Genomic DNA, 144,179 nt, shown 5'->3' with positions numbered 1-144,179 from the left:
CTGTGGCACGTGGAAAGGGACCCTTGGTCTCCCGCCTCAGCTGGAGAGGCGTCCCAATTTCCCTGCCAAGCTTCGAGGAGAATCCCGAGTTGTCCCTCGCAACTAGGCTGGAGTCCTGACGTTCCTGAACCAACACGTGGGTGGAAGGGCCATCCCCGTCGTAACTCGAGAATATACCCCAGGTTCCCGCCGCAACTCGAGAAATACCATGAGACTTCCCCCTCGCCGCGAGATGAGGCCCGATTCCCCTGCACTGCGTGCAGAGCAATTCCGTGTTGCACTTCACACATGAAAGGAGCCTTGATTTCCTTGATGGCACTCCAGTGAAACCCCAAGAACACTGTTTCAAGGCTAGAGGGATCCTGAGGTCACTGTAGCAACACGAAGGAGCTCCGTGGAACAAAAATCAACTCGAGATGAGAGGTTAGTCCCTGGCTTCGACTCCAGAGGAATACCACCTTACCACAAGCACCTCAAGAGGAGGCTTCTCTCAGCTCTAGCTATGTGAGAGGGACCCTGAGTTTGCGGCCTCAAGTGGAATGGACACCGCGATGCCCTGACGCGAAATAAGGCCGGATATCCCTGCAGTGACTTGAATGCAGGCTCATCTTGCATCTCCCAAGACGAAAGGATGTCTGAATCCCCTGTGGAGACCACATAGAATGACCTAGTTCCCCACCTCATCGCGACCGGAGGCCTCACATCCTTTGAAAACTCCAGAGGTACGCGGAGATCAGTGACTCCAAAGGAGACGATGCCTGACTCCTCGTGAAACTTGATAGGAGTCCCAGGATTCCTGTGGCACGTGGAAAGGGACACTTGGTGCTCCCGCCTCAGATGGAGAGGTGTCCCAATTGCCCTGCCAAGCCTCGAGGAGAATCCCGAGTTGTCCCTCGCAACTAGGCAGGAGTCCTGACGTCGCTGAACAAACAAGTGGGTGGAAGGGCCATCCCCGTCGTAACTCGAGAATATACTCCAGGTTCCCGCCGCAACTCGAGAAAAACCATGAGACTTCCCCCTCGCCACGAGATGAGGCCAGATTCCCCTGCACTGCGTGCAGAGCAATTCCGTGTTGCACATCACACATGAAAGGAGCCTTGATTTCCTTGATGGCACTCCAGAGAAACCCCAGGAACACTGTTTCAAGGCAAGAGGGTTCCCGAGGTAACTGTAGCAACACGAAAGAGCTCCGTGGACCAAAAATCAACTCGAGATGAGAGTTTAGTCCCTGGCTTCGACTCCAGAGGAATACCACCTTACCACAAGCACCTCAAGAGGAGGCTTCTCTGAGCTGTATGTATGTGAAAGGGACCCTGAGTTTGCTGCCTCAAGTGGAATGGAGACCGCGATGCCCTGACTCGAAATAAGGCCGGATATCCCTGCAGTGACTTGAATGCAGGCTCGTCTTGCATCTCCCAAGACGAAAGGATGTCTGAATCCCCTGTGGAGACCACAGAGAAAGACCTAGTTCCCACATCATCGCGACCGGAGGCCTCACATCCTTTGAAAACTCCAGAGGTACGCGGAGATCAGTGCCTCCAAAGGAGACGATGCCTGACTCCTCGTGAAACTTGATAGGAGTCCCAGGATTCCTGTGGCACGTGGAAAGGGACCCTTGGTCTCCCGCCTCAGCTGGAGAGGCGTCCCAATTGCCCTGCCAAGCCTCGAGGAGAATCCCGAGTTGTCCCTCGCAACTAGACAGGAGTCCTAACGTCGCTGAACAAACAGGTGGGTGGAAGGGCCATCCCCGTCGTAACTCGAGAATATACCCCAGGTTCCTGCCGCAACTCGAGAAAAACCATGAGACTTCCCCCTCGCCGCGAGATGAGGCCCGATTCCCCTGCACTGCGTGCAGAGCAATTCCGTCTTGCACATCACACATGAAAGGAGCCTTGATTTCCTTGATGGCACTCCAGAGAAACCCCAAGAACACTGTTTCAAGGTTGAGGGATCCTGGGGTCCCTGTAGCAGCACGAAAGAGCTCCGTGGACCATGAATCAACTCGAGATGAGAGGTTAGTCCCTGGCTTCGACTCCAGAGGAATACCACCTTACCACAAGCACCTCAAGAGGAGGCTTCTCTCAGCTCTAGCTATGTGAGAGGGACCCTGAATTTGCGGCCTCAAGTGGAATGGACACCGCGATGCCCTGACGCGAAATAAGGCCGGATATCCCTGCAGTGACTTGAATGCAGGGTCGTCTTGCATCTCCCAAGACGAAAGGATGTCTGAATCCCCTGTGGAGACCACAGAGAATGACCTAGTTCCCCACCTCATCGCGACCGGAGGCCTCACATCCTTTGAAAACTCCAGAGGGACGCGGAGATCAGTGCCTCCAAAGGAGACGATGCCTGACTCCTCGTGAAACTTGATAGGAGTCCCAGGATTCCTGTGGCACGTGGAAAGGGACACTTGGTCTCCCGCCTCAGCTGGAGAGGTGTCCCAATTGCCCTGCCAAGCCTCGAGGAGAATCCCGAGTTGTCCCTCGCAACTAGGCAGGAGTCCTGACGTCGCTGAACAAACACGTGGGTGGAAGGGCCATCCCCGTCGTAACTCGAGAATATACCCCAGGTTCCCGCCGCAACTCGAGAAAAGCCATGAGACTTCCCCCTCACCGCGAGATGAGGCCCGATTCCCCTGCACTGCGTGCAGAGCAATTCCGTGTTGCACATCACACATGAAAGGAGCCTTGATTTCCTTGATGGCACTCCAGAGAAACCCCAAGAACACTGTTTCAAGATTGAGGGATCCTGAGGTCACTGTAGCAACACGAAAGAGCTCCGTGGACCAAAAATCAACTCGAGATGAGAGGTTAGTCCCTGGCTTCGACTCCAGAGGAATACCACCTTACCACAAGCACCTCAACAGGAGGCTTCTCTCAGCTCTAGCTATGTGAGAGGGACCCTGAGTTTGCGGCCTCAAGTGGAATAGACACCGCGATGCCCTGACTCGAAATAAGGCCGGATATCCCTGCAGTGACTTGAATGCAGGCTCGTCTTGCATCTCCCAAGACGAAAGGATGTCTGAATCCCCTGTGGAGACCACAGACAATGACCTAGTTCCCCACCTCATCGCGACCGGAGGCCTCACATCCTTTGAAAACTCCAGAGGTACGCAGAGATCAGTGCCTCCAAAGGAGACGACGCCTGACTCCTCGTGAAACTTGATAGGAGTCCCAGGATTCCTGTGGCACGTGGAAAGGGACCCTTGGTCTCCCGCCTCAGCTGGAGAGGCGTCCCAATTGCCCTGCCAAGCTTCGAGGAGAATCCCGAGTTGTCCCTCGCAACTAGGCTGGAGTCCTGACGTTCCTGAACCAACACGTGGGTGGAAGGGCCATCCGCGTCGTAACTCGAGAATATACCCCAGGTTCCCGCCGCAACTCGAGAAATACCATGAGACTTCCCCCTCGCCGCGAGATGAGGCCCGATTCCCCTGCACTGCGTGCAGAGCAATTCCGTGTTGCACATCACACATGAAAGGAGCCTTGATTTCCTTGATGGCACTCCAGAGAAACCCCAAGAACACTGTTTCAAGGCTAGAGGGATCCTGAGGTCACTGTAGCAACACGAAAGTGCTCCGTGGACCAAAAATCAACTCGAGATGAGAGGTTAGTCCCTGGCTTCGACTCCAGAGGAATACCACCTTACCACAAGCACCTCAAGAGGAGGCTTCTCTCAGCTCTAGGTATGTGAGAGGGACCCTGAGTTTGCGGCCTCAAGTGGAATGGACACCGCGATGCCCTGACGCGAAATAAGGCCGGATATCCCTGCAGTGACTTGAATGCAGGCTCGTCTTGCATCTCCCAAGACGAAAGGATGTCTGAATCCCCTGTGGAGACAACAGAGAATGACCTAGTTCCCCACCTCATCGCGACCGGAGGCCTCACATCCTTTGAAAACTCCAGAGGTACGCGGAGATCAGTGCCTCCAAAGGAGACGATGCCTGACTCCTCGTGAAACTTGATAGGAGTCCCAGGATTCCTGTGGCACGTGGAAAGGGACACTTGGTCTCCCGCCTCAGCTGGAGAGGTGTCCGAATTGCCCTGCCAAGCCTCGAGGAGAATCCCGAGTTGTCCCTCGCAACTAGGCAGGAGTCCTGACGTCGCTGAACAAACACGTGGGTGGAAGGGCCATCCCCGTCGTAACTCGAGAATATACCCCAGGTTCCCACCGCAACTCGAGAAAAACCATGAGACTTCCCCCTCACCGCGAGATGAGGTCCGATTCCCCTGCACTGCGTGCAGAGCAATTCCGTGTTGCACATCACACAAGAAAGGAGCCTTGATTTCCTTGATGGCACTCCAGAGAAACCCCAAGAACACTGTTTCAAGGTTGAGGGATCCTGAGGTCACTGTAGCAACACGAAAGAGCTCTGTGGACCAAAAATCAACTCGAGATGAGAGGTTAGTCCCTGGCTTCGACTCCAGAGGAATACCACCTTACCACAAGCACCTCAAGAGGAGGCTTCTCTCAGCTCTAGCTATGTGAGAGGGACCCTGAGTTTGCGGCCTCAAGTGGAATAGACACCCCGATTCCCTGACGCGAAATAAGGCCGGATATCCCTGCAGTGACTTGAATGCAGGCTCGTCTTGCATCTCCCAAGACGAAAGGATGTCTGAATCCCCTGTGGAGACCACAGACAATGACCTAGTTCCCCACCTCATCGCGACCGGAGGCCTCACATCCTTTGAAAACTCCAGAGGTACGTGGAGATCAGTGCCTCCAAAGGAGACGATGCCTGACTCCTCGTGAAACTTGATAGGAGTCACAGGATTACTGTGGCACGTGGAAAGGGACACTTGGTCTCCTGCCTCAGCTGGAGAGCCGTCCCAATTGCCCTGCCAAGCCTCGAGGAGAATCCCGAGTTGTCCCTCGCAACTAAGCAGGAGTCCTGACGTCGCTGAACAAACAGGTGGGTGGAAGGGCCATCCCCGTCGTAACTCGAGAATATACCCCAGGTTCCTGCCGCAACTCGAGAAAAACCATGAGACTTCCCCCTCGCCGCGAGATGATGCCCGATTCCCCTGTACTGCGTGCAGAGCAATTCCGTGTTGCACATCACACATGAAAGGAGCCTTGATTTCCTTGATGGCACTCCAGAGAAACCCCAAGAACACTGTTTCAAGGCTAGAGGGATCCTGAGGTCACTGTAGCAACACGAAGGAGCTCCGTGGACCAAAAATCAACTCGAGATGAGAGGTTAGTCCCTGGCTTCGACTCCAGAGGAATACCACCTTACCACAAGCACCTCAAGAGGAGGCTTCTCTCAGCTCTAGCTATGTGAGAGGGACCCTGAGTTTGCGGCCTCAAGTGGAATGGACACCGCGATGCCCTGACTCGAAATCAGGCCGGATATCCCTGCAGTGACTTGAATGCAGGCTCGTCTTGCATCTCCCAAGACGAAAGGATGTCTGAATCCCCTGTGGAGACCACAGAGAAAGACCTAGTTCCCCACCTCATCGTGACCGGAGGCCTCACATCCTTTTAAAACTCCAGAGGTACGCGGAGATCAGTGCCTCCAAAGGAGACGATGCCTGACTCCTCGTGAAACTTGATAGGAGTCCCAGGATTCCTGTGGCACGTGGAAAGGGACCCTTGGTCTCCCGCCTCAGCTGGAGAGGCGTCCCAATTGCCCTGCCAAGCCTCGAGGAGAATCCCGAGTTGTCCCTCGCAAATAGGCAGGAGTCTGACTTCACTGAACAAACACGTGGGTGGAAGGGCCATCCCCGGCGTAACACGAGAATATACCCCAGATTCCAATCGAAACTCGAGAAAAACCATTTTACTTCCCCCTCGCCGCAAAATGAGGCCCGATACCCTGCACTGCGTGCAGAGCAATTCCGTGTTGCACATCACACATGAAAGGAGCCTTGATTTCCTTGATGGCACTCCAGAGAAACCCCAAGAACACTGTTTCAAGGCTAGAGGGATCCTGAGGTCACTGTAGCAGCACGAAAGAGCTCCGTGGACCATGAATCAACTGGAGATGAGAGGTTAGTCCCTGGCTTCGACTCCAGGGGAATACCACCTTCCCACAAGCACCTCAAGAGGAGGCTTCTCTCAGCTCTAGCTATGTGAGAGGGACCCTGAGTTTGCGGCCTCAAGTGGAATGGACACCGCGATGCCCTGACGCGAAATAAGGCCGGATATCCCTGCAGTGACTTGAATGCAGGCTCGTCTTGCATCTCCCAAGAAGAAAGGATGTCTGAATCCCCTGTGGAGACCACAGAGAATGACCTAGTTCCCCACCTCATCGCGACCGGAGGCCTCACATCCTTTGAAAACTCCAGAGGGACGCGGAGATCAGTGCCTCCAAAGGAGACGATGCCTGACTCCTCGTGAAACTTGATAGGAGTCCCAGGATTCCTGTGGCACGTGGAAAGGGACACTTGGTCTCCCACCTCAGCTGGAGAGGCGTCCCAATTGCCCTGCCAAGCCTCGAGGAGAATTCCGAGTTGTCCCTCGCAACTAGGCAGGAGTCCTGACGTCGCTGAACAAACACGTGGGTGGAAGGGCCATCCCCGTCGTAACTCGAGAATATACCCCAGGTTCCCGCCGCAACTCGAGAAAAGCCATGAGACTTCCCCCTCACCGCGAGATGAGGCCCGATTCCCCTGCACTGCGTGCAGAGCAATTCCGTGTTGCACATCACACATGAAAGGAGCCTTGATTTCCTTGATGGCACTCCAGAGAAACCCCAAGAACACTGTTTCAAGATTGAGGGATCCTGAGGTCACTGTAGCAACACGAAAGAGCTCCGTGGACCAAAAATCAACTCGAGATGAGAGGTTAGTCCCTGGCTTCGACTCCAGAGGAATACCACCTTACCACAAGCACCTCAACAGGAGGCTTCTCTCAGCTCTAGCTATGTGAGAGGGACCCTGAGTTTGCGGCCTCAAGTGGAATAGACACCCCGAATCCCTGACGCGAAATAAGGCCGGATATCCCTGCAGTGACTTGAATGCAGGCTCGTCTTGCATCTCCCAAGACGAAAGGATGTCTGAATCCCCTGTGGAGACCACAGACAATGACCTAGTTCCCCACCTCATCGCGACCGGAAGCCTCACATCCTTTGAAAATTCCAGAGGTACGCGGAGATCAGTGCCTCCAAAGGAGACGATGCCTGACTCCTCGTGAAACTTGATAGGAGTCCCAGGATTCCTGTGGCACGTGGAAAGGGACCCTTGGTCTCCCGCCTCAGCTGGAGAGGTGTCCCAATTGCCCTGCCAAGATTCGAGGAGAATCCCGAGTTGTCCCTCGCAACTAGGCTGGAGTCCTGACGTTCCTGAACCAACACGTGGGTGGAAGGGCCATCCCCGTCGTAACTCGAGAATATACCCCAGGTTCCCGCCGCAACTCGAGAAATACCATGAGACTTCCCCCTCGCCGCGAGATGAGGCCCGATTCCCCTGCACTGCGTGCAGAGCAATTCCGTGTTGCACATCACACATGAAAGGAGCCTTGATTTCCTTGATGGCACTACAGAGAAACCCCAAGAACACTGTTTCAAGGCTAGAGGGATCCTGAGGTCACTGTAGCAATACGAAAGAGCTCCGTGGACCAAAAATCAACTCGAGATGAGAGGTTAGTCCCTGGCTTCGACTCCAGAGGAATACCACCTTACCACAAGCACCTCAAGAGGAGGCTTCTCTCAGCTCTAGGTATGTGAGAGTGACCCTGAGTTTGCGGCCTCAAGTGGAATGGACACCGCGATGCCCTGACGCGAAATAAGGCCGGATATCCCTGCAGTGACTTCAATGCAGGCTCGTCTTGCATCTCCCAAGACGAAAGGATGTCTGAATCCCCTGTGGAGACCACAGAGAAAGACCTAGTTCCCCACCTCATCGCGACCGGAGGCCTCACATCCTTTGAAAACTCCAGAGGTACGCGGAGATCAGTGCCTCGAAAGGAGACGATGCCTGACTCCTCGTGAAACTTGATAGGAGTCCCCGGATTCCTGTGGCACGTGGAAAGGGACCCTTGGTCTCCCTCCTCAGCTGGAGAGGCGTCCCAATTGCCCTGCCAAGCCTCGAGGAAAATTTCGAGTTGTCCCTCGCAACTAGGCAGGAGTCCTGACGTCGCTGAAAAAACACGTGGGTGGAAGGGCCATCCCCGTCGTAACTCGAGAATATACCCCAGGTTCCCGCCGCAACTCGAGAAATACCATGAGACTTCCCCCTCACCGCGAGATGAGGCCCGATTCCCCTGCACTGCGTGCAGAGCAATTCCGTGTTGCACATCACACATGAAAGGAGCCTTGATTTCTTGATGGCACTCCAGAGAAACCCCAAGAACACTGTTTCAAGGCTAGAGGGATCCTGAGGTCACTGTAGCAACACGAAAGAGCTCCGTGGACCAAAAATCAACTCGAGATGAGAGGTTAGTCCCTGGCTTCGACTCCAGAGGGAATACCACCTTACCACAAGCACCTCAAGAGGAGGCTTCTCTCAGCTCTATGTATGTGAGAGGGACCCTGAGTTTGCGGCCTCAAGTGGAATGGACACCGCGATGCCCTGACTTGAAATAAGGCCGGATATCCCTGCAGTGACTTGAATGCAGGCTCGTCTTGCATCTCCCAAGAAGAAAGGATGTCTGAATCCCCTGTGGAGACCACAGAGAAAGACCTAGTTCCCCACCTCATCGCGACCGGAGGCCTCACATCCTTTGAAAACTCCAGAGGTACGCGGAGATCAGTGCCTCCAAAGGAGACGATGCCTGACTCCTCGTGAAACTTGATAGGAGTCACAGGATTCCTCTGGCACGCGGAAAGGGACACTTGGTCTCCCGCCTCAGCTGGAGAGGCGTTCCAATTGCCCTGCCAAGCCTCGAGGAGAATCCCGAGTTGTCCCTGGCAACTAGGCAGGAGTCCTGACGTCGCTGAACAAACACGTGGGTGGAAGGGCCATCCACGTCGTAACTCGAGAATATACCCCAGGTTCCCGCCGCAACTCGAGAAAAACCATGAGACTTCCCCCTCGCCGCGAGATGAGGCCCGATTCCCCTGCACTGCGTGCAGAGCAATTCCGTGTTGCACATCACACATGAAAGGAGCCTTGATTTCCTTGATGGCACTCCAGAGAAACCCCAAGAACACTGTTTCAAGGTTGAGGGATCCTGAGGTCACTGTAGCAACACGACAGAGCTCCGTGGACCAAAAATCAACTCGAGATGAGAGGTTAGTCCCTGGCTTCGACTCCAGAGGAATACCACCTTACCACAAGCACCTCAAGAGGAGGCTTCTCTGAGCTGTATGTATGTGAGAGGGACCCTGAGTTTGCGGCCTCAAGTGGAATGGACACCGCGATGCCCTGACTTGAAATAAGGCTGGATATCCCTGCAGTGACTTGAATGCAGGCTCGTCTTGCATCTCCCAAGATGAAAGGATGTCTGAATCCCCTGTGGAGACCACAGAGAAAGACCTAGTTCACCACCTCATCGCGACCGGAGGCCTCACATCCTTTGAAAACTCCAGAGGTACGCGGAGATCAGTGCCTCCAAAGGAGACGATGCCTGACTCCTCGTGAAACTTGATTGGAGTCCCAGGATTCCTGTGGCATGTGGAAAGGGACCCTTGGTCTCCCGCCTCAGCTGGAGAGGCGTCCCAATTGCCCTGCCAAGCCTCGAGGAAAATCCGGAGTTGTCCGTCGCAACTAGGCAGGAGTCCTGACGTCGCTGAACAAACACGTGGGTGGAAGGGCCATCCCCGTCGTAACTCGAGAATATACCCCAGGTTCCCGCCGCAACTCGAGAAAAACCATGAGACTTCCCCCTCGCTGCGAGATGAGGCCCGATTCCCCTGCACTGCGTGCAGAGCAATTCAGTTTTGCACATCACACATGAAAGGAGCCTTGATTTCCTTGATGGCACTCCAGAGAAACCCCAAGAAAATTGTTTCAAGGCTAGAGGGATCCTGAGGTCACTGTAGCAACACGAAAGAGCTCCGTGGACCGTGAATCAACTCGAGATGAGAGGTTAGTCCCTGGCTTCGACTCCAGAGGAATACCACCTTACCACAAGCACCTCAAGAGGAGGCTTCTCTCAGCTCTAGGTATGTGAGAGGGACCCTGATTTTGCGGCCTCTAGTGGAATGGACACTGCAATGCCCTGACGCAAAATAAGGCCGGATATCCCTGCAGTGACTTGAATGCAGGCTCGTCTTGCATCTCCCAAGATGAACGGATGTCTGAATCCCCTGTGGAGACCACAGAGAAAGACCTAGTTCCCCACCTCATCGCGACCGGAGGCCTCACATCCTTTGAAAACTCCAGAGGTACCCGGAGATCAGTGCCTCCAAAGGAGACGATACCTGACTCCTCGTGAAACTTGATAGGAGTCCCAGGATTCCTGTGGCACGTGGAAAGGGACCCTTGGTCTCCCGCCTCAGCTGGAGAGGCGTCCCAATTGCCCTGCCAAGCCTCGAGGAGAATCCCGAGTTGTCCCACGCAACTAGGCAGGAGTCCTGACGTCGCTGAACAAACACGTGGGTGGAAGGGCCATCGCCGTCGTAACTCGAGAATATACCCCAGCTTCCAATCGCAACTCGAGAAAAACCATTAGACTTCCCCCTCGTCGCAAAATGAGGCCCGATACCTTGAACTGCGTGCAGAGCAATTCCGTGTTGCACATCACACATGAAAGGAGCCTTGATTTCCTTGATGGCACTCCAGAGAAACCCCAAGAACACTGTTTCAAGGCTAGAGGGATCCTGAGGTCACTGTAGCAACACGAAAGAGCTCCGTGGACCAAAAATCAACTCGAGATGAGAGGTTAGTCCCTGGCTTCGACTCCAGAGGAATACCACCTTACCACAAGCACCTCAAGAGGAGGCTTCTCTCAGCTCTAGGTATGTGAGAGGGACCCTGAGTTTGCGGCCTCAAGTGGAATGGACACCACGATGCCCTAACTCGAAATAAGACCGGATATCCCTGCAGTGACTTGAATGCAGGCTCGTCTTGCATCTCCCAAGACGAAAGGATGTCTGAATCCCCTGTGGAGACCACAGAGAAAGACCTAGTTCCCCACCTCATGGCGACCGGAGGCCTCACATCCTTTGAAAACTCCAGAGGTACGCGGAGATCAGTGCCTCCAAAGGAGACGATGCCTGACTCCTCGTGAAACTTGATAGGAGTCCCAGGATTCCTGTGGCACGTGGAAAGGGACACTTGGTCTCCCGCCTCAGCTGGAGAGGTGTCCCAATTGCCCTGCCAATCCTCGAGGAGAATCCCGAGTTGTCCCTCGCAACTAGGCAGGAGTCGTCACGTCGCTGAACAAACAGGTGGGTGGAAGGGCCATCCCCGCCGTAACTCGAGAATATACCCCAGGTTCCCGCCGCAACTCGAGAAAAACCATGAGACTTCCCCCTCGCCGCGAGATGAGGCCCGATTCCCCTGCACTGCGTGCAGAGCAATTCCGTGTTGCACGTCACACAAGAAAGGTGCCTTGATTTCCTTGATGGCACTCCAGAGAAACCCCAAGAACACTGTTTCAAGGTTGAGGGATCCTGAGGTCCCTGTAACAGCACAAAAGAGCTCCGTGGACCATGAATCAACTCGAGATGAGAGGTTAGTCCCTGGCTTCGACTCCAGAGGAATACCACCTTACCACAAGCACCTCAAGAGGAGGCTTCTCTCAGCTCTAGGTATGTGAGAGGGACCCTGAGTTTGCGGCCTCAAGTGGAATGGAGACCGCGATGCCCTGACTCGAAATAAGGCCGGATATCCCTGCAGTGACTTGAATGCAGGCTCGTCTTGCATCTCCCAAGACGAAAGGATGTCTGAATCCCCTGTGGAGACCACAGAGAAAGACCTAGTTCCCCACCTCATCGCGACCGGAGGCCTCACATCCTTTGAAAACTCCAGAGGTACGCGGAGATCAGTGCCTCCAAAGGAGACGATGCTTGACTCCTCGTGAAACTTGATAGGAGTCAAAGGATTCCTGTGGCACGTGGAAAGGGACACTTGGTCTCCCGCCTCAGCTGGAGAGGCGTCCCAATTGCCCTGCCAAGCCTCGAGGAGAATCCCGAGTTGTCCCTCGCAACTAGGCAGGAGTCCTGACGTCGCTGAACAAACACGTGGTTGGAAGGGCCATCCCCGTCGTAACTCGAGAATATACCCCAGGTTCCCGCCGCAACTCGAGAAAAACCATGAGACTTCCCCCTCGCCGCGAGATGAGGCCCGATTCCCCTGCACTGCGTGCAGAGCAATTCCGTGTTGCACATCACACATGAAAGGAGCCTTGATTTCCTTGATGGCACTCCAGAGAAACCCCAAGAACACTGTTTCAAGGTTGAGGGATCCTGAGGTCACTGTAGCAACACGAAAGAGCTCCGTGGACCAAAAATCAACTCGAGATGAGAGGTTAGTCCCTGGCTTCGACTCCAGAGGAATACCACCTTACCACAAGCACCTCAAGAGGAGGCTTCTCTGAGCTGTATGTATGTGAGAGGGACCCTGAGTTTGCGGCCTCAAGTGGAATGGACACCACGATGCCCTGACTCGAAATAAGGCAGGATATCCCTGCAGTGACTTGAATGCAGGCTTGTCTTGCATCTCCCAAGACGAAAGGATGTCTGAATCCCCTGTGGAGACCACAGAGAAAGACCTAGTTCCCCACCTCATCGCGACCGGAGGCCTCACATCCTTTGAAAACTCCAGAGGTACGCGGAGATCAGTGCCTCCAAAGGAGACGATGCCTGACTCCTCGTGAAACTTGATAGGAGTCCCCGGATTCCTGTGGCACGTGGAAAGGGACCCTTGGTCTCCCGCCTCAGCTGGAGAGGCGTCCCAATTGCCCTGCCAAGCCTCGAGGAAAATTTCGAGTTGTCCCTCGCAACTAGGCAGGAGTCCTGACGTCGCTGAAAAAACACGTGGGTGGAAGGGCCATCCCCGTCGTAACTCGAGAATATACCCCAGGTTCCCGCCGCAACTCGAGAAATACCATGAAACTTCCCCCCTCACCGCGAGATGAGGCCCGATTCCCCTGCACTGCGTGCAGAGCAATTCCGTGTTGCACATCACACATGAAAGGAGCCTTGATTTCTTGATGGCACTCCAGAGAAACCCCAAGAACACTGTTTCAAGGCTAGAGGGATCCTGAGGTCACTGTAGCAACACGAAAGAGCTCCGTGGACCAAAAATCAACTCGAGATGAGAGGTTAGTCCCTGGCTTCGACTCCAGAGGGAATACCACCTTACCACAAGCACCTCAAGAGGAGGCTTCTCTCAGCTCTATGTATGTGAGAGGGACCCTGAGTTTGCGGCCTCAAGTGGAATGGACACCGTGATGCCCTGACTTGAAATAAGGCCGGATATCCCTGCAGTGACTTGAATGCAGGCTCGTCTTGCATCTCCCAAGAAGAAAGGATGTCTGAATCCCCTGTGGAGACCACAGAGAAAGACCTATTTCCCCACCTCATCGCGACCGGAGGCCTCACATCCTTTGAAAACTCCAGAGGTACGCGGAGATCAGTGCCTCCAAAGGAGACGATGCCTGACTCCTCGTGAAACTTGATAGGAGTCACAGGATTCCTCTGGCACGCGGAAAGGGACACTTGGTCTCCCGCCTCAGCTGGAGAGGCGTTCCAATTGCCGTGCCAAGCCTCGAGGAGAATCCCGAGTTGTCCCTCGCAACTAGGCAGGAGTCCTGACGTCGCTGAACAAACACGTGGGTGGAAGGGCCATCCCCGTCGTAACTCGAGAATATACCCCAGGTTCCCGCCGCAACTTGAGAAAAACCATGAGACTTCCCCCTCGCCGCGAGATGAGGCCCGATTCCCCTGCACTGCGTGCAGAGCAATTCCGTGTTGCACATCACACATGAAAGGAGCCTTGATTTCCTTGATGGCACTCCAGAGAAACCCCAAGAACACTGTTTCAAGGTTGAGGGATCCTGAGGTCACTGTAGCAACACGACAGAGCTCCGTGGACCAAAAATCAACTCGAGATGAGAGGTTAGTCCCTGGCTTCGACTCCAAAGGAATACCACCTTACCACAAGCACCTCAAGAGGAGGCTTCTCTGAGCTGTATGTATGTGAGAGGGACCCTGAGTTTGCGGCCTCAAGTGGAATGGACACCGCGATGCCCTGACTTGAAATAAGGCCGGATATCCCTGCAGTGACTTGAATGCAGGCTCGTCTTGCATCTCCCAAGACGAAATGATGTCTGAATCCCCTGTGGAGACCACAGAGAAAGACCTAGTTCCCCACCTCATCGCAACCGGAGGCCTCACATCCTTTGAAAACTCCAGAGGTACGCGGAGATCAGTGCCTCCAAAGGAGACGATGCCTGACTCCTCGTGAAACTTGATTAGAGTCCCAGGATTCCTGTGGCATGTGGAAAGGGACCCTTGGTCTCCCGCCTCAGCTGGAGAGGCGTCCCAATTGCCCTGCCAAGCCTCGAGGAAAATCCGGAGTTGTCCGTCGCAACTAGGCAGGAGTCCTGACGTCGCTGAATAAACACGTGGGTGGAAGGGAGATCCCAGTCGTAACTCGAGAATATACCCCAGGTTCCCGCCGCAACTCGAGAAAAACCATGAGACTTCCCCCTCGCTGCGAGATGAGGCCCGATTCCCCTGCACTGCGTGCAGAGCAATTCAGTTTTGCACATCACACATGAAAGGAGCCTTGATTTCCTTGATGGCACTCCAGAGAAACCCCAAGAAAACTGTTTCAACGCTAGAGGGATCCTGAGGTCACTGTAGCAACACGAAAGAGCTCCGTGGACCAAAAATCAACTCGAGATGAGAGGTTAGTCCCTGGCTTCGACTCCAGAGGAATACCACCTTACCACAAGCACCTCAAGAGGAGGCTTCTCTCAGCTCTAGGTATGTGAGAGGGACCCTGAGTTTGCGTCCTCAAGTGCAATTGACACCGCGATTCCCTGCCGCGAAATAAGGCGGGATATCCCTGCAGTGACTTGAATGCAGGCTCGTCTTGCATCTGCCAAGAGGAAAGGATGTCTGAATCCCCTGTAGAGACCACAGAGAATGACCTAGTTCCCCACCTCATCGCGACCGGAGGCCTCACATCCTTTGAAAAATCCAGAGGTACGCGGAGATCAGTGCCTCCAAAGGAGACGATGCCTGACTCCTCGTGAAACTTGATAGGAGTCACAGGATTCCTGTGGCACGTGGAAAGGGACACTTGGTCTCCCGCCTCAGCTGGAGAGGGGTCCCAATTGCCCTGCCAAGCCTCAAGGAGAATCCCGAGTTGTCCCTCGCAACTAGGCAGGAGTCCTGACGTCGCTGAACAAACACGTGGGTGGAAGGGCCATCCCCGTCGTACCTCGAGAATATACCCCAGGTTCCCGCCGCAACTCGAGAAAAACCATGAGACTTCCCCCTCGCCGCGAGATGAGGCCTGATTCCCCTGCACTGCGTGCAGAGCAATTCCGTGTTGCACATCACACATGAAAGGAGCCTTGATTTCCTTGATGGCACTCCAGAGAAACCCCATGAACTCTGTTTCAAGGTTGAGGGATCCTGAGGTCACTGTAGCAACACAAAAGAGCTCCGTGGACCAAAAATCAACTCGAGATGAGAGGTTAGTCCCTGGCTTCGATTCCAGAGGAATACCACCTTACCACAAGCACCTCAAGAGGAGGCTTCTCTCAGCTCTATGTATGTGAGAGGGACCCTGAGTTTGCGGCCTCAAGTGGAATGGACACCGCGATGCCCTGACTCGAAATCAGGCCGGATATCCCTGCAGTGACTTGAATGCAGGCTCGTCTTGCATCTCCCAAGACGAAAGGATGTCTGAATCCCCTGTGGAGACCACAGAGAAAGACCTAGTTCCCCACCTCATCGCGACCGGAGGCCTCACATCCTTTGAAAACTCCAGAGGTACGCGGAGATCAGTGCCTCCAAAGGAGACGATGCCTGACTCCTCGTGAAACTTGATAGGAGTCCCAGGATTCCTGTGGCACGTGGAAAGGGACACTTGGTCTCCCGCCTCAGCTGGAGAGGTGTCCCAATTGCCCTGCCAATCCTCGAGGAGAATCCCGAGTTGTCCCTCGCAACTAGGCAGGAGTCGTCACGTCGCTGAACAAACAGGTGGGTGGAAGGGCCATCCCCGCCGTAACTCGAGAATATACCCCAGGTTCCCGCCGCAACTCGAGAAAAACCATGAGACTTCCCCCTCGCCGCGAGATGAGGCCCGATTCCCCTGCACTGCGTGCAGAGCAATTCCGTGTTGCACGTCACACAAGAAAGGTGCCTTGATTTCCTTGATGGCACTCCAGAGAAACCCCAAGAACACTGTTTCAAGGTTGAGGGATCCTGAGGTCCCTGTAACAGCACAAAAGAGCTCCGTGGACCATGAATCAACTCGAGATGAGAGGTTAGTCCCTGGCTTCGACTCCAGAGGAATACCACCTTACCACAAGCACCTCAAGAGGAGGCTTCTCTCAGCTCTAGGTATGTGAGAGGGACCCTGAGTTTGCGGCCTCAAGTGGAATGGAGACCGCGATGCCCTGACTCGAAATAAGGCCGGATATCCCTGCAGTGACTTGAATGCAGGCTCGTCTTGCATCTCCCAAGACGAAAGGATGTCTGAATCCCCTGTGGAGACCACAGAGAAAGACCTAGTTCCCCACCTCATCGCGACCGGAGGCCTCACATCCTTTGAAAACTCCAGAGGTACGCGGAGATCAGTGCCTCCAAAGGAGACGATGCTTGACTCCTCGTGAAACTTGATAGGAGTCAAAGGATTCCTGTGGCACGTGGAAAGGGACACTTGGTCTCCCGCCTCAGCTGGAGAGGCGTCCCAATTGCCCTGCCAAGCCTCGAGGAGAATCCCGAGTTGTCCCTCGCAACTAGGCAGGAGTCCTGACGTCGCTGAACAAACACGTGGTTGGAAGGGCCATCCCCGTCGTAACTCGAGAATATACCCCAGGTTCCCGCCGCAACTCGAGAAAAACCATGAGACTTCCCCCTCGCCGCGAGATGAGGCCCGATTCCCCTGCACTGCGTGCAGAGCAATTCCGTGTTGCACATCACACATGAAAGGAGCCTTGATTTCCTTGATGGCACTCCAGAGAAACCCCAAGAACACTGTTTCAAGGTTGAGGGATCCTGAGGTCACTGTAGCAACACGAAAGAGCTCCGTGGACCAAAAATCATCTCGAGATGAGAGGTTAGTCCCTGGCTTCGACTCCAGAGGAATACCACCTTACCACAAGCACCTCAAGAGGAGGCTTCTCTGAGCTGTATGTATGTGAGAGGGACCCTGAGTTTGCGGCCTCAAGTGGAATGGACACCACGATGCCCTGACTCGAAATAAGGCAGGATATCCCTGCAGTGACTTGAATGCAGGCTTGTCTTGCATCTCCCAAGACGAAAGGATGTCTGAATCCCCTGTGGAGACCACAGAGAAAGACCTAGTTCCCCACCTCATCGCGACCGGAGGCCTCACATCCTTTGAAAACTCCAGAGGTACGCGGAGATCAGTGCCTCCAAAGGAGACGATGCCTGACTCCTCGTGAAACTTGATAGGAGTCCCCGGATTCCTGTGGCACGTGGAAAGGGACCCTTGGTCTCCCGCCTCAGCTGGAGAGGCGTCCCAATTGCCCTGCCAAGCCTCGAGGAAAATTTCGAGTTGTCCCTCGCAACTAGGCAGGAGTCCTGACGTCGCTGAAAAAACACGTGGGTGGAAGGGCCATCCCCGTCGTAACTCGAGAATATACCCCAGGTTCCCGCCGCAACTCGAGAAATACCATGAAACTTCCCCCCTCACCGCGAGATGAGGCCCGATTCCCCTGCACTGCGTGCAGAGCAATTCCGTGTTGCACATCACACATGAAAGGAGCCTTGATTTCTTGATGGCACTCCAGAGAAACCCCAAGAACACTGTTTCAAGGCTAGAGGGATCCTGAGGTCACTGTAGCAACACGAAAGAGCTCCGTGGACCAAAAATCAACTCGAGATGAGAGGTTAGTCCCTGGCTTCGACTCCAGAGGGAATACCACCTTACCACAAGCACCTCAAGAGGAGGCTTCTCTCAGCTCTATGTATGTGAGAGGGACCCTGAGTTTGCGGCCTCAAGTGGAATGGACACCGTGATGCCCTGACTTGAAATAAGGCCGGATATCCCTGCAGTGACTTGAATGCAGGCTCGTCTTGCATCTCCCAAGAAGAAAGGATGTCTGAATCCCCTGTGGAGACCACAGAGAAAGACCTATTTCCCCACCTCATCGCGACCGGAGGCCTCACATCCTTTGAAAACTCCAGAGGTACGCGGAGATCAGTGCCTCCAAAGGAGACGATGCCTGACTCCTCGTGAAACTTGATAGGAGTCACAGGATTCCTCTGGCACGCGGAAAGGGACACTTGGTCTCCCGCCTCAGCTGGAGAGGCGTTCCAATTGCCGTGCCAAGCCTCGAGGAGAATCCCGAGTTGTCCCTCGCAACTAGGCAGGAGTCCTGACGTCGCTGAACAAACACGTGGGTGGAAGGGCCATCCCCGTCGTAACTCGAGAATATACCCCAGGTTCCCGCCGCAACTTGAGAAAAACCATGAGACTTCCCCCTCGCCGCGAGATGAGGCCCGATTCCCCTGCACTGCGTGCAGAGCAATTCCGTGTTGCACATCACACATGAAAGGAGCCTTGATTTCCTTGATGGCACTCCAGAGAAACCCCAAGAACACTGTTTCAAGGTTGAGGGATCCTGAGGTCACTGTAGCAACACGACAGAGCTCCGTGGACCAAAAATCAACTCGAGATGAGAGGTTAGTCCCTGGCTTCGACTCCAAAGGAATACCACCTTACCACAAGCACCTCAAGAGGAGGCTTCTCTGAGCTGTATGTATGTGAGAGGGACCCTGAGTTTGCGGCCTCAAGTGGAATGGACACCGCGATGCCCTGACTTGAAATAAGGCCGGATATCCCTGCAGTGACTTGAATGCAGGCTCGTCTTGCATCTCCCAAGACGAAATGATGTCTGAATCCCCTGTGGAGACCACAGAGAAAGACCTAGTTCCCCACCTCATCGCAACCGGAGGCCTCACATCCTTTGAAAACTCCAGAGGTACGCGGAGATCAGTGCCTCCAAAGGAGACGATGCCTGACTCCTCGTGAAACTTGATTAGAGTCCCAGGATTCCTGTGGCATGTGGAAAGGGACCCTTGGTCTCCCGCCTCAGCTGGAGAGGCGTCCCAATTGCCCTGCCAAGCCTCGAGGAAAATCCGGAGTTGTCCGTCGCAACTAGGCAGGAGTCCTGACGTCGCTGAATAAACACGTGGGTGGAAGGGAGATCCCAGTCGTAACTCGAGAATATACCCCAGGTTCCCGCCGCAACTCGAGAAAAACCATGAGACTTCCCCCTCGCTGCGAGATGAGGCCCGATTCCCCTGCACTGCGTGCAGAGCAATTCAGTTTTGCACATCACACATGAAAGGAGCCTTGATTTCCTTGATGGCACTCCAGAGAAACCCCAAGAAAACTGTTTCAACGCTAGAGGGATCCTGAGGTCACTGTAGCAACACGAAAGAGCTCCGTGGACCAAAAATCAACTCGAGATGAGAGGTTAGTCCCTGGCTTCGACTCCAGAGGAATACCACCTTACCACAAGCACCTCAAGAGGAGGCTTCTCTCAGCTCTAGGTATGTGAGAGGGACCCTGAGTTTGCGTCCTCAAGTGCAATTGACACCGCGATTCCCTGCCGCGAAATAAGGCGGGATATCCCTGCAGTGACTTGAATGCAGGCTCGTCTTGCATCTGCCAAGAGGAAAGGATGTCTGAATCCCCTGTAGAGACCACAGAGAATGACCTAGTTCCCCACCTCATCGCGACCGGAGGCCTCACATCCTTTGAAAAATCCAGAGGTACGCGGAGATCAGTGCCTCCAAAGGAGACGATGCCTGACTCCTCGTGAAACTTGATAGGAGTCACAGGATTCCTGTGGCACGTGGAAAGGGACACTTGGTCTCCCGCCTCAGCTGGAGAGGGGTCCCAATTGCCCTGCCAAGCCTCAAGGAGAATCCCGAGTTGTCCCTCGCAACTAGGCAGGAGTCCTGACGTCGCTGAACAAACACGTGGGTGGAAGGGCCATCCCCGTCGTACCTCGAGAATATACCCCAGGTTCCCGCCGCAACTCGAGAAAAACCATGAGACTTCCCCCTCGCCGCGAGATGAGGCCTGATTCCCCTGCACTGCGTGCAGAGCAATTCCGTGTTGCACATCACACATGAAAGGAGCCTTGATTTCCTTGATGGCACTCCAGAGAAACCCCATGAACTCTGTTTCAAGGTTGAGGGATCCTGAGGTCACTGTAGCAACACAAAAGAGCTCCGTGGACCAAAAATCAACTCGAGATGAGAGGTTAGTCCCTGGCTTCGATTCCAGAGGAATACCACCTTACCACAAGCACCTCAAGAGGAGGCTTCTCTCAGCTCTATGTATGTGAGAGGGACCCTGAGTTTGCGGCCTCAAGTGGAATGGACACCGCGATGCCCTGACTCGAAATCAGGCCGGATATCCCTGCAGTGACTTGAATGCAGGCTCGTCTTGCATCTCCCAAGACGAAAGGATGTCTGAATCCCCTGTGGAGACCACAGAGAAAGACCTAGTTCCCCACCTCATCGCGACCGGAGGCCTCACATCCTTTGAAAACTCCAGAGGTACGCGGAGATCAGTGCCTCCAAAGGAGACGATGCCTGACTCCTCGTGAAACTTGATAGGAGTCCCAGGATTCCTGTGGCACGTGGAAAGGGAACCTTCGTCTCCCGCCTCAGCTGAAGAGGCGTCCCAATTGCCCTGCCAAGCCTCGAGGAGAATCCCGAGTTGTCCCTCGCAACTAGGCAGGAGTCCTGACGTCGCTGAACAAACACGTGGGTGGAAGGGCCATCCCCGTCGTAACTCGAGAATATACCCCAGGTTACCATCGCAACTCGAGAAAATCATTAGACTTCCCCCTCGCCGCAAAATGAGGTCCGATACCCAGCACTGCGTGCAGAGCAATTCCGTATTGCACATCACACATGAAAGGAGCCTTGATTTCCTTGATGGCACTCCAGAGAAACCCCAAGAACACTGTTTCAAGGTTGAGGGATCCTGAGGTCACTGTAGCAACACGAAAGAGCTCCGTGGACCAAAAATCAACTCGAGATGAGAGGTTAGTCCCTGGCTTCGACTCCAGAGGAATACCACCTTACCACAAGCACCTCAAGAGGAGGCTTCTCTCAGCTCTAGGTATGTGAGAGGGACCCTGAGTTTGCGGCCTCAAGTGGAATGGACACCGCGATGCCTTGTCGCGAAATAAGGCCGGATATCCCTGCAGTGACTTGAATGCAGGCTCGTCTTGCATCTCCCAAGACGAAAGGATGTCTGAATCCCCTGTGGAGACCACAGAGAAAGACCTAGTTCCCCACCTCATGGCGACCGGAGGCCTCACATCCTTTGAAAACTCCAGAGGTACGCGGAGATCAGTGCCTCCAAAGGAGACGATGCCTGACTCCTCGTGAAACTTGATAGGAGTCCCAGGATTCCTGTGGCACGTGGAAAGGGACCCTTGTTCTCCCGCCTCAGCTGGAGAGTAGTCCCAAGTGCCCTGCCAAGCCTCGAGGAGAATCCCGAGTTGTCCCTCGCAACTAGGTAGGAGTCCTGCCGTCGCTGAACTAACACGTGTGTGGAAGGGCCATCCCCGTCGTAACTCGAGAATATACCCCACGTTCCCGCCGCAACTCGAGAAAAACCATGAGACTTCCCCCTCGCCGCGAGATGAGGCCCGATTCCCCTGCACTGCGTGCAGAGCAATTCCGTGTTGCACATCACACATGAAAGGCGCCTTGATTTCCTTGATGGCACTCCAGAGAAACCCCAAGAACACTGTTTCAAGTCTAGAGGGATACTGAGGTCACTGTAGCAACATGAAAGAGCTCCGTGGACGAAAAATCAACTCGAGATGAGAGGTTAGTCCCTGGCTTCGACTCCAGAGGAATATCACCTTACCACAAGCACCTCAAGAGGAGGCTTCTCTCAGCTCTATGTATGTGAGAGGGACCCTGAGTTTGCGGCCTCAAGTGGAATGGAGACCGCGATGCCCTGACTCGAAATAAGGCCGGATATCCCTGCAGTGACTTGAATGCAAGCTCGTCTTGCATCTCCCAAGACGAAAGGATGTCTGAATCCCCTGTGGAGACCACAGAGAAAGACCTAGTTCCCCACCTCATCGCGACCGGAGGCCTCACATCCTTTGAAAACTTCAGAGGTACGCGGAGATCAGTGCCTCCAAAGGAGACGATGCCTGACTCCTCGTGAAACTTGATAGGAGTCCCAGGATGCCTGTGCACGTGGAAAGGGACACTTGGTCTCCCGCCTCAGCTGGAGAGGCGTCCCAATTGCCCTGCCAACCCTCGAGGAGAATCCCGAGTTGTCCGTCGCAACTAGGCAGGAGTTCTGCCGTCGCTGAACAAACACGTGGTTGGAAGGGCCATGCCCGTCGTAACTCGTGAATATACCCCAGGTTCCCGCCGCAACTCGAGAAAAACCAAGAGACTTCCCCCTCGCCGCGATATGAGGCCCGATTCCCCTGCACTGCGTGCAGAGCAATTCCGTGTTGCACATCACACATGAAAGGAGCCTTGATTTCCTTGATGGCACTCCAGAGAAACCCCAAGAACACTGTTTCAAGGCTAGCGGGATCCTAAGGTCACTGTAGCAACAGGAAAGAGCTCCGTGGACCAAAAATCAACTCGAGATGAGAGGTTAGTCCCTGGCTTCGACTCCAGAGGAATACCACCTTACCACAAGCACCTCAAGAGGAGGCTTCTCTCAGCTCTAGCTATGTGCTGAGTTTGCGGCCTCAAGTGGAATGGACACCGCGATGCCCTGACTCGAAATAAGGCCGGATATCCCTGCAGTGACTTGAATGCAGGCTCGTCTTGCATCTCCCAAGACGAAAGGATGTCCGAATCCCCTGTGGAGACCACAGAAAAAGACCTAGTTCCCCACCTCATGGCGACCGGAGGCCTCACATCCTTTGAAAACTCCAAAGGTATGCGGAGATCAGTGCCTCCAAAGGAGACGATGCCTGACTCCTCGTGAAACTTGATAGGAGTCCCAGGATTCCTGTGGCACGTGGAAAGGGACCCTTGGTCTCCCGCCTCAGCTGGAGAGGCGTCCCAAATGCCCTGCCAAGCCTCGAGGAGAATCCCGAGTTGTTCCTCGCAACAAGGCAGGAGTCCTGACGTCGCTGAACAAACACGTGGGTGGAAGGGCCATTCCCGTCGTAACTCGAGAATATACCCCAGGTTCCCGCCGCAACTCGAGAAAAACCATGAGACTTCCCCCTCGCCGCGAGATGAGGCCCGATTCCCCTGCACTGCGTGCAGAGCAATTCAGTGTTGCACATCACACATGAAAGGAGCCTTGATTTCCTTGATGGCACTCCAGAGAAACCCCAAGAACACTGTTTCAAGGCTAGAGGGATCCTGAGGTCACTGTAGCCACACGAAAGAGCACCGTGGCCCAAAAATCAACTCGAGATGAGAGGATAGTCCCTGGCTTCGACTCCAGAGGGATACCACCTTACCACAAGCACCTCAACAGGAGGCTTCTCTCAGCTCTATATATGTGAGAGGGACCCTGAGTTTGCGGCCTCAAGTGGAATGGACACCGCGATGCCCTGACTCGAAATAAGGCCGGATATCCCTGCAGTGACTTGAATGCAGGCTCGTCTTGCATCTCCCAAGATGAAAGCATGTCTGAATCCCCTGTGGAGACCACAGAGAAAGACCTAATTCCCCACCTCATGGCGACCGGAGGCCTCACATCCTTTGAAAACTCCAGAGGTCCGCGGAGATCAGTACCTCCAAAGGAGACGATGCCTGACTCCTCGTGAAACATGATAGGAGTCCCAGGATTCCTGTGGCACGTGGAAAGGGACACTTGGTCTCCCGCCTCAGCTGGAGAGGCGTCCCAATTGCCCTGCCAAGCCTCGAGGAGAATCCCGAGTTGTCCCTCGCAACTAGGCAGGAGTCTGACTTCGAAGAACAAACACGTGGGTGGAAGGGCCATTCCCGTCGTAACTAGAGAATATACCCCAGGTTCCCGCCGCAACTAGAGAAAAACCATGAGACTTCCCCCTCGCCGCGAGATGAGGCCCGATTCCCCTGCACTGCTTGCAGAGCAATTCCGTGTTGCACATCACACATGAAAGGAGCCTTGATTTCCTTGATGGCACTCCAGAGGAACCCCAAGAACACTGTTTCAACGTTGAGGGATCCTGAGGTCACTGTAGCAACACGAAAGAGCTCCGTGGACCAAAAATCAACTCGAGATGAGAGGTTAGTCCCTGGCTTCGACTCCAGAGGAATACCACCTTACCACAAGCACCTCAAGAGGAGGCTTCTCTCAGCTCTAGGTATGTGAGAGGGACCCTGAGTTTGCGGCCTCAAGTGGAATGGAGACCGCGATGCCCTGACTCGAAATCAGGCCGGATATCCCTGCAGTGACTTGAATGCAGGCTCGTCTTGCATCTCCCAAGACGAATGGATATCTGAATCCCCTGTGGAGACCACAGAGAAAGACCTAGTTCCCGACCTCATGGCGACCGGAGGCCTCACATCCTTTGAAAATTCCAGAGGTACGCGGAGATCAGTGCCTCCAAAGGAGACGATGCCTGACTACTCGTGAAACTTATTAGGAGTCCCAGGATTCCTGTGGCACGTGGAAAGGGACCCTTGGTCTCCCGCCTCAGCTGGAGAGGCGTCCCAATTGCCCTGCCAAGCCTCGAGGAGAATCCCGAGTTGTCCCTCGCAACTAGGCAGGAGTCCTGCCGTCGCTGAACTAACACGTGTGTGGAAGGGCCATCCCCGTCGTAACTCGAGAATATACCGCAGGTTCCCGCCGCAACTCGAGAAAAACCATGAGACTTCCCCCTCGCCGCGAGATGAGGCCCGATTCCCCTGCACTGCGTGCAGAGCAATTCTGTGTTGCACATCACACATGAAAGGAGCCTTGATTTCCTTGATGGCACTCCAGAGAAACCCCAAGAACACTGTTTCAAGGTTGAGGGATCCTGAGGTCACTGTAGCAACACGAAAGAGCTCCGTGGACGAAAAATCAACTCGAGATGAGAGGTTAGTCCCTGGCTTCGACTCCAGAGGAATACCACCTTACCACAAGCACCTCAAGAGGAGACTTCTCTCAGCTCTATGTATGTGAGAGGGACCCTGAGTTTGCGGCCTCTAGTGGAATGGACACCGCGATGTCCTGACTCGAAATAAGGCCGGATATACCTGCAGTGACTTAAATGCAGGCTCGTCTTGCATCTGCCAAGATAAACGGATGTCTGAATCCCCTGTGGAGACCACAGAGAAAGACCTAGTTCCCCACCTCCTCGCGACCAGAGGCCTCACATCCTTTGAAAACTCCAGAGGTACGCGGAGAACAGTGCCTCCAAAGGAGACGATGCCTGACTCCTCCTGAAACTTGATAGGAGTCCCAGGATTCCTGTGGCACGTGGAAAGGGACCCTTGGTCTCCCGCCTCAGCTGGAGAGGCGTCCCAATTGCGCTGCCAAGCCTCGAGGAGAATCCCGAGTTGTCCCTCGCAAATAGGCAGGAGTCTGACTTCGCTGAACAAACACGTGGGTGGAAGGGCCATCCCCGGCGTAACACGAGAATATACCCCAGGTTCCAATCGCACCTCGAGAAAAAACATTATACTTCCCCCTCGCCGCAAAATGAGGCCCGCTACCCTGCACTGCGTGCAGAGCAATTCCGTGTTGCACATCACACATGAAAGGAGCCTTGATTTCCTTGATGGCACTCCAGAGAAACCCCAAGAACACTGTTTCAAGGCTAGAGGGATCCTGAGGTCACTGTAGCAACACGAAAGAGCTCCGTGGACCAAAAATCAACTCGAGATGAGGGGTTAGTCCCTGGCTTCGACTACAGAGGAATACCACCTTACCACAAGCACCTCAAGAGGAGGCTTCTCTCAGCTCTATATATGTGAGAGGGACCCTGAGTTTGCAGCCTCAAGTGGAATGGAGACCGCGATGCCCTGACTCGAAATAAGGCCGGATATCCCTGCAGTGACTTGAATGCAGGCTCGTCTTGCATCTCCCAAGATGAAAGCATGTCTGAATCCCCTGTGGAGACCGCAGAGAAAGACCTAGTTCCCCACCTCATCGCGACCGGAGGCCTCACATCCTTTGAAAACTTCAGAGGTACGCGGAGATCAGTGCCTCCAAAGGAGACGATGCCTGCCTCCTCGTGAAACTTGATAGGAGTCCCAGGATTCCTGTGGCACGTGGAAAGGGACCCTTGGTCTCCCGCCTCAGCTGGAGAGGCGTCCCAATTGCCCTGCCAAGCCTCGAGGAGAATCCCGAGTTGTTCGTCGCAACTAGGCAGGAGTCCTGCCGTCGCTGAACAAACACGTGGTTGGAAGGGCCATCCCCGTCGTAACTCGAGAATATACCCCAGGTTCCCGCCGCAACTCGAGAAAAACCATGAGACTTCCCCCTCGCCGCGAGATGAGGCCCGATTCCCCTGCACTGCGTGCAGAGCAATTCCGTGTTGCACATCACACATGAAAGGAGCCTTGATTTCCTTGATGGCACTCCAGAGAAACCCCAAGAACACTGTTTCAAGGCTAGCGGGATCCTGAGGTCACTGTAGCAACAGGAAAGAGCTCCGTGGACCAACAATCAACTCGAGATGAGAGGTTAGTCCCTGGCTTCTACTCCAGAGGAATACCACCTTACCACAAGCACCTCAAGAGGAGGCTTCTCTCATCTCTAGGTATGTGAGAGGGACCCTGAGTTTGCGGCCTCAAGTGGAATGGACACCGCGATGCTCTGACTCGAAATAAGGTCGGATATCCCTGCAGTGACTTGAATGCAGGCTCGTCTTGCATCTCCCAAGACGAAAGGATGTATGAATCCCCTGTGGAGACCACAGAGAAAGACCTAGTTCCCCACCTCATCGCGACCGGAGGCCTCACATCCTTTGAAAAATCCAGAGGTACGCGGAGATCAGTGCCTCCAAAGGAGACGATGCCTGACTCCTCGTGAAACTTGATAGGAGTCCCAGGATGCCTGTGCACGTGGAAAGGGACACTTGGTCTCCCGCCTCAGCTGGAGAGGCGTCCCAATTGCCCTGCCAACCCTCGAGGAGAATCCCGAGTTGTCCGTCGCAACTAGGCAGGAGTTCTGCCGTCGCTGAACAAACACGTGGTTGGAAGGGCCATGCCCGTCGTAACTCGTGAATATACCCCAGGTTCCCGCCGCAACTCGAGAAAAACCATGAGACTTCCCCCTCGCCGCGATATGAGGCCCGATTCCCCTGCACTGCGTGCAGAGCAATTCCGTGTTGCACATCACACATGAAAGGAGCCTTGATTTCCTTGATGGCACTCCAGAGAAACCCCAAGAACACTGTTTCAAGGCTAGCGGGATCCTAAGGTCACTGTAGCAACAGGAAAGAGCTCCGTGGACCAAAAATCAACTCGAGATGAGAGGTTAGTCCCTGGCTTCGACTCCAGAGGAATACCACCTTACCACAAGCACCTCAAGAGGAAGCTTCTCTCAGCTCTAGGTATGTGAGAGGGACCCTGATTTTGCGGCCTCAAGTGGAATGGACACTGCGATGCCCTGACGCGAAATTGGCCGGATATCCCTGCAGTGACTTGAATGCAGGCTCGTCTTGCATCTCCCAAGACGAAAAGATGTCGGAATCCCCTGTGCAGACCACAGAGAAAAACCTAGTTCCCCACCTCATCGCGACCGGAGGCCTCACATTCTTTGAAAACTCCAGATGCACGCGGAGATCAATGCCTCCAAAGGAGACGATGCCTGACTACTCGTGAAAGTTGATAGAGTCCCAGGATTCCTGTGGCACGTGGAAAGGGACCCTTGGTCTCCCGCCTCAGCTGGAGAGGCGTCCCAATTGCCCTGCCAAGCCTCGAGGAGAATCCCGAGTTGTCCCTCGCAACTAGGCAGGAGTCCTGACGTGGCTGAACAAACACGTGTGTGGAAGGGCCATCCCCGTCGTAACTCGAGAATATACCCCAGGTTCCCGCCGCAACTCGAGAAACACCATGAGACTTCCCCCTCGCCGCGAGATGAGGCCCGATTCCCCTGCACTGCGTGCAGAGCAATTCCGTTTTGCACATCACACATGAAAGGAGCCTTGATTTCCTTGATGGCACTCCAGAGAAACCCCAAGAACACTGTTTCAAGGCTAGAGGGATCCTGAGGTCACTGTAGCAACACAAAAGAGCTCCGTGGACCAAAAATCAACTCGAGATGAGAGGTTAGTCCCTGGCTTCGACTCCAGAGGAATACCACCTTACCACAAGCACCTCAAGAGGAGGCTTCTCTCAGCTCTAGGTATGTGAGAGGGACCCTGAGTTTGCGGCCTCAAGTGGAATGGACACCGCGATGCCCTGACTCGAAATAAGGCCGGATATCCCTGCAGTGACTTGAATGCAGGCTCGTCTTGCATCTCCCAAGATGAAAGGATGTCTGAATCCCCTGTGGAGACCACAGAGAAAGACCTAGTTCCCCACCTCATCGCGACCGGAGGCCTCACATCCTTTGATAACTCCAGAGGTACGCAGAGATCAGTGCCTCCAAAGGAGACGATGCCTGACTCCTCGTGGAACTTGATAGAAGTCCCAGGATTCCTGTGGCATGTGGAAAGGGACACTTGGTCTCCCTCCTCAGCTGGAGAGGCGTCCCAATTGCCCTGCGAAGCCTCGAGGAGAATCCCGAATTATCCCTCACAACTAGGCAGGAGTCCTGACGTTGCCGAACAAACACGTGGGTGGAAGGGCCATCCCCGTCTTAACTCGAGAATATAGCCCAGGTTCCCGCCGCAACTCGAGAAAAACCATGAGACTTCCCCCTCGCCGCGAAATGAGGCCCGATTTCCCTGCATTGCGTGCAGAGCAATTCCGTGTTGCACATCACACATGATAGGAGCCTGGATTTCCTTGATGGCACTCCAGAGAAACCCCAAGAACACTGTTTCAAGGCTAGAGGGATCCTGAGGTCACTGTAGCAACACGAAAGAGCTCCGTGGACCAAAAATCAACTCGAGATGAGAGGTTAGTCCCTGGCTTCGACTCCAGAGGAATACCACCTTACCACAGCACCTCAAGAGGAGGCTTCTCTCAGCTCTAGGTATGTGAGAGGGACCCTGAGTTTGCGGCCTCAAGTGGAATGGACACCGCGATGCCCTGACTAGAAATAAGGCCGGATATCGCTGCAGTGACTTGAATGCAGGCACGTCTTGCATCTCCCAAGATGAAAGGATGTCTGAATCCCCTGTGGAGACCACAGAAAAAGACCTAGTTCCCCACCTCATCGCGACCGGAGGCCTCACATCCTTTGAAAACTCCAGAGGAACTCGGAGATCAGTGCCTCCAAAGGAGACGATGCCTGACTCCTCGTGAAACTTGATAGGAGTCCCAGGATTCCTGTGGCACGTGGAAAGGGACCCTCGGTCTCCCGCCTCAGCTGGAGAGGCGTCCCAATTGCCCTGCCAAGCCTCGAGGAGAATCCCGAGTTGTCCCTCGCAACTAGCCAGGAGTCCTGACGTCGCTGCACAAACACGTGGGTGGATGGGCCATTCCCATCGTAACTCGATAATATAGCCCAGGTTCCCGCCGCAACTCGTAATAAACCATGAGACTTCCCCCTCGCCGCGAGATGAGGCCCGATTCCCCTACACTGCGGGCAGAGCAATTCCGTGTTGCACATCAAACATGAAAGGAGCCTTAATTTCCTTCATGGCACTCCAGAGAAACCCCAAGAGCACTGTTTCAAGGCTAGAGGGATCCTGAGGTCACTGTAGCAACAAGAAAGAACTCTGTGGACCAAAAATCGTCTCGAGATGAGAGGTTAGTCCCTAACTTCGACTCCAGAGGAATACCACCTAACCACAAGCACCTCAAGAGGAGGCTTCTCGCAGCTCTAGGTATGTGAGAGGGATCCTGAGATTGCAGCCTCAAGTGGAATGGACAGCGCAATGCCCTGACTCGAAATAAGGCCGGATATCCCTGCAGTGACTTGAATGCAGGCTCGTCTTGCATCTCCCAAGACGAAAGGATGTCTGAATCCTCTGTGGAGACCACAGAGAAAGACCTAGTTCCCCACCTCATCGCGACCGGAGGCCTCACATCCTTTGAAAACTCCAGAGGTACGCGGAGATCAGTGCCTCCAAAGGAAACGATGCCTGACTCCTCGTGAAAATTGATAGGAGTCCCAGGATGCCTGTGCACGTGGAAAGGGACACTTGGTCTCCCGCCTCAGCTGGAGAGGCGTCCCAATTGCCCTGCCAACCCTCGAGGAGAATCCCGAGTTGTCCGTCGCAACTAGGCAGGAGTTCTGCCGTCGCTGAACAAACACGTGGTTGGAAGGGCCATGCCCGTCGTAACTCGTGAATATACCCCAGGTTCCCGCCGCAACTCGAGAAAAACCATGAGACTTCCCCCTCGCCGCGATATGAGGCCCGATTCCCCTGCACTGCGTGCAGAGCAATTCCGTGTTGCACATCACACATGAAAGGAGCCTTGATTTCCTTGATGGCACTCCAGAGAAACCCCAAGAACACTGTTTCAAGGCTAGCGGGATCCTAAGGTCACTGTAGCAACAGGAAAGAGCTCCGTGGACCAAAAATCAACTCGAGATGAGAGGTTAGTCCCTGGCTTCGACTCCAGAGGAATACCACCTTACCACAAGCACCTCAAGAGGAAGCTTCTCTCAGCTCTAGGTATGTGAGAGGGACCCTGATTTTGCGGCCTCAAGTGGAATGGACACTGCGATGCCCTGACGCGAAATTGGCCGGATATCCCTGCAGTGACTTGAATGCAGGCTCGTCTTGCATCTCCCAAGACGAAAAGATGTCGGAATCCCCTGTGCAGACCACAGAGAAAAACCTAGTTCCCCACCTCATCGCGACCGGAGGCCTCACATCCTTTGAAAAGTCCAGATGCACGCGGAGATCAATGCCTCCAAAGGAGACGATGCCTGACTACTCGTGAAAGTTGATAGAGTCCCAGGATTCCTGTGGCACGTGGAAAGGGACCCTTGGTCTCCCGCCTCAGCTGGAGAGGCGTCCCAATTGCCCTGCCAAGCCTCGAGGAGAATCCCGAGTTGTCCCTCGCAACTAGGCAGGAGTCCTGACGTGGCTGAACAAGCACGTGTGTGGAAGGGCCATCCCCGTCGTAACTCGAGAATATACCCCAGGTTCCTGCCGCAACTCGAGAAAAACCATGAGACTTACCCCTCGCCGCGAGATGAGGCCCGATTCCCCTGCACTGCGTGCAGAGCAATTCCGTTTTGCACATCACACATGAAAGGAGCCTTGATTTCCTTGATGGCACTCCAGAGAAACCCCAAGAACACTGTTTCAAGGCTAGAGGGATCCTGAGGTCACTGTAGCAACACAAAAGAGCTCCGTGGGCCAAAAATCAACTCGAGATGAGAGGTTAGTCCCTGGCTTCGACTCCAGAGGAATACCACCTTACCACAAGCACCTCAAGAGGAGGCTTCTCTCAGCTCTAGGTATGTGAGAGGGACCCTGAGTTTGCGGCCTCAAGTGGAATGGACACCGCGATGCCCTGACTCGAAATAAGGCCGGATATCCCTGCAGTGATTGAATGCAGGCTCGTCTTGCATCTCCCAAGATGAAAGGATGTCTGAATCCCCTGTGGAGACCACAGAGAAAGACCTAGTTCCCCACCTCATCGCGACCGGAGGCCTCACATCCTTTGATAACTCAAGAGGTACGCAGAGATCAGTGCCTCCAAAGGAGACGATGCCTGACTCCTCGTGGAACTTGATAGAAGTCCCAGGATTCCTGTGGCATGTGGAAAGGGACACTTGGTCTCCCTCCTCAGCTGGAGAGGCGTCCCAATTGCCCTGCGAAGCCTCCAGGAGAATCCCGAATTATCCCTCACAACTAGGCAGGAGTCCTGACGTTGCCGAACAAACACGTGGGTGGAAGGGCCATCCCCGTCTTAACTCGAGAATATAGCCCAGGTTCCCGCCGCAACTCGAGAAAAACCATGAGACTTCCCCCTCGCCGCGAGATGAGGCCCGATTTCCCTGCATTGCGTGCAGAGCAATTCCGTGTTGCACATCACACATGATAGGAGCCTGGATTTCCTTGATGGCACTCCAGAGAAACCCCAAGAACACTGTTTCAAGGCTAGAGGGATCCTGAGGTCACTGTAGCAACACGAAAGAGCTCCGTGGACCAAAAATCAACTCGAGATGAGAGGTTAGTCCCTGGCTTCGACTCCAGAGGAATACCACCTTACCACAGCACCTCAAGAGGAGGCTTCTCTCAGCTCTAGGTATGTGAGAGGGACCCTGAGTTTGCGGCCTCAAGTGGAATGGACACCGCGATGCCCTGACTAGAAATAAGGCCGGATATCGCTGCAGTGACTTGAATGCAGGCACGTCTTGCATCTCCCAAGATGAAAGGATGTCTGAATCCCCTGTGGAGACCACAGAAAAAGACCTAGTTCCCCACCTCATCGCGACCGGAGGCCTCACATCCTTTGAAAACTCCAGAGGAACTCGGAGATCAGTGCCTCCAAAGGAGACGATGCCTGACTCCTCGTGAAACTTGATAGGAGTCCCAGGATTCCTGTGGCACGTGGAAAGGGACCCTCGGTCTCCCGCCTCAGCTGGAGAGGCGTCCCAATTGCCCTGCCAAGCCTCGAGGAGAATCCCGAGTTGTCCCTCGCAACTAGCCAGGAGTCCTGACGTCGCTGCACAAACACGTGGGTGGATGGGCCATTCCCATCGTAACTCGATAATATAGCCCAGGTTCCCGCCGCAACTCGTAATAAACCATGAGACTTCCCCCTCGCCGCGAGATGAGGCCCGATTCCCCTACACTGCGGGCAGAGCAATTCCGTGTTGCACATCAAACATGAAAGGAGCCTTAATTTCCTTCATGGCACTCCAGAGAAACCCCAAGAGCACTGTTTCAAGGCTAGAGGGATCCTGAGGTCACTGTAGCAACAAGAAAGAACTCTGTGGACCAAAAATCGTCTCGAGATGAGAGGTTAGTCCCTAACTTCGACTCCAGAGGAATACCACCTAACCACAAGCACCTCAAGAGGAGGCTTCTCGCAGCTTTAGGTATGTGAGAGGGATCCTGAGATTGCAGCCTCAAGTGGAATGGACAGCGCAATGCCCTGACTCGAAATAAGGCCGGATATCCCTGCAGTGACTGGAATGCAGGCTCGTCTTGCATCTCCCAAGAAGAAAGGATGTCTGAATCCTCTGTGGAGACCACAGAGAAAGACCTAGTTCCCCACCTCATCGCGACCGGAGGCCTCACATCCTTTGAAAACTCCAGAGGTACGCGGAGATCAGTGCCTCCAAAGGAAACGATGCCTGACTCCTCATGAAACTTGATAGGAGTCCCAGGATTCCTGTTTCACATGGAAAGGGACACTTGGTCTCCCACCTCAGCTGGAGAGGCGTCCCAATTGCCCTGCCAAGCCTCGAGGAGAATCCAGAGTTGTCCCTCGCAACTAGGCAGGAGTCCTGACGTCGCTGAACAAACACGTGTGTGGAAGGGCCATCCCCGTCGTAACTCGAGAATATACCCCAGGTTCCCGCCGCAACTCGAGAAAAACCATGAGACTTCCCCCTCGCCGCGAGATGAGGCCCGATTCCCCTGCACTGCGTGCAGAGCAATTCCGTGTTGCACATCACACATGAAAGGAGCCTTGATTTCCTTGATGGCACTCCAGAGAAACCCCAAGAACACTGTTTCAAAGCTAGAGGGATCCTGAGGTCACTGTACCAACACGAAAGAGCTCCGTGGACCAAAAATCAACTCGAGATGAGGGGTTAGTCCCTGGCTTCGACTCAAGAGGAATACCACCTTACCACAAGCACCTCAAGAGGAGGCTTCTCTCAGCTCTAGGTATGTGAGAGGGACCCTGAGTTAGCGGCCTCAAGTGGAATGGACACCACTATGCCCTGACTCGAAATAAGGCCGGATATCCCTGCAGTGACTAGAATGCAGGCTCGTCTTGCATCTCCCAAGACGAAAGGATGTCTGAATCCCCTGTGGAGACCACAGAGAAAGACCTAGTTCCCCACCTCATCCCGACCGGAGGCCTCACATCCTTTGAAAACTCCAGAGGTACGCGGAGATCAGTGCCTCCAAAGGAGACGATGCCTGACTCCTCGTGAAACTTGATAGGAGTCCCAGGATTACTGTGGCACGTGGAAAGGGACCCTTGGTCTCCCGCCTCAGCTGGAGAGGCGTCCCAATTGCCCTGCCAAGCCTCGAGGAGAATCCCGAGTTGTCCCTCGCAACTAGGCAGGAGTCCTGGCGTCACTGAACAAACACGTGGGTGGAAGGGCCATCCCCGTCGTAACTCGAGAATATACCCCAGGTTCCCGCCGCAACTCGAGAAAAACCATGAGACTTCCCCCTCGCTGCGAGATGAGGCCCGATTTCCCTGCACTGCGGGCAGAGAAATTCCGTGTTGCACATCACACATGAAAGGAGCCTTGATTTCCTTCATCGCACTCCAGAGAAACCCCAAGAACACTGTTTCAAGGCTAGAGGGATCCTAAGGTCACTGTAGCAACACGAAAGAGCTCCGTGGACCAAAAATCACCTCGAGATGAGAGGTTAGGCCCTGGCTTCGACTCCAGAGGAATACCACATTACCACAAGCACCTCAAGAGGAGGCTTCTCGCAGCTCTAGGTATGTGAGAGGGACCCTGAGTATGCAGCCTCAAGTCGAATGGACACCATGATGCCCTGACTCGAAATAAGGCCGGATATCCCTGCAGTGACTTAAATGCAGGCTCGTCTTGCATCTCCCAAGATGAAAGGATGTCTGAATCCCCTGTGGAGACCACAGAGAAAGACCTAGTTCCCCACCTCATCGCGACTGGAAGCCTCACATTCTTTGAAAATTCCAGAGGTACGCGGAGATCAGTGCCTCCAAAGAAGCCAATGCCTGACTCCTCGTGAAACTTGATAGGAGTCCCAGGTGTCCTGTGGCACGTGGAAAGGGACACTTGGTCTCCCGCCTCAGCTGGAGAAGCGTCCCAATTGCCCTGCCAAGCCTCGAGGAGAAACCCGAGTTGTCCCTCGCAACTAGGCAGGAGTCCTGACGTCGCTGAACAAACACGTGGGTTGAAGGGCCATCCCCATCGTAACTCGATAATATAGCCCAGGTTCACGCCGCAACTCGAGAAAAACCATGAGACTTCCTCCTCGCCGCGAGATGAGGCCCGATTCCCCTACGCTGCGTGCAGAGCAATTCCGTCTTGCACATCACACATGAAAGGAGCCTTGATTTCCTTGATGGCACTCCAGAGATACCCCAAGAACACTGTTTCAAGGATAGAGGGATCCTGAGGTCACTGTAGCAACACGAAAGAACTCTGTGGACCAAAAATCAACTCGAAAAGAGAGGTTAGTCCCTGGCTTCGTCTCCAGAGGAATACCACCTTACCACAAGCACCTCAAGAGGAGGCTTCTCTCAGCTCTAGGTATGTGAGAGGGACCCTGAGTTTGCAGCCTCAAGTGGAATGGACACCGCGATGACCTGACTCGAAATAAGGCCGGATATCCCTGCAGTGACTTCAATGCAGGCTCGTCTTGCATCTCCCAGGACGAAAGGATGTCTGAATCCCCTGTGGAAAGCACAGAGAAAGACTTAGTTCCCCACCTCATCGTGACCGATAGCCTCACATCCTTTGAAAACTCCAGAGGTACGCGGAGATCAGTGCCTCCAAAGGAGACGATGCCTGACTCCTCGTGAAACTTGATAGGAGTCCCAGGATTCCTGTGGCACTTGGAAAGGGACACTTGGTCTCCCGCCTCAGCTGGAGAGGCGTCCCAATTGCCCTGCCAAGCCTCGAGGAGAATCCAGAGTTGTCCCTCGCAACTAGGCAGGAGTCCTGACGTCGCTGAACAAACACGTGGGTGGAAGGGCCATCCCCGTCGTAACTCGAGAATATACCCCAGGTTCCCGCCGCAACTCGAGAAAAACCATGAGACTTCCCCCTCGATGCGAGATGAGGCCCGATTCCCCTGTACTGCGTGCAGAGCAATTCCGTCTTGCACATCACACATGAAAGGAGCCTTGATTTCCTTGATGGCACTCCAGAGAAAACCCAAGAACACTGTTTCAAGGATAGAGGGATCCTGAGGTCACTGTAGCAACACGAAAGAACTCTGTGGACCAAAAATCAACTCGAAAAGAGAGGTTAGTCCCTGGATTCGTCTCCAGAGGAATACCACCTTACCACAAGCACCTCAAGAGGAGGCTTCTCTCAGCTCTAGGTATGTGAGAGGGACCCTGAGTTTGCAGCCTCAAGTGGAATGGACACCGCGATGCCCTGACTCGAAATAAGACCGGATATCCCTGCAGTGACTTCAATGCAGGCTCGTCTTGCATCTCCCAGGATGAAAGGATGTCTGAATCCCCTGTGGAAAGCACAGAGAAAGACTTAGTTCCCCACCTCATCGCGACCGATAGCCTCACATCCTTTGAAAACTCCAGAGGTACGCGGAGATCAGTGCCTCCAAAGGAGACGATGCCTGACTCCTCGTGAAACTTGATAGGAGTCCCAGGATTCCTGTGGCACGTGGAAAGGGACCCTTGGTCTCCCGTCTCAGCTGGAGAGGTGTCCCAATTGCCTTGCCAAGCCTCGAGGAGAATCCCGAGTTGTGTCTCGCAACTAGGCAAGAGTCCTGACGTGGCTGAACAAACACGTGTGTGGAAGGGCCATCCCCGTCGTAACTCGAGAATATACCCCAGGTTCCCGCAGCAACTCGAGAAAAACCATGAGACTTCCCCCTCGCCGCGAGATGAGGCCCGATTCCCCTGCACTGCATGCAGAGCAATTCTGTGTTGCACATCACACATGAAAGGAGCCTTGATTTCCTTGATGACACTCCAGAGAAACCCCAAGAACACTCTTTCAAGGCTAGAGGGATCCTGAGGTCACTGTAGCAACACGAAAGAGCTCTGTGAACCAAAAATCAACTCGAGATGAGAGGTTAGTCCCTGGCTTCGACTCCAGAGGAATACCACCTTACCACAAGCACCTCAAGAGGAGGCTTCTCTCAGCTCTAGGTATGTGAGAGGGACCCTGAGTTTGCGGCCTCAAGTGGAATGGACACCGCGATGCCCTGACTCGAAATAAGGCCGGATATCCCTGCAGTGACTGGAATGCAGGCTCGTCTTGCATCTCCCAAGACGAAAGGGTGTATGAATCCCCTGTGGAGACCACAGAGAAAGACCTAGTTCCCCACCTCATTGCGACAGGCGGCCTCAAATCCTTTGAAAACTCCAGAGGTATGCGAAGATCAGTGCCTCCAAAGGAGACGATGCCTGACTCCTCGTGAAACTTGATAGGAGACCCAGGATTCCTGTGGCACGTGGAAAGGGACCCTTGGTCTCCCGTCTCAGCTGGAGAGGCGTCCCAATTGCCCTGCAAAGCCTCGAGGAGAATCCCGAGTTGTCCCTCGCAACTAGGCAGGAGTCCTGACATGGCTGAACACACACGTGTGTGGAAAGGCCATCCCCGTCGTAACTCGAGAATATACCCCAGGTTCCCGCCGCAACTCGAGAAAAACCATGAGACTTCCCCCTCGCCGCGAGATGAGGCCAGATTCCCCTGCACTGCGTGCAGAGCAATTCCGTGTTGCACATCACACATGAAAGGAGCCTTGATTTCCTTGATGGCACTCCAGAGAAACCCCAAGAACACTGTTTCAAGGCTAGAGGGATCCTGAGGTCACTGTAGCAACACGAAAGAGCTCCGTGGACCAAGAATCAACACGAGATGAGAGGTTAGTCCCTGGCTTCGACTCCAGAGGAATACAACCTTACCACAAGCACCTCAAGAGGAGGCTTCTCTCAGCTCTAGGTATGTGAGAGGGACCCTGAGTTTGCGGCCTCAAGTGGAATGGACACCGCGATGCCCTGACTCGAAATAAGGCCGGATATCCCTGCAGTGACTTGAATGCAGGCTCGTCTTGCATCTGCCAAGAAGAAAGGATGTCTGAATCCCCTGTGGAGACCACAGAGAAAGACCTAGTTCCCCACCTCATCGCGACCGGAGGCCTCACATCCTTTGAAAACTTCAGAGGTACGCGGAGATCAGTGCCTCCAAAGGAGACGATGCCTGACTCCTCGTGAAACTTGATAGGAGTCCCAGGATTCCTGTGGCACGTGGAAAGGGACCCTTGGTCTCCCTCCTCAGCTGGAGAGGCGTCCCAATTGCCTTGCCAAGCCTCGAGGAGAATCCCGAGTTGTGTCTCGCAACTAGGCAAGAGTCCTGACGTGGCTGAACAAACACGTGTGTGGAAGGGCCATCCCCGTGGTAACTCGAGAATATACCCCAGGTTCCCGCAGCAACTCGAGAAAAACCATGAGACTTCCCCCTCGCCGCGAGATGAGGCCCGATTCCCCTGCACTGCGTGCAGAGCAATTCTGTGTTGCACATCACACATGAAAGGAGCCTTGATTTCCTTCATGGCACTCCAGAGAAACCCCAAGAACACTGTTTCAAGGCTAGAGGGATCCTGAGGTCACTGTAGCAACACGAAAGAGCTCCGTGGACCAAAAATCAACTCGAGATGAGAGGTTAGTCCCTGGCTTCGACTCCAGAGGAATACCACCTTACCACAAGCACCTCAAGAGGAGGCTTCTCTCAGCTCTAGGTATGTGAGAGGGACCCTGAGTTTGCGGCCTCAAGTGGAATGGACACCGCGATGCCCTGACTCGAAATAAGGCCGGATATCCCTGCAGTGACTTCAATGCAGGCTCGTCTTGCATCTCCCAAGACGAAAGGGTGTCTGAATCCCCTGTGGAGACCACAGAGAAAGACCTAGTTCCCCACCTCATCGCGACAGGAGGCCTCAAATCCTTTGAAAACTCCAGAGGTACGCGGAGATCAGTGCCTCCAAAGGAGACGATGCCTGACTCCTCGTGAAACTTGATAGGAGTCCCAGGATTCTAGTGGCACGTGGAAAGGGACCCTTGGTCTCCCGTCTCAGCTGGAGAGGCGTCCCAATTGCCCTGCCAAGCCTCGAGGAGAATCCCGAGTTGTCCCTCGCAACTAGGCAGGAGTCCTGGCGTCACTGAACAAACACGTGGGTGGAAGGGCCATCCCCGTCGTAACTCGAGAATATACCCCAGGTTCCCGCCGCAACTCGAGAAAAACCATGAGACTTCCCCCTCGCTGCGAGATGAGGCCCGATTTCCCTGCACTGCGGGCAGAGAAATTCCGTGTTGCACATCACACATGAAAGGAGCCTTGATTTCCTTCATCGCACTCCAGAGAAACCCCAAGAACACTGTTTCAAGGCTAGAGGGATCCTAAGGTCACTGTAGCAACACGAAAGAGCTCCGTGGACCAAAAATCACCTCGAGATGAGAGGTTAGGCCCTGGCTTCGACTCCAGAGGAATACCACATTACCACAAGCACCTCAAGAGGAGGCTTCTCGCAGCTCTAGGTATGTGAGAGGGACCCTGAGTATGCAGCCTCAAGTCGAATGGACACCATGATGCCCTGACTCGAAATAAGGCCGGATATCCCTGCAGTGACTTAAATGCAGGCTCGTCTTGCATCTCCCAAGATGAAAGGATGTCTGAATCCCCTGTGGAGACCACAGAGAAAGACCTAGTTCCCCACCTCATCGCGACTGGAAGCCTCACATTCTTTGAAAATTCCAGAGGTACGCGGAGATCAGTGCCTCCAAAGAAGCCAATGCCTGACTCCTCGTGAAACTTGATAGGAGTCCCAGGTGTCCTGTGGCACGTGGAAAGGGACACTTGGTCTCCCGCCTCAGCTGGAGAAGCGTCCCAATTGCCCTGCCAAGCCTCGAGGAGAAACCCGAGTTGTCCCTCGCAACTAGGCAGGAGTCCTGACGTCGCTGAACAAACACGTGGGTTGAAGGGCCATCCCCATCGTAACTCGATAATATAGCCCAGGTTCACGCCGCAACTCGAGAAAAACCATGAGACTTCCTCCTCGCCGCGAGATGAGGCCCGATTCCCCTACGCTGCGTGCAGAGCAATTCCGTCTTGCACATCACACATGAAAGGAGCCTTGATTTCCTTGATGGCACTCCAGAGATACCCCAAGAACACTGTTTCAAGGATAGAGGGATCCTGAGGTCACTGTAGCAACACGAAAGAACTCTGTGGACCAAAAATCAACTCGAAAAGAGAGGTTAGTCCCTGGCTTCGTCTCCAGAGGAATACCACCTTACCACAAGCACCTCAAGAGGAGGCTTCTCTCAGCTCTAGGTATGTGAGAGGGACCCTGAGTTTGCAGCCTCAAGTGGAATGGACACCGCGATGCCCTGACTCGAAATAAGGCCGGATATCCCTGCAGTGACTTCAATGCAGGCTCGTCTTGCATCTCCCAGGACGAAAGGATGTCTGAATCCCCTGTGGAAAGCACAGAGAAAGACTTAGTTCCCCACCTCATCGTGACCGATAGCCTCACATCCTTTGAAAACTCCAGAGGTACGCGGAGATCAGTGCCTCCAAAGGAGACGATGCCTGACTCCTCGTGAAACTTGATAGGAGTCCCAGGATTCCTGTGGCACTTGGAAAGGGACACTTGGTCTCCCGCCTCAGCTGGAGAGGCGTCCCAATTGCCCTGCCAAGCCTCGAGGAGAATCCAGAGTTGTCCCTCGCAACTAGGCAGGAGTCCTGACGTCGCTGAACAAACACGTGGGTGGAAGGGCCATCCCCGTCGTAACTCGAGAATATACCCCAGGTTCCCGCCGCAACTCGAGAAAAACCATGAGACTTCCCCCTCGATGCGAGATGAGGCCCGATTCCCCTGTACTGCGTGCAGAGCAATTCCGTCTTGCACATCACACATGAAAGGAGCCTTGATTTCCTTGATGGCACTCCAGAGAAACCCCAAGAACACTGTTTCAAGGATAGAGGGATCCTGAGGTCACTGTAGCAACACGAAAGAACTCTGTGGACCAAAAATCAACTCGAAAAGAGAGGTTAGTCCCTGGATTCGTCTCCAGAGGAATACCACCTTACCACAAGCACCTCAAGAGGAGGCTTCTCTCAGCTCTAGGTATGTGAGAGGGACCCTGAGTTTGCAGCCTCAAGTGGAATGGACACCGCGATGCCCTGACTCGAAATAAGACCGGATATCCCTGCAGTGACTTCAATGCAGGCTCGTCTTGCATCTCCCAGGATGAAAGGATGTCTGAATCCCCTATGGAAAGCACAGAGAAAGACTTAGTTCCCCACCTCATCGCGACCGATAGCCTCACATCCTTTGAAAACTCCAGAGGTACGCGGAGATCAGTGCCTCCAAAGGAGACGATGCCTGACTCCTCGTGAAACTTGATAGGAGTCCCAGGATTCCTGTGGCACGTGGAAAGGGACCCTTGGTCTCCCGCCTCAGCTGGAGAGGTGTCCCAATTGCCTTGCCAAGCCTCGAGGAGAATCCCGAGTTGTGTCTCGCAACTAGGCAAGAGTCCTGACGTGGCTGAACAAACACGTGTGTGGAAGGGCCATCCCCGTCGTAACTCGAGAATATACCCCAGGTTCCCGCAGCAACTCGAGAAAAACCATGAGACTTCCCCCTCGCCGCGAGATGAGGCCCGATTCCCCTGCACTGCATGCAGAGCAATTCTGTGTTGCACATCACACATGAAAGGAGCCTTGATTTCCTTGATGACACTCCAGAGAAACCCCAAGAACACTCTTTCAAGGCTAGAGGGATCCTGAGGTCACTGTAGGAACACGAAAGAGCTCTGTGGACCAAAAATCAACTCGAGATGAGAGGTTAGTCCCTGGCTTCGACTCCAGAGGAATACCACCTTACCACAAGCACCTCAAGAGGAGGCTTCTCTCAGCTCTAGGTATGTGAGAGGGACCCTGAGTTTGCGGCCTCAAGTGGAATGGACACCGCGATGCCCTGACTCGAAATAAGGCCGGATATCCCTGCAGTGACTGGAATGCAGGCTCGTCTTGCATCTCCCAAGACGAAAGGGTGTATGAATCCCCTGTGGAGACCACAGAGAAAGACCTAGTTCCCCACCTCATTGCGACAGGCGGCCTCAAATCCTTTGAAAACTCCAGAGGTATGCGAAGATCAGTGCCTCCAAAGGAGACGATGCCTGACTCCTCGTGAAACTTGATAGGAGACCCAGGATTCCTGTGGCACGTGGAAAGGGACCCTTGGTCTCCCGTCTCAGCTGGAGAGGCGTCCCAATTGCCCTGCAAAGCCTCGAGGAGAATCCCGAGTTGTCCCTCGCAACTAGGCAGGAGTCCTGACATGGCTGAACACACACGTGTGTGGAAAGGCCATCCCCGTCGTAACTCGAGAATATACCCCAGGTTCCCGCCGCAACTCGAGAAAAACCATGAGACTTCCCCCTCGCCGCGAGATGAGGCCAGATTCCCCTGCACTGCGTGCAGAGCAATTCCGTGTTGCACATCACACATGAAAGGAGCCTTGATTTCCTTCATGGCACTCCAGAGAAACCCCAAGAACACTGTTTCAAGGCTAGAGGGATCCTGAGGTCACTGTAGCAACACGAAAGAGCTCCGTGGACCAAGAATCAACACGAGATGAGAGGTTAGTCCCTGGCTTCGACTCCAGAGGAATACAACCTTACCACAAGCACCTCAACAGGAGGCTTCTCTCAGCTCTAGGTATGTGAGAGGGACCCTGAGTTTGCGGCCTCAAGTGGAATGGACACCGCGATGCCCTGACTCGAAATAAGGCCGGATATCCCTGCAGTGACTTGAATGCAGGCTCGTCTTGCATCTCCCAAGAAGAAAGGATGTCTGAATCCCCTGTGGAGACCACAGAGAAAGACCTAGTTCCCCACCTCATCGCGACCGGAGGCCTCACATCCTTTGAAAACTTCAGAGGTACGCGGAGATCAGTGCCTCCAAAGGAGACGATGCCTGACTCCTCGTGAAACTTGATAGGAGTCCCAGGATTCCTGTGGCACGTGGAAAGGGACCCTTGGTCTCCCGCCTCAGCTGGAGAGGCGTCCCAATTGCCTTGCCAAGCCTCGAGGAGAATCCCGAGTTGTGTCTCGCAACTAGGCAAGAGTCCTGACGTGGCTGAACAAACACGTGTGTGGAAGGGCCATCCCCGTGGTAACTCGAGAATATACCCCAGGTTCCCGCAGCAACTCGAGAAAAACCATGAGACTTCCCCCTCGCCGCGAGATGAGGCCCGATTCCCATGCACTGCGTGCAGAGCAATTCTGTGTTGCATATCACACATGAAAGGAGCCTTGATTTCCTTCATGGCACTCCAGAGAAACCCCAAGTACACTGTTTCAAGGCTAGAGGGATCCTGAGGTCACTGTAGCAACACGAAAGAGCTCCGTGGGCCAAAAATCAACTCGAGATGAGAGGTTAGTCCCTGGCTTCGACTCCAGAGGAATACCACCTTACCACAAGCACCTCAAGAGGAGGCTTCTCTCAGCTCTAGGTATGTGAGAGGGACCCTGAGTTTGCGGCCTCAAGTGGAATGGACACCGCGATGCCCTGACTCGAAATAAGGCCGGATATCCCTGCAGTGACTTCAATGCAGGCTCGTCTTGCATCTCCCAAGACGAAAGGGTGTCTGAATCCCCTGTGGAGACCACAGAGAAAGACCTAGTTCCCCACCTCATCGCGACAGGAGGCCTCAAATCCTTTGAAAACTCCAGAGGTACGCGGAGATCAGTGCCTCCAAAGGAGACGATGCCTGACTCCTCGTGAAACTTGATAGGAGTCCCAGGATTCTTGTGGCACGTGGAAAGGGACCCTTGGTCTCCCGTCTCAGCTGGAGAGGCGTCCCAATTGCCCTGCAAAGCCTCGAGGAGAATCCCGAGTTGTCCCTCGCAACTAGGCAGGAGTCCTGACGTCGCTGAAGAAACACGTGGGTGGAAGGGCCATCCCCGTCGTAACTCGAGAATATACCCCAGGTTCCCGCTGCAACTCGAGAAAAACCATGAGACTTCCCCCTCGCCGCGAGATGAGGCCCGATTCCCCTGCACTGCGTGCAGAGCAATTCCGTGTTGCACATCACACATGAAAGGAGCCTTGATTTCCTTGATGGCACTCCAGAGAAACCCCAAGAACACTGTTTCAAGGCTAGAGGGATCCTGCGGTCACTGTAGCAACACGAAAGAGCTCCGTGGACCAAGAATCAACTCGAGATGAGAGGTTAGTCCCTGGCTTCGACTCCTGAGGAATACCACCTTACCACAAGCACCTCAAGAGGAGGCTTCTCTCAGCTCTAGGTATGTGAGAGGGATCCTGAGTTTGCGGCCTCAAGTGGAATGGACACCGCGATGCCCTGACTCGAAATAAGGCCGGATATCCCTGCAGTGACTTGAATGCAGGCTCGTCTTGCATCTCCCAAGAAGAAAGGATGTCTGAATCCCCTGTGGAGACCACAGAGAAACACCTAGTTCCCCACCTCATCGCGACCGGAGGCCTCACATCCTTTGAAAACTCCAGAGGTACGCGGAGATCAGTGCCTCCAAAGGAGACGATGCCTGACTCCTCGTGAAACTTGATAGGAGTCCCAGGATTCCTGTGGCACTTGGAAAGGGACACTTGGTCTCCCGCCTCAGCTGGAGAGGCGTCCCAATTGCCCTGCCAAGCCTCGAGGAGAATCCCGAGTTGTCCCTCGCAACTAGGCAGGAGTCCTGACGTCGCTGAACAAACACGTGGGTGGAAGGGCCATCCCCGTCGTAACTCGAGAATATACCCCAGGTTCCCGCCGCAACTCGAGAAAAACCATGAGACTTCCCCCTCGATGCGAGATGAGGCCCGATTCCCCTGCACTGCGTGCAGAGCAATTCCGTGTTACACATCACACATGAAAGGAGCCTTGATTTCCTTGATGGCACTCCAGAGAAACCCCAAGAACACTGTTTCAAGGCTAGAGGGATCCTGAGGTCACTGTAGCAACACGAAAGAGCTCCGTGGGCCAAAAATCAACTCGAGATGAGAGGTTACTCCCTGGGTTCGACTCCAGAGGAATACAACCTTACCACAAGCACCTCAAGAGGAGGCTTCTCTCAGCTCTAGGTATGTGAGAGGGACCCTGAGTTTGCGGCCTCAAGTGGAATGGACACCGCGATGCCCTGACTCGAAATAAGGCCGGATATCCCTGCAGTGACTTGAATGCAGGCTCGTCTTGCATCTCCCAAGAAGAAAGGATGTCTGAATCCCCTGTGGAGACCACAGAGAAAGACCTAGTTCCCCACCTCATCGCGACCGGAGGCCTCACATCCTTTGAAAACTTCAGAGGTACGCGGAGATCAGTGCCTCCAAAGGAGATGATGCCTGACTCCTCGTGAAACTTGATAGGAGTCCCAGGATTCCTGTGGCACGTGGAAAGGGACCCTTGGTCTCCCGCCTCAGCTGGAGAGGCGTCCCAATTGCCTTGCCAAGCCTCGAGGAGAATCCCGAGTTGTGTCTCGCAACTAGGCAAGAGTCCTGACGTGGCTGAACAAACACGTGTGTGGAAGGGCCATCCCCGTGGTAACTCGAGAATATACCCCAGGTTCCCGCAGCAACTCGAGAAAAACCATGAGACTTCCCCCTCGCCGCGAGATGAGGCCCGATTCCCCTGCACTGCGTGCAGAGCAATTCTGTGTTGCATATCACACATGAAAGGAGCCTTGATTTCCTTCATGGCACTCCAGAGAAACCCCAAGTACACTGTTTCAAGGCTAGAGGGATCCTGAGGTCACTGTAGCAACACGAAAGAGCTCCGTGGACCAAAAATCAACTCGAGATGAGAGGTTAGTCCCTGGCTTCGACTCCAGAGGAATACCACCTTACCACAAGCACCTCAAGAGGAGGCTTCTCTCAGCTCTAGGTATGTGAGAGGGACCCTGAGTTTGCGGCCTCAAGTGGAATGGACACCGCGATGCCCTGACTCGAAATAAGGCCGGATATCCCTGCAGTGACTTCAATGCAGGCTCGTCTTGCATCTCCCAAGACGAAAGGGTGTCTGAATCCCCTGTGGAGACCACAGAGAAAGACCTAGTTCCCCACCTCATCGCGACAGGAGGCCTCAAATCCTTTGAAAACTCCAGAGGTACGCGGAGATCAGTGCCTCCAAAGGAGACGATGCCTGACTCCTCGTGAAACTTGATAGGAGTCCCAGGATTCTTGTGGCACGTGGAAAGGGACCCTTGGTCTCCCGTCTCAGCTGGAGAGGCGTCCCAATTGCCCTGCAAAGCCTCGAGGAGAATCCCGAGTTGTCCCTCGCAACTAGGCAGGAGTCCTGACGTCGCTGAAGAAACACGTGGGTGGAAGGGCCATCCCCGTCGTAACTCGAGAATATACCCCAGGTTCCCGCTGCAACTCGAGAAAAACCATGAGACTTCCCCCTCGCCGCGAGATGAGGCCCGATTCCCCTGCACTGCGTGCAGAGCAATTCCGTGTTGCACATCACACATGAAAGGAGCCTTGATTTCCTTGATGGCACTCCAGAGAAACCCCAAGAACACTGTTTCAAGGCTAGAGGGATCCTGCGGTCACTGTAGCAACACGAAAGAGCTCCGTGGACCAAGAATCAACTCGAGATGAGAGGTTAGTCCCTGGCTTCGACTCCTGAGGAATACCACCTTACCACAAGCACCTCAAGAGGAGGCTTCTCTCAGCTCTAGGTATGTGAGAGGGATCCTGAGTTTGCGGCCTCAAGTGGAATGGACACCGCGATGCCCTGACTCGAAATAAGGCCGGATATCCCTGCAGTGACTTGAATGCAGGCTCGTCTTGCATCTCCCAAGAAGAAAGGATGTCTGAATCCCCTGTGGAGACCACAGAGAAAGACCTAGTTCCCCACCTCATCGCGACCGGAGGCCTCACATCCTTTGAAAACTCCAGAGGTACGCGGAGATCAGTGCCTCCAAAGGAGACGATGCCTGACTCCTCGTGAAACTTGATAGGAGTCCCAGGATTCCTGTGGCACTTGGAAAGGGACACTTGGTCTCCCGCCTCAGCTGGAGAGGCGTCCCAATTGCCCTGCCAAGCCTCGAGGAGAATCCCGAGTTGTCCCTCGCAACTAGGCAGGAGTCCTGACGTCGCTGAACAAACACGTGGGTGGAAGGGCCATCCCCGTCGTAACTCGAGAATATACCCCAGGTTCCCGCCGCAACTCGAGAAAAACCATGAGACTTCCCCCTCGATGCGAGATGAGGCCCGATTCCCCTGCACTGCGTGCAGAGCAATTCCGTGTTACACATCACACATGAAAGGAGCCTTGATTTCCTTGATGGCACTCCAGAGAAACCCCAAGAACACTGTTTCAAGGCTAGAGGGATCCTGAGGTCACTGTAGCAACACGAAAGAGCTCCGTGGGCCAAAAATCAACTCGAGATGAGAGGTTACTCCCTGGCTTCGACTCCAGAGGAATACAACCTTACCACAAGCACCTCAAGAGGAGGCTTCTCTCAGCTCTAGGTATGTGAGAGGGACCCTGAGTTTGCGGCCTCAAGTGGAATGGACACCGCGATGCCCTGACTCGAAATAAGGCCGGATATCCCTGCAGTGACTTGAATGCAGGCTCGTCTTGCATCTCCCAAGAAGAAAGGATGTCTGAATCCCCTGTGGAGACCACAGAGAAAGACCTAGTTCCCCACCTCATCGCGACCGGAGGCCTCACATCCTTTGAAAACTTCAGAGGTACGCGGAGATCAGTGCCTCCAAAGGAGATGATGCCTGACTCCTCGTGAAACTTGATAGGAGTCCCAGGATTCCTGTGGCACGTGGAAAGGGACCCTTGGTCTCCCGCCTCAGCTGGAGAGGCGTCCCAATTGCCTTGCCAAGCCTCGAGGAGAATCCCGAGTTGTGTCTCGCAACTAGGCAAGAGTCCTGACGTGGCTGAACAAACACGTGTGTGGAAGGGCCATCCCCGTGGTAACTCGAGAATATACCCCAGGTTCCCGCAGCAACTCGAGAAAAACCATGAGACTTCCCCCTCGCCGCGAGATGAGGCCCGATTCCCCTGCACTGCGTGCAGAGCAATTCTGTGTTGCATATCACACATGAAAGGAGCCTTGATTTCCTTCATGGCACTCCAGAGAAACCCCAAGAACACTGTTTCAAGGCTAGAGGGATCCTGAGGTCACTGTAGCAACACGAAAGAGCTCCGTGGACCAAAAATCAACTCGAGATGAGAGGTTAGTCCCTGGCTTCGACTCCAGAGGAATACCACCTTACCACAAGCACCTCAAGAGGAGGCTTCTCTCAGCTCTAGGTATGTGAGAGGGACCCTGAGTTTGCGGCCTCAAGTGGAATGGACACCGCGATGCCCTGACTCGAAATAAGGCCGGATATCCCTGCAGTGACTTCAATGCAGGCTCGTCTTGCATCTCCCAAGACGAAAGGGTGTCTGAATCCCCTGTGGAGACCACAGAGAAAGACCTAGTTCCCCACCTCATCGCGACAGGAGGCCTCAAATCCTTTGAAAACTCCAGAGGTACGCGGAGATCAGTGCCTCCAAAGGAGACGATGCCTGACTCCTCGTGAAACTTGATAGGAGTCCCAGGATTCTTGTGGCACGTGGAAAGGGACCCTTGGTCTCCCGTCTCAGCTGGAGAGGCGTCCCAATTGCCCTGCAAAGCCTCGAGGAGAATCCCGAGTTGTCCCTCGCAACTAGGCAGGAGTCCTGACGTCGCTGAAGAAACACGTGGGTGGAAGGGCCATCCCCGTCGTAACTCGAGAATATACCCCAGGTTCCCGCTGCAACTCGAGAAAAACCATGAGACTTCCCCCTCGCCGCGAGATGAGGCCCGATTCCCCTGCACTGCGTGCAGAGCAATTCCGTGTTGCACATCACACATGAAAGGAGCCTTGATTTCCTTGATGGCACTCCAGAGAAACCCCAAGAACACTGTTTCAAGGCTAGAGGGATCCTGCGGTCACTGTAGCAACACGAAAGAGCTCCGTGGACCAAGAATCAACACGAGATGAGAGGTTAGTCCCTGGCTTCGACTCCTGAGGAATACCACCTTACCACAAGCACCTCAAGAGGAGGCTTCTCTCAGCTCTAGGTATGTGAGAGGGATCCTGAGTTTGCGGCCTCAAGTGGAATGGACACCGCGATGCCCTGACTCGAAATAAGGCCGGATATCCCTGCAGTGACTTGAATGCAGGCTCGTCTTGCATCTCCCAAGAAGAAAGGATGTCTGAATCCCCTGTGGAGACCACAGAGAAAGACCTAGTTCCCCACCTCATCGCGACCGGAGGCCTCACATCCTTTGAAAACTCCAGAGGTACGCGGAGATCAGTGCCTCCAAAGGAGACGATGCCTGACTCCTCGTGAAACTTGATAGGAGTCCCAGGATTCTTGTGGCACGTGGAAAGGGACCCTTGGTCTCCCGCCTCAGCTGGAGAGGCGTTCCAATTGCCCTGCCAAGCCTCGAGGAGAATCCCGAGTTGTCCCTCGCAACTAGGCAGGAGTCCTGACGTGGCTGAACAAACACGTGGGTGGAAGGGCCATCCCCGTCGTAACTCGAGAATATACCCCAGGTTCCCGCCGCAACTCGAGAAAAACCATGAGACTTCCCCCTCGATGCGAGATGAAGCCCGATTCCCCTGTACTGCGTGCAGAGCAATTCCGTCTTGCACATCACACATGAAAGGAGCCTTGATTTCCTTGATGGCACTCCAGAGAAACCCCAAGAACACTGTTTCAAGGATAGAGGGATCCTGAGGTCACTGTAGCAACACGAAAGAACTCTGTGGACCAAAAATCAACTCGAAAAGAGAGGTTAGTCCCTGGATTCGTCTCCAGAGGAATACCACCTTACCACAAGCACCTCAAGAGGAGGCTTCTCTCAGCTCTAGGTATGTGAGAGGGACCCTGAGTTTGCAGCCTCAAGTGGAATGGACACCGCGATGCCCTGACTCGAAATAAGGCCGGATATCCCTGCAGTGACTTCAATGCAGGCTCGTCTTGCATCTCCCAGGACGAAAGGATGTCTGAATCCCCTGTGGAAAGCACAGAGAAAGACTTAGTTCCCCACCTCATCGCGACCGATAGCCTCACATCCTTTGAAAACTCCAGAGGTACGCGGAGATCAGTGCCTCCAAAGGAGACGATGCCTGACTCCTCGTGAAACTTGATAGGAGTCCCAGGATTCCTGTGGCACTTGGAAAGGGACACTTGGTCTCCCGCCTCAGCTGGAGAGGCGTCCCAATTGCCCTGCCAAGCCTCGAGGAGAATCCAGAGTTGTCCCTCGCAACTAGGCAGGAGTCCTGACGTCGCTGAACAAACACGTGGGTGGAAGGGCCATCCCCGTCGTAACTCGAGAATATACCCCAGGTTCCCGCCGCAACTCGAGAAAAACCATGAGACTTCCCCCTCGATGCGAGATGAGGCCCGATTCCCCTGCACTGCGTGCAGAGCAATTCCGTGTTACACATCACACATGAAAGGAGCCTTGATTTCCTTGATGGCACTCCAGAGAAACCCCAAGAACACTGTTTCAAGGCTAGAGGGATCCTGAGGTCACTGTAGCAACACGAAAGAGCTCCGTGGGCCAAAAATCAACTCGAGATGAGAGGTTACTCCCTGGCTTCGACTCCAGAGGAATTCCACCTTACCACAAGCACCTCAAGAGGAGGCTTCTCTCAGCTCTAGGTATGTGAGAGGGACCCTGAGTTTGCAGCCTCAAGTGGAATGGACACCGCGATGCCCTGACTCGAAATAAGGCCGGATATCCCTGCAGTGACTTGAATGCAGGCTCGTCTTGCATCTCCCAAGAAGAAAGGATGTCTGAATCCCCTGTGGAGACCACAGAGAAAGACCTAGTTCCCCACCTCATCGCGACCGGAGGCCTCACATCCTTTGAAAACTTCAGAGGTACGCGGAGATCAGTGCCTCCAAAGGAGACGATGCCTGACTCCTCGTGAAACTTGATAGGAGTCCCAGGATTCCTGTGGCACGTGGAAAGGGACCCTTGGTCTCCCGCCTCAGCTGGAGAGGCGTCCCAATTGCCTTGCCAAGCCTCGAGGAGAATCCCGAGTTGTGTCTCGCAACTAGGCAAGAGTCCTGACGTGGCTGAACAAACACGTGTGTGGAAGGGCCATCCCCGTGGTAACTCGAGAATATACCCCAGGTTCCCGCAGCAACTCGAGAAAAACCATGAGACTTCCCCCTCGCCGCGAGATGAGGCCCGATTCCCCTGCACTGCGTGCAGAGCAATTCTGTGTTGCACATCACACATGAAAGGAGCCTTGATTTCCTTCATGGTACTCCAGAGAAACCCCAAGAACACTGTTTCAAGGCTAGAGGGATCCTGAGGTCACTGTAGCAACACGAAAGAGCTCCGTGGACCAAAAATCAACTCGAGATGAGAGATTAGTCCCTGGCTTCGACTCCAGAGGAATACCACCTTACCACAAGCACCTCAAGAGGAGGCTTCTCTCAGCTCTAGGTATGTGAGAGGGACCCTGAGTTTGCGGCCTCAAGTGGAATGGACACCGCGATGCCCTGACTCGAAATAAGGCCGGATATCCCTGCAGTGACTTCAATGCAGGCTCGTCTTGCATCTCCCAAGACGAAAGGGTGTCTGAATCCCCTGTGGAGACCACAGAGAAAGACCTAGTTCCCCACCTCATCGCGACAGGAGGCCTCAAATCCTTTGAAAACTCCAGAGGTACGCGGAGATCAGTGCCTCCAAAGGAGACGATGCCTGACTCCTCGTGAAACTTGATAGGAGTCCCAGGATTCTTGTGGCACGTGGAAAGGGACCCTTGGTCTCCCGTCTCAGCTGGAGAGGCGTCCCAATTGCCCTGCAAAGCCTCGAGGAGAATCCCGAGTTGTCCCTCGCAACTAGGCAGGAGTCCTGACGTGGCTGAAGAAACACGTGGGTGGAAGGGCCATCCCCGTCGTAACTCGAGAATATACCCCAGGTTCCCACTGCAACTCGAGAAAAACCATGAGACTTCCCCCTCGCCGCGAGATGAGGCCCGATTCCCCTGCACTGCGTGCAGAGCAATTCCGTGTTGCACATCACACATGAAAGGAGCCTTGATTTCCTTGATGGCACTCCAGAGAAACCCCAAGAACACTGTTTCAAGGCTAGAGGGATCCTGCGGTCACTGTAGCAACACGAAAGAGCTCCGTGGACCAAGAATCAACACGAGATGAGAGGTTAGTCCCTGGCTTCGACTCCTGAGGAATACCACCTTACCACAAGCACCTCAAGAGGAGGCTTCTCTCAGCTCTAGGTATGTGAGAGGGACCCTGAGTTTGCAGCCTCAAATGAAATGGACACCGCGATGCCCTGACTCGAAATAAGGCCGGATATCCCTGCAGTGACTTCAATGCAGGCTCGTCTTGCATCTCCCAGGATGAAAGGATGTCTGAATCCCCTGTGGAAAGCACAGAGAAAGACTTAGTTCCCCACCTCATCGCGACCGATAGCCTCACATCCTTTGAAAACTCCAGAGGTACGCGGAGATCAGTGCCTCCAAAGGAGACGATGCCTGACTCCTCGTGAAACTTGATAGGAGTCCCAGGATTCCTGTGGCACTTGGAAAGGGACACTTGGTCTCCCGCCTCAGCTGGAGAGGCGTCCCAATTGCCCTGCCAAGCCTCGAGGAGAATCCAGAGTTGTCCCTCGCAACTAGGCAGGAGTCCTGACGTGGCTGAACAAACACGTGGGTGGAAGGGCCATCCCCGTCGTAACTCGAGAATATACCCCAGGTTCCCGCCGCAACTCGAGAAAAACCATGAGACTTCCCCCTCGATGCGAGATGAGGCCCGATTCCCCTGCACTGCGTGCAGAGCAATTCCGTGTTGCACATCACACATGAAAGGAGCCTTGATTTCCTTGATGGCACTCCAGAGAAACCCCAAGAACACTGTTTCAAGGCTAGAGGGATCCTGAGGTCACTGTAGCAACACGAAAGAGCTCCGTGGGCCAAAAATCAACTCGAGATGAGAGGTTACTCCCTGGCTTCGACTCCAGAGGAATACCACCTTACCACAAGCACCTCAAGAGGAGGCTTCTCTCAGCTCTAGGTATGTGAGAGGGACCCTGAGTTTGCGGCCTCAAGTGGAATGGACACCGCGATGCCCTGACTCGAAATAAGGCCGGATATCCCTGCAGTGACTTGAATGCAGGCTCGTCTTGCATCTCCCAAGAAGAAAGGATGTCTGAATCCCCTGGGGAGAGCACAGAGAAAGACCTAGTTCCCCACCTCATCGCGACCGGAGGCCTCACATCCTTTGAAAACTCCAGAGGTACGCGGAGATCAGTGCCTCCAAAGGAGACGATGCCTGAATCCTCGTGAAACTTGATAGGAGTCCCAGGATTCTTGTGGCACGTGGAAAGGGACTCTTGGTCTCCCGCCTCAGCTGGAGAGGCGTTCCAATTGCCGTGCCAAGCCTCGAGGAGAATCCCGAGTTGTCCCTCGCAACTAGGCAGGAGTCCTGACGTGGCTGAACAAACACGTGGGTGGAAGGGCCATCCCCGTCGTAACTCGAGAATATACCCCAGGTTCCCGCCGCAACTCGAGAAAAACCTTGAGACTTCCCCCTCGCCGCGAGATGAGGCCCGATTCCCCTGTACTGCGTGCAGAGCAATTCCGTCTTGCACATCACACATGAAAGGAGCCTTGATTTCCTTGATGGCACTCCAGAGAAACCCCAAGAACACTGTTTCAAGGATAGAGGGATCCTGAGGTCACTGTAGCAACACGAAAGAACTCTGTGGACCAAAAATCAACTCGAAAAGAGAGGTTAGTCCCTGGATTCGTCTCCAGAGGAATACCACCTTACCACAAGCACCTCAAGAGGAGGCTTCTCTCAGCTCTAGGTATGTGAGAGGGACCCTGAGTTTGCGGCCTCAAGTGGAATGGACACCGCGATGCCCTGACTCGAAATAAGGCCGGATATCCCTGCAGTGACTTCAATGCAGGCTCGTCTTGCATCTCCCAGGACGAAAGGATGTCTGAATCCCCTGTGGAAAGCACAGAGAAAGACTTAGTTCCCCACCTCATCGCGACCGATAGCCTCACATCCTTTGAAAACTCCAGAGGTACGCGGAGATCAGTGCCTCCAAAGGAGACGATGCCTGACTCCTCGTGAAACTTGATAGGAGTCCCAGGATTCCTGTGGCACTTGGAAAGGGACACTTGGTCTCCCGCCTCAGCTGGAGAGGCGTCCCAATTGCCCTGCAAAGCCTCGAGGAGAATCCCGAGTTGTCCCTCGCAACTAGGCAGGAGTTCTGACGTCGCTGAACAAACACGTGGGTGGAAGGGCCATCCCCGTCGTAACTCGAGAATATACCCCAGGTTCCCGCCGCAACTCGAGAAAAACCATGAGACTTCCCCCTCGCCGCGAGATGAGGCCCGATTCCCCTGCACTGCGTGCAGAGCAATTCCGTGTTGCACATCACACATGAAAGGAGCCTTGATTTACTTCATGGCACTCCAGAGAAACCCCATGAACACTGTTTCAAGGCTAGAGGGATCCTGAGGTCACTGTAGCAACACGAAAGAGCTCCGTGGGCCAAAAATCAACTCGAGATGAGAGGTTAGTCCCTGGCTTCGACTCCAGAGGAATACCACCTTACCACAAGCACCTCAAGAGGACGCTTCTCTCAGCTCTAGGTATGTGAGAGGGACCCTGAGTTTGCGGCCTCAAGTGGAATGGACACCGCGATGCCCTGTCGCGAAATAAGGCCGGATATCCCTGCAGTGACTTGAATGCAGGCTCGTCTTGCATCTCCCAAGATGAAAGGATGTCTGAATCCCCTGTGGAGACCACAGAGAAAGACCTAGTTCCCCACCTCATCGCGACCGGAGGCCTCACATCCTTTGAAAACTCCAGAGGTACGCGGAGATCAGTGCCTCCAAAGGAGACGATGCCTGACTCCTCGTGAAACTTGATAGGAGTCCCAGGATTCTTGTGGCACGTGGAAAGGGACCCTTGGTCTCCCGCCTCAGCTGGAGAGGCGTTCCAATTGCCCTGCCAAGCCTCGAGGAGAATCCCGAGTTGTCCCTCGCAACTAGGCAAGAGTCCTGACGTGGCTGAACAAACACGTGTGTGGAAGGGCCATCCCCGTGGTAACTCGAGAATATACCCCAGGTTCCCGCCGCAACTCGAGAAAAACCATGAGACTTCCCCCTCGATGCGAGATGAAGCCCGATTCCCCTGTACTGCGTGCAGAGCAATTCCGTCTTGCACATCACACATGAAAGGAGCCTTGATTTCCTTGATGGCACTCCAGAGAAACCCCAAGAACACTGTTTCAAGGCTAGAGGGATCCTGAGGTCACTGTAGCAACACGAAAGAGCTCCGTGGGCCAAAAATCAACTCGAGATGAGAGGTTAGTCCCTGGCTTCGAATCCAGAGGAATACCACCTTACCACAAGCACCTCAAGAGGAGGCTTCTCTCAGCTCTAGGTATGTGAGAGGGACCCTGAGTTTGCGGCCTCAAGTGGAATGGACACCGCGATGCCCTGACTCGAAATAAGGCCGGATATCCCTGCAGTGACTTGAATGCAGGCTCGTCTTGCATCTCCCAAGAAGAAAGGATGTCTGAATCCCCTGTGGAGACCACAGAGAAAGACCTAGTTCCCCACCTCATCGCGACCGGAGGCCTCACATCCTTTGAAAACTCCAGAGGTACGCGGAGGTCAGTGCCTCCAAAGGAGACGATGCCTGACTCCTCGTGAAACTTGATAGGAGTCCCAGGATTCCTGTGGCACGTGGAAAGGGACCCTTGGTCTCCCGCCTCAGCTGGAGAGGCGTCCCAATTGCCTTGCCAAGCCTCGAGGAGAATCCCGAGTTGTGTCTCGCAACTAGGCAAGAGTCCTGACGTGGCTGAACAAACACGTGTGTGGAAGGGCCATCCCCGTGGTAACTCGAGAATATACCCCAGGTTCCCGCAGCAACTCGAGAAAAACCATGAGACTTCCCCCTCGCCGCGAGATGAGGCCCGATTCCCCTGCACTGCGTGCAGAGGAATTCTGTGTTGCACATCACACATGAAAGGAGCCTTGATTTCCTTCATGGCACTCCAGAGAAACCCCAAGAGCACTGTTTCAAGGCTAGAGGGATCCTGAGGTCACTGTAGCAACACGAAAGAGCTCCGTGGGCCAAAAATCAACTCGAAATGAGAGGTTAGTCCCTGGCTTCGACTCCAGAGGAATACCACCTTACCACAAGCACCTCAAGAGGAGGCTTCTCTCAGCTCTAGGTATGTGAGAGGGACCCTGAGTTTGCGGCCTCAAGTGGAATGGACACCGCGATGCCCTGACTCGAAATAAGGCCGGATATCCCTGCAGTGACTGGAATGCAGGCTCGTCTTGCATCTCCCAAGACGAAAGGGTGTCTGAATCCCCTGTGGAGACCACAGAGAAAGACCTAGTTCCCCACCTCATCGCGACAGGAGGCCTCAAATCCTTTGAAAACTCCAGAGGTACGCGGAGATCAGTGCCTCCAAAGGAGACGATGCCTGACTCCTCGTGAAACTTGATAGGAGTCCCAGGATTCCTGTGGCTCGTGGAAAGGGACCCTTGGTCTCCCGTCTCAGCTGGAGAGGCGTCCCAATTGCCCTGCAAAGCCTCGAGGAGAATCCCAAGTTGTCCCTCGCAACTAGGCAGGAGTCCTGACGTCGCTGAAGAAACACGTGGGTGGAAGGGCCATCCCCGTCGTAACTCGAGAATATACCCCAGGTTCCCGCCGCAACTCGAGAAAAACCATGAGACTTCCCCCTCGCCGCGAGATGAGGCCCGATTCCCCTGCACTGCGTGCAGAGCAATTCCGAGTTGCACATCACACATGAAAGGAGCCTTGATTTCCTTCATGGCACTCCAGAGAAACCCCAAGAACACTGTTTCAAGGCTAGAGGGATCCTGAGGTCACTGTAGCAGCACGAAAGAGCTCCGTGGACCAAGAATCAACACGAGATGAGAGGTTAGTCCCTGGCTTCGACTCCTGAGGAATACCACCTTACCACAAGCACCTCAAGAGGAGGCTTCTCTCAGCTCTAGGTATGTGAGAGGGATCCTGAGTTTGCGGCCTCAAGTGGAATGGACACCGCGATGCCCTGACTCGAAATAAGGCCGGATATCCCTGCAATGACTGGAATGCAGGCTCGTCTTGCATCTCCCAAGACGAATGGGTGTATGAATCCCCTGTGGAGACCACAGAGAAAGACCTAGTTCCCCACCTCATCGCGACAGGAGGCCTCAAATCCTTTGAAACCTCCAGAGGTATGCGGAGATCAGTGCCTCCAAAGGAGACGATGCCTGACTCCTCGTGAAACTTGATAGGAGACCCAGGATTCCTGTGGCACGTGGAAAGGGACCCTTGGTCTCCCGTCTCAGCTGGAGAGGCGTCCCAATTGCCCTGCAAAGCCTCGAGGAGAATCCCGAGATGTCCCTCGCAACTAGTCAGGAGTCCTGACATGGCTGAACACACACGTGTGTGGAAAGGCCATCCCCGTCGTAACTCGAGAATATACCCCAGGTTCCCGCCGCAACTTGAGAAAAACCATGAGACTTCCCCCTCGCCGCGAGATGAGGCCCGATTCCCCTGCACTGCGTGCAGAGCAATTCCGTGTTGCACATCAGAAATGAAAGGAGCCTTGATTTCCTTGATGGCACTCCAGAGAAACCCCAAGAACACTGTTTCAAGGCTAGAGGGATCCTGAGGTCACTGTAGCAGCACGAAAGAGCTCCGTGGACCAAGAATCAACACGAGATGAGAGGTTAGTCCCTGGCTTCGACTCCTGAGGAATACCAACTTACCACAAGCACCTCAAGAGGAGGCTTCTCTCAGCTCTAGGTATGTGAGAGGGATCCTGAGTTTGCGGCCTCAAGTGGAATGGACACCGCGATGCCCTGACTCGAAATAAGGCCGGATATCCCTGCAGTGACTTGAATGCAGGCTCGTCTTGCATCTCCCAAGACGAAAGGATGTCTGAATCCCCTGTGGAGACCACAGAGAAAGACCTAGTTCCCCACCTCATCGCGACCGGAGGCCTCACATCCTTTGAAAACTCCAGAGGTACGCGGAGATCAGTGCCTCCAAAGGAGACGATGCCTGACTCCTCGTGAAACTTGATAGGAGTCCCAGGATTCTTGTGGCACGTGGAAAGGGACCCTTGGTCTCCCGCCTCAGCTGGAAAGGCGTTCCAATCGCCCTGCCAAGCCTCGAGGAGAATCCAGAGTTGTCCCTCGCAACTAGGCAGGAGTCCTGACGTGGCTGAACAAACACGTGGGTGGAAGGGCCATCCCCGTCGTAACTCGAGAATATACCCCAGGTTCCCGCCGCAACTCGAGAAAAACCATGAGACTTCCCCCTCGATGCGAGATGAAGCCCGATTCCCCTGTACTGCGTGCAGAGCAATTCCGTCTTGCACATCACACATGAAAGGAGCCTTGATTTCCTTGATGGCACTCCAGAGATACCCCAAGAACACTGTTTCAAGGATAGAGGGATCCTGAGGTCACTGTAGCAACACGAAAGAACTCTGTGGACCAAAAATCAACTCGAAAAGAGAGGTTAGTCCCTGGCTTCGTCTCCAGAGGAATACCACCTTACCACAAGCACCTCAAGAGGAGGCTTCTCTCAGCTCTAGGTATGTGAGAGGGACCCTGAGTTTGCAGCCTCAAGTGGAATGGACACCGCGATGCCCTGACTCGAAATAAGGCCGGATATCCCTGCAGTGACTTCAATGCAGGCTCGTCTTGCATCTCCCAGGACGAAAGGATGTCTGAATCCCCTGTGGAAAGCACAGAGAAAGACCTAGTTCCCCACCTCATCGCGACCGATAGCCTCACATCCTTTGAAAACTCCAGAGGTACGCGGAGATCAGTGCTTCCAAAGGAGACGATGCCTGACTCCTCGTGAAACTTGATAGGAGTCCCAGGATTCCTGTGGCACTTGGAAAGGGACACTTGGTCTCCCGCCTCAGCTGGAGAGGCGTCCCAATTGCCCTGCCAAGCCTCGAGGAGAATCCAGAGTTGTCCCTCGCAACTAGGCAGGAGTCCTGACGTCGCTGAACAAACACGTGGGTGGAAGGGCCATCCCCGTCGTAACTCGAGAATATACCCCAGGTTCCCGCCGCAACTCGAGAAAAACCATGAGACTTCCCCCTCGATGCGAGATGAGGCCCGATTCCCCTGCACTGCGTGCAGAGCAATTCCGTGTTGCACATCACACATGAAAGGAGCCTTGATTTCCTTGATGGCACTCCAGAGAAACCCCAAGAACACTGTTTCAAGGCTAGAGGGATCCTGAGGTCACTGTAGCAACACGAAAGAGCTCCGTGGGCCAAAAATCAACTCGAGATGAGAGGTTAGTCCCTGGCTTCGAATCCAGAGGAATACCACCTTACCACAAGCACCTCAAGAGGAGGCTTCTCTCAGCTCTAGGTATGTGAGAGGGACCCTGAGTTTGCGGCCTCAAGTGGAATGGACACCGCGATGCCCTGACTCGAAATAAGGCCGGATATCCCTGCAGTGACTTGAATGCAGGCTCGTCTTGCATCTCCCAAGAAGAAAGGATGTCTGAATCCCCTGTGGAGACCACAGAGAAAGACCTAGTTCCCCACCTCATCGCGACCGGAGGCCTCACATCCTTTGAAAACTCCAGAGGTACGCGGAGATCAGTGCCTCCAAAGGAGACGATGCCTGACTCCTCGTGAAACTTGATAGGAGTCCCAGGATTCCTGTGGCACGTGGAAAGGGACCCTTGGTCTCCCGCCTCAGCTGGAGAGGCGTCCCAATTGCCTTGCCAAGCCTCGAGGAGAATCCCGAGTTGTGTCTCGCAACTAGGCAAGAGTCCTGACGTGGCTGAACAAACACGTGTGTGGAAGGGCCATCCCCGTGGTAACTCGAGAATATACCCCAGGTTCCCGCAGCAACTCGAGAAAAACCATGAGACTTCCCCCTCGCCGCGAGATGAGGCCCGATTCCCCTGCACTGCGTGCAGAGGAATTCTGTGTTGCACATCACACATGAAAGGAGCCTTGATTTCCTTCATGGCACTCCAGAGAAACCCCAAGAGCACTGTTTCAAGGCTAGAGGGATCCTGAGGTCACTGTAGCAACACGAAAGAGCTCCGTGGGCCAAAAATCAACTCGAAATGAGAGGTTAGTCCCTGGCTTCGACTCCAGAGGAATACCACCTTACCACAAGCACCTCAAGAGGAGGCTTCTCTCAGCTCTAGCTATGTGAGAGGGACCCTGAGTTTGCGGCCTCAAGTGGAATGGACACCGCGATGCCCTGACGCGAAATAAGGCCGGATATCCCTGCAGTGACTGGAATGCAGGCTCGTCTTGCATCTCCCAAGACGAAAGGGTGTCTGAATCCCCTGTGGAGACCACAGAGAAAGACCTAGTTCCCCACCTCATCGCGACAGGAGGCCTCAAATCCTTTGAAAACTCCAGAGGTATGCGGAGATCAGTGCCTCCAAAGGAGACGATGCCTGACTCCTCGTGAAACTTGATAGGAGTCCCAGGATTCCTGTGGCTCGTGGAAAGGGACCCTTGGTCTCCCGTCTCAGCTGGAGAGGCGTCCCAATTGCCCTGCAAAGCCTCGAGGAGAATCCCAAGTTGTCCCTCGCAACTAGGCAGGAGTCCTGACGTCGCTGAAGAAACACGTGGGTGGAAGGGCCATCCCCGTCGTAACTCGAGAATATACCCCAGGTTCCCGCCGCAACTCGAGAAAAACCATGAGACTTCCCCCTCGCCGCGAGATGAGGCCCGATTCCCCTGCACTGCGTGCAGAGCAATTCCGAGTTGCACATCACACATGAAAGGAGCCTTGATTTCCTTCATGGCACTCCAGAGAAACCCCAAGAACACTGTTTCAAGGCTAGAGGGATCCTGAGGTCACTGTAGCAGCACGAAAGAGCTCCGTGGACCAAGAATCAACACGAGATGAGAGGTTAGTCCCTGGCTTCGACTCCTGAGGAATACCACCTTACCACAAGCACCTCAAGAGGAGGCTTCTCTCAGCTCTAGGTATGTGAGAGGGATCCTGAGTTTGCGGCCTCAAGTGGAATGGACACCGCGATGCCCTGACTCGAAATAAGGCCGGATATCCCTGCAATGACTGGAATGCAGGCTCGTCTTGCATCTCCCAAGACGAATGGGTGTATGAATCCCCTGTGGAGACCACAGAGAAAGACCTAGTTCCCCACCTCATCGCGACAGGAGGCCTCAAATCCTTTGAAACCTCCAGAGGTATGCGGAGATCAGTGCCTCCAAAGGAGACGATGCCTGACTCCTCGTGAAACTTGATAGGAGACCCAGGATTCCTGTGGCACGTGGAAAGGGACCCTTGGTCTCCCGTCTCAGCTGGAGAGGCGTCCCAATTGCCCTGCAAAGCCTCGAGGAGAATCCCGAGATGTCCCTCGCAACTAGTCAGGAGTCCTGACATGGCTGAACACACACGTGTGTGGAAAGGCCATCCCCGTCGTAACTCGAGAATATACCCCAGGTTCCCGCCGCAACTTGAGAAAAACCATGAGACTTCCCCCTCGCCGCGAGATGAGGCCCGATTCCCCTGCACTGCGTGCAGAGCAATTCCGTGTTGCACATCAGAAATGAAAGGAGCCTTGATTTCCTTGATGGCACTCCAGAGAAACCCCAAGAACACTGTTTCAAGGCTAGAGGGATCCTGAGGTCACTGTAGCAGCACGAAAGAGCTCCGTGGACCAAGAATCAACACGAGATGAGAGGTTAGTCCCTGGCTTCGACTCCTGAGGAATACCAACTTACCACAAGCACCTCAAGAGGAGGCTTCTCTCAGCTCTAGGTATGTGAGAGGGATCCTGAGTTTGCGGCCTCAAGTGGAATGGACACCGCGATGCCCTGACTCGAAATAAGGCCGGATATCCCTGCAGTGACTTGAATGCAGGCTCGTCTTGCATCTCCCAAGAAGAAAGGATGTCTGAATCCCCTGTGGAGACCACAGAGAAAGACCTAGTTCCCCACCTCATCGCGACCGGAGGCCTCACATCCTTTGAAAACTCCAGAGGTACGCGGAGATCAGTGCCTCCAAAGGAGACGATGCCTGACTCCTCGTGAAACTTGATAGGAGTCCCAGGATTCCTGTGGCACGTGGAAAGGGACCCTTGGTCTCCCGCCTCAGCTGGAGAGGTGTCCCAATTGCCTTGCCAAGCCTCGAGGAGAATCCCGAGTTGTGTCTCGCAACTAGGAAAGAGTCCTGACGTGGCTGAACAAACACGTGTGTGGAAGGGCCATCCCCGTCGTAACTCGAGAATATACCCCAGGTTCCCGCCGCAACTCGAGAAAAACCATGAGACTTCCCCCTCGCCGCGAGATGAGGCCCGATTCCCCTGCACTGCATGCAGAGCAATTCTGTGTTGCACATCACACATGAAAGGAGCCTTGATTTCCTTCATGGTACTCCAGAGAAACCCGAAGAACACTGTTTCAAGGCTAGAGGGATCCTGAGGTCACTGTAGCAACACGAAAGAGCTCCGTGGACCAAAAATCAACTCGAGATGAGAGGTTAGTCCCTGGCTTCGACTCCAGAGGAATACCACCTTACCACAAGCACCTCAAGAGGAGGCTTCTCTCAGCTCTAGGTATGTGAGAGGGACCCTGAGTTTGCGGCCTCAAGTGGAATGGACACCGCGATGCCCTGACTCGAAATAAGGCCGGATATCCCTGCAGTGACTGGAATGCAGGCTCGTCTTGCATCTCCCAAGACGAAAGGGTGTATGAATCCCCTGTGGAGACCACAGAGAAAGACTTAGTTCCCCACCTGATCGCGACCGATAGCCTCACATCCTTTGAAAACTCCAGAGGTACGCGGAGATCAGTGCCTCCAAAGGAGACGATGCTTGACTCCTCGTGAAACTTGATAGGAGTCCCAGGATTCCTGTGGCACTTGGAAAGGGACACTTGGTCTCCCGCCTCAGCTGGAGAGGCGTCCCAATTGCCCTGCAAAGCCTCGAGGAGAATCCAGAGTTGTCCCTCGCAACTAGGCAGGAGTCCTGACGTCGCTGAACAAACACGTGGGTGGAAGGGCCATCCCCGTCGTAACTCGAGAATATACCCCAGGTTCCCGCCGCAACTCGAGAAAAACCATGAGACTTCCCCCTCGCCGCGAGATGAGGCCCGATTCCCCTGCACTGCTTGCAGAGCAATTCCGTGTTGCACATCACACATGAAAGGAGCCTTGATTTCCTTCATGGCACTCCAGAGAAACCCCAAGAACACTGTTTCAAGGCTAGAGGGATCCTGAGGTCACTGTAGCAACACGAAAGAGCTCCGTGGGCCAAAAATCAACTCGAGATGAGAGGTTAGTCCCTGGCTTCGACTCCAGAGGAATACCACCTTACCACAAGCACCTCAAGAGGAGGCTTCTCTCAGCTCTAGGTATGTGAGAGGGACCCTGAGTTTGCGGCCTCAAGTGGAATGGACACCGCGATGCCCTGTCGCGAAATAAGGCTGGATATCCCTGCAGTGACTTGAATGCAGGCTCGTCTTGCATCTCCCAAGATGAAAGGATGTCTGAATCCCCTGTGGAGACCACAGAGAAAGACCTAGTTCCCCACCTCATCGCGACCGGAGGCCTCACATCCTTTGAAAACTCCAGAGGTACGCGGAGATCAGTGCCTCCAAAGGAGACGATGCCTGACTCCTCGTGAAACTTGATAGGAGTCCCAGGATTCCTGTGGCACGTGGAAAGGGACCCTTGGTCTCCCGCCTCAGCTGGAGAGGAGTCCCAATTGCCTTGCCAAGCCTCGAGGAGAATCCCGAGTTGTGTCTCGCAACTAGGCAAGAGTCCTGACGTGGCTGAACAAACACGTGGGTGGAAGGGCCATCCCCGTCGTAACTCGAGAATATACCCCAGGTTCCCGCCGCAACTCGAGAAAAACCATGAGACTTCCCCCTCGCCGCGAGATGAGGCCCGATTCCCCTGCACTGCATGCAGAGCAATTCTGTGTTGCACATCACACATGAAAGGAGCCTTGATTTCCTTCATGGCACTCCAGAGAAACCCCAAGAACACTGTTTCAAGGCTAGAGGGATCCTGAGGTCACTGTAGCAACATGAAAGAGCTCCGTGGACCAAAAATCAACTCGAGATGAGAGGTTAGTCCCTGGCTTCGACTCCAGAGGAATACCACCTTACCACAAGCACCTCAAGAGGAGGCTTCTCTCAGCTCTAGGTATGTGAGAGGGACCCTGAGTTTGCGGCCTCAAGTGGAATGGACACCGCGATGCCCTGACTCGAAATAAGGCCGGATATCCCTGCAGTGACTGGAATGCAGGCTCGTCTTGCATCTCCCAAGACGAAAGGGTGTATGAATCCCCTGTGGAGACCACAGAGAAAGACCTAGTTCCCCACCTCATCGCGACCGGAGGCCTCACATCCTTTGAAAACTCCAGAGGTACGCGGAGATCAGTGCCTCCAAAGGAGACGATGCCTGACTCCTCGTGAAACTTGATAGGAGACCCAGGATTCCTGTGGCACGTGGAAAGGGACCCTTTGTCTCCCGTCTCAGCTGGAGAGGGGTCCCAATTGCCCTGCAAAGCCTCGAGGAGAATCCCGAGTTGTCCCTCGCAACTAGGCAGGAGTCCTGACATGGCTGAACACACACGTGTGTGGAAAGGCCATCCCCGTCGTAACTCGAGAATATACCCCAGGTTCCCGCCGCAACTCGAGAAAAACCATGAGACTTCCCCCTCGCCGCGAGATGAGGCCCGATTCCCCTGCACTGCGTGCAGAGCAATTCCGTGTTGCACATGACACATGAAAGGAGCCTTGATTTCCTTGATGGCACTCCAGAGAAACCCCAAGAACACTGTTTCAAGGCTAGAGGGATCCTGAGGTCACTGTAGCAACACGAAAGAGCTCCGTGGACCAAGAATCAACACGAGATGAGAGGTTAGTCCCTGGCTTCGACTGCTGAGGAATACCACCTTACCACAAGCACCTCAAGAGGAGGCTTCTCTCAGCTCTAGGTATGTGAGCGGGATCCTGAGTTTGCGGCCTCAAGTGGAATGGACACCGCGATGCCCTGACTCGAAATAAGGCAGGATATCCCTGCAGTGACTTGAATGCAGGCTCGTCTTGCATCTCCCAAGAAGAAAGGATGTCTGAATCCCCTGTGGAGACCACAGAGAAAGACCTAGTTCCCCACCTCATCGCGACCGGAGGCCTCACATCCTTTGAAAACTCCAGAGGTACGCGGAGATCAGTGCCTCCAAAGGAGACGATGCCTGACTCCTCGTGAAACTTGATAGGAGTCCCAGGATTCTTGTGGCACGTGGAAAGGGACCCTTGGTCTCCCGCCTCAGCTGGAGAGGCGTTCCAATTGCCCTGCCAAGCCTCGAGGAGAATCCCGAGTTGTCCCTCGCAACTAGGCAGGAGTCCTGACGTGGCTGAACAAACACGTGGGTGGAAGGGCCATCCCCGTCGTAACTCGAGAATATACCCCAGGTTCCCGCCGCAACTCGAGAAAAACCATGAGACTTCCCACTCGATGCGAGATGAAGCCCGATTCCCCTGTACTGCGTGCAGAGCAATTCCGTCTTGCACATCACACATGAAAGGAGCCTTGATTTCCTTGATGGCACTCCAGAGATACCCCAAGAACACTGTTTCAAGGATAGAGGGATCCTGAGGTCACTGTAGCAACACGAAAGAACTCTGTGGACCAAAAATCAACTCGAAAAGAGAGGTTAGTCCCTGGCTTCGTCTCCAGAGGAATACCACCTTACCACAAGCACCTCAAGAGGAGGCTTCTCTCAGCTCTAGGTATGTGAGAGGGACCCTGAGTTTGCAGCCTCAAGTGGAATGGACACCGCGATGCCCTGACTCGAAATAAGGCCGGATATCCCTGCAGTGACTTCAATGCAGGCTCGTCTTGCATCTCCCAGGACGAAAGGATGTCTGAATCCCCTGTGGAAAGCACAGAGAAAGACTTAGTTCCCCACCTCATCGCGACCGGAGGCCTCACATCCTTTGAAAACTCCAGAGGTACGCGGAGATCAGTGCCTCCAAAGGAGACGATGCCTGACTCCTCGTGAAACTTGATAGGAGTCCCAGGATTCCTGTGGCACTTGGAAAGGGACACTTGGTCTCCCGCCTCAGCTGGAGAGGCGTCCCAATTGCCCTGCCAAGCCTCGAGGAGAATCCAGAGTTGTCCCTCGCAACTAGGCAGGAGTCCTGACGTGGCTGAACAAACACGTGGGTGGAAGGGCCATCCCCGTCGTAACTCGAGAATATACCCCAGGTTCCCGCCGCAACTCGAGAAAAACCATGAGACTTCCCCGTCGCCGCGAGATGAGGCCCGATTCCCCTGCACTGCATGCAGAGCAATTCTGTGTTGCACATCACACATGAAAGGAGCCTTGATTTCCTTCATGGCACTCCAGAGAAACCCCAAGAACACTGTTTCAAGGCTAGAGGGATCCTGAGGTCACTGTAGCAACACGAAAGAACTCCGTGGACCAAGAATCAACACGAGATGAGAGGTTAGTCCCTGGCTTCGACTCCAGAGGAATACCACCTTACCACAAGCACCTCAAGAGGAGGCTTCTCTCAGCTCTAGGTATGTGAGAGGGACCCTGAGTTTGCGGCCTCAAGTGGAATGGACACCGCGATGCCCTGACTCGAAATAAGGCCGGATATCCCTGCAGTGACTGGAATGCAGGCTCGTCTGGCATCTCCCAAGACGAAAGGGTGTATGAATCCCCTGTGGAGACCACAGAGAAAGACCTAGTTCCCCACCTCATCGCGAACGGAGGCCTCACATCCTTTGAAAACTCCAGAGGTACGCGGAGATCAGTGCCTCCAAAGGAGACGATGCCTGACTCCTCGTGAAACTTGATAGGAGTCCCAGGATTCTTGTGGCACGTGGAAAGGGACCCTTGGTTTCCCGCCTCAGCTGGAGAGGCGTTCCAATTGCCCTGCCAAGCCTCGAGGAGAATCCCGAGTTGTCCCTCGCAACTAGGCAGGAGTCCTGACGTGGCTGAACAAACACGTGGGTGGAAGGGCCATCCCCGTCGTAACTCGAGAATATACCCCAGGTTCCCGCCGCAACTCGAGAAAAACCATGAGACTTCCCCCTCGATGCGAGATGAAGCCCGATTCCCCTGTACTGCGTGCAGAGCAATTCCGTCTTGCACATCACACATGAAAGGAGCCTTGATTTCCTTGATGGCACTCCAGAGATACGCCAAGAACACTGTTTCAAGGATAGAGGGATCCTGAGGTCACTGTAGCAACACGAAAGAACTCTGTGGACCAAGAATCAACTCGAAAAGAGAGGTTAGTCCCTGGCTTCGTCTCCAGAGGAATACCACCTTTCCACAAGCACCTCAAGAGGAGGCTTCTCTCAGCTCTAGGTATGTGAGAGGGACCCTGAGTTTGCAGCCTCAAGTGGAATGGACACCGCGATGCCCTGACTCAAAATAAGGCCGGATATCCCTGCAGTGACTTCAATGCAGGCTCGTCTTGCATCTCCCAAGAAGAAAGGATGTCTGAATCCCCTGTGGAGACCACAGAGAAAGACCTAGTTCCCCACCTCATCGCGACCGGAGGCCTCACATCCTTTAAAAACTCCAGAGGTACGCGGAGATCAGTGCCTCCAAAGGAGACGATGCCTGACTCCTCGTGAAACTTGATAGGAGACCCAGGATTCCTGTGGCACGTGGAAAGGGACCCTTGGTCTCCCGTCTCAGCTGGAGAGGTGTCCCACTTGCCCTGCAAAGCCTCGAGGAGAATCCCGAGTTGTCCCTCGCAACTAGGCAGGAGTCCTGACGTCGCTGAAGAAACACGTGGGTGGAAGGGACATCCCCGTCGTAACTCGAGAATATACCCCAGCTTCCCGCCGCAACTCGAGAAAAACCATGAGACTTCCCCCTCGCCGCGAGATGAGGCCCGATTCCCCTGCACCGCGTGCAGAGCAAATCCGTGTTGCACATCACACATGAAAGGAGCCTTGATTTCCTTGATGGCACTCCAGAGAAACCCCAAGAACACTGTTTCAAGGCTAGAGGGATCCTGAGGTCACTGTAGCAACACGAAAGAGCTCCGTGGGCCAAAAATCAACTCGAGATGAGAGGTTAGTCCCTGGCTTCGACTCCAGAGGAATACCACCTTACCACAAGCACCTCAAGAGGAGGCTTCTCTCAGCTCTAGGTATGTGAGAGGGACCCTGAGTTTGCGGCCTCAAGTGGAATGGACACCGCGATGCCCTGACTCGAAATAAGGCCGGATATCCCTGCAGTGCCTTGAATGCAGGCTCGTCTTGCATCTCCCAAGAAGAAAGGATGTCTGAATCCCCTGTGGAGACCACAGAGAAAGACCTAGTTCCCCACCTCATCGCGACCAGAGGCCTCACATCCTTTGAAAACTCCAGAGGTACGCGGAGATCAGTGCCTCCAAAGGAGACGATGCCTGACTCCTCGTGAAACTTGATAGGAGTCCCAGGATTCTTGTGGCACGTGGAAAGGGACCCTTGGTCTCCCGCCTCAGCTGGAGAGGCGTCCCAATTGCCCTGCCAAGCCTCGAGGAGAATCCCGAGTTGTCCCTCGCAACTAGGCAGGAGTCCTGACGTGTCTGAACAAACACGTGGGTGGAAGGGCCATCCCCGTCGTAACTCGAGAATATAACCCAGGTTCCCGCCGCAACTCGAGAAAAACCATGAGACTTCCCCCTCGATGCGAGATGAGGCCCGATTCCCCTGTACTGCGTGCAGAGCAATTCCGTCTTGCACATCACACATGAAAGGAGCCTTGATTTCCTTGATGGCACTCCAGAGAAACCCCAAGAACACTGTTTCAAGGATAGAGGGATCCTGAGGTCACTGTAGCAACACGAAAGAACTCTGTGGACCAAAAATCAACTCGAAAAGAGAGGTTAGTCCCTGGATTCGTCTCCAGAGGAATACCACCTTACCACAAGCACCTCAAGAGGAGGCTTCTCTCAGCTCTAGGTATGTGAGAGGGACCCTGAGTTTGCGGCCTCAAGTGGAATGGACACCGCGATGCCCTGACTCAAAATAAGGCCGGATATCCCTGCAGTGACTTCAATGCAGGCTCGTCTTGCATCTCCCAAGACGAAAGGATGTCTGAATCCCCTGTGGAAAGCACAGAGAAAGACTTAGTTCCCCACCTCATCGCGACCGATAGCCTCACATCCTTTGAAAACTCCAGAGGTAAGCGGAGATCAGTGCCTCCAAAGGAGACGATGCCTGACTCCTCGTGAAACTTGATAGGAGTCCCAGGATTCCTGTGGCACTTGGAAAGGGACACTTGGTCTCCCGCCTCAGCTGGAGAGGCGTCCCAATTGCCCTGCAAAGCCTCGAGGAGAATCCAGAGTTGTCCCTCGCAACTAGGCAGGAGTCCTGACGTCGCTGAACAAACACGTGGGTGGAAGGGCCATCCCCGTCGTAACTCGAGAATATACCCCAGGTTCCCGCCGCAACTCGAGAAAAACCATGAGACTTCCCCCTCGCCGCGAGATGAGGCCCGATTCCCCTGCACTGCGTGCAGAGCAATTCCGTGTTGCACATCACACATGAAAGGAGCCTTGATTTCCTTCATGGCACTCCAGAGAAACCCCAAGAACACTGTTTCAAGGCTAGAGGGATCCTGAGGTCACTGTAGCAACACGAAAGAGCTCCGTGGGCCAAAAATCAACTCGAGATGAGAGGTTAGTCCCTGGCTTCGACTCCAGAGGAATACCACCTTACCACAAGCACCTCAAGAGGAGGCTTCTCTCAGCTCTAGGTATGTGAGAGGGATCCTGAGTTTGCGGCCTCAAGTGGAATGGACACCGCGATGCCCTGACTCGAAATAAGGCCGGATATCCCTGCAGTGACTTGAATGCAGGCTCGTCTTGCATCTCCCAAGAAGAAAGGATGTCTGAATCCCCTGTGGAGACCACAGAGAAAGACCTAGTTCCCCACCTCATCGCGACCGGAGGCCTCACATCCTTTGAAAACTCCAGAGGTACGCGGAGATCAGTGCCTCCAAAGGAGACGATGCCTGACTCCTTGTGAAACTTGATAGGAGTCCCAGGATTCCTGTGGCACGTGGAAAGGGACCCTTGGTCTCCCGCCTCAGCTGGAGAGGCGTCCCAATTGCCTTGCCAAGCCTCGAGGAGAATCCCGAGTTGTGTCTCGTAACTAGGCAAGAGTCCTGACGTGGCTGAACAAACACGTGTGTGGAAGGGCCATCCCCGTGGTAACTCGAGAATATACCCCAGGTTCCCGCAGCAACTCGAGAAAAACCATGAGACTTCCCCCTCGCCGCGAGATGAGGCCCGATTCCCCTGCACTGCGTGCAGAGGAATTCTGTGTTGCACATCACACATGAAAGGAGCCTTGATTTCCTTCATGGCACTCCAGAGAAACCCCAAGAACACTGTTTCAAGGCTAGAGGGATCCTGAGGTCACTGTAGCAACACGAAAGAGCTCCGTGGACCAAAAATCAACTCGAGATGAGAGGTTAGTCCCTGGCTTCGACTCCAGAGGAATACCACCTTACCACAAGCACCTCAAGAGGAGGCTTCTCTCAGCTCTAGGTATGTGAGAGGGACCCTGAGTTTGCGGCCTCAAGTGGAATGGACACCGCGATGCCCTGACTCGAAATAAGGCCGGATATCCCTGCAGTGACTTCAATGCAGGCTCGTCTTGCATCTCCCAAGACGAAAGGGTGTCTGAATCCCCTGTGGAGACCACAGAGAAAGACCTAGTTCCCCACCTCATCGCGACAGGAGGCCTCAAATCCTTTGAAAACTCCAGAGGTATGCGGAGATCAGTGCCTCCAAAGGAGACGATGCCTGACTCCTCGTGAAACTTGATAGGAGACCCAGGATTCCTGTGGCACGTGGAAAGGGACCCTTGGTCTCCCGTCTCAGCTGGAGAGGCGTCCCAATTGCCCTGCAAAGCCTCGAGGAGAATCCCGAGTTGTCCCTCGCAACTAGGCAGGAGTCCTGACGTCGCTGAAGAAACACGTGGGTGGAAGGGCCATCCCCGTCGTAACTCGAGAATATACCCCAGGTTCCCGCCGCAACTCGAGAAAAACCATGAGACTTCCCCCTCGCCGCGAGATGAGGCCCGATTCCCCTGCACTGCGTGCAGAGCAAATCCGTGTTGCACATCACACATGAAAGGAGCCTTGATTTCCTTGATGGCACTCCAGAGAAACCCCAAGAACACTGTTTCAAGGCTAGAGGGATCCTGAGGTCACTGTAGCAACACGAAAGAGCTCCGTGGGCCAAAAATCAACTCGAGATGAGAGGTTAGTCCCTGGCTTCGACTCCAGAGGAATACCACCTTACCACAAGCACCTCAAGAGGAGGCTTCTCTCGCTCTAGGTATGTGAGAGGGACCCTGAGTTTGCGGCCTTAAGTGGAAAGGACACCGCGATGCCCTGACTCGAAATAAGGCCGGATATCCCTGCAGTGACTTGAATGCAGGCTCGTCTTGCATCTCCCAAGAAGAAAGGATGTCTGAATCCCCTGTGGAGACCACAGAGAAACACCTAGTTCCCCACCTCATCGCGACCGGAGGCCTCACATCCTTTGAAAACTCCAGAGGTACGCGGAGATCAGTGCCTCCAAAGGAGACGATGCCTGAATCCTCGTGAAACTTGATAGGAGTCCCAGGATTCTTGTGGCACGTGGAAAGGGACCCTTGGTCTCCCGCCTCAGCTGGAGAGGCGTTCCAATTGCCCTGCCAAGCCTCGAGGAGAATCCCGAGTTGTCCCTCGCAACTAGGCAGGAGTCCTGACGTGGCTGAACAAACACGTGGGTGGAAGGGCCATCCCCGTCGTAACTCGAGAATATACCCCAGGTTCCCGCCGCAACTCGAGAAAAACCATGAGACTTCCCCCTCGATGCGAGATGAGGCCCGATTCCCCTGTACTGCGTGCAGAGCAATTCCGTCTTGCACATCACACATGAAAGGAGCCTTGATTTCCTTGATGGCACTCCAGAGAAACCCCAAGAACACTGTTTCAAGGATAGAGGGATCCTGAGGTCACTGTAGCAACACGAAAGAACTCTGTGGACCAAAAATCAACTCGAAAAGAGAGGTTAGTCCCTGGATTCGTCTCCAGAGGAATACCACCTTACCACAAGCACCTCAAGAGGAGGCTTCTCTCAGCTCTAGGTATGTGAGAGGGACCCTGAGTTTGCGGCCTCAAGTGGAATGGACACCGCGATGCCCTGACTCGAAATAAGGCCGGATATCCCTGCAGTGACTTCAATGCAGGCTCGTCTTGCATCTCCCAGGACGAAAGGATGTCTGAATCCCCTGTGGAAAGCACAGAGAAAGACTTAGTTCCCCACCTCATCGCGACCGATAGCCTCACATCCTTTGAAAACTACAGAGGTAAGCGGAGATCAGTGCCTCCAAAGGAGACGATGCTTGACTCCTCGTGAAACTTGATAGGAGTCCCAGGATTCCTGTGGCACTTGGAAAGGGACACTTGGTCTCCCGCCTCAGCTGGAGAGGCGTCCCAATTGCCCTGCCAAGCCTCGAGGAGAATCCAGAGTTGTCCCTCGCAACTAGGCAGGAGTCCTGACGTCGCTGAACAAACACGTGGGTGGAAGGGCCATCCCCGTCGTAACTCGAGAATATACCCCAGGTTCCCGCCGCAACTCGAGAAAAACCATGAGACTTCCCCCTCGATGCGAGATGAGGCCCGATTCCCCTGCACTGCGTGCAGAGCAATTCCGTGTTGCACATCACACATGAAAGGAGCCTTGATTTCCTTCATGGCACTCCAGAGAAACCCCAAGAACACTGTTTCAAGGCTAGAGGGATCCTGAGGTCACTGTAGCAACACGAAAGAGCTCCGTGGACCAAAAATCAACTCGAGATGAGAGGTTAGTCCCTGGCTTCGACTCCAGAGGAATACCACCTTACCACAAGCACCTCAAGAGGAGGCTTCTCTCAGCTCTAGGTATGTGAGAGGGACCCTGAGTTTGCGGCCTCAAGTGGAATGGACACCGCGATGCCCTGTCGCGAAATAAGGCTGGATATCCCTGCAGTGACTTGAATGCAGGCTCGTCTTGCATCTCCCAAGATGAAAGGATGTCTGAATCCCCTGTGGAGACCACAGAGAAAGACCTAGTTCCCCACCTCATCGCGACCGGAGGCCTCACATCCTTTGAAAACTCCAGAGGTACGCGGAGATCAGTGCCTCCAAAGGAGACGATGCCTGACTCCTCGTGAAACTTGATAGGAGTCCCAGGATTCCTGTGGCACGTGGAAAGGGACCCTTGGTCTCCCGCCTCAGCTGGAGAGGAGTCCCAATTGCCTTGCCAAGCCTCGAGGAGAATCCCGAGTTGTGTCTCGCAACTAGGCAAGAGTCCTGACGTGGCTGAACAAACACGTGTGTGGAAGGGCCATCCCCGTCGTAACTCGAGAATATACCCCAGGTTCCCGCCGCAACTCGAGAAAAACCATGAGACTTCCCGCTCGCCGCGAGATGAGGCCCGATTCCCCTGCACTGCATGCAGAGCAATTCTGTGTTGCACATCACACATGAAAGGAGCCTTGATTTCCTTCATGGCACTCCAGAAAAACCCCAAGAACACTGTTTCAAGGCTAGAGGGATCCTGAGGTCACTGTAGCAACACGAAAGAGCTCCGTGGACCAAAAATCAACTCGAGATGAGAGGTTAGTCCCTGGCTTCGACTCCAGAGGAATACCACCTTACCACAAGCACCTCAAGAGGAGGCTTCTCTCAGCTCTAGGTATGTGAGAGGGACCCTGAGTTTGCGGCCTCAAGTGGAATGGACACCGCGATGCCCTGACTCGAAATAAGGCTGGATATCCCTGCAGTGACTTCAATGCAGGCTCGTCTTGCATCTCCCAAGACGAAAGGGTGTATGAATCCCCTGTGGAGACCACAGAGAAAGACCTAGTTCCCCACCTCATCGCGACAGGAGGCCTCAAATCCTTTGAAAACTCCAGAGGTATGCGGAGATCAGTGCCTCCAAAGGAGACGATGCCTGACTCCTCGTGAAACTTGATAGGAGACCCAGGATTCCTGTGGCACGTGGAAAGGGACCCTTGGTCTCCCGTCTCAGCTGGAGAGGCGTCCCAATTGCCCTGCAAAGCCTCGAGGAGAATCCCGAGTTGTCCCTCGCAACTAGGCAGGAGTCCTGACATGGCTGAACACACACGTGTGTGGAAAGGCCATCCCCGTCGAAACTCGAGAATATACCCCAGGTTCCCGCCGCAACTCGAGAAAAACCATGAGACTTCCCCCTCGCCGCGAGATGAGGGCCGATTCCCCTGCACTGCTTGCAGAGCAATTCCGTGTTGCACATCACATATGAAAGGAGCCTTGATTTCCTTGATGGCACTCCAGAGAAACCCCAAGAACACTGTTTCAAGGCTAGAGGGATCCTGAGGTCACTGTAGCAACACGAAAGAGCTCCGTGGACCAAGAATCAACACGAGATGAGAGGTTAGTCCCTGGCTTCGACTCCTGAGGAATACCACCTTACCACAAGCACCTCAAGAGGAGGCTTCTCTCAGCTCTAGGTATGTGAGAGGGATCCTGAGTTTGCGGCCTCAAGTGGAATGGACACCGCGATGCCCTGACTCGAAATAAGGCCGGATATCCCTGCAGTGACTTGAATGCAGGCTCGTCTTGCATCTCCCAAGAAGAAAGGATGTCTGAATCCCCTGTGGAGACCACAGAGAAAGACCTAGTTCCCCACCTCATCGCGACCGGAGGCCTCACATCCTTTGAAAACTCCAGAGGTACGCGGAGATCAGTGCCTCCAAAGGAGACGATGCCTGACTCCTCGTGAAACTTGATAGGAGTCCCACGATTCTTGTGGCACGTGGAAAGGGACCCTTGGTCTCTCGCCTCAGCTGGAGAGGCGTTCCAATTGCCCTGCCAAGCCTCGAGGAGAATCCTGAGTTGTCCCTCGCAACTAGGCAGGAGTCCTGACGTGGCTGAACAAACACGTGGGTGGAAGGGCCATCCCCGTCGTAACTCGAGAATATACCCCAGGTTCCCGCCGCAACTCGAGAAAAACCATGAGACTTCCCCCTCGATGCGAGATGAAGCCCGATTCCCCTGTACTGCGTGCAGAGCAATTCCGTCTTGCACATCACACATGAAAGGAGCCTTGATTTCCTTGATGGCACTCCAGAGATACCCCAAGAACACTGTTTCAAGGATAGAGGGATCCTGAGGTCACTGTAGCAACACGAAAGAACTCTGTGGACCAAAAATCAACTCGAAAAGAGAGGTTAGTCCCTGGCTTCGTCTCCAGAGGAATACCACCTTACCACAAGCACCTCAAGAGGAGGCTTCTCTCAGCTCTAGGTATGTGAGAGGGACCCTGAGTTTGCAGCCTCAAGTGGAATGGACACCGCGATGCCCTGACTCGAAATAAGGCAGGATATCCCTGCAGTGACTTGAATGCAGGCTCGTCTTGCATCTCCCAAGAAGAAAGGATGTCTGAATCCCCTGTGGAGACCACAGAGAAAGACCTAGTTCCCCACCTCATCGCGACCGGAGGCCTCACATCCTTTGAAAACTCCAGAGGTACGCGGAGATCAGTGCCTCCAAAGGAGACGATGCCTGACTCCTCGTGAAACTTGATAGGAGTCCCAGGATTCCTGTGGCACGTGGAAAGGGACACTTGTTCTCCCGCCTCAGCTGGAGAGGCGTCCCAATTGCCTTGCCAAGCCTCGAGGAGAATCCCGAGTTGTGTCTCGCAACTAGGCAAGAGTCCTGACGTGGCTGAACAAACACGTGTGTGGAAGGGCCATCCCCGTGGTAACTCGAGAATATACCCCAGGTTCCCGCCGCAACTCGAGAAAAACCATGAGACTTCCCCCTCGCCGCGAGATGAGGCCCGATTCCCCTGCACTGCGTGCAGAGGAATTCTGTGTTGCACATCACACATGAAAGGAGCCTTGATTTCCTTCATGGCACTCCAGAGAAACCCCAAGAACACTGTTTCAAGGCTAGAGGGATCCTGAGGTCACTGTAGCAACACGAAAGAGCTCCGTGGACCAAAAATCAACTCGAGATGAGAGGTTAGTCCCTGACTTCGACTCCAGAGGAATACCACCTTACCACAAGCACCTCAAGAGGAGGCTTCTCTCAGCTCTAGGTATGTGAGAGGGACCCTGAGTTTGCGGCCTCAAGTGGAATGGACACCGCGATGCCCTGACTCGAAATAAGGCCGGATATCCCTGCAGTGACTTGAATGCAGGCTCGTCTTGCATCTCCCAAGACGAAAGGGTGTCTGAATCCCCTGTGGAGACCACAGAGAAAGACCTAGTTCCCCACCTCATCGCGACAGGAGGCCTCAAATCCTTTGAAAACTCCAGAGGTATGCGGAGATCAGTGCCTCCAAAGGAGACGATGCCTGACTCCTCGTGAAACTTGATAGGAGACCCAGGATTCCTGTGGCACGTGGAAAGGGACCCTTGGTCTCCCGTCTCAGCTGGAGAGGCGTCCCAATTGCCCTGCAAAGCCTCGAGGAGAATCCCGAGTTGTCCCTCGCAACTAGGCAGGAGTCCTGACGTCGCTGAAGAAACACGGGGGTGGAAGGGACATCCCCGTCGTAACTCGAGAATTTACCCCAGCATCCCGCCGCAACTCGAGAAAAACCATGAGACTTCCCCCTCGCCGCGAGATGAGGCCCGATTCCCCTGCACCGCGTGCAGAGCAAATCCGTGTTGCACATCACACATGAAAGGAGCCTTGATTTCCTTGATGGCACTCCAGAGAAACCCCAAGAACACTGTTTCAAGGCTAGAGGGATCCTGAGGTCACTGTAGCAACACGAAAGAGCTCCGTGGGCCAAAAATCAACTCGAGATGAGAGGTTAGTCCCTGGCTTCGACTCCAGAGGAATACCACCTTACCACAAGCACCTCAAGAGGAGGCTTCTCTCAGCTCTAGGTATGTGAGAGGGACCCTGAGTTTGCGGCCTCAAGTGGAATGGACACCGCGATGCCCTGACTCGAAATAAGGCCGGATATCCCTGCAGTGACTTGAATGCAGGCTCGTCTTGCATCTCCCAAGAAGAAAGGATGTCTGAATCCCCTGTGGAGACCACAGAGAAAGACCTAGTTCCCCACCTCATCGCGACCAGAGGCCTCACATCCTTTGAAAACTCCAGAGGTACGCGGAGATCAGTGCCTCCAAAGGAGACGATGCCTGACTCCTCGTGAAACTTGATAGGAGTCCCACGATTCTTGTGGCACGTGGAAAGGGACCCTTGGTCTCCCGCCTCAGCTGGAGAGGCGTTCCAATTGCCGTGCCAAGCCTCGAGGAGAATCCAGCGTTGTCCCTCGCAACTAGGCAGGAGTCCTGACGTGGCTGAACAAACACGTGGGTGGAAGGGCCATCCCCGTCGTAACTCGAGAATATACCCCAGGTTCCCGCCGCAACTCGAGAAAAACCATGAGACTTCCCCCTCGATGCGAGATGAGGCCCGATTCCCCTGTACTGCGTGCAGAGCAATTCCGTCTTGCACATCACACATGAAAGGAGCCTTGATTTCCTTGATGGCACTCCAGAGAAACCCCAAGAACACTGTTTCAAGGATAGAGGGATCCTGAGGTCACTGTAGCAACACGAAAGAACTCTGTGGACCAAAAATCAACTCGAAAAGAGAGGTTAGTCCCTGGATTCGTCTCCAGAGGAATACCACCTTACCACAAGCACCTCAAGAGGAGGCTTCTCTCAGCTCTAGGTATGTGAGAGGGACCCTGAGTTTGCGGCCTCAAGTGGAATGGACACCGCGATGCCCTGACTCGAAATAAGGCCGGATATCCCTGCAGTGACTTCAATGCAGGCTCGTCTTGCATCTCCCAGGACGAAAGGATGTCTGAATCCCCTGTGGAAAGCACAGAGAAAGACTTAGTTCCCCACCTCATCGCGACCGATAGCCTCACATCCTTTGAAAACTCCAGAGGTAAGCGGAGATCAGTGCCTCCAAAGGAGACGATGCCTGACTCCTCGTGAAACTTGATAGGAGTCCCAGGATTCCTGTGGCACTTGGAAAGGGACACTTGGTCTCCCGCCTCAGCTGGAGAGGCGTCCCAATTGCCCTGCAAAGCCTCGAGGAGAATCCAGAGTTGTCCCTCGCAACTAGGCAGGAGTCCTGACGTCGCTGAAGAAACACGTGGGTGGAAGGGCCATCCCCGTCGTAACTCGAGAATATACCCCAGGTTCCCGCCGCAACTCGAGAAAAACCATGAGACTTCCCCCTCGCCGCGAGATGAGGCCCGATTCCCCTGCACTGCGTGCAGAGCAATTCCGTGTTGCACATCACACATGAAAGGAGCCTTGATTTCCTTCATGGCACTCCAGAGAAACCCCAAGAACACTGTTTCAAGGCTAGAGGGATCCTGAGGTCACTGTAGCAACACGAAAGAGCTCCGTGGACCAAGAATCAACACGAGATGAGAGGTTAGTCCCTGGCTTCGACTCCTGAGGAATACCACCTTACCACAAGCACCTCAAGAGGAGGCTTCTCTCAGCTCTAGGTATGTGAGAGGGATCCTGAGTTTGCGGCCTCAAGTGGAATGGACACCGCGATGCCCTGACTCGAAATAAGGCCGGATATCCCTGCAGTGACTGGAATGCAGGCTCGTCTTGCATCTCCCAAGACGAAAGGGTGTATGAATCCCCTGTGGAGACCACAGAGAAAGACCTAGTTCCCCACCTCATCGCGACAGGAGGCCTCAAATCCTTTGAAAACTCCAGAGGTATGCGGAGATCAGTGCCTCCAAAGGAGACGATGCCTGACTCCTCGTGAAACTTGATAGGAGACCCAGGATTCCTGTGGCACGTGGAAAGGGACCCTTGGTCTCCCGTCTCAGCTGGAGAGGCGTCCCAATTGCCCTGCAAAGCCTCGAGGAGAATCCCGAGTTGTCCCTCGCAACTAGGCAGGAGTCCTGACATGGCTGAACACACACGTGTGTGAAAAGGCCATCCCCGTCGTAACTCGAGAATATACCCCAGGTTCCAGCCGCAACTCGAGAAAAACCATGAGACTTCCCCCTCGCCGCGAGATGAGGCCCGATTCCCCTGCACTGCGTGCAGAGCAATTCCGTGTTGCACATCACACATGAAAGGAGCCTTGATTTCCTTGATGGCACTCCAGAGAAACCCCAAGAACACTGTTTCAAGGCTAGAGGGATCCTGAGGTCACTGTAGCAACACGAAAGAGCTCCGTGGACCAAGAATCAACACGAGATGAGAGGTTAGTCCCTGGCTTCGACTCCTGAGGAATACCACCTTACCACAAGCACCTCAAGAGGAGGCTTCTCTCAGCTCTAGGTATGTGAGAGGGATCCTGAGTTTGCGGCCTCAAGTGGAATGGACACCGCGATGCCCTGACTCGAAATAAGGCCGGATATCCCTGCAGAAACTTGAATGCAGGCTCGTCTTGCATCTCCCAAGAAGAAAGGATGTCTGAATCCCCTGTGGAGACCGCAGAGAAACACCTAGTTCCCCACCTCATCGCGACCGGAGGCCTCACATCCTTTGAAAACTCCAGAGGTACGCGGAGATCAGTGCCTCCAAAGGAGACGATGCCTGACTCCTCGTGAAACTTGATAGGAGTCCCAGGATTCTTGTGGCACGTGGAAAGGGACCCTTGGTCTCCCGCCTCAGCTGGAGAGGCGTTCCAATTGCCCTGCCAAGCCTCGAGGAGAATCCCGAGTTGTCCCTCGCAACTAGGCAGGAGTCCTGACGTGGCTGAACAAACACGTGGGTGGAAGGGCCATCCCCGTCGTAACTCGAGAATATACCCCAGGTTCCCGCCGCAACTCGAGAAAAACCATGAGACTTCCCCCTCGATGCGAGATGAAGCCCGATTCCCCTGTACTGCGTGCAGAGCAATTCCGTCTTGCACATCACACATGAAAGGAGCCATGATTTCCTTGATGGCACTCCAGAGAAACCCCAAGAACACTGTTTCAAGGATAGAGGGATCCTGAGGTCACTGTAGCAACACGAAAGAACTCTGTGGACCAAAAATCAACTCGAAAAGAGAGGTTAGTCCCTGGCTTCGTCTCCAGAGGAATACCACCTTACCACAAGCACCTCAAGAGGAGGCTTCTCTCAGCTCTAGGTATGTGAGAGGGACCCTGAGTTTGCAGCCTCAAGTGGAATGGACACCGCGATGCCCTGACTCGAAATAAGGCCGGATATCCCTGCAGGGACTTCAATGCAGGCTCGTCTTGCATCTCCCAAGACGAAAGGATGTCTGAATCCCCTGTGGAAAGCACAGAGAAAGACTTAGTTCCCCACCTCATCGCGACCGATAGCCTCACATCCTTTGAAAACTCCAGAGGTACGCGGAGATCAGTGCCTCCAAAGGAGACGATGCCTGACTCCTCGTGAAACTTGATAGGAGTCCCAGGATTCCTGTGGCACGTGGAAAGGGACCCTTGGTCTCCCGCCTCAGCTGGAGAGGCGTCCCAATTGCCTTGCCAAGCCTCGAGGAGAATCCCGAGTTGTGTCTCGCAACTAGGCAAGAGTCCTGACGTGGCTGAACAAACACGTGTGTGGAAGGGCCATCCCCGTGGTAACTCGAGAATATACCCCAGGTTCCCGCCGCAACTCGAGAAAAACCATGAGACTTCCCCCTCGATGCGAGATGAGGCCCGATTCCCCTGCACTGCGTGCAGAGGAATTCCGTGTTGCACATCACACATGAAAGGAGCCTTGATTTCCTTGATGGCACTCCAGAGAAACCCCAAGAACACTGTTTCAAGGCTAGAGGGATCCTGAGGTCACTGTAGCAACACGAAAGAGCTCCGTGGGCCAAAAATCAACTCGAGATGAGAGGTTAGTCCCTGGCTTCGACTCCAGAGGAATACCACCTTACCACAAGCACCTCAAGAGGAGGCTTCTCTCAGCTCTAGGTATGTGAGAGGGACCCTGAGTTTGCGGCCTCAAGTGGAATGGACACCGCGATGCCCTGACTCGAAATAAGGCCGGATATCCCTGCAGTGACTTGAATGCAGGCTCGTCTTGCATCTCCCAAGAAGAAAGGATGTCTGAATCCCCTGGGGAGAGCACAGAGAAAGACCTAGTTCCCCACCTCATCGCGACCGGAGGCCTCACATCCTTTGAAAACTCCAGAGGTACGCGGAGATCAGTGCCTCCAAAGGAGAAGATGCCTGACTCCTCGTGAAACTTGATAGGAGACCCAGGATTCCTGTGGCACGTGGAAAGGGACCCTTGGTCTCCCGTCTCAGCTGGAGAGGCGTCCCAATTGCCCTGCAAAGCCTCGAGGAGAATCCCGAGTTGTCCCTCGCAACTAGGCAGGAGTCCTGACATGGCTGAACACACACGTGTGTGGAAAGGCCATCCCCGTCGTAACTCGAGAATATACCCCAGGTTCCCGCCGCAACTCGAGAAAAACCATGAGACTTCCCCCTCGCCGCGAGATGAGGCCCGATTCCCCTGCACTGCGTGCAGAGCAATTCCGTGTTGCACATCACACATGAAAGGAGCCTTGATTTCCTTGATGGCACTCCAGAGAAACCCCAAGAACACTGTTTCAAGGCTAGAGGGATCCTGAGGTCACTGTAGCAACACGAAAGAGCTCCGTGGACCAAGAATCAACACGAGATGAGAGGTTAGTCCCTGGCTTCGACTCCTGAGGAATACCACCTTACCACAAGCACCTCAAGAGGAGGCTTCTCTCAGCTCTAGGTATGTGAGAGGGATCCTGAGTTTGCGGCCTCAAGTGGAATGGACACCGCGATGCCCTGACTCGAAATAAGGCCGGATATCCCTGCAGTGACTTGAATGCAGGCTCGTCTTGCATCTCCCAAGAAGAAAGGATGTCTGAATCCCCTGTGGAGACCACAGAGAAAGACCTAGTTCCCCACCTCATCGCGACCGGAGGCCTCACATCCTTTGAAAACTCCAGAGGTACGCGGAGATCAGTGCCTCCAAAGGAGACGATGCCTGACTCCTCGTGAAACTTGATAGGAGTCCCAGGATTCCTGTGGCACGTGGAAAGGGACCCTTGGTCTCCCGCCTCAGCTGGAGAGGCGTCCCAATTGCCCTGCAAAGCCTCGAGGAGAATCCCGAGTTGTGTCTCGCAACTAGGCAAGAATCCTGACGTGGCTGAACAAACACGTGTGTGGAAGGGCCATCCCCGTGGTAACTCGAGAATATACCCCAGGTTCCCGCAGCAACTCGAGAAAAACCATGAGACTTCCCCCTCGCCGCGAGATGAGGCCCGATTCCCCTGCACTGCGTGCAGAGGAATTCTGTGTTGCACATCACACATGAAAGGAGCCTTGATTTCCTTCATGGCACTCCAGAGAAACCCCAAGAACACTGTTTCAAGGCTAGAGGGATCCTGAGGTCACTGTAGCAACACGAAAATGCTCCGTGGACCAAAAATCAACTCGAGATGAGAGGTTAGTCCCTGGCTTCGACTCCAGAGGAATACCACCTTACCACAAGCACCTCAAGAGGAGGCTTCTCTCAGCTCTAGGTATGTGAGAGGGACCCTGAGTTTGCGGCCTCAAGTGGAATGGACACCGCGATGCCCTGACTCGAAATAAGGCCGGATATCCCTGCAGTGACTTCAATGCAGGCTCGTCTTGCATCTCCCAAGACGAAAGGGTGTCTGAATCCCCTGTGGAGACCACAGAGCAAGAACTAGTTCCCCACTTCATCGCGACAGGAGGCCTCAAATCCTTTGAAAACTCCAGAGGTACGCGGAGATCAGTGCCTCCAAAGGAGACGATGCCTGACTCCTCGTGAAACTTGATAGGAGTCCCAGGATTCCTGTGGCACGTGGAAAGGGACCCTTGGTCTGCCGTCTCAGCTGGAGAGGCGTCCCAATTGCCCTGCAAAGCCTCGAGGAGAATCCCGAGTTGTCCCTCGCAACTAGGCAGGAGTCCTGACGTCGCTGAAGAAACACGTGGGTGGAAGGGCCATCCCCGTCGTAACTCGAGAATATACCCCAGGTTCCCGCCGCAACTCGAGAAAAACCATGAGACTTCCCCCTCGCCGCGAGATGAGGCCCGATTCCCCTGCACTGCGTGCAGAGCAATTCCGTGTTGCACATCACACATGAAAGGAGCCTTGATTTCCTTGATGGCACTCCAGAGAAACCCCAAGAACACTGTTTCAAGGCTAGAGGGATCCTGAGGTCACTGTAGCAACACGAAAGAGCTCCGTGGGCCAAAAATCAACTCGAGATGAGAGGTTAGTCCCTGGCTTCGAATCCAGAGGAATACCACCTTACCACAAGCACCTCAAGAGGAGGCTTCTCTCAGCTCTAGGTATGTGAGAGGGACCCTGAGTTTGCGGCCTCAAGTGGAATGGACACCGCGATGCCCTGACTCGAAATAAGGCCGGATATCCTTGCAGTGACTTGAATGCAGGCTCGTCTTGCATCTCCCAAGAAGAAAGGATGTCTGAATCCCCTGTGGAGACCACAGAGAAAGACCTAGTTCCCCACCTCATCGCGACCGGAGGCCTCACATCCTTTGAAAACTCCAGAGGTACGCGGAGATCAGTGCCTCCAAAGGAGACGATGCCTGACTCCTCGTGAAACTTGATAGGAGTCCCAGGATTTCTGTGGCACGTGGAAAGGGACACTTGGTCTCCCGCCTCAGCTGGAGAGGCGTCCCAATTGCCTTGCCAAGCCTCGAGGAGAATCCCGAGTTGTGTCTCGCAACTAGGCAAGAGTCCTGACGTGGCTGAACAAACACGTGTGTGGAAGGGCCATCCCCGTGGTAACTCGAGAATATACCCCAGGTTCCCGCAGCAACTCGAGAAAAACCATGAGACTTCCCCCTCGCCGCGAGATGAGGCCCGATTCCCCTGCACTGCGTGCAGAGGAATTCTGTGTTGCACATCACACATGAAAGGAGCCTTGATTTCCTTCATGGCACTCCAGAGAAACCCCAAGAACACTGTTTCAAGGCTAGAGGGATCCTGAGGTCACTGTAGCAACACGAAAGAGCTCCGTGGACCAAAAATCAACTCGAGATGAGAGGTTAGTCCCTGGCTTCGACTCCAGAGGAATACCACCTTACCACAAGCACCTCAAGAGGAGGCTTCTCTCAGCTCTAGGTATGTGCGAGGGACCCTGAGTTTGCGGCCTCAAGTGGAATGGACACCGCGATGCCCTGACTCGAAATAAGGCCGGATATCCCTGCAGTGACTTCAATGCAGGCTCGTCTTGCATCTCCCAAGACGAAAGGGTGTCTGAATCCCCTGTGGAGACCACAGAGAAAGACCTAGTTCCCCACCTCATCGCGACAGGAGGCCTCAAATCCTTTGAAAACTCCAGAGGTATGCGGAGATCAGTGCCTCCAAAGGAGACGATGCCTGACTCCTCGTGAAACTTGATAGGAGACCCAGGATTCCTGTGGCACGTGGAAAGGGACCCTTGGTCTCCCGTCTCAGCTGGAGAGGCGTCCCAATTGCCCTGCAAAGCCTCGAGGAGAATCCCGAGTTGTCCCTCGCAACTAGGCAGGAGTCCTGACGTCGCTGAAGAAACACGTGGTGGAAGGGCCGTCCCCGTCGAAACTCGAGAATATACCCAAGGTTCCCGCCGCAACTCGAGAAAAACCATGAGACTTCCCCCTCGCCGCGAAATGAGGCCCGATTCCCCTGCACTGCGTGCAGAGCAAATCCGTGTTGCACATCACACATGAAAGGAGCCTTGATTTCCTTGATGGCACTCCAGAGAAATCCCAAGAACACTGTTTCAAGGCTAGAGGGATCCTGACGTCACTGTAGCAACACGAAAGAGCTCCGTGGGCCAAAAATCAACTCGAGATGAGAGGTTAGTCCCTGGCTTCGACTCCAGAGGAATACCACCTTACCACAAGCACCTCAAGAGGAGGCTTCTCTCAGCTCTAGGTATGTGAGAGGGACCCTGAGTTTGCGGCCTCAAGTGGAATGGACACCGCGATGCCCTGACTCGAAATAAGGCCGGATATCCCTGCAGTGACTTGAATGCAGGCTCGTCTTGCATCTCCCAAGAAGAAAGGATGTCTGAATCCCCTGTGGAGACCACAGAGAAACACCTAGTTCCCCACCTCATCGCGACCGGAGGCCTCACATCCTTTGAAAACTCCAGAGGTACGCGGAGATCAGTGCCTCCAAAGGAGACGATGCCTGAATCCTCGTGAAACTTGATAGGAGTCCCAGGATTCTTGTGGCACGTGGAAAGGGACCCTTGGTCTCCCGCCTCAGCTGGAGAGGCGTTCCAATTGCCCTGCCAAGCCTCGAGGAGAATCCCGAGTTGTCCCTCGCAACTAGGCAGGAGTCCTGACGTGGCTGAACAAACACGTGGGTGGAAGGGACATCCCCGTCGTAACTCGAGAATATACCCCAGGTTCCCGCCGCAACTCGAGAAAAACCATGAGACTTCCCCCTCGATGCGAGATGAGGCCCGATTCCCCTGTACTGCGTGCAGAGCAATTCCGTCTTGCACATCACACATGAAAGGAGCCTTGATTTCCTTGATGGCACTCCAGAGAAACCCCAAGAACACTGTTTCAAGGCTAGAGGGATCCTGAGGTCACTGTAGCAACACGAAAGAACTCTGTGGACCAAAAATCAACTCGAAAAGAGAGGTTAGTCCCTGGATTCGTCTCCAGAGGAATACCACCTTACCACAAGCACCTCAAGAGGAGGCTTCTCTCAGCTCTAGGTATGTGAGAGGGACCCTGAGTTTGCGGCCTCAAGTGGAATGGACACCGCGATGCCCTGACTCGAAATAAGGCCGGATATCCCTGCAGTGACTTCAATGAAGGCTCGTCTTGCATCTCCCAGGACGAAAGGATGTCTGAATCCCCTGTGGAAAGCACAGAGAAAGACTTAGTTCCCCACCTCATCGCGACAGATAGCCTCACATCCTTTGAAAATTCCAGAGGTAAGCGGAGATCAGTGCCTCCAAAGGAGACGATGCCTGACTCCTCGTGAAACTTGATAGGAGTCCCAGGATTCCTGTGGCACTTGGAAAGGGACACTTGGTCTCCCGCCTCAGCTGGAGAGGCATCCCAATTGCCCTGCAAAGCCTCGAGGAGAATCCAGAGTTGTCCCTCGCAACTAGGCAGGAGTCCTGACGTCGCTGAAGAAACACGTGGGTGGAAGGGCCATCCCCGTCGTAACTCGAGAATATACCCCAGGTTCCCGCCGCAACTCGAGAAAAACCATGAGACTTCCCCCTCGCCGCGAGATGAGGCCCGATTCCCCTGCACTGCGTGCAGAGCAATTCCGTGTTGCACATCACACATGAAAGGAGCCTTGATTTCCTTCATGGCACTCCAGAGAAACCCCAAGAACACTGTTTCAAGGCTAGAGGGATCCTGAGGTCACTGTAGCAACACGAAAGAGCTCCGTGGGCCAAAAATCAACTCGAGATGAGAGGTTAGTCCCTGGCTTCGACTCCAGAGGAATACCACCTTACCACAAGCACCTCAAGAGGAGGCTTCTCTCAGCTCTAGGTATGTGAGAGGGACCCTGAGTTTGCGGCCTCAAGTGGAATGGACACCGCGATGCCCTGTCGCGAAATAAGGCTGGATATCCCTGCAGTGACTTGAATGCAGGCTCGTCTTGCATCTCCCAAGATGAAAGGATGTCTGAATCCCCTGTGGAGACCACAGAGAAAGACCTAGTTCCCCACCTAATCGCGACCGGAGGCCTCACATCCTTTGAAAACTCCAGAGGTACGCGGAGATCAGTGCCTCCAAAGGAGACAATGCCTGACTCCTCGTGAAACTTGATAGGAGTCCCAGGATTCCTGTGGCACGTGGAAAGGGACCCTTGGTCTCCCGCCTCAGCTGGAGAGGTGTCCCAATTGCCTTGCCAAGACTCGAGGAGAATCCCGAGTTGTGTCTCGCAACTAGGCAAGAGTCCTGACGTGGCTGAACAAACACGTGTGTGGAAGGGCCATCCCCGTCGTAACTCGAGAATATACCCCAGGTTCCCGCCGCAACTCGAGAAAAACCATGAGACTTCCCCCTCGCCGCGAGATGAGGCCCGATTCCCCTGCACTGCATGCAGAGCAATTCTGTGTTGCACATCACACATGAAAGGAGCCTTGATTTCCTTGATGGCACTCCAGAGAAACCCCAAGAACACTGTTTCAAGGCTAGAGGGATCCTGAGGTCACTGTAGCAACACGAAAGAGCTCCGTGGACCAAAAATCAACTCGAGATGAGAGGTTAGTCCCTGGCTTCGACTCCAGAGGAATACCACCTTACCACAAGCACCTCAAGAGGAGGCTTCTCTCAGCTCTAGGTATGTGAGAGGGACCCTGAGTTTGCGGCCTCAAGTGGAATGGACACCGCGATGCCCTGACTCGAAATAAGGCCGGATATCCCTGCAGTGACTGGAATGCAGGCTCGTCTTGCATCTCCCAAGACGAAAGGGTGTATGAATCCCCTGTGGAGACCACAGAGAAAGACCTAGTTCCCCAGCTCATCGCGACAGGAGGCCTCAAATCCTTTGAAAACTCCAGAGGTATGCGGAGATCAGTGCCTCCAAAGGAGACGATGCCTGACTCCTCGTGAAACTTGATAGGAGACCCAGGATTCCTGTGGCACGTGGAAAGGGACCCTTGGTCTCCAGTCTCAGCTGGAGAGGGGTCCCAATTGCCCTGCAAAGTCTCGAGGAGAATCCCGAGTTGTCCCTCGCAACTAGGCAGGAGTCCTGACATGGCTGAACACACACGTGTGTGGAAAGGCCATCCCCGTCGTAACTCGAGAATATACCCCAGGTTCCCGCAGCAACTCGAGAAAAACCATGAGACTTCCCCCTCGCCGCGAGATGAGGCCCGATTCCCCTGCACTGCGTGCAGAGCAATTCCGTGTTGCACATCACACATGAAAGGAGCCTTGATTTCCTTGATGGCACTCCAGAGAAACCCCAAGAACACTGTTTCAAGGCTAGAGGGATCCTGAGGTCACTGTAGCAACACGAAAGAGCTCCGTGGACCAAGAATCAACACGAGATGAGAGGTTAGTCCCTGGCTTCGACTCCTGAGGAATACCACCTTACCACAAGCACCTCAAGAGGAGGCTTCTCTCAGCTCTAGGTATGTGAGAGGGATCCTGAGTTTGCGGCCTCAAGTGGAATGGGCACCGCGATGCCCTGACTCGAAATAAGGCCGGATATCCCTGCAGTGACTTGAATGCAGGCTCGTCTTGCATCTCCCAAGAAGAAAGGATGTCTGAATCCCCTGTGGAGACCACAGAGAAACACCTAGTTCCCCACCTCATCGCGACCGGAGGCCTCACATCCTTTGAAAACTCCAGAGGTACCCGGAGATCAGTGCCTCCAAAGGAGACGATGCCTGACTCCTCGTGAAACTTGATAGGAGTCCCAGGATTCTTGTGGCACGTGGAAAGGGACCCTTGGTCTCCCGCCTCAGCTGGAGAGGCGTTCCAATTGCCCTGCCAAGCCTCGAGGAGAATCCCGAGTTGTCCCTCGCAACTAGGCAGGAGTCCTGACGTGGCTGAACAAACACGTGGGTGGAAGGGACATCCCCGTCGTAACTCGAGAATATACCCCAGGTTCCCGCCGCAACTCGAGAAAAACCATGAGACTTCCCCCTCGATGCGAGATGAAGCCCGATTCCCCTGTACTGCGTGCAGAGCAATTCCGTCTTGCACATCACACATGAAAGGAGCCTTGAGTTCCTTGATGGCACTCCAGAGAAACCCCAAGAACACTGTTTCAAGGATAGAGGGATCCTGAGGTCACTGCAGCAACACGAAAGAACTCTGTGGACCAAAAATCAACTCGAAAAGAGAGGTTAGTCCCTGGCTTCGTCTCCAAAGGAATACCACCTTACCACAAGCACCTCAAGAGGAGGCTTCTCTCAGCTCTAGGTATGTGAGAGGGACCCTGAGTTTGCAGCCTCAAGTGGAATGGACACCGCGATGCCCTGACTCGAAATAAGGCCGGATATCCCTGCAGTGACTTCAATGCAGGCTCGTCTTGCATCTCCCAAGACGAAAGGATGTCTGAATCCCCTGTGGAAAGCACAGAGAAAGACTTAGTTCCCCACCTCATCGCGACCGATAGCCTCACATCCTTTGAAAACTCCAGAGGTACGCGGAGATCAGTGCCTCCAAAGGAGACGATGCCTGACTCCTCGTGAAACTTGATAGGAGTCCCAGGATTCCTGTGGCACTTGGAAAGGGACACTTGGTCTCCCGCCTCAGCTGGAGAGGCGTCCCAATTGCCCTGCCAAGCCTCGAGGAGAATCCAGAGTTGTCCCTCGCAACTAGGCAGGAGTCCTGACGTCGCTGAACAAACACGTGGGTGGAAGGGCCATCCCCGTCGTAACTCGAGAATATACCCCAGGTTCCCGCCGCAACTCGAGAAAAACCATGAGACTTCCCCCTCGCCGCGAGATGAGGCCCGATTCCCCTGCACTGCGTGCAGAGCAATTCCGTGTTGCACATCACACATGAAAGGAGCCTTGATTTCCTTGATGGCACTCCAGAGAAACCCCAAGAACACTGTTTCAAGGCTAGAGGGATCCTGAGGTCACTGTAGCAACACGAAAGAGCTCCGTGGACCAAGAATCAACACGAGATGAGAGGTTAGTCCCTGGCTTCGACTCCTGAGGAATACCACCTTACCACAAGCACCTCAAGAGGAGGCTTCTCTCAGCTCTAGGTATGTGAGAGGGATCCTGAGTTTGCGGCCTCAAGTGGAATGGGCACCGCGATGCCCTGACTCGAAATAAGGCCGGATATCCCTGCAGTGACTTGAATGCAGGCTCGTCTTGCATCTCCCAAGAAGAAAGGATGTCTGAATCCCCTGTGGAGACCACAGAGAAACACCTAGTTCCCCACCTCATCGCGACCGGAGGCCTCACATCCTTTGAAAACTCCAGAGGTACCCGGAGATCAGTGCCTCCAAAGGAGACGATGCCTGACTCCTCGTGAAACTTGATAGGAGTCCCAGGATTCTTGTGGCACGTGGAAAGGGACCCTTGGTCTCCCGCCTCAGCTGGAGAGGCGTTCCAATTGCCCTGCCAAGCCTCGAGGAGAATCCCGAGTTGTCCCTCGCAACTAGGCAGGAGTCCTGACGTGGCTGAACAAACACGTGGGTGGAAGGGACATCCCCGTCGTAACTCGAGAATATACCCCAGGTTCCCGCCGCAACTCGAGAAAAACCATGAGACTTCCCCCTCGATGCGAGATGAAGCCCGATTCCCCTGTACTGCGTGCAGAGCAATTCCGTCTTGCACATCACACATGAAAGGAGCCTTGAGTTCCTTGATGGCACTCCAGAGAAACCCCAAGAACACTGTTTCAAGGATAGAGGGATCCTGAGGTCACTGCAGCAACACGAAAGAACTCTGTGGACCAAAAATCAACTCGAAAAGAGAGGTTAGTCCCTGGCTTCGTCTCCAAAGGAATACCACCTTACCACAAGCACCTCAAGAGGAGGCTTCTCTCAGCTCTAGGTATGTGAGAGGGACCCTGAGTTTGCAGCCTCAAGTGGAATGGACACCGCGATGCCCTGACTCGAAATAAGGCCGGATATCCCTGCAGTGACTTCAATGCAGGCTCGTCTTGCATCTCCCAAGACGAAAGGATGTCTGAATCCCCTGTGGAAAGCACAGAGAAAGACTTAGTTCCCCACCTCATCGCGACCGATAGCCTCACATCCTTTGAAAACTCCAGAGGTACGCGGAGATCAGTGCCTCCAAAGGAGACGATGCCTGACTCCTCGTGAAACTTGATAGGAGTCCCAGGATTCCTGTGGCACTTGGAAAGGGACACTTGGTCTCCCGCCTCAGCTGGAGAGGCGTCCCAATTGCCCTGCCAAGCCTCGAGGAGAATCCAGAGTTGTCCCTCGCAACTAGGCAGGAGTCCTGACGTCGCTGAACAAACACGTGGGTGGAAGGGCCATCCCCGTCGTAACTCGAGAATATACCCCAGGTTCCCGCCGCAACTCGAGAAAAACCATGAGACTTCCCCCTCGCCGCGAGATGAGGCCCGATTCCCCTGCACTGCGTGCAGAGCAATTCCGTGTTGCACATCACACATGAAAGGAGCCTTGATTTCCTTGATGGCACTCCAGAGAAACCCCAAGAACACTGTTTCAAGGCTAGAGGGATCCTGAGGTCACTGTAGCAACACGAAAGAGCTCCGTGGGCCAAAAATCAACTCGAGATGAGAGGTTAGTCCCTGGCTTCGACTCCAGAGGAATACCACTTTACCAAAAGCACCTCAAGAGGAGGCTTCTCTCAGCTCTAGGTATGTGAGAGGGACCCTGAGTTTGCGGCCTCAAGTGGAATGGACACCGCGATTCCCTGACTCGAAATAAGGCAGGATATCCCTGCAGTGACTTGAATGCAGGCTCGTCTTGCATCTCCCAAGAAGAAAGGATGTCTGAATCCCCTGTGGAGACCACAGAGAAAGACCTAGTTCCCCACCTCATCGCGACCGGAGGCCTCACATCCTTTGAAAACTCCAGAGGTACGCGGAGATCAGTGCCTCCAAAGGAGACGAAGCCTGACTCCTCGTGAAACTTGATAGGAGTCCCAGGATTCCTGTGGCACGTGGAAAGGGACCCTTGGTCTCCCGCCTCAGCTGGAGAGGCGTCCCAATTGCCTTGCCAAGCCTCGAGGAGAATCCCGAGTTGTGTCTCGCAACTAGGCAAGAGTCCTGACGTGGCTGAACAAACACGTGTGTGGAAGGGCCATCCCCGTGGTAACTCGAGAATATACCCCAGGTTCCCGCAGCAACTCGAGAAAAACCATGAGACTTCCCCCTCGATGCGAGATGAGGCCCGATTCCCCTGCACTGCGTGCAGAGCAATTCCGTGTTGCACATCACACATGAAAGGAGCCTTGATTTCCTTGATGGCACTCCAGAGAAACCCCAAGAACACTGTTTCAAGGCTAGAGGGATCCTGAGGTCACTGCAGCAACACGAAAGAGCTCCGTGGGCCAAAAATCAACTCGAGATGAGAGGTTACTCCCTGGCTTCGACTCCAGAGGAATACCACCTTACCACAAGCACCTCAAGAGGAGGCTTCTCTCAGCTCTAGGTATGTGAGAGGGACCCTGAGTTTGCGGCCTCAAGTGGAATGGACACCGCGATGCCCTGACTCGAAATAAGGCCGGATATCCCTGCAGTGACTTCAATGCAGGCTCGTCTTGCATCTCCCAAGAAGAAAGGATGTCTGAATCCCCTGTGGAGACCACAGAGAAAGACCTAGTTCCCCACCTCATCGCGACCGGAGGCCTCACATCCTTTGAAAACTCCAGAGGTACGCGGAGATCAGTGCCTCCAAAGGAGACGATGCCTGAATCCTCGTGAAACTTGATAGGAGTCCCAGGATTCTTGTGGCACGTGGAAAGGGACCCTTGGTCTCCCGCCTCAGCTGGAGAGGCGTTCCAATTGCCGTGCCAAGCCTCGAGGAGAATCCCGAGTTGTCCCTCGCAACTAGGCAGGAGTCCTGACGTGGCTGAACAAACACGTGGGTGGAAGGGACATCCCCGTCGTAACTCGAGAATATACCCCAGGTTCCCGCCGCAACTCGAGAAAAACCATGAGACTTCCCCCTCGATGCGAGATGAGGCCCGATTCCCCTGTACTGCGTGCAGAGCAATTCCGTCTTGCACATCACACATGAAAGGAGCCTTGATTTCCTTGATGGCTCTCCAGAGAAACCCCAAGAACACTGTTTCAAGGATAGAGGGATCCTGAGGTCACTGTAGCAACACGAAAGAACTCTGTGGACCACAAATCAACTCGAAAAGAGAGGTTAGTCCCTGGATTCGTCTCCAGAGGAATACCACCTTACCACAAGCACCTCAAGAGGAGGCTTCTCTCAGCTCTAGGTATGTGAGAGGGACCCTGAGTTTGCGGCCTCAAGTGGAATGGACACCGCGATGCCCTGACTCGAAATAAGGCCGGATATCCCTGCAGTGACTTCAATGCAGGCTCGTCTTGCATCTCCCAGGACGAAAGGATGTCTGAATCCCCTGTGGAAAGCACAGAGAAAGACTTAGTTCCCCACCTCATCGCGACCGATAGCCTCACATCCTTTGAAAACTCCAGAGGTAAGCGGAGATCAGTGCCTCCAAAGGAGACGATGCCTGACTCCTCGTGAAACTTGATAGGAGTCCCAGGATTCCTGTGGCACTTGGAAAGGGACACTTGGTCTCCCGCCTCAGCTGGAGAGGCGTCCCAATTGCCCTGCAAAGCCTCGAGGAGAATCCAGAGTTGTCCCTCGCAACTAGGCAGGAGTCCTGACGTCGCTGAAGAAACACGTGGGTGGAAGGGCCATCCCCGTCCTAACTCGAGAATATACCCCAGGTTCCCGCCGCAACTCGAGAAAAACAATGAGACTTCCCCCTCGCCGCGAGATGAGGCCCGATTCCCCTGCACTGCGTGCAGAGCAATTCCGTGTTGCACATCACACATGAAAGGAGCCTTGATTTCCTTCATGGCACTCCAGAGAAACCCCAAGAACACTGTTTCAAGGCTAGAGGGATCCTGAGGTCACTGTAGCAACACGAAAGAGCTCCGTGGGCCAAAAATCAACTCGAGATGAGAGGTTAGTCCCTGGCTTCGACTCCAGAGGAATACCACCTTACCACAAGCACCTCAAGAGGAGGCTTCTCTCAGCTCTAGGTATGTGAGAGGGACCCTGAGTTTGCGGCCTCAAGTGGAATGGACACCGCGATGCCCTGACTCGAAATAAGGCCGGATATCCCTGCAGTGACTTGAATGCAGGCTCGTCTTGCATCTCCCAAGAAGAAAGGATGTCTGAATCCCCTGTGGAGACCACAGAGAAAGACCTAGTTCCCCACCTCATCGCGACAGGAGGCCTCAAATCCTTTGAAAACTCCAGAGGTATGCGGAGATCAGTGCCTCCAAAGGAGACGATGCCTGACTCCTCGTGAAACTTGATAGGAGTCCCAGGATTCCTGTGGCACGTGGAAAGGGACCCTTGGTCTCCCGCCTCAGCTGGAGAGGCGTTCCAATTGCCCTGCGAAGCCTCGAGGAGAATCCCGAGTTGTGTCTCGCAACTAGGCAAGAGTCCTGACGTGGCTGAACAAACACGTGTGTGGAAGGGCCATCCCCGTGGTAACTCGAGAATATACCCCAGGTTCCCGCCGCAACTCGAGAAAAACCATGAGACTTCCCCCTCGCCGCGAGATGAGGCCCGATTCCCCTGCACTGCGTGCAGAGGAATTCTGTGTTGCATATCACACATGAAAGGAGCCTTGATTTCCTTCATGGCACTCCAGAGAAACCCCAAGAACACTGTTTCAAGGCTAGAGGGATCCTGAGGTCACTGTAGCAACACGAAAGAGCTCCGTGGACCAAAAATCAACTCGAGATGAGAGGTTAGTCCCTGGCTTCGACTCCAGAGGAATACCACCTTACCACAAGCACCTCAAGAGGAGGCTTCTCTCAGCTCTAGGTATGTGAGAGGGACCCTGAGTTTGCGGCCTCAAGTGGAATGGACACCGCGATGCCCTGACTCGAAATAAGGCCGGATATCCCTGCAGTGACTTCAATGCAGGCTCGTCTTGCATCTCCCAAGACGAAAGGGTGTCTGAATCCCCTGTGGAGACCACAGAGCAAGAACTAGTTCCCCACCTCATCACGACAGGAGGCCTCAAATCCTTTGAAAACTCCAGAGGTACGCGGAGATCAGTGCCTCCAAAGGAGACGATGCCTGACTCCTCGTGAAACTTGATAGGAGTCCCAGGATTCCTGTGGCACGTGGAAAGGGACCCTTGGTCTCCCGTCTCAGCTGGAGAGGAGTCCCAATTGCCCTGCAAAGCCTCGAGGAGAATCCAGAGTTGTCCCTCGCAACTAGGCAGGAGTCCTGACGTCGCTGAAGAAACACGTGGGTGGAAGGGCCATCCCCGTCGTAACTCGAGAATATACCCCAGGTTCCCGCCGCAACTCGAGAAAAACCATGAGACTTCCCCCTCGCCGCGAGATGAGGCCCGATTCCCCTGCACTGCGTGCAGAGCAATTCCGTGTTGCACATCACACATGAAAGGAGCCTTGATTTCCTTGATGGCACTCCAGAGAAACCCCAAGAACACTGTTTCAAGGCTAGAGGGATCCTGAGGTCACTGTAGCAACACGAAAGAGCTCCGTGGACCAAGAATCAACACGAGATGAGAGGTTAGTCCCTGGCTTCGACTCCTGAGGAATACCACCTTACCACAAGCACCTCAAGAGGAGGCTTCTCTCAGCTCTAGGTATGTGAGAGGGATCCTGAGTTTGCGGCCTCAAGTGGAATGGACACCGCGATGCCCTGACTCGAAATAAGGCCGGATATCCCTGCAGTGACTTGAATGCAGGCTCGTCTTGCATCTCCCAAGAAGAAAGGATGTCTGAATCCCCTGTGGAGACCACAGAGAAACACCTAGTTCCCCACTTCATCGCGACCGGAGGCCTCACATCCTTTGAAAACTCCAGAGGTAGGCGGAGATCAGTGCCTCCAAAGGAGACGATGCCTGACTCCTCGTGAAACTTGATAGGAGTCCCTGGATTCTTGTGGCACGTGGAAAGGGACCCTTGGTCTCCCGCCTCAGCTGGAGAGGCGTTCCAATTGCCCTGCCAAGCCTCGAGGAGAATCCCGAGTTGTCCCTCGCAACTAGGCAGGAGTCCTGACGTGGCTGAACAAGCACGTGGGTGGAAGGGCCATCCCCGTCTTAACTCGAGAATATACCCCAGGTTCCCGCCGCAACTCGAGAAAAACCATGAGACTTCCCCCTCGATGCGAGATGAGGCCCGATTCCCCTGTACTGCGTGCAGAGCAATTCCGTCTTGCACATCACACATGAAAGGAGCCTTGATTTCCTTGATGGCACTCCAGAGAAACCCCAAGAACACTGTTTCAAGGCTAGAGGGATCCTGAGGTCACTGTAGCAACACGAAAGAACTCTGTGGACCAAAAATCAACTGGAAAAGAGAGGTTAGTCCCTGGATTCGTCTCCAGAGGAATACCACCTTACCACAAGCACCTCAAGAGGAGGCTTCTCTCAGCTCTAGGTATGTGAGAGGGACCCTGAGTTTGCAGCCTCAAGTGGAATGGACACCGCGATGCCCTGACTCGAAATAAGGCCGGATATCCCTGCAGTGACTTCAATGCAGGCTCGTCTTGCATCTCCCAGGACGAAAGGATGTCTGAATCCCCTGTGGAAAGCACAGAGAAAGACTTAGTTCCCCACCTCATCGCGACCGATAGCCTCACATCCTTTGAAAACTCCAGAGGTACGCGGAGATCAGTGCCTCCAAAGGAGACGATGCCTGACTCCTCGTGAAACTTGATAGGAGTCCCAGCATTCCTGTGGCACTTGGAAAGGGACACTTGGTCTCCCGCCTCAGCTGGAGAGGCGTCCCAATTGCCCTGCAAAGCCTCGAGGAGAATCCCGAGTTGTCCCTCGCAACTAGGCAGGAGTCCTGACGTCGCTGAACAAACACGTGGGTGGAAGGGCCATCCCCGTCGTAACTCGAGAATATACCCCAGGTTCCCGCCGCAACTCGAGAAAAACCATGAGACTTCCCCCTCGATGCGAGAGGAGGCCCGATTCCCCTGCACTGCGTGCAGAGCAATTCCGTGTTGCACATCACACATGAAAGGAGCCTTGATTTCCTTCATGGCACTCCAGAGAAATCCCAAGTACTCTGTTTCAAGGCTAGAGGGATCCTGAGGTCACTGTAGCAACACGAAAGAGCTCCGTGGGCCAAAAATCAACTCGAGATGAGAGGTTAGTCCCTGGCTTCGACTCCAGAGGAATACCACCTTACCACAAGCACCTCAAGAGGAGGCTTCTCTCAGCTCTAGGTATGTGAGAGGGACCCTGAGTTTGCGGCCTCAAGTGGAATGGACACCGCGATGCCCTGTCGCGAAATAAGGCTGGATATCCCTGCAGTGACTTGAATGCAGGCTCGTCTTGCATCTCCCAAGATGAAAGGATGTCTGAATCCCCTGTGGAGACCACAGAGAAAGACCTAGTTCCCCACCTCATCGCGACCGGAGGCCTCACATCCTTTGAAAACTCCAGAGGTACGCGGAGATCAGTGCCTCCAAAGGAGACGATGCCTGACTCCTCGTGAAACTTGATAGGAGTCCCAGGATTCCTGTGGCACGTGGAAAGGGACCCTTGGTCTCCCCCCTCAGCTGGAGAGGCGTCCCAATTGCCTTGCCAAGCCTCGAGGAGAATCCCGAGTTGTGTCTCGCAACTAGGCAAGAGTCCTGACGTGGCTGAACAAACACGTGTGTGGAAGGGCCATCCCCGTGGTAACTCGAGAATATACCCCAGGTTCCCGCAGCAACTCGAGAAAAACCATGAAACTTCCCCCTCGCCGCGAGATGAGGCCCGATTCCCCTGCACTGCGTGCAGAGGAATTCTGTGTTGCACATCACACATGAAAGGAGCCTTGATTTCCTTCATGGCACTCCAGAGAAACCCCAAGAACACTGTTTCAAGGCTAGAGGGATCCTGAGGTCACTGTAGCAACACGAAAGAGCTCCGTGGACCAAAAATCAACTCGAGATGAGAGGTTAGTCCCTGGCTTCGACTCCAGAGGAATACCACCTTACCACAAGCACCTCAAGAGGAGGCTTCTCTCAGCTCTAGGTATGTGAGAGGGACCCTGAGTTTGAGGCCTCAAGTGGAATGGACACCGCGATGCCCTGACTCGAAATAAGGCTGGATATCCCTGCAGTGACTGGAATGCAGGCTCATCTTGCATCTCCCAAGACGAAAGGGTGTATGAATCCCCTGTGGAGACCACAGAGAAAGACCTAGTTCCCGACCTCATCGCGACAGGAGGCCTCAAATCCTTTGAAAACTCCAGAGGTATGCGGAGATCAGTGCCTCCAAAGGAGACGATGCCTGACTCCTCGTGAAACTTGATAGGAGACCCAGGATTCCTGTGGCACGTGGAAAGGGACCCTTGGTCTCCCGTCTCAGCTGGAGAGGCGTCCCAATTGCCCTGCAAAGCCTCGAGGAGAATCCCGAGTTGTCCCTCGCAACTAGGCAGGAGTCCTGACATGGCTGAACACACACGTGTGTGAAAAGGCCATCCCCGTCGTAACTCGAGAATATACCCCAGGTTCCCGCCGCAACTCGAGAAAAACCATGAGACTTCCCCCTCGCCGCGAGATGAGGCCCGATTCCCCTGCACTGCGTGCAGAGCAATTCCGTGTTGCACATCACACATGAAAGGAGCCTTGATTTCCTTGATGGCACTCCAGAGAAACCCCAAGAACACTGTTTCAAGGCTAGAGGGATCCTGAGGTCACTGTAGCAACACGAAAGAGCTCCGTGGACCAAGAATCAACACGAGATGAGAGGTTAGTCCCTGGCTTCGACTCCTGAGGAATACCACCTTACCACAAGCACCTCAAGAGGAGGCTTCTCTCAGCTCTAGGTATGTGAGAGGGATCCTGAGTTTGCGGCCTCAAGTGGAATGGACACCGCGATGCCCTGACTCGAAATAAGGCCGGATATCCCTGCAGTGACTTGAATGCAGGCTCGTCTTGCATCTCCCAAGAAGAAAGGATGTCTGAATCCCCTGTGGAGACCACAGAGAAACACCTAGTTCCCCACTTCATCGCGACCGGAGGCCTCACATCCTTTGAAAACTCCAGAGGTACGCGGAGATCAGTGCCTCCAAAGGAGACGATGCCTGACTCCTCGTGAAACTTGATAGGAGTCCCAGGATTCTTGTGGCACGTGGAAAGGGACCCTTGGTCTCCCGCCTCAGCTGGAGAGGCGTTCCAATTGCCCTGCCAAGCCTCGAGGAGAATCCCGAGTTGTCCCTCGCAACTAGGCAGGAGTCCTGACGTGGCTGAACAAGCACGTGGGTGGAAGGGCCATCCCCGTCTTAACTCGAGAATATACCCCAGGTTCCCGCCGCAACTCGAGAAAAACCATGAGACTTCCCCCTCGATGCGAGATGAGGCCCGATTCCCCTGTACTGCGTGCAGAGCAATTCCGTCTTGCACATCACACATGAAAGGAGCCTTGATTTCCTTGATGGCACTCCAGAGAAACCCCAAGAACACTGTTTCAAGGCTAGAGGGATCCTGAGGTCACTGTAGCAACACGAAAGAACTCTGTGGACCAAAAATCAACTGGAAAAGAGAGGTTAGTCCCTGGATTCGTCTCCAGAGGAATACCACCTTACCACAAGCACCTCAAGAGGAGGCTTCTCTCAGCTCTAGGTATGTGAGAGGGACCCTGAGTTTGCAGCCTCAAGTGGAATGGACACCGCGATGCCCTGACTCGAAATAAGGCCGGATATCCCTGCAGTGACTTCAATGCAGGCTCGTCTTGCATCTCCCAGGACGAAAGGATGTCTGAATCCCCTGTGGAAAGCACAGAGAAAGACTTAGTTCCCCACCTCATCGCGACCGATAGCCTCACATCCTTTGAAAACTCCAGAGGTACGCGGAGATCAGTGCCTCCAAAGGAGACGATGCCTGACTCCTCGTGAAACTTGATAGGAGTCCCAGGATTCCTGTGGCACTTGGAAAGGGACACTTGGTCTCCCGTCTCAGCTGGAGAGGCGTCCCAATTGCCCTGCAAAGCCTCGAGGAGAATCCCGAGTTGTCCCTCGCAACTAGGCAGGAGTCCTGACGTCGCTGAACAAACACGTGGGTGGAAGGGCCATCCCCGTCGTAACTCGAGAATATACCCCAGGTTCCCGCCGCAACTCGAGAAAAACCATGAGACTTCCCCCTCGATGCGAGAGGAGGCCCGATTCCCAGCAATTCCGTGTTGCACATCACACATGAAAGGAGCCTTGATTTCCTTCATGGCACTCCAGAGAAATCCCAAGTACTCTGTTTCAAGGCTAGAGGGATCCTGAGGTCACTGTAGCAACACGAAAGAGCTCCGTGGGCCAAAAATCAACTCGAGATGAGAGGTTAGTCCCTGGCTTCGACTCCAGAGGAATACCACCTTACCACAAGCACCTCAAGAGGAGGCTTCTCTCAGCTCTAGGTATGTGAGAGGGACCCTGAGTTTGCGGCCTCAAGTGGAATGGACACCGCGATGCCCTGTCGCGAAATAAGGCTGGATATCCCTGCAGTGACTTGAATGCAGGCTCGTCTTGCATCTCCCAAGATGAAAGGATGTCTGAATCCCCTGTGGAGACCACAGAGAAAGACCTAGTTCCCCACCTCATCGCGACCGGAGGCCTCACATCCTTTGAAAACTCCAGAGGTACGCGGAGATCAGTGCCTCCAAAGGAGACGATGCCTGACTCCTCGTGAAACTTGATAGGAGTCCCAGGATTCCTGTGGCACGTGGAAAGGGACCCTTGGTCTCCCCCCTCAGCTGGAGAGGCGTCCCAATTGCCTTGCCAAGCCTCGAGGAGAATCCCGAGTTGTGTCTCGCAACTAGGCAAGAGTCCTGACGTGGCTGAACAAACACGTGTGTGGAAGGGCCATCCCCGTGGTAACTCGAGAATATACCCCAGGTTCCCGCAGCAACTCGAGAAAAACCATGAAACTTCCCCCTCGCCGCGAGATGAGGCCCGATTCCCCTGCACTGCGTGCAGAGGAATTCTGTGTTGCACATCACACATGAAAGGAGCCTTGATTTCCTTCATGGCACTCCAGAGAAACCCCAAGAACACTGTTTCAAGGCTAGAGGGATCCTGAGGTCACTGTAGCAACACGAAAGAGCTCCGTGGACCAAAAATCAACTCGAGATGAGAGGTTAGTCCCTGGCTTCGACTCCAGAGGAATACCACCTTACCACAAGCACCTCAAGAGGAGGCTTCTCTCAGCTCTAGGTATGTGAGAGGGACCCTGAGTTTGCGGCCTCAAGTGGAATGGACACCGCGATGCCCTGACTCGAAATAAGGCTGGATATCCCTGCAGTGACTGGAATGCAGGCTCGTCTTGCATCTCCCAAGACGAAAGGGTGTATGAATCCCCTGTGGAGACCACAGAGAAAGACCTAGTTCCCGACCTCATCGCGACAGGAGGCCTCAAATCCTTTGAAAACTCCAGAGGTATGCGGAGATCAGTGCCTCCAAAGGAGACGATGCCTGACTCCTCGTGAAACTTGATAGGAGACCCAGGATTCCTGTGGCACGTGGAAAGGGACCCTTGGTCTCCCGTCTCAGCTGGAGAGGCGTCCCAATTGCCCTGCAAAGCCTCGAGGAGAATCCCGAGTTGTCCCTCGCAACTAGGCAGGAGTCCTGACATGGCTGAACACACACGTGTGTGAAAAGGCCATCCCCGTCGTAACTCGAGAATATACCCCAGGTTCCCACCGCAACTCGAGAAAAACCATGAGACTTCCCCCTCGCCGCGAGATGAGGCCCGATTCCCCTGCACTGCGTGCAGAGCAATTCCGTGTTGCACATCACACATGAAAGGAGCCTTGATTTCCTTGATGGCACTCCAGAGAAACCCCAAGAACACTGTTTCAAGGCTAGAGGGATCCTGAGGTCACTGTAGCAACACGAAAGAGCTCCGTGGACCAAGAATCAACACGAGATGAGAGGTTAGTCCCTGGCTTCGACTCCTGAGGAATACCACCTTACCACAAGCACCTCAAGAGGAGGCTTCTCTCAGCTCTAGGTATGTGAGAGGGATCCTGAGTTTGCGGCCTCAAGTGGAATGGACACCGCGATGCCCTGACTCGAAATAAGGCCGGATATCCCTGCAGTGACTTGAATGCAGGCTCGTCTTGCATCTCCCAAGAAGAAAGGATGTCTGAATCCCCTGTGGAGACCACAGAGAAACACCTAGTTCCCCACTTCATCGCGACCGGAGGCCTCACATCCTTTGAAAACTCCAGAGGTAGGCGGAGATCAGTGCCTCCAAAGGAGACGATGCCTGACTCCTCGTGAAACTTGATAGGAGTCCCTGGATTCTTGTGGCACGTGGAAAGGGACCCTTGGTCTCCCGCCTCAGCTGGAGAGGCGTTCCAATTGCCCTGCCAAGCCTCGAGGAGAATCCCGAGTTGTCCCTCGCAACTAGGCAGGAGTCCTGACGTGGCTGAACAAGCACGTGGGTGGAAGGGCCATCCCCGTCTTAACTCGAGAATATACCCCAGGTTCCCGCCGCAACTCGAGAAAAACCATGAGACTTCCCCCTCGATGCGAGATGAGGCCCGATTCCCCTGTACTGCGTGCAGAGCAATTCCGTCTTGCACATCACACATGAAAGGAGCCTTGATTTCCTTGATGGCACTCCAGAGAAACCCCAAGAACACTGTTTCAAGGCTAGAGGGATCCTGAGGTCACTGTAGCAACACGAAAGAACTCTGTGGACCAAAAATCAACTGGAAAAGAGAGGTTAGTCCCTGGATTCGTCTCCAGAGGAATACCACCTTACCACAAGCACCTCAAGAGGAGGCTTCTCTCAGCTCTAGGTATGTGAGAGGGACCCTGAGTTTGCAGCCTCAAGTGGAATGGACACCGCGATGCCCTGACTCGAAATAAGGCCGGATATCCCTGCAGTGACTTCAATGCAGGCTCGTCTTGCATCTCCCAGGACGAAAGGATGTCTGAATCCCCTGTGGAAAGCACAGAGAAAGACTTAGTTCCCCACCTCATCGCGACCGATAGCCTCACATCCTTTGAAAACTCCAGAGGTACGCGGAGATCAGTGCCTCCAAAGGAGACGATGCCTGACTCCTCGTGAAACTTGATAGGAGTCCCAGGATTCCTGTGGCACTTGGAAAGGGACACTTGGTCTCCCGTCTCAGCTGGAGAGGCGTCCCAATTGCCCTGCAAAGCCTCGAGGAGAATCCCGAGTTGTCCCTCGCAACTAGGCAGGAGTCCTGACGTCGCTGAACAAACACGTGGGTGGAAGGGCCATCCCCGTCGTAACTCGAGAATATACCCCAGGTTCCCGCCGCAACTCGAGAAAAACCATGAGACTTCCCCCTCGATGCGAGAGGAGGCCCGATTCCCAGCAATTCCGTGTTGCACATCACACATGAAAGGAGCCTTGATTTCCTTCATGGCACTCCAGAGAAATCCCAAGTACTCTGTTTCAAGGCTAGAGGGATCCTGAGGTCACTGTAGCAACACGAAAGAGCTCCGTGGGCCAAAAATCAACTCGAGATGAGAGGTTAGTCCCTGGCTTCGACTCCAGAGGAATACCACCTTACCACAAGCACCTCAAGAGGAGGCTTCTCTCAGCTCTAGGTATGTGAGAGGGACCCTGAGTTTGCGGCCTCAAGTGGAATGGACACCGCGATGCCCTGTCGCGAAATAAGGCTGGATATCCCTGCAGTGACTTGAATGCAGGCTCGTCTTGCATCTCCCAAGATGAAAGGATGTCTGAATCCCCTGTGGAGACCACAGAGAAAGACCTAGTTCCCCACCTCATCGCGACCGGAGGCCTCACATCCTTTGAAAACTCCAGAGGTACGCGGAGATCAGTGCCTCCAAAGGAGACGATGCCTGACTCCTCGTGAAACTTGATAGGAGTCCCAGGATTCCTGTGGCACGTGGAAAGGGACCCTTGGTCTCCCCCCTCAGCTGGAGAGGCGTCCCAATTGCCTTGCCAAGCCTCGAGGAGAATCCCGAGTTGTGTCTCGCAACTAGGCAAGAGTCCTGACGTGGCTGAACAAACACGTGTGTGGAAGGGCCATCCCCGTGGTAACTCGAGAATATACCCCAGGTTCCCGCAGCAACTCGAGAAAAACCATGAAACTTCCCCCTCGCCGCGAGATGAGGCCCGATTCCCCTGCACTGCGTGCAGAGGAATTCTGTGTTGCACATCACACATGAAAGGAGCCTTGATTTCCTTCATGGCACTCCAGAGAAACCCCAAGAACACTGTTTCAAGGCTAGAGGGATCCTGAGGTCACTGTAGCAACACGAAAGAGCTCCGTGGACCAAAAATCAACTCGAGATGAGAGGTTAGTCCCTGGCTTCGACTCCAGAGGAATACCACCTTACCACAAGCACCTCAAGAGGAGGCTTCTCTCAGCTCTAGGTATGTGAGAGGGACCCTGAGTTTGCGGCCTCAAGTGGAATGGACACCGCGATGCCCTGACTCGAAATAAGGCTGGATATCCCTGCAGTGACTGGAATGCAGGCTCGTCTTGCATCTCCCAAGACGAAAGGGTGTATGAATCCCCTGTGGAGACCACAGAGAAAGACCTAGTTCCCGACCTCATCGCGACAGGAGGCCTCAAATCCTTTGAAAACTCCAGAGGTATGCGGAGATCAGTGCCTCCAAAGGAGACGATGCCTGACTCCTCGTGAAACTTGATAGGAGACCCAGGATTCCTGTGGCACGTGGAAAGGGACCCTTGGTCTCCCGTCTCAGCTGGAGAGGCGTCCCAATTGCCCTGCAAAGCCTCGAGGAGAATCCCGAGTTGTCCCTCGCAACTAGGCAGGAGTCCTGACATGGCTGAACACACACGTGTGTGAAAAGGCCATCCCCGTCGTAACTCGAGAATATACCCCAGGTTCCCACCGCAACTCGAGAAAAACCATGAGACTTCCCCCTCGCCGCGAGATGAGGCCCGATTCCCCTGCACTGCGTGCAGAGCAATTCCGTGTTGCACATCACACATGAAAGGAGCCTTGATTTCCTTGATGGCACTCCAGAGAAACCCCAAGAACACTGTTTCAAGGCTAGAGGGATCCTGAGGTCACTGTAGCAACACGAAAGAGCTCCGTGGACCAAGAATCAACACGAGATGAGAGGTTAGTCCCTGGCTTCGACTCCTGAGGAATACCACCTTACCACAAGCACCTCAAGAGGAGGCTTCTCTCAGCTCTAGGTATGTGAGAGGGATCCTGAGTTTGCGGCCTCAAGTGGAATGGACACCGCGATGCCCTGACTCGAAATAAGGCCGGATATCCCTGCAGTGACTTGAATGCAGGCTCGTCTTGCATCTCCCAAGAAGAAAGGATGTCTGAATCCCCTGTGGAGACCACAGAGAAACACCTAGTTCCCCACCTCATCGCGACCGGAGGCCTCACATCCTTTGATAACTCCAGAGGTACGCGGAGATCAGTGCCTCCAAAGGAGACGATGCCTGACTCCTCGTGAAACTTGATAGGAGTCCCAGGATTCTTGTGGCACGTGGAAAGGGACCCTTGGTCTCCCGCCTCAGCTGGAGAGGCGTTCCAATTGCCCTGCCAAGCCTCGAGGAGAATCCCGAGTTGTCCCTCGCAACTAGGCAGGAGTCCTGACGTGGCTGAACAAACACGTTGATGGAAGGGCCATCCCCGTCGTAACTCGAGAATATACCCCAGGTTCCCGCCGCAACTCGAGAAAAACCATGAGACTTCCCCCTCGATGCGAGATGAAGCCCGATTCCCCTGTACTGCGTGCAGAGCAATTCCGTCTTGCACATCACACATGAAAGGAGCCTTGATTTCCTTGATGGCACTCCAGAGAAACCCCAAGAACACTGTTTCAAGGATAGAGGGATCCTGAGGTCACTGTAGCAACACGAAAGAACTCTGTGGACCAAAAATCAACTCGAAAAGAGAGGTTAGTCCCTGGATTCGTCTCCAGAGGAATACCACCTTACCACAAGCACCTCAAGAGGAGGCTTCTCTCAGCTCTAGGTATGTGAGAGGGACCCTGAGTTTGCGGCCTCAAGTGGAATGGACACCGCGATGCCCTGACTCGAAATAAGGCCGGATATCCCTGCAGTGACTTCAATGCAGGCTCGTCTTGCATCTCCCAGGACGAAAGGATGTCTGAATCCCCTGTGGAAAGCACAGAGAAAGACTTAGTTCCCCACCTCATCGCGACCGATAGCCTCACATCCTTTGAAAACTCCAGAGGTAAGCGGAGATCAGTGCCTCCAAAGGAGACGATGCCTGACTCCTCGTGAAACTTGATAGGAGTCCCAGGATTCCTGTGGCACTTGGAAAGGGACACTTGGTCTCCCGCCTCAGCTGGAGAGGCGTCCCAATTGCCCTGCCAAGCCTCGAGGAGAATCCAGAGTTGTCCCTCGCAACTAGGCAGGAGTCCTGACGTCGCTGAACAAACACGTGGGTGGAAGGGCCATCCCCGTCGTAACTCGAGAATATACCCCAGGTTCCCGCCGCAACTCGAGAAAAACCATGAGACTTCCCCCTCGATGCGAGATGAGGCCCGATTCCCCTGCACTGCGTGCAGAGCAATTCCGTGTTGCACATCACACATGAAAGGAGCCTTGATTTCCTTGATGGCACTCCAGAGAAACCCCAAGAACACTGTTTCAAGGCTAGAGGGATCCTGAGGTCACTGTAGCAACACGAAAGAGCTCCGTGGGCCAAAAATCAACTCGAGATGAGAGGTTAGTCCCTGGCTTCGAATCCAGAGGAATACCACCTTACCACAAGCACCTCAAGAGGAGGCTTCTCTCAGCTCTAGGTATGTGAGAGGGACCCTGAGTTTGCGGCCTCAAGTGGAATGGACACCGAGATGCCCTGACTCGAAATAAGGCAGGATATCCCTGCAGTGACTTGAATGCAGGCTCGTCTTGCATCTCCCAAGAAGAAAGGATGTCTGAATCCCCTGTGGAGACCACAGAGAAAGACCTAGTTCCCCACCTCATCGCGACCGGAGGCCTCACATCCTTTGAAAACTCCAGAGGTACGCGGAGATCAGTGCCTCCAAAGGAGACGAAGCCTGACTCCTCGTGAAACTTGATAGGAGTCCCAGGATTCCTGTGGCACGTGGAAAGGGACCCTTGGTCTCCCGCCTCAGCTGGAGAGGCGTCCCAATTGCCTTGCCAAGCCTCGAGGAGAATCCCGAGTTGTGTCTCGCAACTAGGCAAGAGTCCTGACGTGGCTGAACAAACACGTGTGTGGAAGGGCCATCCCCGTGGTAACTCGAGAATATACCCCAGGTTCCCGCAGCAACTCGAGAAAAACCATGAGACTTCCCCCTCGATGCGAGATGAGGCCCGATTCCCCTGCACTGCGTGCAGAGGAATTCTGTGTTGCACATCACACATTAAAGGAGCCTTGATTTCCTTGATGGCACTCCAGAGAAACCCCAAGAACACTGTTTCAAGGCTAGAGGGATCCTGAGGTCACTGTAGCAACACGAAAGAGCTCCGTGGACCAAAAATCAACTCGAGATGAGAGGTTAGTCCCTGGCTTCGACTCCAGAGGAATACCACCTTACCACAAGCACCTCAAGAGGAGGCTTCTCTCAGCTCTAGGTATGTGAGAGGGACCCTGAGTTTGCGGCCTCAAGTGGAATGGACACCGCGATGCCCTGACTCGAAATAAGGCCGGATGTCCCTGCAGTGACTGGAATGCAGGCTCGTCTTGCATCTCCCAAGACGAAAGGGTGTCTGAATCCCCTGTGGAGACCACAGAGAAAGACCTAGTTCCCCACCTCATCGCGACAGGAGGCCTCAAATCCTTTGAAAACTCCAGAGGTACGCGGAGATCAGTGCCTCCAAAGGAGACGATGCCTGACTCCTCGTGAAACTTGATAGGAGTCCCAGGATTCCTGTGGCACGTGGAAAGGGACCCTTGGTCTCCCGTCTCAGCTGGAGAGGCGTCCCAATTGCCCTGCAAAGCCTCGAGGAGAATCACGAGTTGTCCCTCGCAACTAGGCAGGAGTCCTGACGTCGCTGAAGAAACACGTGGGTGGAAGGGCCATCCCCGTCGTAACTCGAGAATATACCCCAGGTTCCCGCCGCAACTCGAGAAAAACCATGAGACTTCCCCCTCGCCGCGAGATGAGGCCCGATTCCCCTGCACTGCGTGCAGAGCAATTCCGTGTTGCACATCACACATGAAAGGAGCCTTGATTTCCTTGATGGCACTCCAAAGAAACCCCAAGAACACTGTTTCAAGGCTAGAGGGATCCTGAGGTCACTGTAGCAACACGAAAGAGCTCCGTGGACCAAGAATCAACACGAGATGAGAGGTTAGTCCCTGGCTTCGACTCCTGAGGAATACCACCTTACCACAAGCACCTCAAGAGGAGGCTTCTCTCAGCTCTAGCTATGTGAGAGGGACCCTGAGTTTGCGGCCTCAAGTGGAATGGACACCGCGATGCCCTGACTCGAAATAAGGCCGGATATCCCTGCAATGACTTGAATGCAGGCTCGTCTGGCATCTCCCAAGAAGAAAGGATGTCTGAATCCCCTGTGGAGACCACAGAGAAAGACCTAGTTCCCCACCTCATCGCGACCGGAGGCCTCACATCCTTTGAAAACTCCAGAGGTACGCGGAGATCAGTGCCTCCAAAGGAGACGATTCCTGACTCCTCGTGAAACTTGATAGGAGTCCCAGGATTCTTGTGGCATGTGGAAAGGGACCCTTGGTCTCCCGCCTCAGCTGGAGAGGCGTTCCAATTGCCCTGCCAAGCCTCGAGGAAAATCCCGAGTTGTCCCTCGCAACTAGGCAGGAGTCCTGACGTGGCTGAACAAACACGTGGGTGGAAGGTCCATCCCCGTCGTAACTCGAGAATATACCCCACGTTCCCGCCGCAACTCGAGAAACACCATGAGACTTCCCCCTCGATGCGAGATGAGGCCCGATTCCCCTGTACTGCGTGCAGAGCAATTCCGTCTTGCACATCACACATGAAAGGAGCCTTGAGTTCCTTGATGGCACTCCAGAGAAACCCCAAGAACACTGTTTCAAGGATAGAGGGATCCTGAGGTCACTGTAGCAACACGAAAGAACTCTGTGGACCAAAAATCAACTCGAAAAGAGAGGTTAGTCCCTGGATTCGTCTCCAGAGGAATACCACCTTACCACAAGCACCTCAAGAGGAGGCTTCTCTCAGCTCTAGGTATGTGAGAGGGACCCTGAGTTTGCAGCCTCAAGTGGAATGGACACCGCGATGCCCTGACTCGAAATAAGGCCGGATATCCCTGCAGTGACTTCAATGCAGGCTCGTCTTGCATCTCCCAGGACGAAAGGATGTCTGAATCCCCTGTGGAAAGCACAGAGAAAGACTTAGTTCCCCACCTCATCGCGACCGATAGCCTCACATCCTTTGAAAACTCCAGAGGTACGCGTAGATCAGTGCCTCCAAAGGAGACGATGCCTGACTCCTCGTGAAACTTGATAGGAGTCCCAGGATTCCTGTGGCACTTGGAAAGGGACACTTGGTCTCCCGCCTCAGCTGGAGAGGCGTCCCAATTGCCCTGCCAAGCCTCGAGGAGAATCCAGAGCTGTCCCTCGCAACTAGGCAGGAGTCCTGACGTCGCTGAACAAACACGTGGGTGGAAGGGCCATCCCCGTCGTAACTCGAGAATATACCCCAGGTTCCCGCCGCAACTCGAGAAAAACCATGAGACTTCCCCCTCGATGCGAGATGAGGCCCGATTCCCCTGCACTGCGTGCAGAGCAATTCCGTGTTGCACATCACACATGAAAGGAGCCTTGATTTCCTTGATGGCACTCCAGAGAAACCCCAAGAACACTGTTTCAAGGCTAGAGGGATCCTGAGGTCACTGTAGCAACACGAAAGAGCTCCGTGGGCCAAAAATCAACTCGAGATGAGAGGTTAGTCCCTGGCTTCGACTCCAGAGGAATACCACCTTACCACAAGCACCTCAAGAGGAGGCTTCTCTCAGCTCTAGGTATGTGAGAGGGACCCTGAGTTTGCGGCCTCAAGTGGAATGGACACCGCGATGCCCTGACTCGAAATAAGGCCGGATATCCCTGCAGTGACTTGAATGCAGGCTCGTCTTGCATCTCCCAAGAAGAAAGGATGTCTGAATCCCCTGTGGAGACCACAGAGAAAGACCTAGTTCCCCACCTCATCGCGACCGGAGGCCTCACATCCTTTGAAAACTCCAGAGGTACGCGGAGATCAGTGCCTCCAAAGGAGACGATGCCTGACTCCTCGTGAAACTTGATAGGAGTCCCAGGATTCCTGTGGCACGTGGAAAGGGACCCTTGGTCTCCCGTCTCAGCTGGAGAGGCGTCCCAATTGCCCTGCAAAGCCTCGAGGAGAATCCCGAGTTGTCCCTCGCAACTAGGCAGGAGTCCTGACGTCGCTGAAGAAACACGTGGGTGGAAGGGCCATCCCCGTCGTAACTCGAGAATATACCCCAGGTTCCCGCCGCAACTCGAGAAAAACCATGAGACTTCCCCCTCGATGCGAGATGAGGCCCGATTCCCCTGTACTGCGTGCAGAGCAATTCCGTGTTGCACATCACACATGAAAGGAGCCTTGATTTCCTTGATGGCACTCCAGAGAAACCCCAAGAACACTGTTTCAAGGATAGAGGGATCCTGAGGTCACTGTAGCAACATGAAAGAACTCTGTGGACAAAAAATCAACTTGAAAAGAGAGGTTAGTCCCTGGATTCGTCTCCAGAGGAATACCACCTTACCACAAGCACCTCAAGAGGAGGCTTCTCTCAGCTCTTGGTATGTGAGAGGGACCCTGAGTTTGCAGCCTCAAGTGGAATGGACACCGCGATGCCCTGACTCGAAATAAGGCCGGATATCCCTGCAGTGACTTCAATGCAGGCTCGTCTTGCATCTCCCAGGACGAAAGGATGTCTGAATCCCCTGTGGAAAGCACAGAGAAAGACTTAGTTCCCCACCTCATCGCGACCGATAGCCTCACATCCTTTGAAAACTCCAGAGGTACGCGGAGATCAGTGCCTCCAAAGGAGACGATGCCTGACTCCTCGTGAAACTTGATAGGAGTCCCAGGATTCCTGTGGCACTTGGAAAGGGACACTTGGTCTCCCGCCTCAGCTGGAGAGGCGTCCCAATTGCCCTGCCAAGCCTCGAGGAGAATCCAGAGTTGTCCCTCGCAACTAGGCAGGAGTCCTGACGTGGCTGAACAAACACGTGGGTGGAAGGGCCATCCCCGTCGTAACTCGAGAATATACCCCAGGTTCCCGCCGCAACTCGAGAAAAACCATGAGACTTCCCCCTCGATGCGAGATGAGGCCCGATTCCCCTGCACTGCGTGCAGAGCAATTCCGTGTTGCACATCACACATGAAAGGAGCCTTGATTTCCTTGATGGCACTCCAGAGAAACCCCAAGAACACTGTTTCAAGGCTAGAGGGATCCTGAGGTCACTGTAGCAACACGAAAGAGCTCCGTGGGCCAAAAATCAACTCGAGATGAGAGGTTAGTCCCTGGCTTCGACTCCAGAGGAATACCACCTTACCACAAGCACCTCAAGAGGAGGCTTCTCTCAGCTCTAGGTATGTGAGAGGGACCCTGAGTTTGCGGCCTCAAGTGGAATGGACACCGCGATGCCCTGACTCGAAATAAGGCCGGATATCCCTGCAGTGACTTGAATGCAGGCTCGTCTTGCATCTCCCAAGAAGAAAGGATGTCTGAATCCCCTGTGGAGACCACAGAGAAAGACCTAGTTCCCCACCTCATCGCGACCGGAGGCCTCACATCCTTTGAAAACTCCAGAGGTACGCGGAGATCAGTGCCTCCAAAGGAGACGATGCCTGACTCCTCGTGAAACTTGATAGGAGTCCCAGGATTCCTGTGGCACGTGGAAAGGGACCCTTGGTCTCCCGTCTCAGCTGGAGAGGCGTCCCAATTGCCCTGCAAAGCCTCGAGGAGAATCCCGAGTTGTCCCTCGCAACTAGGCAGGAGTCCTGACGTCGCTGAAGAAACACGTGGGTGGAAGGGCCATCCCCGTCGTAACTCGAGAATATACCCCAGGTTCCCGCCGCAACTCGAGAAAAACCATGAGACTTCCCCCTCGATGCGAGATGAGGCCCGATTCCCCTGTACTGCGTGCAGAGCAATTCCGTGTTGCACATCACACATGAAAGGAGCCTTGATTTCCTTGATGGCACTCCAGAGAAACCCCAAGAACACTGTTTCAAGGATAGAGGGATCCTGAGGTCACTGTAGCAACATGAAAGAACTCTGTGGACAAAAAATCAACTTGAAAAGAGAGGTTAGTCCCTGGATTCGTCTCCAGAGGAATACCACCTTACCACAAGCACCTCAAGAGGAGGCTTCTCTCAGCTCTTGGTATGTGAGAGGGACCCTGAGTTTGCAGCCTCAAGTGGAATGGACACCGCGATGCCCTGACTCGAAATAAGGCCGGATATCCCTGCAGTGACTTCAATGCAGGCTCGTCTTGCATCTCCCAGGACGAAAGGATGTCTGAATCCCCTGTGGAAAGCACAGAGAAAGACTTAGTTCCCCACCTCATCGCGACCGATAGCCTCACATCCTTTGAAAACTCCAGAGGTACGCGGAGATCAGTGCCTCCAAAGGAGACGATGCCTGACTCCTCGTGAAACTTGATAGGAGTCCCAGGATTCCTGTGGCACTTGGAAAGGGACACTTGGTCTCCCGCCTCAGCTGGAGAGGCGTCCCAATTGCCCTGCCAAGCCTCGAGGAGAATCCAGAGTTGTCCCTCGCAACTAGGCAGGAGTCCTGACGTCGCTGAAGAAACACGTGGGTGGAAGGGCCATCCTCGTCGTAACTCGAGAATATACCCCAGGTTCCCGCCGCAACTCGAGAAAAACCATGAGACTTCCCCCTCGATGCGAGATGAGGCCCGATTCCCCTGCACTGCGTGCAGAGCAATTCCGTGTTGCACATCACACATGAAAGGAGCCTTGATTTCCTTGATGGCACTCCAGAGAAACCCCAAGAACACTGTTTCAAGGCTAGAGGGATCCTGAGGTCACTGTAGCAACACGAAAGAGCTCCGTGGGCCAAAAATCAACTCGAGATGAGAGGTTAGTCCCTGGCTTCGAATCCAGAGGAATACCACCTTACCACAAGCACCTCAAGAGGAGGCTTCTCTCAGCTCTAGGTATGTGAGAGGGACCCTGAGTTTGCGGCCTCAAGTGGAATGGACACCGCGATGCCCTGACTCGAAATAAGGCCGGATATCCCTGCAGTGACTTGAATGCAGGCTCGTCTTGCATCTCCCAAGATGAAAGGATGTCTGAATCCCCTGTGGAGACCACAGAGAAAGACCTAGTTCCCCACCTCATCGCGACCGGAGGCCTCACATCCTTTGAAAACTCCAGAGGTACGCGGAGATCAGTGCCTCCAAAGGAGACGATGCCTGACTCCTCGTGAAACTTGATAGGAGTCCCAGGATTCCTGTGGCACGTGGAAAGGGACCCTTGGTCTCCCGCCTCAGCTGGAGATGTGTCCCAATTGCCTTGCCAAGCCTCGAGGAGAATTCCGAGTTGTGTCTCGCAACTAGGCAAGAGTCCTGACGTGGCTGAACAAACACGTGTGTGGAAGGGCCATCCCCGTCGTAACTGGAGAATATACCCCAGGTTCCCGCCGCAACTCGAGAAAAACCATGAGACTTCCCCCTCGCCGCGAGATGAGGCCCGATTCCCCTGCACTGCATGCAGAGCAATTCTGTGTTGCACATCACACATGAAAGGAGCCTTGATTTCCTTCATGGCACTCCAGAGAAACCCCAAGAACACTGTTTCAAGGCTAGAGGGATCCTGAGGTCACTGTAGCAACACGAAAGAGCTCCGTGGACCAAAAATCAACTCGAGATGAGAGGTTACTCCCTGGCTTCGACTCCAGAGGAATACCACCTTACCACAAGCACCTCAAGAGGAGGCTTCTCTCAGCTCTAGGTATGTGAGAGGGACCCTGAGTTTGCGGCCTCAAGTGGAATGGACACCGCGATGCCCTGACTCGAAATAAGGCCGGATATCCCTGCAGTGACTGGAATGCAGGCTCGTCTTGCATCTCCCAAGACAAAAGGGTGTATGAATCCCCGGTGGAGACCACAGAGAAAGACCTAGTTCCCCACCTCATCGCGACAGGAGGCCTCACATCCTTTGAAAACTCCAGAAGTATGCGGAGATCAGTGCCTCCAAAGGAGACGATGCCTGACTCCTCGTGAAACTTGATAGGAGACCCAGGATTCCTGTGGCACGTGGAAAGGGACCCTTGGTCTCCCGTCTCAGCTGGAGAGGCGTCCCAATTGCCCTGCAAAGCCTCGAGGAGAATCCCGAGTTGTCCCTCGCAGCTAGGCAGGAGTCCTGACATGGCTGAACACACACGTGTGTAGAAAGGCCATCCCCGTCGTAACTCGAGAATATACCCCAGGTTCCCGCCGCAACTCGAGAAAAACCATGAGACTTCCCCCTCGCCGCGAGATGAGGCCCGATTCCCCTGCACTGCGTGCAGAGCAATTCCGTGTTGCACATCACACATGAAAGGAGCCTTGATTTCCTTGATGGCACTCCAGAGAAACCCCAAGAACACTGTTTCAAGGCTAGAGGGATCCTGAGGTCACTGTAGCAACACGAAAGAGCTCCGTGGACCAAGAATCAACACGAGATGAGAGGTTAGTCCCTGGCTTCGACTCCTGAGGAATACCACCTTACCACAAGCACCTCAAGAGGAGGCTTCTCTCAGCTCTAGGTATGTGAGAGGGATCCTGAGTTTGCGGCCTCAAGTGGAATGGACACCGCGATGCCCTGACTCGAAATAAGGCCGGATATCCCTGCAGTGACTTCAATGCAGGCTCGTCTTGCATTTCCCAGGATGAAAGGATGTCTGAATCCCCTGTGGAAAGCACAGAGAAAGACTTAGTTCCCCACCTCATCGCGACCGATAGCCTCACATCCTTTGAAAACTCCAGAGGTACGCGGAGATCAGTGCCTCCAAAGGAGACGATGCCTGACTCCTCGTGAAACTTGATAGGAGTCCCAGGATTCCTGTGGCACTTGGAAAGGGACACTTGGTCTCCCGCCTCAGCTGGAGAGGCGTCCCAATTGCCCTGCCAAGCCTCGAGGGGAATCCCGAGTTGTCCCTCGCAACTAGGCAGGAGTCCTGACGTCGCTGAAGAAACACGTGGGTGGAAGGGCCATCCCCGTCGTAACTCGAGAATATACCCCAGGTTCCCGCCGCAACTCGAGAAAAACCATGAGACTTCCCCCTCGATGCGAGATGAGGCCCGATTCCCCTGCACTGCGTGCAGAGCAATTCCGTGTTGCACATCACACATGAAAGGAGCCTTGATTTCCTTGATGGCACTCCAGAGAAACCCCAAGAACACTGTTTCAAGGCTAGAGGGATCCTGAGGTCACTGTAGCAACACGAAAGAGCTCCGTGGGCCAAAAATCAACTCGAGATGAGAGGTTAGTCCCTGGCTTCGACTCCAGAGGAATACCACCTTACCACAAGCACCTCAAGAGGAGGCTTCTCTCAGCTCTAGGTATGTGAGAGGGACCCTGAGTTTGCGGCCTCAAGTGGAATGGACACCGCGATGCCCTGACTCGAAATAAGGCCGGATATCCCTGCAGTGACTGGAATGCAGGCTCGTCTTGCATCTCCCAAGACAAAAGGGTGTATGAATCCCCGGTGGAGACCACAGAGAAAGACCTAGTTCCCCACCTCATCGCGACAGGAGGCCTCAAATCCTTTGAAAACTCCAGAAGTATGCGGAGATCAGTGCCTCCAAAGGAGACGATGCCTGACTCCTCGTGAAACTTGATAGGAGACCCAGGATTCCTGTGGCACGTGGAAAGGGACCCTTGGTCTCCCGTCTCAGCTGGAGAGGCGTCCCAATTGCCCTGCAAAGCCTCGAGGAGAATCCCGAGTTGTCCCTCGCAGCTAGGCAGGAGTCCTGACATGGCTGAACACACACGTGTGTAGAAAGGCCATCCCCGTCGTAACTCGAGAATATACCCCAGGTTCCCGCCGCAACTCGAGAAAAACCATGAGACTTCCCCCTCGCCGCGAGATGAGGCCCGATTCCCCTGCACTGCGTGCAGAGCAATTCCGTGTTGCACATCACACATGAAAGGAGCCTTGATTTCCTTCATGGCACTCCAGAGAAACCCCAAGAACACTGTTTCAAGGCTAGAGGGATCCTGAGGTCACTGTAGCAACACGAAGGAGCTCCGTGGACCATGAATCAACACGAGATGAGAGGTTAGTCCCTGGCTTCGACTCCTGAGGAATACCACCTTACCACAAGCACCTCAAGAGGAGGCTTCTCTCAGCTCTAGGTATGTGAGAGGGATCCTGAGTTTGCGGCCTCAAGTGGAATGGACACCGCGATGCCCTGACTCGAAATAAGGCCGGATATCCCTGCAATGACTTGAATGCAGGCTCGTCTTGCATCTCCCAAGAAGAAAGGATGTCTGAATCCCCTGTGGAGACCACAGAGAAAGACCTAGTTCCCCACCTCATCGCGACCGGAGGCCTCACATCCTTTGAAAACTCCAGAGGTATGCGGAGATCAGTGCCTCCAAAGGAGACGATGCCTGACTCCTCGTGAAACTTGATAGGAGTCCCAGGATTCTTGTGGCACGTGGAAAGGGACCCTTGGTCTCCCGCCTCAGCTGGAGAGGCGTTCCAATTGCCCTGCCAAGCCTCGAGGAGAATCCCGAGTTGTCCCTCGCAACTAGGCAGGAGTCCTGACGTGGCTGAACAAACACGTGGGTGGAAGGGCCATCCCCGTCGTAACTCGAGAATATACCCCAGGTTCCCGCCGCAACTCGAGAAAAACCATGAGACTTCCCCCTCGATGCGAGATGAGGCCCGATTCCCCTGTACTGCGTGCAGAGCAATTCCGTCTTGCACATCACACATGAAAGGAGCCTTGATTTCCTTGATGGCACTCCAGAGAAACCCCAAGAACACTGTTTCAAGGATAGAGGGATCCTGAGGTCACTGCAGCAACACGAAAGAACTCTGTGGACCAAAAATCAACTTGAAAAGAGAGGTTAGTCCCTGGATTCGTCTCCAGAGGAATACCACCTTACCACAAGCACCTCAAGAGGAGGCTTCTCTCAGCTCTAGGTATGTGAGAGGGACCCTGAGTTTGCAGCCTCAAGTGGAATGGACACCGCGATGCCCTGACTCGAAATAAGGCCGGATATCCCTGCAGTGACTTGAATGCAGGCTCGTCTTGCATCTCCCAAGAAGAAAGGATGTCTGAATCCCCTGTGGAGACCACAGAGAAAGACCTAGTTCCCCACCTCATCGCGACCGGAGGCCTCACATCCTTTGAAAACTCCAGAGGTACGCGGAGATCAGTGCCTCCAAAGGAGACGATGCCTGACTCCTCGTGAAACTTGATAGGAGTCCCAGGATTCCTGTGGCACGTGGAAAGGGACCCTTGGTCTCCCGCCTCAGCTGGAGAGGTGTCCCAATTGCCTTGCCAAGCCTCGAGGAGAATCCCGAGTTGTGTCTCGCAACTAGGCAAGAGTCCTGACGTGGCTGAACAAACACGTGTGTGGAAGGGCCATCCCCGTCGTAACTCGAGAATATACCCCAGGTTCCCGCCGCAACTCGAGAAAAACCATGAGACTTCCCCCTCGCCGCGAGATGAGGCCCGATTCCCCTGCACTGCGTGCAGAGCAATTCCGTGTTGCACATCACACATGAAAGGAGCCTTGATTTCCTTGATGGCACTCCAGAGAAACCCCAAGAACACTGTTTCAAGGCTAGAGGGATCCTGAGGTCACTGTAGCAACACGAAAGAGCTCCGTGGACCAAAAATCAACTCGAGATGAGAGGTTACTCCCTGGCTTCGACTCCAGAGGAATACCACCTTACCACAAGCACCTCAAGAGGAGGCTTCTCTCAGCTCTAGGTATGTGAGAGGGACCCTGAGTTTGCGGCCTCAAGTGGAATGGACACCGCGATGCCCTGACTCGAAATAAGGCCGGATATCCCTGCAGTGACTTGAATGCAGGCTCGTCTTGCATCTCCCAAGAAGAAAGGATGTCTGAATCCCCTGTGGAGACCACAGAGAAACACCTAGTTCCCCACCTCATCGCGACCGGAGGCCTCACATCCTTTGAAAATTCCAGAGGTACACGGAGATCAGTGCCTCCAAAGGAGACGATGCCTGAATCCTCGTGAAACTTGATAGGAGTCCCAGGATTCTTGTGGCACGTGGAAAGGGACCCTTGGTCTCCCGCCTCACCTGGAGAGGCGTTCCAATTGCCGTGCCAAGCCTCGAGGAGAATCCCGAGTTGTCCCTCGCAACTAGGCAGGAGTCCTGACGTGGCTGAACAAACACGTGGGTGGAAGGGCCATCCCCGTCGTAACTCGAGAATATACCCCAGGTTCCCGCCGCAACTCGAGAAAAACCATGAGACTTCCCCCTCGATGCGAGATGAGGCCCGATTCGCCTGTACTGCGTGCAGAGCAATTCCGTCTTGCACATCACACATTAAAGGAGCCTTGATTTCCTTGATGGCACTCCAGAGAAACCCCAAGAACACTGTTTCAAGGATAGAGGGATCCTGAGGTCACTGTAGCAACACGAAAGAGCTCCGTGGACCAAAAATCAACTCGAGATGAGAGGTTAGTCCCTGGCTTCGACTCCAGAGGAATACCACCTTACCACAAGCACCTCAAGAGGAGGCTTCTCTCAGCTCTAGGTATGTGAGAGGGACCCTGAGTTTGCGGCCTCAAGTGGAATGGACACCGCGATGCCCTGACGCGAAATAAGGCCGGATATCCCTGCAGTGACTTGAATGCAGGCTCGTCTTGCATCTCCCAAGATGAAAGGATGTCTGAATCCCCTGTGGAGACCACAGAGAAAGACCTAGTTCCCCACCTCATCGCGACCGGAAGCCTCACATCCTTTGATAACTCCAGAGGTACGCGGAGATCAGTGCCTCCAAAGGAGACGATGCCTGACTCCTCGTGAAACTTGATAGGAGTCCCAGGATTCCTGTGGCACGTGGAAAGGGACCCTTGGTCTCCCGCCTCAGCTGGAGAGGCGTCCCAATTGCCTTGCCAAGCCTCGAGGAGAATCCCGAGTTGTGTCTCGCAACTAGGCAAGAATCCTGACGTGGCTGAACACACACGTGTGTGGAAGGGCCATCCCCGCCGTAACTGGAGAATATACCCCAGGTTCCCGCCGCAACTCGAGAAAAACCATGAGACTTCCCCCTCGCCGCGAGATGAGGCCCGATTCCCCTGCACTGCGTGCAGAGCAATTCTGTGTTGCACATCACACATGAAAGGAGCCTTGATTTCCTTGATGGCACTCCAGAGAAACCCCAAGAACACTGTTTCAAGGCTAGAGGGATCCTGAGGTCACTGTAGCAACACGAAAGAGCTCCGTGGACCAAAAATCAACTCGAGATGAGAGGTTAGTCCCTGGCTTCGACTCCAGAGGAATACCACCTTACCACAAGCACCTCAAGAGGAGGCTTCTCTCAGCTCTAGGTATGTGAGAGGGACCCTGAGTTTGCGGCCTCAAGTGGAATGGACACCGCGATGCCCTGACTCGAAATAAGGCCGGATATCCCTGCAGTGACTGGAATGCAGGCTTGTCTTGCATCTCTCAATACGAAAGGGTGTCTGAATCCCCTGTGGAGACCACAGAGAAAGACCTAGTTCCCCACCTCATCACGACAGGAGGCCTCAAATCCTTTGAAAACTCCAGAGGTATGCGAAGATCAGTGTCTGCAAAGGAGACGATGCCTGACTCCTCGTGAAACTTGATAGGAGACCCAGGATTCCTGTGGCACGTGGAAAGGGACCCTTGGTCTCCCGTCTCAGCTGGAGAGGCGTCCCAATTGCCCTGCAAAGCCTCGAGGAGAATCCCGAGTTGTCCCTCGCAACTAGGCAGGAGTCCTGACATGGCTGAACACACACGTGTGTGGAAGGGCCATCCCCGTCGTAACTCGAGAATATACCCCAGGTTCCCGCCGCAACTCGAGAAAAACCATGAGACTTCCCCCTCGCCGCGAGATGAGGCCCGATTCCCCTGCACTGCGTGCAGAGCAATTCCGTGTTGCACATCACACATGAAAGGAGCCTTGATTTCCTTGATGGCACTCCAGAGAAACCCAAAGAACACTGTTTCAAGGCTAGAGGGATCCTGAGGTCACTGTAGCAACACGAAAGAGCTCCGTGGGCCAAAAATCAACTCGAGATGAGAGGTTACTCCCTGGCTTCGACTCCAGAGGAATACCACCTTACCACAAGCACCTCAAGAGGAGGCTTCTCTCAGCTCTAGGTATGTGAGAGGGACCCTGAGTTTGCGGCCTCAAGTGGAATGGACACCGCGATGCCCTGACTCGAAATAAGGCCGGATATCCCTGCAGTGACTTCAATGCAGGCTCGTCTTGCATCTCCCAGGACGAAAGGATGTCTGAATCCCCTGTGGAAAGCACAGAGAAAGACTTAGTTCCCCACCTCATCGCGACCGATAGCCTCACATCCTTTGAAAACTCCAGAGGTACGCGGAGATCAGTGCCTCCAAAGGAGACGATGCCTGACTCCTCGTGAAACTTGATAGGAGTCCCAGGATTCCTGTGGCACTTGGAAAGGGACACTTGGTCTCCCGCCTCAGCTGGAGAGGCGTCCCAATTGCCCTGCAAAGCCTCGAGGAGAATCCAGAGTTGTCCCTCGCAACTAGGCAGGAGTCCTGACATCGCTGAAGAAACACGTGGGTGGAAGGGCCATCCCCGTCGTAACTCGAGAATATACCCCAGGTTCCCGCCGCAACTGGAGAAAAACCATGAGACTTCCCCCTCGCCGCGAGATGAGGCCCGATTCCCCTGCACTGCGTGCAGAGCAATTCCGTGTTGCACATCACACATGAAAGGAGCCTTGATTTCCTTCATGGCACTCCAGAGAAACCCCAAGAACACTGTTTCAAGGCTAGAGGGATCCTGAGGTCACTGTAGCAACACGAAAGAGCTCCGTGGGCCAAAAATCAACTCGAGATGAGAGGTTAGTCCCTGGCTTCAACTCCAGAGGAATACCACCTTACCACAAGCACCTCAAGAGGAGGCTTCTCTCAGCTCTAGGTATGTGAGAGGGATCCTGAGTTAGCGGCCTCAAGTGGAATGGACACCGCGATGCCCTGACGCGAAATAAGGCTGGATATCCCTGCAGTGACTTGAATGCAGGCTCGTCTTTCATCTCCCAAGATGAAAGGATGTCTGAATCCCCTGTGGAGACCACAGAGAAAGACCTAGTTCCGCACCTCATCGCGACCGGAGGCCTCACATCCTTTGAAAACTCCAGAGGTACGCGGAGATCAGTGCCTCCAGAGGAGACGATGCCTGACTCCTCGTGAAACTTGATAGGAGTCCCAGGATTCCTGTGGCACGTGGAAAGGGACCCTTGGTCTCCCGCCTCAGCTGGAGAGGCGTCCCAATTGCCCTGCAAAGCCTCGAGGAGAATCCCGAGTTGTCCCTCGCAACTAGGCAGGAGTCCTGACGTCGCTGAAGAAACACGTGTGTGGAAGGGCCATCCCCGTCGTAACTCGAGAATATACCCCAGGTTCCCGCCGCAACTCGAGAAAAACCATGAGACTTCCCCCTCGCCGCGAGATGAGGCCCGATTCCCCTGCACTGCGTGCAGACCAATTCCGTGTTGCACATCACACATGAAAGGAGCCTTGATTTCCTTCATGGCACTCCAGAGAAACCCCAAGAACACTGTTTCAAGGCTAGAGGGATCCTGAGGTCACTGTAGCAACACGAAAGAGCTCCGTGGACCAATAATCAACACGAGATGAGAGGTTCGTCCCTGGCTTCGACTCCTGAGGAATACCACCTTACCACAAGCACCTCAAGAGGAGGCTTCTCTCAGCTCTAGGTATGTGAGAGGGATTCTGAGTTTGCGGCCTCAAATGGAATGGACACCGCGATGCCCTGACTCGATATAAGCCGGATATCCCTGCAGTGACTTGAATGCAGGCTCGTCTTGCATCTCCCAAGAAGAAAGGATGTCTGAATCCCCTGTGGAGACCACAGAGAAACACCTAGTTCCCCACCTCATCGCGACCGGAGGCCTCACATCCTTTGAAAACTCCAGAGGTACGCGGAGATCAGTGCCTCCAAAGGAGACGATGCCTGACTCCTCGTGAAACTTGAAAGGAGTCCCAGGATTCCTGTGGCACGTGGAAAGGGACCCTTGGTCTCCCGCCTCAGCTGGAGAGGCGTCCCAATTGCCTTGCCAAGCCTCGAGGAGAATCCCGAGTTGTGTCTCGCAACTAGGCAGGAGTCCTGACGTGGCTGAACAAACACGTGTGTGGAAGGGCCATCCCCGTCGTAACTCGAGAATATACCCCAGGTTCCCGCCGCAACTCGAGAAAAACCATGAGACTTCCCCCTCGCCGCGAGATGAGGCCCGATTCCCCTGTACTGCGTGCAGAGCAATTCCGTGTTGCACATCACACATGAAAGGAGCCTTGATTTCCTTCATGGCACTCCAGAGAAACCCCAAGAACAATGTTTCAAGGCTAGAGGGATCCTGAGGTCACTGTAGCAACACGAAAGAGCTCCGTGGACCAAAAATCAACTCGAGATGAGAGGTTAGTCCCTGGCTTCGACTCCAGAGGAATACCACCTTACCACAAGCACCTCAAGAGGAGGCTTCTCTCAGCTCTAGGTATGTGAGAGGGACCCTGAGTTTGCGGCCTCAAGTGGAATGGACACCGTGATGCCCTGACTCGAAAAAAGGCCGGATATCCCTGCAGTGACTGGAATGCAGGCTCGTCTTGCATCTCCCAAGACAATAAGGTGTCTCAATCCCCTGTGGAAAGCACAGAGAAAGACCTAGTTCCCCACCTCATCGCGACAGGAGGCCTCACATCCTTTGAAAACTCCAGAGGTATGCGGAGATCAGTGCCTCCAAAGGAGACGATGCCTGACTCCTCGTGAAACTTGATAGGAGTCCCAGGATTCCTGTGGCACGTGGAAAGGGACTCTTGGTCTCCCGTCTCAGCTGGAGAGGCTTCCAAATTGCCCTGCAAATCCTCGAGGAGAATCCCGAGTTGTCCCTCGCAACTAGGCAGGAGTCCTGACGTCGCTGAAGAAACACGTGTGTGGAAGGGCCATCCCCATCGTAACTCGAGAATATACCCCAGGTTCCCACCGCAACTCGAGAAAAACCATGAGACTTCCCCCTCGCCGCGAGATGAGGCCCGATTCCCCTGCACTGCGTGCAGAGCAACTCTGTGTTGCACATCGCACATGAAAGGAGCCTTGATTTCCTTCATGGCACTCCAGAGAAACGCCAAGAACACTGTTTCAAGGATAGAGGGATCCTGAGGTCACTGTAGCAACACGAAAGAGCTCCGTGGACCAAAAATCAACTCGAGATGAGAGGTTAGTCCCTGGCTTGGACTCCAGAGGAATACCACCTTACCACAAGCACCTCAAGAGGAGGCTTCTCTCAGCTCTAGGTATGTGAGAGGGACCCTGAGTTTGCGGCCTCAAGTGGAATGGACACCGCGATGCCCTGACTCGAAATAAGGCCGGATAGTCCTGCAGTGACTGGAATGCAGGCTCGTCTTGCATCTCCCAAGACGAAAGGGTGTCTGAATCCCCTGTGGAGACCACAGAGAAAGACCTAGTTCCCCACCTCATCGCGACAGGAGGCCTCAAATCCTTTGAAAACTCCAGAGGTATGCGGAGATCAGTGCCTCCAAAGGAGACGATGCCTGACTCCTCGTGAAACTTGATAGGAGACCCAGGATTCCTGTGGCACGTGGAAAGGGACCCTTGGTCTCCCGTCTCAGCTGGAGATGCGTCCCAATTGCCCTGCAAATCCTCGAGGAGAATCCCGAGTTGTCCCTCGCAACTAGGCAGGAGTCCTGACGTCGCTGAAGGAACACGTGGGTGGAAGGGCCATCCCCGTCGTAACTCGAGAATATACCCCAGGTTCCCGCCGCAACTCGAGAAAAACCATGAGACTTTCCCCTCGCCGTGAGATGCGGCACGATTCCCCTGCACTGCGTGCAGAGCAATTCCGTGTTGCATATCACACATGAAAGGAGCCTTGATTTCCTTGATGGCACTCCAGAGAAACCCCAAGAACACTGTTTCAAGGCTAGAGGGATACTGAGGTCACTGTAGCAACACGAAAGAGCTCCGTGGACCAAGAATCAACACGAGATGAAAGGTTAGTCCCTGGCTTCGACTCCTGAGGAATACCACCTTACCACAAGCACCTCAAGAGGAGGCTTCTCTCAACTCTAGGTATGTGAGAGGGATCCTGAGTTTGCGGCCTCAAGTGGAATGGACACCGCGATGCCCTGACTCGAAATAAGGCCGGATATCCCTGCAGTGACTTGAATGCAGGCTCGTCTTGCATCTCCCAAGAAGAAAGGATGTCTGAATCCCCTGTGGAGACCACAGAGAAACACCTAATTCCCCACCTCATCGCGACCGCAGGACTCACATCCTTTGAAAACTCCAGAGGAACGCGAAGATCAGTGCCTCCAAAGGAGACGATGCCTGACTCCTCGTGAAACTTGATAGGAGTCCCAGGATTCTTCTGGCACGTGGAAAGGGACCCTTGGTCTCCCGCCTCAGCTGGAGAGGCGTTCCAATTGCCCTGCCAAGCCTCGAGGAGAATCCCGAGTTGTCCTTCGCAAGAAGGCAGGAGTCCTGACGTGGCTGAACAAATACGTGGGTGGAAGGGCCTTCCCCGTCGTAACTCGAGAATATACCCCAGGTTCCCGCCGCAACTCGAGAAAAACCATGAGACTTCCCCCTCGATGCGAGATGAGGCCCGATTCCCCTGTACTGCGTGCAGCGCAATTCCGTCTTGCACATCACACATGAAAGGAGCCTTGATTTCCTTGATGGCACTCCAGAGAAACCCCAAGAACACTGTTTCAAGGCTAGAGGGATCCTGAGGTCACTGTAGCAACACGAAAGAACTCTGTGGACCAAAAATCAACTCGAAAAGAGAGGTTAGTCCCTGGATTCGTCTCCAGAGGAATACCACCTTACCACAAGCACCTCAAGAGGAGGCTTCTCTCAGCTCTAGGTATGTGAGAGGGACCCTGAGTTTGCGGCCTCAAGTGGAATGGACACCGCGATGCCCTGACTCGAAATAAGGCCGGATATCCCTGCAGTGACTTCAATGCAGGCTCGTCTTGCATCTCCCAAGACGAAAAGGTGTCTCAATCCCCTGTGGAAAGCACAGAGAAAGACCTAGTTCCCCACCTCATCGCGACAGGAGGCCTCACATCCTTTGAAAACTCCAGAGGTACGCGGAGATCAGTGCCTCCAAAGGAGACGATGCCTGACTCCTCGTGAAACTTGATAGGAGTCCCAGGATTCCTGTGGCACGTGGAAAGGGACTCTTGGTCTCCCGTTTCAGCTGGAGAGGCTTCCCAATTGCCCTGCAAAGCCTCGAGGAGAATCCCGAGTTGTCCCTCGCAACTAGGCAGGAGTCCTGACGTCGCTGAAGAAACACGTGTGTGGAAGGGCCATCCCCATCGTAACTCGAGAATATACCCCAGGTTCCCACCGCAACTCGAGAAAAACCATGAGACTTCCCCCTCGCCGCGAGATGAGGCCCGATTCCCCTGCACTGCGTGCAGAGCAACTCTGTGTTGCACATCGCACATGAAAGGAGCCTTGATTTCCTTCATGGCACTCCAGAGAAACGCCAAGAACACTGTTTCAAGGATAGAGGGATCCTGAGGTCACTGTAGCAACACGAAAGAGCTCCGTGGACCAAAAATCAACTCGAGATGAGAGGTTAGTCCCTGGCTTGGACTCCAGAGGAATACCACCTTACCACAAGCACCTCAAGAGGAGGCTTCTCTCAGCTCTAGGTATGTGAGAGGGACCCTGAGTTTGCGGCCTCAAGTGGAATGGACACCGCGATGCCCTGACTCGAAATAAGGCCGGATAGTCCTGCAGTTACTGGAATGCAGGCTCGTCTTGCATCTCCCAAGACGAAAGGGTGTCTGAATCCCCTGTGGAGACCACAGAGAAAGACCTAGTTCCCCACCTCATCGCGACAGGAGGCCTCAAATCCTTTGAAAACTCCAGAGGTATGCGGAGATCAGTGCCTCCAAAGGAGACAATGCCTGACTCCTCGTGAAACTTGATAGGAGACCCAGGATTCCTGTGGCACGTGGAAAGGGACCCTTGGTCTCCCATCTCAGCTGGAGAGGCGTCCCAATTGCCCTGCAAATCCTCGAGGAGAATCCCGATTTGTCCCTCGCAACTAGGCAGGAGTCCTGACGTCGCTGAAGGAACACGTGGGTGGAAGGGCCATCCCCGTCGTAACTCGAGAATATACCCCAGGTTCCCGCCGCAACTCGAGAAAAACCATGAGACTTTCCCCTCGCCGTGAGATGCGGCACGATTCCCCTGCACTGCGTGCAGAGCAATTCCGTGTTGCACATCACACATGAAAGGAGCCTTGATTTCCTTCATGGCACTCCAGAGAAACCCCAAGAACACTGTTTCAAGGCTAGAGGGATACTGAGGTCACTGTAGCAACACGAAAGAGCTCCGTGGACCAAGAATCAACACGAGATGAAAGGTTAGTCCCTGGCTTCGACTCCTGAGGAATACCACCTTACCACAAGCACCTCAAGAGGAGGCTTCTCTCAGCTCTAGGTATGTGAGAGGGATCCTGAGTTTGCGGCCTCAAGTGGAATGGACACCGCGATGCCCTGACTCGAAATAAGGCCGGATATCCCTGCAGTGACTTGAATGCAGGCTCGTCTTGCATCTCCCAAGAAGAAAGGATGTCTGAATCCCCTGTGGAGACCACAGAGAAACACCTAATTCCCCACCTCATCGCGACCGCAGGACTCACATCCTTTGAAAACTCCAGAGGAACGCGAAGATCAGTGCCTCCAAAGGAGACGATGCCTGACTCCTCGTGAAACTTGATAGGAGTCCCAGGATTCTTCTGGCACGTGGAAAGGGACCCTTGGTCTCCCGCCTCAGCTGGAGAGGCGTTCCAATTGCCCTGCCAAGCCTCGAGGAGAATCCCGAGTTGTCCTTCGCAAGAAGGCAGGAGTCCTGACGTGGCTGAACAAATACGTGGGTGGAAGGGCCTTCCCCGTCGTAACTCGAGAATATACCCCAGGTTCCCGCCGCAACTCGAGAAAAACCATGAGACTTCCCCCTCGATGCGAGATGAGGCCCGATTCCCCTGTACTGCGTGCAGAGCAATTCCGTCTTGCACATCACACATGAAAGGAGCCTTGATTTCCTTGATGGCACTCCAGAGAAACCCCAAGAACACTGTTTCAAGGCTAGAGGGATCCTGAGGTCACTGTAGCAACACGAAAGAACTCTGTGGACCAAAAATCAACTCGAAAAGAGAGGTTAGTCCCTGGATTCGTCTCCAGAGGAATACCACCTTACCACAAGCACCTCAAGAGGAGGCTTCTCTCAGCTCTAGGTATGTGAGAGGGACCCTGAGTTTGCGGCCTCAAGTGGAATGGACACCGCGATGCCCTGACTCGAAATAAGGCCGGATATCCCTGCAGTGACTTCAATGCAGGCTCGTCTTGCATCTCCCAGGACGAAAGAATGTCTGAATCCCCTGTGGAAAGCACAGAGAAAGACTTAGTTCCCCACCTCATCGCGACCGATAGCCTCACATCCTTTGAAATCTCCAGAGGTACGCGGAGATCAGTGCCTCCAAAGGAGACGATGCCTGACTCCTCGTGAAACTTGATAGGAGTCCCAGGATTCCTGTGGCACTTGGAAAGGGACACTTGGTCTCCCGCCTCAGCTGGAGAGGCGTCCCAATTGCCCTGCCAAGCCTCGAGGAGAATCCAGAGTTGTCCCTGGCAACTAGGCAGGAGTCCTGACGTCGCTGAAGAAACACGTGGGTGGAAGGGCCATCCCCGTCGTAACTCGAGAATATACCCCAGGTTCCCGCCGCAACTCGAGAAAAACCATGAGACTTCCCCCTCGATGCGAGATGAGGCCCGATTCCCCTGTACTGCGTGCAGAGCAATTCCGTCTTGCACATCACACATGAAAGGAGCCTTGATTTCCTTGATGGCACTCCAGAGAAACCCCAAGAACACTGTTTCAAGGCTAGAGGGATCCTGAGGTCACTGTAGCAACACGAAAGAACTCTGTGGACCAAAAATCAACTCGAAAAGAGAGGTTAGTCCCTGGATTCGTCTCCAGAGGAATACCACCTTACCACAAGCACCTCAAGAGGAGGCTTCTCTCAGCTCTAGGTATGTGAGAGGGACCCTGAGTTTGCGGCCTCAAGTGGAATGGACACCGCGATGCCCTGACTCGAAATAAGGCCGGATATCCCTGCAGTGACTTCAATGCAGGCTCGTCTTGCATCTCCCAAGACGAAAAGGTGTCTCAATCCCCTGTGGAAAGCACAGAGAAAGACCTAGTTCCCCACCTCATCGCGACAGGAGGCCTCACATCCTTTGAAAACTCCAGAGGTACGCGGAGATCAGTGCCTCCAAAGGAGACGATGCCTGACTCCTCGTGAAACTTGATAGGAGTCCCAGGATTCCTGTGGCACGTGGAAAGGGACTCTTGGTCTCCCGTCTCAGCTGGAGAGGCTTCCCAATTGCCCTGCAAATCCTCGAGGAGAATCCCGAGTTGTCCCTCGCAACTAGGCAGGAGTCCTGACGTCGCTGAAGAAACACGTGTGTGGAAGGGCCATCCCCATCGTAACTCGAGAATATACCCCAGGTTCCCGCCGCAACTCGAGAAAAACCATGAGACTTCCCCCTCGATGCGAGATGAGGCCCGATTCCCCTGTACTGCGTGCAGAGCAATTCCGTCTTGCACATCACACATGAAAGGAGCCTTGATTTCCTTGATGGCACTCCAGAGAAACCCCAAGAACACTGTTTCAAGGCTAGAGGGATCCTGAGGTCACTGTAGCAACACGAAAGAACTCTGTGGACCAAAAATCAACTCGAAAAGAGAGGTTAGTCCCTGGATTCGTCTCCAGAGGAATACCACCTTACCACAAGCACCTCAAGAGGAGGCTTCTCTCAGCTCTAGGTATGTGAGAGGGACCCTGAGTTTGCGGCCTCAAGTGGAATGGACACCGCGATGCCCTGACTCGAAATAAGGCCGGATATCCCTGCAGTGACTTCAATGCAGGCTCGTCTTGCATCTCCCAGGACGAAAGAATGTCTGAATCCCCTGTGGAAAGCACAGAGAAAGACTTAGTTCCCCACCTCATCGCGACCGATAGCCTCACATCCTTTGAAATCTCCAGAGGTACGCGGAGATCAGTGCCTCCAAAGGAGACGATGCCTGACTCCTCGTGAAACTTGATAGGAGTCCCAGGATTCCTGTGGCACTTGGAAAGGGACACTTGGTCTCCCGCCTCAGCTGGAGAGGCGTCCCAATTGCCCTGCCAAGCCTCGAGGAGAATCCAGAGTTGTCCCTCGCAACTAGGCAGGAGTCCTGACGTCGCTGAAGAAACACGTGGGTGGAAGGGCCATCCCCGTCGTAACTCGAGAATATACCCCAGGTTCCCGCCGCAACTCGAGAAAAACCATGAGACTTCCCCCTCGCCACGAGATGAGGCCCGATTCCCCTGCACTGCGTGCAGAGCAATTCCGTGCTGCACATCACACATGAAAGGAGCCTTGATTTCCTTGATGGCACTCCAGAGAAACCCCAAGAACACTGTTTCAAGGGTAGAGGGATCCTGAGGTCACTGTAGCAACACGAAAGAGCTCCGTGGACCAAAAATCAACTCGAGATGAGAGGTTAGTCCCTGGCTTCGACTCCAGAGGAATACCACCTTACCACAAGCAGCTCAAGAGGAGGCTTCTCTCAGCTCTAGGTATGTGAGAGGGACCCTGAGTTTGCGGCCTCAAGTGGAATGGACACCGCGATGCCCTGACGCGAAATAAGGCTGGATATCCCTGCAGTGACTTGAATGCAGGCTCGTCTTGCATCTCCCAAGATGAAAGGATGTCTGAATCCCCTGTGGAGACCACAGAGAAAGACCTAGTTCCCCATCTCATCGCGACCGGAGGCCTCACATCCTTTGAAAATTCCAGAGGTACGCGGAGATCAGTGCCTCCAAAGGAGACGATGCCTGACTCCTCGTGAAACTTGATAGGAGTCCCAGGATTCCTGTGGCACGTGGAAAGGGACACTTGGTCTCCCGCCTCAGCTGGAGAGGCGTCCCAATCGCCTTGCCAAGCCTCGAGGAGAATCCCGAGTTGTGTCTCGCAACTAGGCAAGAGTCCTGACGTGGCTGAACACACACGTGTGTGGAAGGGCCATCCCTGTCGTAACTCGAGAATATACCCCAGGTTCCCGCCGCAACTCGAGAAAAACCATGAGACTTCCCCCTCGCCGCGAGATGAGGCCCGATTCCCCTACACTGCGTGCAGAGCAATTCTGTGTTGCACATCACACATGAAAGGAGCCTTGATTTCGTTGATGGCACTCCAGAGAAACCCCAAGAACACTGCTTCAAGGATAGAGGGATCCTGAGGTCACTGTAGCAACACGAAAGAGCTCCGTGGACCAAAAATCAACTCGAGATGAGAGGTTAGTCCCTGGCTTCGACTCCAGAGGAATACCACCTTACCACAAGCACCTCAAGAGGAGGCTTCTCTCAGCTCTAGGTATGTGAGAGGGACCCTGAGTTTGCGGCCTCAAGTGGAATGGACACCGCGATGCCCTGACGCGAAATAAGGCTGGATATCCCTGCAGTGACTTGAATGCAGGCTCGTCTTGCATCTCCCAAGACGAAAGGGTGTCTGAATCCCCTGTGCAGACCACAGAGAAAGACCTAGTTCCCCACCTCATCGCGACAGGAGGCCTCAAATCCTTTGAAAACTCCAGAGGTATGCGGAGATCAGTGCCTCCAAAGGAGACGATGCCTGACTCCTCGTGAAACTTGATAGGTGACCCAGGATTCCTGTGGCACGTGGAAAGGGACCCTTGGTCTCCCGTCTCAGCTGGAGAGGCGTCCCAATTGCCCTGCAAAGCCTCGAGGAGAATCCCGAGTTGTCCCTCGCAACTAGGCAGGAGTCCTGACGTCGCTGAAGAAACACGTGTGTGGAAGGGCCATCCCCATCGTAACTCGAGAATATACCCCAGGTTCCCACCGCAACTCGAGAAAAACCATGAGACTTCCCCCTCGCCGCGAGATGAGGCCCGATTCCCCTGCACTGCGTGCAGAGCAACTCTGTGTTGCACATCGCACATGAAAGGAGCCTTGATTTCCTTCATGGCACTCCAGAGAAACGCCAAGAACACTGTTTAAAGGATAGAGGGATCCTGAGGTCACTGTAGCAACACGAAAGAGCTCCGTGGACCAAAAATCAACTCGAGATGAGAGGTTAGTCCCTGGCTTGGACTCCAGAGGAATACCACCTTACCACAAGCACCTCAAGAGGAGGCTTCTCTCAGCTCTAGGTATGTGAGAGGGACCCTGAGTTTGCGGCCTCAAGTGGAATGGACACCGCGATGCCCTGACTCGAAATAAGGCCGGATAGTCCTGCAGTTACTGGAATGCAGGCTCGTCTTGCATCTCCCAAGACGAAAGGGTGTCTGAATCCCCTGTGGAGACCACAGAGAAAGACCTAGTTCCCCACCTCATCGCGACAGGAGGCCTCAAATCCTTTGAAAACTCCAGAGGTATGCGGAGATCAGTGCCTCCAAAGGAGACAATGCCTGACTCCTCGTGAAACTTGATAGGAGACCCAGGATTCCTGTGGCACGTGGAAAGGGACCCTTGGTCTCCCATCTCAGCTGGAGAGGCGTCCCAATTGCCCTGCAAATCCTCGAGGAGAATCCCGATTTGTCCCTCGCAACTAGGCAGGAGTCCTGACGTCGCTGAAGGAACACGTGGGTGGAAGGGCCATCCCCGTCGTAACTCGAGAATATACCCCAGGTTCCCGCCGCAACTCGAGAAAAACCATGAGACTTTCCCCTCGCCGTGAGATGCGGCACGATTCCCCTGCACTGCGTGCAGAGCAATTCCGTGTTGCACATCACACATGAAAGGAGCCTTGATTTCCTTCATGGCACTCCAGAGAAACCCCAAGAACACTGTTTCAAGGCTAGAGGGATACTGAGGTCACTGTAGCAACACGAAAGAGCTCCGTGGACCAAGAATCAACACGAGATGAAAGGTTAGTCCCTGGCTTCGACTCCTGAGGAATACCACCTTACCACAAGCACCTCAAGAGGAGGCTTCTCTCAGCTCTAGGTATGTGAGAGGGATCCTGAGTTTGCGGCCTCAAGTGGAATGGACACCGCGATGCCCTGACTCGAAATAAGGCCGGATATCCCTGCAGTGACTTGAATGCAGGCTCGTCTTGCATCTCCCAAGAAGAAAGGATGTCTGAATCCCCTGTGGAGACCACAGAGAAACACCTAATTCCCCACCTCATCGCGACCGCAGGACTCACATCCTTTGAAAACTCCAGAGGAACGCGAAGATCAGTGCCTCCAAAGGAGACGATGCCTGACTCCTCGTGAAACTTGATAGGAGTCCCAGGATTCTTCTGGCACGTGGAAAGGGACCCTTGGTCTCCCGCCTCAGCTGGAGAGGCGTTCCAATTGCCCTGCCAAGCCTCGAGGAGAATCCCGAGTTGTCCTTCGCAAGAAGGCAGGAGTCCTGACGTGGCTGAACAAATACGTGGGTGGAAGGGCCTTCCCCGTCGTAACTCGAGAATATACCCCAGGTTCCCGCCGCAACTCGAGAAAAACCATGAGACTTCCCCCTCGATGCGAGATGAGGCCCGATTCCCCTGTACTGCGTGCAGAGCAATTCCGTCTTGCACATCACACATGAAAGGAGCCTTGATTTCCTTGATGGCACTCCAGAGAAACCCCAAGAACACTGTTTCAAGGCTAGAGGGATCCTGAGGTCACTGTAGCAACACGAAAGAACTCTGTGGACCAAAAATCAACTCGAAAAGAGAGGTTAGTCCCTGGATTCGTCTCCAGAGGAATACCACCTTACCACAAGCACCTCAAGAGGAGGCTTCTCTCAGCTCTAGGTATGTGAGAGGGACCCTGAGTTTGCGGCCTCAAGTGGAATGGACACCGCGATGCCCTGACTCGAAATAAGGCCGGATATCCCTGCAGTGACTTCAATGCAGGCTCGTCTTGCATCTCCCAGGACGAAAGAATGTCTGAATCCCCTGTGGAAAGCACAGAGAAAGACTTAGTTCCCCACCTCATCGCGACCGATAGCCTCACATCCTTTGAAATCTCCAGAGGTACGCGGAGATCAGTGCCTCCAAAGGAGACGATGCCTGACTCCTCGTGAAACTTGATAGGAGTCCCAGGATTCCTGTGGCACTTGGAAAGGGACACTTGGTCTCCCGCCTCAGCTGGAGAGGCGTCCCAATTGCCCTGCCAAGCCTCGAGGAGAATCCAGAGTTGTCCCTGGCAACTAGGCAGGAGTCCTGACGTCGCTGAAGAAACACGTGGGTGGAAGGGCCATCCCCGTCGTAACTCGAGAATATACCCCAGGTTCCCGCCGCAACTCGAGAAAAACCATGAGACTTCCCCCTCGATGCGAGATGAGGCCCGATTCCCCTGTACTGCGTGCAGAGCAATTCCGTCTTGCACATCACACATGAAAGGAGCCTTGATTTCCTTGATGGCACTCCAGAGAAACCCCAAGAACACTGTTTCAAGGCTAGAGGGATCCTGAGGTCACTGTAGCAACACGAAAGAACTCTGTGGACCAAAAATCAACTCGAAAAGAGAGGTTAGTCCCTGGATTCGTCTCCAGAGGAATACCACCTTACCACAAGCACCTCAAGAGGAGGCTTCTCTCAGCTCTAGGTATGTGAGAGGGACCCTGAGTTTGCGGCCTCAAGTGGAATGGACACCGCGATGCCCTGACTCGAAATAAGGCCGGATATCCCTGCAGTGACTTCAATGCAGGCTCGTCTTGCATCTCCCAAGACGAAAAGGTGTCTCAATCCCCTGTGGAAAGCACAGAGAAAGACCTAGTTCCCCACCTCATCGCGACAGGAGGCCTCACATCCTTTGAAAACTCCAGAGGTACGCGGAGATCAGTGCCTCCAAAGGAGACGATGCCTGACTCCTCGTGAAACTTGATAGGAGTCCCAGGATTCCTGTGGCACGTGGAAAGGGACTCTTGGTCTCCCGTCTCAGCTGGAGAGGCTTCCCAATTGCCCTGCAAATCCTCGAGGAGAATCCCGAGTTGTCCCTCGCAACTAGGCAGGAGTCCTGACGTCGCTGAAGAAACACGTGTGTGGAAGGGCCATCCCCATCGTAACTCGAGAATATACCCCAGGTTCCCGCCGCAACTCGAGAAAAACCATGAGACTTCCCCCTCGATGCGAGATGAGGCCCGATTCCCCTGAACTGCGTGCAGAGCAATTCCGTCTTGCACATCACACATGAAAGGAGCCTTGATTTCCTTGATGGCACTCCAGAGAAACCCCAAGAACACTGTTTCAAGGCTAGAGGGATCCTGAGGTCACTGTAGCAACACGAAAGAACTCTGTGGACCAAAAATCAACTCGAAAAGAGAGGTTAGTCCCTGGATTCGTCTCCAGAGGAATACCACCTTACCACAAGCACCTCAAGAGGAGGCTTCTCTCAGCTCTAGGTATGTGAGAGGGACCCTGAGTTTGCGGCCTCAAGTGGAATGGACACCGCGATGCCCTGACTCGAAATAAGGCCGGATATCCCTGCAGTGACTTCAATGCAGGCTCGTCTTGCATCTCCCAGGACGAAAGAATGTCTGAATCCCCTGTGGAAAGCACAGAGAAAGACTTAGTTCCCCACCTCATCGCGACCGATAGCCTCACATCCTTTGAAATCTCCAGAGGTACGCGGAGATCAGTGCCTCCAAAGGAGACGATGCCTGACTCCTCGTGAAACTTGATAGGAGTCCCAGGATTCCTGTGGCACTTGGAAAGGGACACTTGGTCTCCCGCCTCAGCTGGAGAGGCGTCCCAATTGCCCTGCCAAGCCTCGAGGAGAATCCAGAGTTGTCCCTCGCAACTAGGCAGGAGTCCTGACGTCGCTGAAGAAACACGTGGGTGGAAGGGCCATCCCCGTCGTAACTCGAGAATATACCCCAGGTTCCCGCCGCAACTCGAGAAAAACCATGAGACTTCCCCCTCGCCACGAGATGAGGCCCGATTCCCCTGCACTGCGTGCAGAGCAATTCCGTGCTGCACATCACACATGAAAGGAGCCTTGATTTCCTTGATGGCACTCCAGAGAAACCCCAAGAACACTGTTTCAAGGGTAGAGGGATCCTGAGGTCACTGTAGCAACACGAAAGAGCTCCGTGGACCAAAAATCAACTCGAGATGAGAGGTTAGTCCCTGGCTTCGACTCCAGAGGAATACCACCTTACCACAAGCAGCTCAAGAGGAGGCTTCTCTCAGCTCTAGGTATGTGAGAGGGACCCTGAGTTTGCGGCCTCAAGTGGAATGGACACCGCGATGCCCTGACGCGAAATAAGGCTGGATATCCCTGCAGTGACTTGAATGCAGGCTCGTCTTGCATCTCCCAAGATGAAAGGATGTCTGAATCCCCTGTGGAGACCACAGAGAAAGACCTAGTTCCCCATCTCATCGCGACCGGAGGCCTCACATCCTTTGAAAATTCCAGAGGTACGCGGAGATCAGTGCCTCCAAAGGAGACGATGCCTGACTCCTCGTGAAACTTGATAGGAGTCCCAGGATTCCTGTGGCACGTGGAAAGGGACACTTGGTCTCCCGCCTCAGCTGGAGAGGCGTCCCAATTGCCTTGCCAAGCCTCGAGGAGAATCCCGAGTTGTGTCTCGCAACTAGGCAAGAGTCCTGACGTGGCTGAACACACACGTGTGTGGAAGGGCCATCCCTGTCGTAACTCGAGAATATACCCCAGGTTCCCGCCGCAACTCGAGAAAAACCATGAGACTTCCCCCTCGCCGCGAGATGAGGCCCGATTCCCCTACACTGCGTGCAGAGCAATTCTGTGTTGCACATCACACATGAAAGGAGCCTTGATTTCGTTGATGGCACTCCAGAGAAACCCCAAGAACACTGCTTCAAGGATAGAGGGATCCTGAGGTCACTGTAGCAACACGAAAGAGCTCCGTGGACCAAAAATCAACTCGAGATGAGAGGTTAGTCCCTGGCTTCGACTCCAGAGGAATACCACCTTACCACAAGCACCTCAAGAGGAGGCTTCTCTCAGCTCTAGGTATGTGAGAGGGACCCTGAGTTTGCGGCCTCAAGTGGAATGGACACCGCGATGCCCTGACGCGAAATAAGGCTGGATATCCCTGCAGTGACTTGAATGCAGGCTCGTCTTGCATCTCCCAAGACGAAAGGGTGTCTGAATCCCCTGTGCAGACCACAGAGAAAGACCTAGTTCCCCACCTCATCGCGACAGGAGGCCTCAAATCCTTTGAAAACTCCAGAGGTATGCGGAGATCAGTGCCTCCAAAGGAGACGATGCCTGACTCCTCGTGAAACTTGATAGGTGACCCAGGATTCCTGTGGCACGTGGAAAGGGACCCTTGGTCTCCCGTCTCAGCTGGAGAGGCGTCCCAATTGCCCTGCAAAGCCTCGAGGAGAATCCCGAGTTGTCCATCGCAACTAGGCAGGAGTCCTGACGTCGCTGAAGAAACACGTGGGTGGAAGGGCCATCCCCATCGTAACTCGAGAATATACCCCAGGTTCCCGCCGCAACTCTAGAAAAACCATGAGACTTCCCCCTCGCCGCGAGATGAGGCCCGATTCCCCTGCACTGCGTGCAGAGCAATTCCGTGTTGCACATCACACATGAAAGGAGCCTTGATTTCCTTGGTGGCACTCCAGAGAAACCCCAAGAACACTGTTTCAAGGGTAGAGGGATCCTGAGGTCACTGTAGCAACACGAAAGAGCTCCGTGAACCAAGAATCAACACGAGATGAGAGGTTAGTCCCTGGCTTCCACTCCTGAGGAATACCACCTTACCACAAGCACCTCAAGAGGAGGCTTCTCTCAGCTCTAGGTATGTGAGAGGGATCCTGAGTTTGCGGCCTCAAGTGGAATGGACACCGCGATGCCCTGACTCGAAATAAGGCCGGATATCCCTGCAGTGACTGGAATGCAGGCTCGTCTTGCATCTCCCAAGAAGAAAGGATGTCTGAATCCCCTGTGGAGACCACAGAGAAACACCTAGTTCCCCACCTCATCGAGACCGGAGGCCTCACATCCCTTGAAAACTCCAGAGGTACGCGGAGATCAGTGCCTTCAAAGGAGACGATGCCTGACTCCTCGTGAAACTTGATAGGAGTCCCAGGATTCTTGTGGCACGTGGAAAGGGACCCTTGGTCTCCCGCCTCAGCTGGAGAGGCGTTCCAATTGCCCTGCCAAGCCTCGAGGAGAATCCCGAGTTGTCCCTCGCAACTAGGCAGGAGTCCTGACGTGGCTGAACAAACACGTGGGTGGAAGGGCCATCCCCGTCGTAACTCGAGAATATACCCCAGGTTCCCGCCGCAACTCGAGAAAAACCATGAGACTTCCCCCTCGATGCGAGATGAGGCCCGATTCCCCTGTACTGCGTGCAGAGCAATTCCGTCTTGCACATCACACATGAAAGGAGCCTTGATTTCCTTGATGGCACTCCAGAGAAACCCCAAGAACACTGTTTCAAGGATAGAGGGATCCTGAGGTCACTGTAGCAACACGAAAGAACTCTGTGGACCAAAAATCAACTCGAAAAGAGAGGTTAGTCCCTGGATTCGTCTCCAGAGGAATACCACCTTACCACAAGCACCTCAAGAGGAGGCTTCTCTCAGCTCTAGGTATGTGAGAGGGACCCTGAGTTTGCGGCCTCAAGTGGAATGGACACCGCGATGCCCTGACTCGAAATAAGGCCGGATATCCCTGCAGTGACTTCAATGCAGGCTCGTCTTGCATCTCCCAGGACGAAAGGATGTCTGAATCCCCTGTGGAAAGCACAGAGAAAGACTTAGTTCCCCACCTCATCGCGACCGATAGCCTCACATCCTTTGAAAACTCCAGAGGTACGCGGAGATCAGTGCCTCCAAAGGAGACGATGCCTGACTCCTCGTGAAACTTGATAGGAGTCCCAGGATTCCTGTGGCACTTGGAAAGGGACACTTGGTCTTCCGCCTCAGCTGGAGAGGCGTCCCAATTGCCCTGCCAAGCCTCGAGGAGAATCCCGAGTTGTCCCTCGCAACTAGGCAAGAGTCCTGACGTGGCTGAACAAACACGTGGGTGAAAGGGCCATCCCCGTCGTAACTCGAGAATATACCCCAGGTTCCCGCCGCAACTCGAGAAAAACCATGAGACTTCCCCCTCGCAGGGAGATGAGGCCCGATTCCCCTGCAATGCGTGCAGAGCAATTCTGTGTTGCACATCACACATGAAAGGAGCCTTGATTTCCTTCATGGCACTCCATAAAAACCCCAAGAACACTGTTTCAAGGCTAGAGGGATCCTGAGGTCACTGTAGCAACACGAAAGAGCTCCGTGGACCAAAAATCAACTCGAGATGAGAGGTTAGTCCCTGGCTTCGACTCCAGAGGAATACCACCTTACCACAAGCACCTCAAGAGGAGGCTTCTCTCAGCTCTAGGTATGTGAGAGGGACCCTGAGTTTGCGGCCTTAAGTGGAATGGACACCGCGATGCCCTGACTCGAAATAAGGCCGGATATCCCTGCAGTGACTTCAATGCAGGCTCGTCTTGCATCTCCCAGGATGAAAGGATGTCTGAATCCCCTGTGGAAAGCACAGAGAAAGACTTATTTCCCCACCTCATCGCGACCGATAGCCTCACATCCTTTGAAAACTCCAGAGGTACGCGGAGATCAGTGCCTCCAAAGGAGACGATGCCTGACTCCTCGTGAAACTTGATAGGAGTCCCAGGATTCCTGTGGCACTTGGAAAGGGACACTTGGTCTCCCGCCTCAGCTGGAGAGGCGTCCCAATTGCCCTGCCAAGCCTCGAGAAGAATCCAGGGTTGTCCCTCGCAACTAGGCAGGAGCCCTGACGTCGCTGAAGAGACACGTGGGTGGAAAGGCCATCCCCGTCGTAACTCGAGAATATACCCCAGGTTCCCGCCGCAACTCGAGAAAAACCATGAGACTTCCCCCTCGCCGCGAGATGAGGCCCGATTCCCCTGCACTGCGTGCAGAGCAATTCCGTGTTGCACATCACACATGAAAGGAGCCTTGATTTCCTTGATGGCACTCCAGAGAAACCCCAAGAACACTGTTTCAAGGCTAGAGGGATCCTGAGGTCACTGTAGCAACACGAAAGAGCTCCGTGGGCCAAAAATCAACTCGAGATGAGAGGTTAGTCCCTGGCTTCGACTCCAGAGGAATACCACCTTACCACAAGCACCTCAAGAGGAGGCTTCTCTCAGCTCTAGGTATGTGAGAGGGACCCTGAGTTTGCGGCCTCAAGTGGAATGGACAACGCGATGCCCTGACGCGAAAAAAGGCCGGATATCCCTGCAGTGACTTGAATGCAGGCTCGTCTTGCATCTCCCAAGATGAAAGGATGTCTGAATCCCCTGTGGAGACCACAGAGAAAGACCTAGTTCCCCACCTCATCGCGACCGATAGCCTCACATCCTTTGAAAACTCCAGAGGTACGCGGAGATCAGTGCCTCCAAAGGAGACGATGCCTGACTCCTCGTGAAACTTGATAGGAGTCCCAGGATTCCTGTGGCACGTGGAAAGGGACCCTTGGTCTCCCGCCTCAGCTGGAGAGGCGTCCCAATTGCCTTGCCAAGCCTCGAGGAGAATCCCGAGTTGTGTCTCGCAACTAGGCAAGAGTCCTGACGTGGCGGAACAAACACGTGTGTGGAAGGGCCATCCCCGCCGTAACTCGAGAATATACCCCAGGTTCCCGCCGCAACTCGAGAAAAACCATGAGACTTCCCCCTCGCCGCGAGATGAGGCCCGATTCCCCTGCACTGCATGCAGAGCAATTCTGTGTTGCACATCACACATGAAAGGAGCCTTGATTTCCTTCATGGCACTCCAGAGAAACCCCAAGAACACTGTCTCTAGGCTAGAGGGATCCTGAGGTCACTGTAGCAACACGAAAGAGCTCCGTGGGCCAAAAATCAACTCGAGATGAGAGGTTAGTCCCTGGCTTCGACTCCAGAGGAATACCACCTTACCACAAGCACCTCAAGAGGAGGCTTCTCTCAGCTCTAGATATGTGAGAGGGACCCTGAGTTTGCGGCCTCAAGTGGAATGGACACCGCGATGCCCTGACTCGAAATAAGGCCGGATATCCCTGCAGTGACTGGAATGCAGGCTCGTCTTGCATCTCCCAAGACGAAAGGGTGTCTGAATCCCCTGTGGAGACCGCAGAGAAAGAGCTAGTTCCCCACCGCATCGCGACAGGAGGCCTCAAATCCTTTGAAAACTCCAGAGGTATGTGGAGATCAGTGCCTCCAAAGGAGACGATGCCTGACTCCTCGTGAAACTTGATAGGAGACCCAGGATTCCTGTGGCGCGTGGAAAGGGACCCTTGGTCTCCCGTCTCAGCTGGAGAGGCGTCCCAATTGCCCTGTAAAGCCTCGAGGAGAATCCCGAGTTGTCCCTCGCAACCAGGCAGGAGTCCTGACATGGCTGAACACACACGTGTGTGGAAGGGCCATCCCCGTCGTAACTCGAGAATATACCCCAGGTTCCCGCCGCAACTCGAGAAAAACCATGAGACTTCCCCCTCGCCGCGAGATGAGGGCCGATTCCCCTGCACTGCATGCAGAGCAATTCCGTGTTGCACATCACACATGAAAGGAGCCTTGATTTCCTTGATGGCACTCCAGAGAAACCCCAAGAACACTGTTTCAAGGCTAGAGGGATCCTGAGGTCACTGTAGCAACACGAAAGAGCTCCGTGGGCCAAAAATCAACTCGAGATGAGAGGTTAGTCCCTGGCTTCGACTCCAGAGGAATACCACCTTACCACAAGCACCTCAAGAGGAGGCTTCTCTCAGCTCTAGGTATGTGAGAGGGACCCTGAGTTTGCGGCCTCAAGTGGAATGGACACCGCGATGCCCTGACTCGAAATAAGGCCGGATATCCCTGCAGTGACTTCAATGCAGGCTCGTCTTGCATCTCCCAAGAAGAAAGGATGTCTGAATCCCCTGTGGAGACCACAGAGAAAGACCTAGTTCCCCACCTCATCGCGACCGGAGGCCTCACATCCTTTGAAAACTCCAGAGGTACGCGGAGATCAGTGCCTCCAAAGGAGACGATGCCTGACTCCTCATGAAACTTGATAGGAGTCCCAGGATTCCTGTGGCACGTGGAAAGGGACACTTGGTCTCCCGCCTCAGCTGGAGAGGCGTCCCAATTGCCTTGCCAAGCCTCAAGGAGAATCCCGAGTTGTGTCTCGCAACTAGGCAGGAGTCCTGACGTGGCTGAACACACACGTGGGTGGAAGGGCCATCCCCGTCGTAACTCGAGAATATACCCCAGGTTCCCGCCGCAACTCGAGAAAAACCATGAGACTTCCCCCTCGCCGCGAGATGAGGCCCGATTCCCCTGCACTGCGTGCAGAGCAATTCTGTGTTGCACATCACACATGATAGGAGCCTTGATTTCCTTCATGGCACTCCAGATAAACCCCAAGAACACTGTTTCAAGGATAGAGGGATCCTGAGGTCACTGTAGCAACACAAAAGAACTCTGTGGACCAAAAATCAACTCGAAAAGAGAGGTTAGTCCCTGGATTCGTCTCCAGAGGAATACCACCTTACCACAAGCACCTCAAGAGGAGGCTTCTCTCAGCTCTAGGTATGTGAGAGGGACCCTGAGTTTGCGGCCTCAAGTGGAATGGACACCGCGATGCCCTGACTCGAAATAAGGCCGGATATCCCTGCAGTGACTTCAATGCAGGCTCGTCTTGCATCTCCCAGGACGAAAGGATGTCTGAATCCCCTGTGGAAAGCACAGAGAAAGACTTATTTCCCCACCTCATCGCGACCGATAGCCTCACATCCTTTGAAAACTCCAGAGGTACGCGGAGATCAGTGCCTCCAAAGGAGACGATGCCTGACTCCTCGTGAAACTTGATAGGAGTCCCAGGATTCCTGTGGCACTTGGAAAGGGACACTTGGTCTTCCGCCTCAGCTGGAGAGGCGTCCCAATTGCCCTGCCAAGCCTCGAGGAGAATCCCGAGTTGTCCCTCGCAACTAGGCAAGAGTCCTGACGTGGCTGAACAAACACGTGGGTGAAAGGGCCATCCCCGTCGTAACTCGAGAATATACCCCAGGTTCCCGCCGCAACTCGAGAAAAACCATGAGACTTCCCCCTCGCAGGGAGATGAGGCCCGATTCCCCTGCAATGCGTGCAGAGCAATTCTGTGTTGCACATCACACATGAAAGGAGCCTTGATTTCCTTCATGGCACTCCATAAAAACCCCAAGAACACTGTTTCAAGGCTAGAGGGATCCTGAGGTCACTGTAGCAACACGAAAGAGCTCCGTGGACCAAAAATCAACTCGAGATGAGAGGTTAGTCCCTGGCTTCGACTCCAGAGGAATACCACCTTACCACAAGCACCTCAAGAGGAGGCTTCTCTCAGCTCTAGGTATGTGAGAGGGACCCTGAGTTTGCGGCCTTAAGTGGAATGGACACCGCGATGCCCTGACTCGAAATAAGGCCGGATATCCCTGCAGTGACTTCAATGCAGGCTCGTCTTGCATCTCCCAGGATGAAAGGATGTCTGAATCCCCTGTGGAAAGCACAGAGAAAGACTTATTTCCCCACCTCATCGCGACCGATAGCCTCACATCCTTTGAAAACTCCAGAGGTACGCGGAGATCAGTGCCTCCAAAGGAGACGATGCCTGACTCCTCGTGAAACTTGATAGGAGTCCCAGGATTCCTGTGGCACTTGGAAAGGGACACTTGGTCTCCCGCCTCAGCTGGAGAGGCGTCCCAATTGCCCTGCCAAGCCTCGAGAAGAATCCAGGGTTGTCCCTCGCAACTAGGCAGGAGCCCTGACGTCGCTGAAGAGACACGTGGGTGGAAAGGCCATCCCCGTCGTAACTCGAGAATATACCCCAGGTTCCCGCCGCAACTCGAGAAAAACCATGAGACTTCCCCCTCGCCGCGAGATGAGGCCCGATTCCCCTGCACTGCGTGCAGAGCAATTCCGTGTTGCACATCACACATGAAAGGAGCCTTGATTTCCTTGATGGCACTCCAGAGAAACCCCAAGAACACTGTTTCAAGGCTAGAGGGATCCTGAGGTCACTGTAGCAACACGAAAGAGCTCCGTGGGCCAAAAATCAACTCGAGATGAGAGGTTAGTCCCTGGCTTCGACTCCAGAGGAATACCACCTTACCACAAGCACCTCAAGAGGAGGCTTCTCTCAGCTCTAGGTATGTGAGAGGGACCCTGAGTTTGCGGCCTCAAGTGGAATGGACACCGCGATGCCCTGACGCGAAAAAAGGCCGGATATCCCAGCAGTGACTTGAATGCAGGCTCGTCTTGCATCTCCCAAGATGAAAGGATGTCTGAATCCCCTGTGGAGACCACAGAGAAAGACCTAGTTCCCCACCTCATCGCGACCGATAGCCTCACATCCTTTGAAAACTCCAGAGGTACGCGGAGATCAGTGCCTCCAAAGGAGACGATGCCTGACTCCTCGTGAAACTTGATAGGAGTCCCAGGATTCCTGTGGCACGTGGAAAGGGACCCTTGGTCTCCCGCCTCAGCTGGAGAGGCGTCCCAATTGCCTTGCCAAGCCTCGAGGAGAATCCCGAGTTGTGTCTCGCAACTAGGCAAGAGTCCTGACGTGGCGGAACACACACGTGTGTGGAAGGGCCATCCCCGCCGTAACTCGAGAATATACCCCAGGTTCCCGCCGCAACTCGAGAAAAACCATGAGACTTCCCCCTCGCCGCGAGATGAGGCCCGATTCCCCTGCACTGCATGCAGAGCAATTCTGTGTTGCACATCACACATGAAAGGAGCCTTGATTTCCTTCATGGCACTCCAGAGAAACCCCAAGAACACTGTCTCTAGGCTAGAGGGATCCTGAGGTCACTGTAGCAACACGAAAGAGCTCCGTGGGCCAAAAGTCAACTCGAGATGAGAGGTTAGTCCCTGGCTTCGACTCCAGAGGAATACCACCTTACCACAAGCACCTCAAGAGGAGGCTTCTCTCAGCTCTAGATATGTGAGAGGGACCCTGAGTTTGCGGCCTCAAGTGGAATGGACACCGCGATGCCCTGACTCGAAATAAGGCCGGATATCCCTGCAGTGACTGGAATGCAGGCTCGTCTTGCATCTCCCAAGACGAAAGGGTGTCTGAATCCCCTGTGGAGACCGCAGAGAAAGAGCTAGTTCCCCACCGCATCGCGACAGGAGGCCTCAAATCCTTTGAAAACTCCAGAGGTATGTGGAGATCAGTGCCTCCAAAGGAGACGATGCCTGACTCCTCGTGAAACTTGATAGGAGACCCAGGATTCCTGTGGCGCGTGGAAAGGGACCCTTGGTCTCCCGTCTCAGCTGGAGAGGCGTCCCAATTGCCCTGTAAAGCCTCGAGGAGAATCCCGAGTTGTCCCTCGCAACCAGGCAGGAGTCCTGACATGGCTGAACACACACGTGTGTGGAAGGGCCATCCCCGTCGTAACTCGAGAATATAC

This window comes from Cervus elaphus, chromosome 9 (assembly GCF_910594005.1).
Source record: "Cervus elaphus chromosome 9, mCerEla1.1, whole genome shotgun sequence".
In the NCBI taxonomy this organism is placed as follows: domain Eukaryota; kingdom Metazoa; phylum Chordata; class Mammalia; order Artiodactyla; family Cervidae; genus Cervus; species Cervus elaphus.
This window is presented reverse-complemented; position numbering follows the sequence as displayed.